Source organism: Glycine soja, chromosome 16 (genome assembly GCF_004193775.1).
Source record: "Glycine soja cultivar W05 chromosome 16, ASM419377v2, whole genome shotgun sequence".
In the NCBI taxonomy this organism is placed as follows: Eukaryota; Viridiplantae; Streptophyta; class Magnoliopsida; order Fabales; family Fabaceae; genus Glycine; species Glycine soja.
In genome coordinates this window covers 32,790,990-32,917,630 of record NC_041017.1, presented here as the reverse complement: position 1 = coordinate 32,917,630, position 126,641 = coordinate 32,790,990, and the positions used below count along the sequence as shown (strand labels likewise).

Sequence of the window (126,641 nt, the reverse complement as noted above, 5' to 3'; positions counted from 1 at the left end):
GGCTGGCTCCCGTCAGTTCATTCGCTCCATCCCCTTTTTATATAAGAAAAAAGGACAAAATAATAAATACAATTTCTTTAGTGTGTCTTTTATATTATTTATTAGTTAAAATTAGTTTTTGTTATGGGCAATGACCCTACTCGACCCACTTATACTCAAGTCACTTCATGCTTAGTTGTTTGAGGCTTTCAAGACTGTGTCAAGGAATTCCAAATCACCCATGTATGCCTAAAGAGCAAATCCCAGATTATTCTCCCTTCTCCACTAAATACTTAGGACTCCTTAGCAAGACAAACATGACTAGAATCATGCCTAACATTTCTAAGGTTGTGATGGAATAACTTTATAAAATTTTAATACCAAAATATGAATTACATTTAAGTTTTATCCATATGAAAAAAGTATAAAAAGTTGAAACCAATAATGATAAAGAAGATTATCCACGAGCATTTAGTTTGAAAGTTCATCTTTAATTTAGGAGAATGTTAAAATGTTATAGGGATTAATATTGTATTTTATTTTTAAAAAAATCTTTAAAACATCAGTAAAATTTGAAATTTGAAAAATTTGGGAAATCAAGAACTTGGTTTAAGACTAAAAATGAGTCAAATCAAACTTAGTTTAGTACGACTTGACCATATAAGAATTGATTTATCAACTCAAAATGACTCAATTAAGTTTTACATGAATACGTACTTTCTTTTTTGTTTGAATTCAATTCCGTTCAAATTTGCAAACAACTCAATTTAGTTTATTAGTTTGTTTTGATTTAAAATTATGATTATGTTACATTTTTATTATTTCATATAAAAATAAATTAATATAAAATTAATTAGAGAATTATATGAATAATATTGAATTCGTATAATTTTATGAATTATTCAATATTTTGCCCATATTCATTGTAACTCTACACTACCAATTTTACAGCAAGGGCTAAGTTTCAGATGAATTATTCACTAAAACTTTCACAAAAAATTACATAAATTTAATTAATTAAAATTTTATAAATAATTTTTTTGTTTTCTATTGTAATTTAATAAGTCGAGTTAAATCACAGATGAAGAAAATTGGTGTTACAGGAGAACAATATACTTCTTGATCGGAATATAGGCAACACGAGACGGATATTGATGGGAAGGTCATTATACATCTTGTTGGTTGCAAATAAGTTACACTTTTTTTTTTTATATGTATTCGTTAAGCACCAAAATTGAATTTTTCTATTGACTTTTGATTGTTGTAGGTGGACTCCATCGAATCTGGCGATTGAGGTGATTAGGTGTGCCATCACAATACAATTTCTCAATGATCCATGAGAATGTTGGGATCGATTGATTTTGAGATTTTTAGGGTAAGTTGTATTGTGTGCATTTGTACATGATTATTTTATATATCATTATTTCACTAACATATTGGAAAACTATTTCAAAATTTATGTGCAAGAAAAAGTTTCATGGGATGCTCGTCATTAGCATATTATATGTTACAGATATTTGGATCAAGGCAAAGAAAGTCAGGAGAAGTTGCATTAGATGGGGGACGAGGCTTGGGCTGGTAATACTTACTAGGATAGTCCAATATTATAAAAGACATCATCCCAAAACAAGGCCAACTTGGCCTAAACTAGAGGTAGAATAGTTCACACTAAAGCACATGGCTCATGCTCAAGTGGCATTGGATCTAGTACGTATTAACTCACATACATGTTTTACATAGTTCAATGTCTTTTGAATAATATCATATTTTAAGACTAAGCATTCATTGGCTTTTATTTAAGGTTATAAGACTTGGCGATTTATGGATCCTGATGAACTCTTCTTGGTTACCCCAAACAAGTCAAACAATTAGGTTTATAACTACTTTCAAAGGACATATGTAAGTTGCGAATCACATACTATATTTTTATACAACCTGGTTGTAAAACAAAAATAATTTTCTAATGTTTTTTTTTTTAAATTAAACAATAGGACTATTGATAACTCTTAGACAAAACAAGAATTGGTAAGGCCTTAATGGGTGCAAACAATAGGTCATAAGACTTCGCAATCCCTTTCTTGAAAAGAGCATCTATGATCTATGGAGTGTTCGCGATCTCTAGTCCTTTATCACTGTTAACGCCGTTAACCTTTTTTAGGGTACTAGAAACAAAATGTCAATTCCCAGATGAAAAATTAGAGTACTAGACACGACTACGGTCTTTGATCAATACCCGTCTTCGTTTAACTTAACATAATTACAAATATGTCACCTTGACACATTTTAAGGCGGCTATTAATAACTATCTTAAAATGCGCGACGTAAAAACAAAAAAAATTTATACTTAATTACAAAAATGTCATTGTGACACATTCTAAGATGGTTATTAATAACAGTCTTAGAATGTGCGTCGTAAAAAAATGATTTTGTAGTAGTGAGGTTTCACCGTCGACCAACATTGACCTAAGGTAGGATGTTGCTAAAGGTCGAAACAAGTTTACGATATCACATATTGAACTGTGAATAATATTGTTGTGAAGTATCATCACTAACTTAGAAGTCTTGAACTCTTCCTTCATCAAGTTGTGGAACATGAGAGGAGAGAGTTTTTAGAGCTTAGAGGGCTACAACTAATGAGGAGAGGAGCAAGATTGTTCAGAAGAGACATGCTACCTTAGAGAACTAAATGCCTGTTGTGTTGTAGCAGTTGACATGTGTAAAGGGAGGGCCAAGCTCTCTTTAGAGTAGGGCGTCTACACATTGGCATTGTCTAGTGTAGTATGGCTATCCTATTACATACATGAGGATAGTTTTATATATCATAGTTATTATTTATTTCAATATTATTATTGATATTATGTCTTTGTTATATTTTTATTACTTAATTTATATATTCATGTTTTGTAATACAAATAAAGAAACTAATAAAAAATTATAAAATTATAGTTGACCTAGCTAACATTAACGTTTTGGTATCAATATATTACTGGGTTTGAGACTGACATTGTTAGTGACAATTTTGGTTTATGTCGATAGGCGCTTTATCCTTTTAAGTATTTTAATGTCAACCAAGTGGAAGTTATCATTAGCATCAAGTTTTTTAATTTGTTTTAGCTTCCACATTTGCAATGCCCAAAAAAACAACCTAAAAGAATTGCATTTAGTGTTAAGTTTTGCTTGTCAGTGTCAAACAAAAGTAGACACAAAATGAAGATTTCTCTTGTAATGAATGAACATGATAAAATAGTTATTGTATATTTGCTTTGAAATTATTGATATCACCTTAGTATATTTGTATGCATATGTATATTGTGAAAAGATATTAATAAAGTAATAAAAAAGAAGTGAGGGGTCTAACTTAAATGATTGAGAAGAATGCATAAATTATTGTAAATTCTTTTATATCTATTTTTGAGGGAATCTAATTTAAATGATTGAAAAAAATATATGAATTATTGTAAATTATTTGATATCTATTTTTGACTTCTACCAATTATAAAAAATAAAATGAAATTAAAAAGGAAAGAGTAGAAGTGTCAGAAGGAAAATGAGAATGATCTAGTGGTTGAATTCTATTTTATGTGATTTAACAATGCATATATGAATCATATAGTAAGTTTTATAACTCTCAATCTTAAATCTTTCACCTCAAAATTAAATATTGAATAACAAAATTAGTTAAAACAAACAACTCCGTTTAGAGTGTTTTTAGTAATTTTTAAAAAATAATAACTAATTTTTAGTTTTAATTTTTTTTAATTTTAATTTCAAAATAAACACATTTTGAAATTCTTTTATCTTACCAAAATTATTTAAGGTGTTTTTGTATGGTGGTGACACAATAACGAGGAATAACATTGTACTTAACTAATTACAATGGCTAATTTGTAATTATAATTCTGGATTAGCTGCAACAACACACGTATATGCATGTTTTTACATCAAATTCGCTTAAATAACGCAGAAACGTACTAAAATTAAACGCATATGAAAGACGCGGATCCAAGGGATGCAACGCCAAAGTAGAAAGGCTAAGACATCCAAAGAAAGCCTTAAGCAAAACATCTATTGTCCATTCTGAAGAGGAATTATGCTTAATTAGAAACTATTTCTATTGGACCTTGTCTCCAACAAAGTAGAAATCAAGTTCAAATGTTTAGTCCTATAAAATTTTCTCCAAATTCTGAGACGTTTTTCTGCAGTTTGTGAACTTTGATGGTGGATATTGTTGTTGCTTCCATGGAAAGGAGTTGTTCATTCTAATTGCTACTAAATTTGAGAATGTCTGAGTGGTGAAGGGTTGAATTTGAAGCGAAGTTTTTTGTCATTGATAGAACATTAAAGCTCTGATTGATACCCTAAAAGATATCGATGCAACTAAAAAGAGTAGGAATGAAAAAGAGAAGGATTCAATGATTTTTTTAATATGTAAAAATCGAAGAAAAATATGAGAAAGTTTATAATAACTTGTGTGATTCAACCAACTAAACTAATTCTTTGGATGAATTCTATTCTCTGGCATTGAACATATGCACATGAATCATATTCATACCAAGTTCTATCACTCAATCTCATATCTAGAAAAACAAACTTAGTCACAAGTAATTGTTGATTGTATTTATATACTACAATTGCTAAAACTATTGCAAAATGATTTTATTGTAGTGATAACTGCAGCGAGAGTCATTTAACAGTGGCTTAAACCGCTGTAGTATACCTTCATATGATAACCACATTGCAGTTTGCTTTTTTTTTTTTTTTTCATTATAGTGTAATAATTGTAGAGGCTATTCAAAAAATATAAAGGGGTAATCTAAGAAAGTATTTCTTTGTAATTGACCTAGCTGAAAAGGTGTATGTAGGAGGAAGGAAATAAGATATGTACAAAAATAAATAAATAAATAAATATTAACATTTTTTACGTGGAATTTTTGTTGATTGTGATACTTTTCTCTCTCTCTCATGGTTTCAAAAATTAATTAAATATAATACGTAAATTGTTATAAATTTTTTAATATTTATCTTTGATTTTTATAAATAAATAAAAAATCCTTACATACCCAAGTATTTGAATAGAGTATTGATAGGTAAAAGCTCGATTTTACATAAATTTAGATTTAATTGAATTTGAATAGAGTTGGAATGCAGGTGAGGTACAATTATGTGATACATGTCAAACTCTATCGTCATCCTAAGAATGCCAAGAATATTCTGAAAAGAAACATGGGATGTGACACCGTTGGGTGAACATTTAGTCTTTAGATCACAACCATGACAAATGACTTGTGATAATTTTGAGCTTGGTGCAAATGGCTAAACTTGGCCCAACGAGGTTAAGTTTTTTGTTGGGTTTCTCGTTATTAGGTCCGGAACAATAGCCCTGCAGTACACATGAAATAAACAATTATTTTCTTATAGCTATGAAATCAAATGTTATATAATTGGTAGTAAGAGGGAAAAGAAAATAAAGAGTGAAAGGGCATCAAGTTTTCTGTTTATCAGTATTTTGGGTGTAGTTTGTTCCAAATTGGACTTTTACTTTCCACAGCCCTTTTTTTACTTCTTGCATCTCCAAAAACACCTAAGAAGGGAAGAAGGCAAGATGGAGTTGGGATGATGAAGGAAGTGAAAAACGTGACCCCTTTCTAGAAAGACTATTTCAGTAGATATTTTTTTTTTATACTTCTAGAATAATCTTTCTGAAAACATGATAACATACTTTCAAAATCTTTCTAGAACTATGCTAACATAATTCCAGATAGGCTATTCCAGACGATACTATTTTTTTATACTTCAGAAATAGTCTTAGTAGTGGAAGCATGTTACATGCTTATGGAATAGCCTTTGGTGGTTGGATAGTTTGGTCTGTTTGAATCTTTTTGGAGGTGCAGGAAGCAAAAAAAAAATGCAGGAAGTAAAAGAAACTTGTAATATATATATATATATATATATATATATATATATATATATATATATATATATATATATATATATATATATATATATATATATAATCTCTGATTTAAGTTATAATGTAACTTCGCATAAGTATACTCAATATAATATTAAACTAATTCATTCATGCATGTCCTTAATATTTTTATAGTCAATTTTCTAATGATTGCGGTCATAATATATTAATGTTGTTAATTGGTTTCATTAGTTAGTCTCTAAAATTTGTGATATTAGACTTAAAATATTTTTGTTCCTTGGCTTATATTTTAATTTTGGTCCTTAAAAAAATTTTGGTTAACTTTTAGTTCACTTAAAATTTCTTTGATTTAATTTTGTTCTTTGTTATTTTTTTAGTGTTTCTGGCATCTTTTTTTTTGTTTTAGTTTGTATAATAATTTATTATTATTTTTTGAAAATAATTAATATGGACTAAAAACAGATGATCTACCAATTATAACTACAAAAATAAAAAAATAGATATATTCGAAAGATTACAAAATACAAAGGACCAAATTAAAAAAAATAAGGAAACCAAAAGTCAAGAAAAAAAAATTAGCGACTAAAAGAAAAATACTATTATATTTCCAAAATCAAAAGTATTTTTAAGCCTATTAATTATATGAAATTAATTAATTACATCGATTACAGAATTTCATTTGTGCTGATTGATCTTAGAATTTAATTTATATTCCCTATTGGTTTATATTTACACTATCAACTAATTAGATGTAACTTTTAAGATAGTTTTTATAAAGGTTAACAAAGTTATTATATATGATAATTAATTATGATTTGATGACTACTTTCGATACACCAATGTTATAAAATTTATTATAAATTATTTAAAAGCTGTTTAATTACAAAATCACTTTTGAATATCTCTGATTTTAGATAAAATAACGTTTTTTAGCCACTGTTAAATTTTTTTCTTCTATTAATTTTGTTTAATTAGATTTTTCTTTTACGGGTTTCTGGCATCATAGATGGGATCAAACAGTACCCAAGTGCTGTTTTGAATAAATCAGGTCCTATTGTTTATTGGAAACACCCTCCTTTTGGCACTTACAAGTTAAACTCAGTCCATGATATATAGTAGTACTGTGGTCTTTGCCTATGCTGCAAATCTCTGTCATTTACGTTGGAATAGATTGATCTCCTTACAAATGGATGTGAATCTCATCATCCCTTAAAAGCATTGGAAATATTATTTCTGATTCAGGCAATTTGATCTGGTCCTACACTTTAAGGGTAGCAGATAGATTATCAAATTTTGTTTTTATTTTTAGATGGTCAGGTTAGATATTTTGAATCTGTTCCTTTTATTTTGAATGTTATTAAGTTTTGAGTTTTGAGAATCAAAGATAATTTCATAAAATTTATAATAACACTCATGCACTCTTATTTAACCAACTGAACTACATCACATATCACATATCGATCTAGTTTAAAAGTCAGATTAAATTCCAGTTCTTTAATTAATTACTATATGCTAGCTGACGGAAATTGTTTTAGGTCAGTTGGATGGCTAATTAATTAATACCATCAGTTAAGCGAATTCTATCATTTATCTATAATTGATACTATTAAAATTTCTTAATTAAAATGTTCGAGTATGAAGTTGAAATTTTCCCACGTTATGATTTTAAGAAGGGTACGTGGAATGAAGCCAAAATACTTTAAACATCAACAAGAACAACATAGAATGAAGCCAGCCGTTCAGAAAAGTTAGTTTAAACAATTCTGTGGTCAGTAGCCACACACCCACTTATATCACCACAAGAAAATAATTTATTAGTGAGTGACTAAATTTAACGACAACTATACAATATTTATTAATAATATAAGTGTCAGTAAAATTTTAGTAATGAATTTTTAAAATTTTACATATAAATTATTCGTCACTAGAGTTAATTTTTATATAGTGTATAAAAGAACCACATCAGTTTAATATAAAAATATTAAAAACTAATTTTAATCATTTAATTTCATATAAACGATTAACATTAATTCTAAGTAAAAAATTATAATTTATATATAATTATATCATCTACATTTTTACACTTATTTCTTGTATATATAGCTAGAGAAAGAAAAAGTGCTTCCTCTCACTCTAGTTACATATACAAGAAAAAACTAAAAACTAACTAAAAAAATTAATCATATATGTATGAATATTAAATAATTGAATGATACAATCTAAAGTTTATATTAGGAAGCTCTTCGCTAGCGTATAAGTATAAACTTTAAACAGATACATGGTTAACATTAAAACTAATTAAAATAGTTTTTTATCATATATATCATTATATGAATAGAACTAACATTTTTTACCTCTCACCACTCTTACCGTCCTAGATATATCTCATCTATAAAGGAAAGATGTACAGAGAATACTTGATTATTGTAAAAAATGAAAATTAGAATATTTTAGTTTTTAAATATTTTAGGAGTTTTTATTTAGTCTCTTGAAATTTTTATTGTTGTTTTTAGTTCCTTAGTTTTTTTTTTGTTCTTATAAGACTAAAAATAAAGATGAAAAAAATTAAGAGACTAAAAATTAAAAAGAAAATAGAAAATTAAAAAAAATTAAGCACTAAAAAGATAATTTGTCTAAACACAAATAATAAAATTTATATTTAAATGATCATAATCTAAAAAAACGATCATTTTTTATTCAAGTTATTATTATATAAACAATATATGTTTATCACCGGGAGAATAAAGCACTGGAAGGCGTGTCGGTCCAGAAAAGCAGAAAATTAAAATATTTTCTGGTGCACAAGCGTTCTCTCTTGCATATCCACCAAATTAAATGTCATGAACATGTGAATGTATGCATGCAATGTCTACCTTCTAAATTTCAGAGAACACACAAACCCTGTATCATTTATTAATTTGCACCTTCAATAGCATGCTTGTGCTGATTTTTTTTTTCATTTGTAAGACAACCATCAGCACCTCTTTCGCTGGTTCTGGTTTGTTATAATTAAATCAATGATATCTTTTGTCTATTGAAAAAAAAAAAAAATAGCATGCTTGTGACTTAACTTTTTAACAAGAGATAATTTTATTTGAGCAAAATACAATTAATGTTATTTCTTTGACTATTTAATAGGGTTGCATGCCTAATACTTGAATTTGAAACCAATAATTTAAGTGAAGAGACCTGGTATCAATTCATCTACACATTTAATAATGTAAATGCTTTTATGCTATTGAGATACAGTTTTGATTCCACCTAGTGTTTACATAACCTCTTTGGCATGTTGCCCATTTCCTTCACTCAAAAATCACACAAGGGTCACATTCATATGGCTAGTGGAATTCAATGTATATGGGTTGATCATGGGCAGCTTCAAGCACAATCATGAAAATTAAAGCTTGAAGGGACCATATGTTACTGTGCTTGGTTACCATTTGAAGGTAAGCCCGGGATAGGTCATAGAGAGGAGTAGGGCCAATTCACATGATATGACTCGGTGGCTTGTATTGTGTTGATATGCCTCTTGAGCTGTCATGTACCCAAATTGCATCTCTCTATTTGAGGAAGTAGTTTTCAACACCCCATGTGTTCTGTGCCATGGCAAGTTGAGCATGCACAAACACCGCACATATATTCACCTGCCTATATACTGAATTAATTTAATGCTTTTATTATATGGCAAAAGAGAGAATGGCACTTACCATCTTGGCATTCAGTACTAGTTTTGAGTTTTGACTCTCACTTGGGGCCATGAAAATAAAGTGCTTATGCATTGTCTTTTTGAGATGATATGAGATAAATAAATTATTTAAGAAAAAAAAATATTCACATTGTGAGTGATCACATTTTTTTAGTAGAGATTAGTTAGTATTTTTAATAATAAATATTTGATGGTCAACAAAATAAAAGATATACCCATAAATCCAAATATTAATTTCCGGATCAACAAAAAATTCAAGTTTAATATGCAGTCAAGTTAGATGGGTTTATGAGAGAATGAACAGGGATTAGGTCAAAGAAAATGAATCACATTTATTCAAAATTGTTGCCTAACCAAGTTCATCCTTGTCGTTTGTTGCCGGCCGTCAACCTTCATTCTCACTGTCTCTGTTCTAAGATGTTTTCATCTAGCTATGTCCCTGTGTCATTTGCTATTGATTGCTAGCTATGTTTGGATTAAAAAATTGTGAACTTTTAAGTTTGGATGAAATTTATTTTGCAAGTTGAATTTGCGAAAGCAATCCTTCCTTTACTTCTATTTCAAACTAAGTTTCAAAATAAAATTGCAACAAAACTCAGTTTAGAAAAAGGCTCAAATAAAATTAACATACTTTTAGATCTTGAAACTAAAAATTAAACATACACTTAGTCTTCATAACAAGTACACACATCATATTCATGAAAGTTCAATTGATCATGGGTTTTTTTTAATCGTTGAATATTTGGATGCATTTATGTTTTGCCGTAGTATTTTATTGTTTCTTTTTTTCATTAAATATTGATTGCATACATCATACATGTTAATTTCATGATAGGTTATGTGCTCTCTTTCAAGGTTGCAACAAAAGTTGTTGACTCTTTTTTTATTATTATTATATGGATTCATATTAAATAATGAAATTGACATGTCATTAGTGTGTGAGTAGCATTGAATTTTTTATTTTTTAAATAAGGTCTCAATTTTAAGTTTAATGAACGAAAAAAAATTATGATTAACAGAAACAGAAAAAAATTAAAGATGGTAATTGATGACATTTTGATTGGTGTGAACATCTTTTATCTGCTCCAAATTTAACTCCATCCATCTCCAACCTCAAATTTTTTAACACCACTAATTGACATATACACTTGTATATAAATGTAATGGATATTTAATAATAAGGCATATCAAAAGAATGATCACACCAAAGCCATACATTCTGGCGTGACAAATTGTAGACTTTTATCAAATCACACTTTAGGGCCGGGGAAAAAGAAATTATGAAAGTAGCATCACTCCATGCATTTTGGTGCCAAAGCTAGGGGGTGATTTTTTTTTTTTCAACGAGTGACAGTAATACTGAAGTAAATAGATAATTAAGTTGACATTTAAATATATAATTGAGGTTAAATCTATTTAAAACTAAAACGCAGATAAATTATACACATATTGCATCAGGTTGAACGCAAGAGTAGCATGTTCAGAAAGTTTAGTCTTTATTTATTTATAAATTACAACCTGACGATTTATCGATAACTCGACAGGGATGAGGCCCAATAAGAAATGGACTAAATAGGAATTGCATAAACCAAACGGAAAATGAGCATGAACCTGGGACGGTAAAAGAGAGGCAATTGTTTAACACCCATGTGTATTTACTTTGGTACACCCCAATTGCATTATGAATTGGACAATTCGTAATATAATTACATCCCAATTACGGATTGATAAATTTGTAATGTAATTGGGGTGCACAAAAATAAATACCCTTGTGGGTTAAGTAAGTGCATAAAAGATATTAGTGACAACATGATCCAATCAAAATATTGTGGACCTCGTGAAGGGCTTTGCTATTCCCACCCTATTGATTTGCTAAGTTCATCCACAATATTTTTAATTTTGTTTAACAAAATTACCCTTAGCGGAAATGTGTTTCAACTGTTATAAGGGTGTGACTTTGCAATATACAACGAAAACACATTTTCTTTGTGTATTGTTTCACAAAGCACAACGGAAATATATTTTTATTGTGCATTAAATTATAGGCTTAAATAAGTTTTAGATCTAAATGAAATTTATGAATTTTTTTCTTGGGTTTCTAATAAATTTTTTCAAGTTGAATTTGAAAACTTAGTAGTTATTGTGAGTTGAATTTCTAGTGATTCATACACTGACAACTTCTAAAGTTTGTCAAGTATAATCATAATGCATGTAATGATAAAACATGTAATACAAATTCTGTTCCTTCATTTAAAATATTTTTTTTTTTCAATTTTATGTAAACATGAAATTAATTATGATTGAACTATTAAAAGAATGCTTTTGAATTATCGATAATGCATATCTTAAATAATACGTGTCAATAGTTTTAATTTTAAAGAGCATTTAAAGTTTAAAATATAATACATATGTCATTTTAAATAATACATTTAGTCTAAACATGTTATATTTAAATAACCTTGTTTATGAAACTAGGTTCCTTTTTGAATTACTCATTCATCCATGCACTCATGATTTGCATATGTTATGCAGGAAACGGCTATTCAACATGATCAATGAACTGCCAACAATTTTTGAAGTTGTTACTGGTACAACAAAAAAAGTTAAGGAGATGCCTTCAGTTTCAAACCACAGTGGCAACGGGGTCAAGTCCAGCTCTAAGGCAGTAATAATATCTTCTTACATGCACATCTGCATGACATATAAATATATTTTTCATTCATACTTTATTTTTTTTTAGACAAATATTAATCAGTACCATAAGGATATTAGTTAAAAAACTTAAAAATAAAAATAGGTTTATTGTTCATAATTTTTCTAATATTTTTTTATGATTTACACAATAAATATTTTTTTAGTTCCTTAACCGGTATTCTGGTTATCAATACCTTCTATTTTTCAGTTTGATTTTAAGGTGTTGCCTATTTCTAGATACAGGCCCCATTAAATTGTTTTTTGTTCATACACATCTATCAAATATACTGAAATGTGTGTGATTATTATCTCCTCAGCTGATACAGTGTTGTTGGAAAATTAGGGCTGAGCAGTGGCACTTTTACATCGTTTATAAACAAGCGATGCACGGAAATCACCTCTATATTCGTTACTATGTTACACACTTTTGCATCGGTTTACTATCAAACCAGAACCGATGCTGTGTGCTTTTATCAAAGAAATATGCAATATATATCATGCTCTTATTAGTTTCAAATCCTTTTATTATAATTTTAAAAAATTCATATTAAGTTTACCTATAAAAGTTAAACTATTCTAAAGCAATTATATGTTTTTTATTATTTAAAAAGCTATTACTGAGAGGGGAAAACATACAGCAATTGCACGTTGGTAGAAATCAGTAGATTTAAGAAAAGGACTTATAACATATTTTTCTAACGCTGTTTTATACACTTTTTTATTGATTAAAATATATTAAAATTGTAAATTATGATTTCAACTAATTAAACAAAAATAAATCTACAAAATCTTGTTATTTATTCTACTAATAAATTTTATTTAATAATAAAGAGCTTACTAAACAAATGTAGTAAAAAAAAAGTGTGACAACCATTTCTCATAAAATCAATCCATTCTATTTTAATTTCAACACAGAAGGAGAACAAATATATAGTGAGTGGCCCAATCAATATCATTCATGCTTCATATGCAGCTTTCGAAAAAGCTTCTGCCATATTGCATTACATGTTTCATCAGAGATCTGGGATTCTCCACTGGGATCTTAGAAAGGCCACACCGTACGTTTTATATATAAAGCAGCTAGAATTCAACCTTTTGAACGAAATATCTATATATTTATCATGATATGCCTCACTTTTTTTATTTTGGAGAAAAATAAAAATTCAACAATTTTAATTTAATTAACACTAATACAAATGTGATATTTAATAATAATTTTTCTAACACTTAATCAAAATATTGCTAAAAATCTTTGACAAATTAAAAAAATATCGTCAAATTATGAATAAATATTATTAATATATTTTTTGACATTTTATTAGATAGTGCATAGTCCATATTACTAAAGTTTTTTATGATATTTTTTAGGTTTTAATAACATGAGTTATATGTAATATTTGATAAAATATCATAAAAATATATTAATAATATTTATTCATAAATTGATAATATTTTTTAAACATTGTCAAAGATTTTTATTAATATTTTTACTAATTAAGTGTTAGATAAAAGAAATGTTGTTAAAGATCACATATATAATAGTGTAATTGAGTTAAATTAAATTGTGTCTACCAACCTAGTAGTGAAAAAAAAAATTAGTGATTTATATTTTTTTAAGAAAGATTAATTAATCATTTAAAAATTCAGTAAATACTTTTCACTAGTAATATAGTGATACCGTCACAACAGAAAGTCACTAGATTTTTTTTTATAAAGGAAAATAATAGTCAAATCACATAAAAATAATAAATAAAGTCATTAATTACATTTGTTAACGTTTGGGTTATCTTTTAAAATAGATACATAAAAAGACATTTTAATCAAAACAAATTGACAGTATCATACATGTTTTTATATTGTCATCTAACAATAAATAATCGTATTTGATAAGATTATTAGTTTTTTTATCAAAAAATTATTAAATTTTGTAATAATTATTTTAAAAATTATATAAAATATTTTTTAATTGATTTACAATGTGAAAAAAATTACATTGAAAATGTATGAAAATTAAAATAAAAAGAAAAATTCATGTTTTAAAATTTTTATATTCTGAAAATTAAAATAGTTGAAATGCCCTTTAAAAGATATTTTTTCGTCTTTTATATCAAATTACTTTAACAAACTTGTTGTTATATGGGGTCTTGGAAGGATGGTGATAATTGGGAGCATGGATTTAGAGATTGCATTGTCATCCTCTTTTTGTATGAGAAGATCTTTTGCATAATAACCTGCGAAAACTATTACGTAATGCTGCTTTATATATGGATGAGAGGGACAAGTGGAAGTGAAAAGGAGATAGTTCATGCGTATTTTACAAGTTATATCTCATATCGCTTCTTTCACATAATATCTACTCGTGAATTTATACTTGGTTAGACTTTTAGTTTGTTTTACATATTATTAGGGTAAATCATGTTTTTTCCTCTAAAATATGTAATATCTAGTTTTAGTCTCTTTTAAATTTATTGTCTCTTTAATTTTGAAATACATAAATTTTGATCTTCCAAGACAAAATGTGGTTTAGATTCACTATTGCAAAAATCACATTCTACATCGATTATTTGCTATATATGACATTGATTATTGACTATCGTCGTATCAGATGTCGTAAAAAAAATGCGTCTATAATAACAATTGTTAACAACCGTCTTAGCTAGAATGTTTAAACATTTTAAAAAGATCATAAAGACAACTGTCTTAGAATGTATTATTTTTTTTTAAGCTTTGCAAAAATCTCTTGAACAATGTATGAAGGAAATCTACATATACAAGTACAAGACAAGAGCAATTATACATTATTATCAGCTTCACACCTAACCACAAGATGACTTTACACCAAGTACAAAACACTAGTAAGTAAAATCTGACCTAACAAAAAAGTTAAATACAACCTATTAAAATTATTCCACAAAGAAAAAAAATAGATCCTTTTTTATCTTTTTTAATATAACTAACATATCAAACCATTAAATAAACTTAAATCTATTTCATTAGCATTATATATCAAGGTCTGAAAAATCAAATCCACACTTACCATGTTGCTCGAGATCTTTCCAAAAAAGAGGGTACTTAATTGAACACAGTGTCAATCTCTCTAGCTTTGCCGTGCACTTCTTCAGCCATATCAGAATTTATGAGACCACCAAATATAACAGTGCCAAGGATTTCCTTTTATTTCTCTGGTAACTAACTGGTTTAAAAAAAATTGGATTAAATACAATTGCAGAAAAGGAGAGAAGAGTAAAAACCTCTGTCACTGAACGTCTCCTCCAACTGATTCTATTTATTGCAAAAAGTTTGAAAAATATTAGAATAATAAAAACACTTTTAACCAACAAAACAATAAAAAGAGAAGAGAGAAAATAATGAATAAAGAATACCTGAGAATTCACTACTGGAAAAGGAAGTTTCAACATCAGTGGAAATCGACATTTAACATCAGTGGTCAACCGATGTCGAATAGAATGTTGTTGAAAGTTAAAAGTTTCAACATCAGTCCTCCAACCACTGATGTAGAAAGTCAACATTTTCTACATCAGGCCTAACGTACCAACAGATGTAGAAGTTAAACCTTCTACATCGGTGCTATAATAGAAAACGATGTAAAATAGCGTTTTTTCACATCGTTGGTTAGTTAAGAAACGATGTAGAAGTTAAACGTTCTACATCAGTGTTATCATAAGAAACGATGTAAAATAATGTTTTTCGACATCGGTGTTTAGTTAAGAAACGATGTAGAAGGTAGACCTTCTACATCAGTGTTATCATAAGAAACGATATAAAATAGCACTTTTCGACATCGGTATTCAGTTAAGAAACGATGTTAAATATTTAATAACCTACAATTAAAAATTGATTAATTAATGATCATTTTTTATATTTTCAATATTAATAACCTTCTACGGATGTGGTTAATTAATAATATAAAAAAGATTACTATCTTATTAATTTTCAAAGTTTTGTCCAACCAAAAAAAGGTTGTGTTAATAGAAACAAATTAAAAATAAATTAATAATTATGTAATTAAGAAAAAACTAGTAAAGGAACAAAAAAATGGAGACGTGTTCATTTATGTTCTTTTACACAAGAATAAAGACCTGTACATTTATGTAATTAAGAATGAAGTAGTAATAGGAAACTTTGAAATAAGATTGCGCAATTGGCTTCTATTTTAGTAGTGTAAAGCAAAATATGCTAATTGCCAAATTGTGCTAAGAACTATACTAAACACGTATAATGGGTAAAACCAAAGCACCTGCAGGGAACAAAAAAAAAGGACAATCATTAAACACGTATCTAAAATGCATTAAAGTCTTATAAAAGAGATTCATACTGCATATGTAATATTAGTTGATTTGGATAGGTTGGCTTTAAAAAATCAAATAAAGATTATTTAATTGAAATAGTTTTTATGATATCAAACTTATAAAAGATCCAAGTTTATTTGATTTTAATTAGTTATAAATTTTTATTTGATTTTCAATTTAGGTAGGATTTTGACAGGACCTTACTTGAATACTACGATGGTATTCCATATTTAATTTTTCTAAAGGCTTGCATCTCTCTTCCCAATTATATTTCAATGTTGCATATTATCTCTCACACACACATTTATGTTTACTAATGTTATTTATTTTTTTCATTTGTTGGAAAAAAAATTTCGTAATAAAATAATTATTGACATAATTGAGTTTACATTTACATGTTTCAAAATATCACGATGGAAGATACCAGCTGATATGCGGTGGAGCGCTGGGAAGAAGTGTTTATGCTATATAGAGTGCTACATTATCCTTCCGAACAAATGAGTACTTCTGGTACATTTCTTGAAAATCACATTTCCTTTTATATGATTTTACTTGCGAAAACACATTATTTTGTATAGTAATGATTTAGAATTAAACAATATTATTATTATTGTATGCGGTTGTCTATTAATTAATAAATCCAAATGAGGTTGTCTATTAATTAATAATGGGTCTATGAACACACAATAATTCACACTAAAACGTTATTAAACTTAGCTTTTTGGAATTTTTGCACATACCTCATTCCTTGAGTTTTCATCACGGAGGAAGTCAAAGACTCGTTTAGGAGGAACAGGAAGCCAAAAAGAAGTGGCAGCACTAAGAACAATGCCAGGGGGTCTTCCAGGTTCATCCACACTCTTTCGAGCCAGCACTAGTCCTAAAGCCAGTGCAACTCCAAACAATGCATGAAGCCTCACACAGAAGTACTTAGCCATGAAAATCTTATTTTTGTTATGTGAGAATACAACTTAGGTTTAATAGCAAACTATATGAAATACACCAACAGACAAGTCTATAAGAAAAATTCACTTGCCTTGTAATTGTCTTCGACAAATCTAACTACTAGGTTTCCCATCGGCAAGGTCAATGCACAAAGGAACTAGCACAATCATATTCATAACCAAAAGAATAAATCATGAGCACATGGTCCAAAATAACAGCTACACCTTTAAAGAAGGGAAAAAAATAAAGAATGAGATGCAAAAAATTGGTTGAGTTTAGAAGTACATACTATACAAGTGAGAGGAAGTGCCTTGATTAGACCAAAAGCAACCAAAAGAGCATAGAGCATAAAGATTGCCCCTTTCACTACCTCTGCACCTTTTTTAGTGTCAAGTCTAACCTGAAAGAGAAATGGAAAATAAGTAACATAGGTAGATTCACAGCATTAACATGGATTAGAAAAAAGTTCAATTTAAAGAAAGTGCAGGTACCAAAGGTGACATTTTCCCAACCTCCCTGTCTCCTTCCACCTGTGTTGTGAATAAAAACATGTCACCTAATCAAAGTTCCTAAAAATTGGAAATTAAAATTCAAAAAATGAATATACCTGATGGAAATGACTGCAAAACAAGATAAGAGATGTTGTGAAGCCAACAAGAATTGATGCTGAAAGAACCGTTCCACTTAAGGGGAAATGGTTCATCACACTGTCCAAATCATTCCATATCAAAACCATGAAAAATCAAATATTATAAGACATTCTAATTAGGTAGCTGAGGTAACCTTGAACTGCCATGTAATAAATAAAAAGCACAAGTGGCAAAAGGCCCAAATGCTGCAAAGCACAAGGGCTCTCCCAGCCCCTGGTAGCTTAACCGAAATGGTGGACACTGCAACAACAATTGGCCAAGCACAGAAAATTGCAAGTTAATGACTCCTGAATAACTTTCCAACATGATTATGATGTCAGCAAAAACTTGTACCTGATATATATAGCCACAAATAATTGCACAAACAAGAAACAATATTGAACGTATGTTTCTTTCCACAACAATATTGACTGAGATCCATTCAGAGAAAGATGAACAACGCATAGCAAAGCTTGTTCTTGTGAACTGATCCAAAGATGAATTCAATAACAATAACAAAAGCCAAAGTCAACAATAATAACAATTTAAAACATGTCAGGCACAAATATATTAAACTACAACATCATAAATTAGAAAGGTTCACAAGCTCATTCAGATGATCCTCAAACACCTCTATTTCATACGGCTGATTATCACCCTCTAGCAAATCTGTCACCTTCGAAATTACAGATTTGATTTTCTCCCTTTCTTGTAAACAAAGCTTTGAACTGATATTCTTATTATTCAATGCATTCCTCATCTTGTAAACATAGTCATCCAAAGCATTCATTGTATTAGCCTTCTTCATGAACTTCCTATCATCAACCTGATAATTCTCAGCTTCATGAATCATTCTTATAATCTCCTCAGCTGAAAGCCTTTTTTGGTCATTGGTTATGGTAATCTCATTCCTATAACCAGTGGTTGTTTCTTCCACAGAAACAGATAGAAGGCCGTTTACATCTATAGTAAAGCATACATCCTAGACTACAGAAATACTATAAATTCCATGAGGCAGGGGCAGGGGGCCTAGATTAGTGAATGAAGTTTATCAATAAATAACCTGCAGAAATTGTCCTAATATGCATGAACAAATAGGAGAAGTTGAGCAAGCTATGTAACATGCAAAGTCAAAAAATAATGCTTACAATCTCCTCCTAGACTGTACCACGAGATATGTCACTAAGGTAATCAACTTCGTCCAAAACAATCACATCAACATTTACAAGTCCACTTCTAGAAGAAACATTACCAACACTGCATGAAAAGCAGTCGTCAATAAGTACTCACATTCTGCCGCGGCCTCCCCAATCAGCGTCTTCCTGCTGCTCGTCGGAGCGGAAACCACCACCGAGAAGCCTCTCAAAAAAGCCAGTATCGCTTGCCACTGAAACTCAACAAAAACAAATCAAGATCTCAACACACAAGTTTCGAATTTCTCGAAAACGAAGAGAAACAAAAACAAACGGTGAACGAACCTGAAACTTGTCAATGCGGAAGTCGTAGACTGAGGCGAGCTCATTGACGTCGAATTTGAGGGAATACGTCAGCCTCGTTGGAAGCTTCACCCGAAACGTCGTCGTATTCGTCGATAGAAACGTTGTCTTAGTCTTGGTCTTCTTCTTCATCGTCTTCTTCGTCCTCCTCGGCGTCGGAGAAGGCGCGAAAGGTGGAGGTCGGGGACTTCAAGGAGAAGGAGGCGTGGAATTTGAGGAAAAAGGAAGGGATCGAGGGTGAAGGAGAGAGAAACGTGTGGAGAAGACCTAAAGGCCTCCTTGAGGAGTTCTTTGCCCGAAAGAGAGAGAGAAGCGAGAATAAGTTCAGATCGGAATAAAAAGCAAAAAAAACCCAAGACCACAACGGGTTTGTTTAAAAACGTTGTTGAATAGAATAAGTTACATCGTTTTTGTTAAAAAACGATGTTGTTCACAATTCATGTTACTTGCAGTTCAACAACGGTGTTCCAAAAACGATGTTGTAATGTGCAAATAACATCATTTCTTGCAAAAACGTTGTTAAAATAAATCACTTATTTACTAAAATGCCATTGCCTCTAAAATAACATCATTTTTGGAACCACCGATGTTGAATGCGCGTTGTAGAATATTATTATTTTAGTAGTGATTGGAAAAGGAATAGGGCAAGTTAGAGACAAAAAGAGTCGAGGAGCAATGCTCTTTGCCTCCATTTTCCTTCACTATGTTCTTCTTTTCCATCTCTCTTCACACCTTCTTCTTTTTTTCTCAACCAAAAATTCCACGGGGATATATGACTTCTTAAAATGAGTGGTATTGATTTTGTCAAGGCAACTTGCTGTAAGAGATTAATAAAATGAATTATAAATTTCAAGTGGAGAGCAAAGTTTACAGTGAATACTTTATTTAGACCAATATTATTATAATAGAAAATTTCCAATCAGCCAATTCCTTTATGTTCTATTGCCATTATACAACTCAGAACCAAAATTGACATCTCTAACTCAAAAGTATGATACTCAGGACAATGAGTTATTTCAATCTTATACCGTGTAGTCTATATGGAAAATTTAGACAAATCACAAACAATGTGGAAAATTTAAATGCAGCAATTAGAATTCTTGGATTTTTATAATTCAGTTTGGATATGCCACAAAGTTATATTTCTTAGTTGAAAGTCCAACACCTTGAGCATTAAAGCAAACACATAAAATGCAAAACTAAGGAGAAAGTATAAACCACAAAACTACTTAACTCTTGCTACAGCCACACACACAACCCAAATCAAACCCTATGAAAAGACCCTTGTCAAACTTTAGGGGAGAGAAAGGTACGAGAGAAATCAAAGTTGTGAGATAGACGAACCTAAGAGAGAGGTTGTGAGTGCGAGTAAACGCAAGGGGTTGCGAGAGGTTTCGATGTGGAGAAAGTGAGGTTGTGGTGAGCAGGAGTAGGCCGGGTTGCATAGTTGAGCAATTTTTTGGAAAGTGTCTATTTCCCTTCTTGCAATCGATAACAAGCTCGCTCCTTTCTTCTTCCCCTTCGCTCCGCTCATTTTCGTGCCTCTCCCTTTTTCCCCAAATGATGGTGATAAGCACTAGAGTAGGGTTTCTATCTTTTAAAACGCCAACAACACCTGCCGTTTTATTATAAGCTAGGTCCCCTTATAATGCGCGCGTCGAAAACAACGACGTTTTTACATATAAATCCATCGTCGTTATCGTTGCCCCTAGTACATTTTATGGCGGTTCCATAAAACCGTCTTAGAATGTGTGTCATAAAAAATTATTATTCTTGATTACAAAACTAATCTCTAGTAGTGATTAGATAAAGTTTGGAGGATAAAAAATGATACATTTCAAAATTAGAGACAAACAAAATTTTTAGAAAACATTAAAATCTAATTTTATAGAGACTAAAAATATATTTTATTCAATTATATAAGAAGTAATTAATATGATGTGGCACTATGTTATTTGGACTTTGTGGCAGTTCAAGGAAAAAAAAAGTTTTTAAATTGGTTTTCTTCGATTTTATCCATATTATTGCTAATATGGTGAAACTCGTCATATAGACTTCGTTTGTCTCAAAAAGGAGGTGGAAATTATTGTATTCTCTCTGGTTGGTACGTGATTCCAGTGCTTTGCATTAAGCAGACTTTATTGCGTGGCTAATTATCTCTTTCTTGTACATGGTTAAAACACCACTAGTGCACTTAATAACTTTTTTTTTTTGCATATAAAAAATTCAATTAAAATACATACAGTATGTTATAGAAAGCAAAAGTTTTGGTTCAATTCTAGAACCATGCAAAAAACTCAAATATCTGATCGATCAAAACTTATTTTCCTTCGTCTGTAGTGCTTTTCTCTTGGTTGGTTGTAAATTAAACTTTTCTTTCTGGCAGAAGGTGCCCACTAAAGGAGCAAAACAAGCACATGCATAATTTGTTTTGGCCAGATCCATGGAATCTTTCTTTGAATGACTCTCTCCAAAAATCTGGCATAGTTGCATACTATACATCGCATCTATATATGTCAATAATCATTATTTCCCTGAACTAGATGTCGTTACCATTTCAATGCTAGAGCTAAAGCCCTTTTCCATATATATTACTAAACTCAATTCGTGAACATTATCGTGTAATTAGAGTGGATAGGAAATTAGGTACGTTCACAGAAAATAAGAATTTCATTTATAAGATTAAGTAACGACTTCTAATGATACCCTGACTTTGTACTGTAGAGAGGTTTAATTAATCCTCATTTGATTTTTCTAGTTGCAATGATTATCATTTTAGTTTTTTATACAGCAAAACATTCTATTTTGATCTTTATATGTTGTTGCCATTCTTTAAACTAAGGTGTTTTAATCTGTAGGGATTAAAAGAAAAATTTGTTGCAATTATAAAACAAAATAAGTAATTAAACCTCGTAGAATATTTTATAAGATTAAGTAACCAATTGGTATGTTATAAGAACTAGCCGAAGTAATAATATTGAAGTCTGAAGACAAAAATTTAAAGGTATACCATGAGTTTGTATTGTAGAAATTGATAGGATTATACTAACATTTAGAACAACCAAATAACAACGTAAATTAATAGCCCTATTATTCTTTTAGCCCGCTTCCATGATAGTACTGGCCTACTGGGTCACAAATTAGACTAGAGACTGGTCTCCATACTTTTTCTTTAATTAACCTGAATATGACAAAATTAAATTTTAGAAATATAGCTGAAACGAAAAATAGAGTAGGTAACCATTTTTCTTTTATCAGTAGTTAAGGTAACAATATATAATCCAAATTTGCAAATTGAATACATAACACAATTATTTCCCTACATTGCTACTAATTTGAATAGTCTTCAACTCTTAAATTGAGTTTGACTCTTCCTCAATCTTATAAAATCTATTTGTAAAATTTTATCCTGATTAGAGGCTTGAATTTTTTTTTTCCAATATGAATAATAATTCGGAAATGCATCTTATTGGTACGAAGGAAATTTCGTATAGATTATAAACGATGTGCCTTCTTTTTCCTATCAGAGGGTTCCCTTCCATAAATTAATGATTTTTTTTCCTTCTTGTTTTGTGTTTTTCTACTGCAAATATTTCTTTTTCCTATCACGTGGCTTCACTTGTTATAGGAATAAAGATCGGAAATGCTTCTTTTTCTTTCAGCAGTTATTAGAATTCCACTTTTCAAGTCTTCATGTCCTTCTCCTCCCTTGATGGTCTCCATTGATTTCAGTCTCTTGTATATGTATTTTTTTTTTCTTGGGTTTGAAACGCAAGATTTTTTGCTTATTTTAAAAGGGATTTTCTTATTGAATAAATTTTTTGATTCAGCAGCTGAAGGGGTCTTTTAAAAATGTTAGAATGGACTTGCCGAATGATTTTAGGAAGATACAGCAAATGACAAATCCGCCAAATGAAAAGTAGTAGACATTTGTTCTGAGAGATAATATTGTTTTCTTTAAGTTTTGATGAGAGAGCATCATGATTAGCGGGAATTTCACATAGCATCAGGAATTTTTTATTTATTTTTTTCACAGCAAATTTGTTATTTTAAAAAAATTAATTACACAACAGAAATTGAAAGTTTCGTACGTTTCGTGCTACTTGATTTGGTACCAAATAACATTGTTGATAATAATTTTACACCAAGCCCAATCGCCATACATCAATCAAAACCCTAACAAAAGAGAGTTTGGCAAGTCTGTCATCCCAATCAAATAGATGTTTTAGCATTCAATGAATATGTAACCGAGGAGAGTTATATTCATGAATTATGAATAATCATATAAGTGAATATGACATTACATCTTAATTCAAAATTTTAAAGTTAAATTTATAAGTATTTTTTTCACTTGTATTTAACTTTTTTATTTTTATTCAAAGTAAAACTTTACTCCACACTTATATTTCAATAATCTTTTTCAAATATAAGTTTCTTCCACATAATAGTTTTTTCCTCAAGTGAAAGTCATTACTTCCACGAGTATTTTCAGATATCATTACAACTCACATACTCTACAAAAGACATATATTCTCAAGATCAAGCTTAATCAACTCCTATCCTTTTCCCGTCCTCAAAACAATAAATTATAGTGGAACATAATAAACATAACGTTTTTGGTGCAAATAAATAGAAAAAATATTCAAGATCAACAATTTATGTTTGAACGAACTTTCATCAAAATCAACACTTTAAGAGCTCTTCAAGAAGACTTTTTCCAACATATATTCTTTAGCCAAGATACAAAATACAAAGCTTCAAAATCAAAAGTCTCCAAGCTAGACTTGAGCTCTAAAGCTTCCCTTACCAAAGATAACTTGAGTCCTTTTTGCAAGCTTGTTCTAGAATAGTGCTTCTAGCTAATAACAAGAAGAAAAATAATTTCGTGCTGCCCAACCAAAAAGAGGAAAGGAAGAAAGCTTACATAACTGGTAGAAGACGAAGAGAAACCAAGATTTGAAGTAGCTCAATGATAGAGGATGGAAGGCTTTTGCGTTGTATAGTTCCAAAACAATGCGGTTGAAAATAAAATGGCCTTTTCATAGAGCAATGGTGGTTCCGCCAAAGCGAGAGAAGTAGAGTAGTTTGGAGTTATTTTAATGGAAAAAAATGTAATTTTGGGGGGGGCATGAAACTTTAACCTAAGACTTACGTGTGTACTCGTGCACTTAGGTGAGTGTGAGAAAAAAAAATGTGATCATTATATCACATGAATGGTTACGATATAGAAATATAAATTATGTAATTTTTTTAAGTGATCATATCATCATTAAATAATTTTTTAGTGTTATGAGAAGAATAAAACTAGACTATATAAAATAGATAGATGATTATTTGTTTTTAATTATTGGTAGGAATCAAAGATAAATAAAGTACAATAACATATATATTCTACTCAATCAAATGAGTTAGGTTTTTTTAGTGAATAGATGATTATAATTAAAGTTGTCTTTTTTAATTGATCACATGATATCATTTAAAAAAATATAGTTTTATGATTTAATCTTAACCCTTTTGATTTTGTTTTATGACTAAGACTATATTTGCCGAATTTTTAAATTGTCAAACGAATTGCTTTGCTATCATGTGATCTTAACCCGAGTTTTATGATAAATGAATTGTTTAACCCTTTTGATTTATATATATATATAGTCAAATTTTTAAATTAAATTGACTAGTAATATCAAATTTTGAAGACTAAATTATAATTAATTGACAATTATCAAAATTAAGGACTAAAAATAGAAATTTATATAAACACATAATAGGAATTTATACTGTATTACCTTATATTAATGAACAAAATAATATTATAAAATGTTAAAACTTTATTAAATTTTGTGTAAAAATATTTTATACCAATATATATATATATATATATATATATATATAAATTGAAACCGATCTAATTTTGATCTAATTTCATTGAAATTATCTGTTCAATTCATAACACATTTATCAAAGCAATTCGTTTGTATTCATTCAAAATTCTAATCAAACAAGCAAAATTAGGTCATAGAACTGCTCAAAGTATATATGTTTTCAAAAGTTTATAGTACTCATTCATTTATCCAAATGACAACCAAACAAGCAAAACAGAATCTTTCAATAGGTCATAATATATACAATCTTGAAAACTATACTATCGATCCATTACCTAAATTGAACGCCACAAGACATCCTTTTCATAGAATTAAAATAATTAAGCACGTGCTATTAGTGCAATGCTGTAGCTTAATGGTGTTTGCATCCATTTATATCACCAAAGACCTACCACTACATTATTTTTCCATGGAAATGACCATCAACATCGATTCACATATGCGTAATATAGCATATATGAATCACCATAAGACCTATCACTATTAAGAGCTTTTTTCTATTTGTTGGTACTGTCTTTCAAATAGGGACCACTTAACACAAGTGTTTGTGAGTGCTGGAATGTGCTAAAAATCTGTCGGTCCACTTCAACAGGTCAATAACTTAAATTGGAAAAATTCTTGACCTTCTACAAACTATACACTATTGGGATTGGGTAGCATTCTTTTATTTATATTTTATATTAAAACATAAAATTTAGAAATAAGCTTTGAGTCTGTATTTTTATTATTCGTAAGAATGATAATGTTACTGATAATATTAAAGTTTTATTTATAATAATTCATATAATATATTCAATGAATTGAGTTACATTCTTTGAATTTTTCCTATAGATTTAATTCATATACTGGTATTTACCCTGAGTAAATTATACCAGAGAAAGTGACATCAGCATCGACGTATATTCCACTAAAATAAGTTAAATAATGACCATTTTGAGACCAGAAAAAGTTTGGTAAAAATGGCACTCATGAAATAACAAGAAACAGATTCTTTAGCAAAAAAATAAAATTTGAAAAAGCGAAATTAGATTTTTGTGACAGTGAACAAATATTGGATGGCTAATTTACAATGTCTTCATGAGCTATTTGACTTTAAGTAGGATCGATATATAATGCTTCATATATATACAACCTGTTTTTACGATTATAATTAATTAAGGGAAAAAGAATTATACATTCATAATATAAAAATAATTTACACAACCATTTAATTACAATCTATTATGTATAATAAATTTTTAAAAGAATTATATATCTTAAAATAATTCAAACAATAATTTATAATTGAATATCATTTTAAACCAATGTATATTCATTAAACTTATTAGTTAATGTATTTTTCTATTCCTCAATTATATCTCCTATATTTTATATTTTTTTTCTCGTCTCTTTCAGACTTTCAGTTTCTCTTTCTAACGTAAATAGTAAAATTTGTTGTGAAAAAGTTATGCACCATCCTTAATATTATGTGTATAAACTACTAAAAGTAAACACTAATACCATGCTAATGCTAACCGACTAATCAGCTCAACTGGGGAACCCGTAGTCTAATGGTCACCTACAATGCGTTCGAGGTTTTAAGCCCTTGTCTTGCATATTGCGCAAGAAGAGTTTTTCTTCCTTTACATTAAGTATTAAATATGTTTTATATTTTAAAGAAATGAAATGCATTTATTTAATATTTTTATAAAACAATAGGAGAGTAGTATAACATTATTCTTCGGGAGTGTTTGGTAGGAAATTCTTTTAAGTTTCCCTATGTTTTGAATAAACATTTTAAAAAATATTCTTCAATATCTAACCTTCTCAAGAATATTTAATTATATGATTTTTTGTTTTATAATTATGTCTCTCACTCCCAAGAATATTTTAGACATACGAAATAATATATATTATTTACATTTTCAAGAAACCTAATTCTAAGAAAATATAATTCTCATCAAGCACGATTCCTAGATGGAAAAAAATTCCGTATACTAAACAACGTTGTAACGCCTAGTTCAAGACTTCAAGTGACAGCAAATTCGTTAGGAATTCAAGATAATAAGTTTCAGTGAAGTCATTTTACCTAGCAATAGCACATTGCACTTCCACAAAAAAAAAAAAAAAAGTACATTGCTCTATGTCTAATTAAGCCACATGATTAAGTTATAAAAGGCCTTTTTATTAAAAAAATAAAGAAAGAAACAAACAAAGAAAACCATGTACTATACATAAATTATAAACTCTCCAAAAGCATCATAATTGAAATGACCGAATATAGGATAACAAGTGGATGGAAGTCGATCGATGAGAGGACATTAATTATCCAAACATTAATTATTGAAGCACACATGTTTAAAATGTGATATGGAAGAGAATTTTTGTTTGATCGAGCTGGACATGATAAAGAACACAGATTTTGAGTTTATATATTGTATGTATATATGGTTTTCTTTTGCTGTCATCATAACTCATAATTTGAGCACGAGAAAAATAGTTCCTCTCTTTTGCCGGACAGGTTTCTTTCCATGTTTATGTACCTCCCTTCACTTCAGTGCTGGGATTTTCAAAAGAGATGGGACGAATTAGGGCAATGTTTTGGTGGTGGACCCCACATCTCAAGCATGGGCTTCCATCACAATAGAAGTTAGCTTAAGCTTAATTTAAGATAGATATATCTAAAGTTATTAGTTAGTTAATCTCAATACAACATACTGTTTTCTTTTCATCAGTTTCAGTGACAGAAATTTTTTAGAATAGTAGACATCTTTTCATCAGTTTCAGTGACAGAAATTGTTTAGAATAGTAGACAACATTAAGTATGCGTATATGCTTATCATATTGAGCTTTTGACAGTAAATCTTGTTCTTAGAAAATTAAATCATTTGTCAAGTAATGTAAGTTAGTTGAATAAAGTACATAAATTATTATAAATTTTTTCGTATCTATTTTACCGATAAAAGTAATCAAATCATATCATATCAACATTATTTTCATTAAGTCCGTCCATTTCATTTGGGGGTGGGGGTGGAATGCGTTCTCCCTTATCTGATTACTATATATGGCATGTGTACATTGTTTGTGAATAAGCAAATCATAAATAGTGATGATGATGAAACTGTACATAAGATGAGGGGAAAAAAAAACAAAGCTTATTTTTATCATCATGGCCATATGTTTGCCGGCAGAATAGTATATATGCATCAACCACTAAAACGAGAAAACCTCGAGAAACATGGTTATTCCCAGTCCTAATCAATTCTAGACAATCATATGTGCACCATTGTTGATGGGTTTCCTCCATTTCGTATAAAGTTATCTTGCTGTGTTTAGAATATCTATCTGTAATTATTAATGCAAGCTGCACGTATGAAGGTCTGCCCTAGACACGAAGATCCGGTTTCAAAGGATGGCAAGCTCTGGGTTAAGTCCCAATAGATTTTGGTGACATCTGATAGTGGGTGTTGTCTGCCAGTGGATTTCTATGCTAGAACTAGAGAAATAAAACGTAGGAAAATTAAAGATTTGATCAAAATTCATGATTAAATGATATAATGTGTAGAATAATTAAGACAGGTCAAAAAATTGATTTTGGAATCTTTTAAAATTAAAATTGGTTTTTTTTTTTTTTTTTGTGTGTTACATATCATTTAGGATCTCTTTTGTGTTATTAGGTTGTTTTAATTTTTCTCGTACCTTTTCCTAAGCTTCCAAAGATTGATCAAGTTTTGTAAATGAAGTTATCATGAACAAGGTAAAAATAAGCACAACACTAATCGATATGTTAACAGAAAAGGTTTACAGAAGAAAATTAGTCATTTCTTGTTAGCAAATTTCTTTTGCTACAGATCATTTAATGTCCTACCTACTTTCGTTTCTTTTATGGTAAGTTTATTCGTTTAGTTTGTTGTCATTCAAACTTAAGTTTTTGACAAGGTTTCTCGACCTAGTGGCCGAGAGTTTGTAAATTATTTAGAACCTCTAACTCTTCATTTTATATGATTACATGTTCACTACCTAGGTAGTTGAATTCCATTTAACAAGTTTGAAATACATGCTCTATATATACTTTCATTTTCTGTTGTCTCAACTTCATCCCAATGGTTAAGGTTTTTTAAGAAGTTTTTATTTTATTTGATACCATTATAATTAACATCTTAGGCTCATAAGCTTCAGGCCGATTTTGGAAATAATTCTCAATCATGACTTAATTATTACATTACACTTAAAACTTATTGTCGTTTCCTAAAAGTGTATTTTACAAAAATCAAATTCAAATCTTGTCCCACAAACTCAACATGTATTGTTAATCGAGTTATACTCATTAAATTTTCCTAAGAGGTCTTTAACTATTATATTGACATTTAGGCTGAACCTTTATTTCTCCTCTTCTTTTCAGCTTATTTGAAATCCATAGATTATCTAATAAAATGGATGTTGGGTTTTGATTAAACATGAAGAATACATTTTTTTTAGAAACTAAAATTGCACAATCATAAATTTATAGAGACTAAAAGTATATTTATAAAAAAAATGTTAAATTTATATCATTTGTTTGAATAGCTCAACATGGAATGGAAAGTATTTTTTTATCTAAAAAAAGTTTTTCCCCTTCATAGAAGAGAAGGTAGAGAAGACAATTGTTTTATGTTTTAGTTTACTTAAAAATTAAATAAAAAATTTAACAAAAACTAAATGGTTTTGTGTTAGAAATATAATATAGTAAATAGTCAAAATCTGTTTGAGTTAAGTTTATTTTAGTTCATATAATTTATTATGTAATTTACTTATTATTTTTACTTTTTTTTCCACTCATCTAAAGATAAATAAGTAATTTCATTTTTTTTACATCGGATGATTAACGAACATAATAAATATTTATATAGTTGGTAGGCAATTTTTTATGAACAGGTTTTTAAAAGAAGTATTTTAACATTTTTATTCATTTAAATAATACAAGTTTTCAATTTTCCTAGTTTTTTAGCACACAATTTTGCTCATTCAAATAGCAATCATTTTTGCCGCTCTTCAAGGGAGCGTATCACTATTTGGTACATGAGCTCTGCTAACAAAAGATAGAACAAACTGACCCCAAAAACATCAAAATGATTTTTTTGATTCATAGCCCATGTACATTTTTTATAGAATCAGATTTTTTAGATGTTTCACGTGAATAATCCCTTTTCTGTAACATTTTTTTATTTCTTCGATGGAGATTTCCGTTGCTAAAAATTGGCAGTAAAGGTTTACCTAAAGTGAGGAACGCACTTGAATTGAAAATATATGTACGTTATATTTTTTAATAGGAAACTTAAAAAAGTATATTTTGATATTTTCACGACGATTAATTACACATGTCTATCAATATTTTAATCATTGGACCCGAAAAAGTGAAATCAATTATTGAATCATAATTGAATTAGCTAGGATGACTCAATAATAATTAATACATATACATTTTCAATATTATATAAATGTATTAAAATATAAATTAATATAAATTTATCATAAAATTAAGTAAGGTATAATCTTAAAATAGTGTGGAATATCACATTACATAATTTATAAGATAAAAAAGTATAGTTAATGTTTAAAAGCAGCCGTTTAGGATTTAGGATCACACGTAGATCTCACATAAATTTTTATTTGCTTAAAAAAATTAAAATTTTAAAAAGGTGATAAAAAAAACCATTTTTTCTAACATCTCATACAAACAAACTTTTTAGTATCATTTTTTACTTGATTTTGACCCACATTTTCCTCTTCCAATTTCTTATTAAGTTGTCTAAGTTAATAACTTGATCATTTTTATTCAACTAATCCAACTGATCAATCCAATTCAATTAACATGTGTGTATGTATAGATAGAGATAGAGAGAAAGGGAGAAGTATATTCTTCTAATTATTTTAATAATTAACTTAATGTTGCATGTCTTGCATAAATATTAAATTCATATTTTATAATTTGTAAGAGTAATTTTTTATATTATTAATTATGTATTTTAATTTTAATAAATATATGTTAATAGATATATCAACAAATATTTAAATATATTTTTATACACACATGTTAGAAAATTCTTATGATTAGGATATTGTCTTAAGTATGATTTCTTTTACTTTGATGTGGTGCGTGTGTTCTTTTTTGACATTCTTTTAAAACAAAGTTTATTTAGTTCATTTTCTTATTTTATTTTTTTAATTATGTCATTGGTATAAAGTATTTAGTAAATTTTTTATGATTAATTTTCGTCAAAAACTCACTTTTGTCCAAGTGACAAAATCATGTATTTAGTGACTTTGTGTATATGATAACTATTACATATAATAGATTTTTAAATTAAATTAATTAAATATATAAAGTTGTCATATATGTGAAAAGATTATAAACAATAAGATGAAATTATTAGAAATAATGATAAAAAGTAATAGAACCATTTGGATATATAATAGGTATGCTGTAGTTTAATTTATTTATATTTTATTAAATTATTAATAATATATACAATAATTTATATATTGATTCAAATCAATATTTATTTAATTTTTAAATAAAAAAATATTAATTAGAATAATTGAATTAAAGTTGTTAAAATTTTAAATAAATTTACGACTAATGTATATAATAGTTATTATATATACAATTTTTTAAATAATAATATTTTTTAAAAAATAATTTGGTTATTACTAATATATTTAATAATTTTGTTATTTTGTCTTATATAAAAAAACATAATAATTTATTGTCAACATAAGTATTGTGAAATAATTTATATTTAAGGTAATAGTATTATTTAATAATCCGTATCATAGATTATGTGTAAAAATTAAGGTACTAGTATTAATTGATAATTTGTATTTATCTATTTTTATTTGTTACATTAAAATTAATAATATTATTTAATATAATATAATCATATATTATCATTATAATACATAAATACTATAAATTATCAAATAATAAAATATAAATTAAATAAACATAAAATCATGAACATAAATTCTATTATGATTATTTAATATTATTATTAGTTTGAAATGTTCAAATCATAATTTTGTTGATTATGTATTAAAATATATTAGTAGTATCCATGAATAGGAATCAGAATATACACTTGTAGTTTTAGTTTTGAATGTCATAAAGAATTGACGGGTAAAAATTACTATTATAACTTCTACAAATTAGTTTGAATTAAAATGTATCCTTATATTATTAGGTTGAATATTCAAATCATAAAAATCATACAAAAGATTTTTTTTTTTGTAATTCATTCATTTTTTTAGACAATTCATTAATTATTATGCATGATTTTAATTTTGATTTTGATTTTGATATAGAAGAATAAAAATAATTAGAATGAATATTCAAATTGATTACATTTAATAAAAAAGAATAAAATCATTCAAATTGGTTGAATTTAATGAAGAAGAATAAAATCATTAAAATAAATATTTGAATTGAGTGTATTTAATAAAGAAGAATAAAGCAAATAAAATAAGATTTATTGTATTTAATTGAGAATAATGAATACGAGACTGTCATCAGGTTATATCATCTCATAAAACAAAATATTTGTATATATACTTGGTTGGTTAAATTCTCATCCAATATTTTCAGTTGCTACATATAAAAGAAAACATTTTTTTTACTATAATGAGATTCAAAGAAAGAATAAAGAAAAATGAGATATGAATCCATATGAATATAAATGCTTAAATGCAAAGTAGTTAACAGATAATGATGTAAACATTATTGTATAAACTAATTATACGAATAATATGATTCATTATTTTTTCAACCAACATTATAATTTAGCTAGATTTTATTCTCTAAATATACTGTTTCCTTTATATGAGTGAAATTCGAAAAGGAAAACACAGTTTTAGTGCATATCGACTCAACTGTCATAATGCCTCCTAATAGTTCCAAAATTGATGGGATGGGTTTGTCCTTGCAAAGGACAGTAATGCAACTCCTAGTGGCATTCCATGCGGGTCACGAGAACAAACCCAACTCACCACTTAAATTCAAACATATTTAGTATAATGGTTAATTGTAAGCACTGCACCTAAAATCTTTAGAATAAATAATATAGGTTAAATTAGTTTTTTTTTCTAATTTACTTTTTATGTTGGATTTGATCTTTTATTTTTTTTTTGTTCAATTTAATTCTTTAATTCTTTTTTATTTAATTTGATTTTTTAATTTTTAAAATCAATTTAATTTAGTCTTATTTTTTGGATTAATTTGAGTGGCTCTATTGCCTAAACTTGTGTTTTATGATGATTTAAAATTGTTATTAAGTGGTTTTATGATGTCACAAAATACGATTTATTAACATTGTGGGTCCATTTTAAATGGAAAATTTAAATTAAATCAATTTTAAAAATTAAATAACTAAATTAAATCCCAAAAAAATTTAAAAGACCAAATCAAACCTAATAAATAAATTAAAAGACGAATAAATTAATTTAACCTAAATAATATATGCATGAACAATACATATAAACATTTTTTTAAACAGTTATACGATGACATATTAATATGTTTTTTAATAAGGTTAAATATAATAGATAGTTGATTTCTTCATACATATTGTTAAGAGATTGATTTTTCACCGTGTGCATTATGATTAAGACTTTGTTAAAAACAAGAAAAATTCATTTGATGATTTTTATGTTTTTGAAAGGAATTAATCTTTAAGTATCGGTTAAAAATATCTTTGATATAAACCACAAAATTAGTATATGGTAATTCTGTTTCTTAACTTTTATAATAAATATTTTAAAAATTATACTAGAAAAAATATATAATTTGTTAGAGAGTATACAAAAAATACATTAAAAATATTTGCCTATTAAATTTATATTTTTATATTAAAATTATATTTGGCAAAACTAGCTCAAAAGCTAATTAGAAGTTAGAAAATTAGTTGATAAATGAAAGTTAAAAGTTAACTTATTGATAAAATTAATTAGTGAAATAGTCAAAAATTATAAAATGTCAGAAAAATAATAAATTTATCATTTATTTAAAATGGAAACTAAGAAATTACACAAATACATCAAGAATAAAAATAAAAAAAAAATAAAAAAGGTAAAAGTTAGCATTTAAAAAAAATAAAAACTACTAAAAAAATATATTTACCAAACAATTAAATAAATTTTTTAACTAGTAAAAAGACTTAAATATTAACTTAAATACCTTAAGTAACATAACTTAAAAAAACAAAAACAAAACCTTTATGAAAGGAGTATTTGGTCATTGAAATGTATTATGTCGTCATATTCGTCCCTTATAATTTAGGAAATTCTAACTAAGTATTTAAAATTTGAAGTCATTTCATCAAAATATTAAATGTAATCACTTATTACTATTTTTGTCCTTAATAAATATATGTTAATATTATTACTTAAGTTACATTTTTTTAGAGAAAAAAACTATACACTAATAAAATAAAATATTTTTATAATATAATTTAATCACAAATTATTACGTATGATATTTTTTTATTTTTATAATAACTATTAAAATAATTTATCAATAATAATTTGTAATTAGATTATAGTATATTATTACTATTTTATACTATTAGATTCTGACCTGCCTTTTTTTAAATAAAAAAAAAACTTTAGACTAATGTGATTCACAAAATAATTTTTAAAAAATTATTTAAATTTTCTTTAATTTCATAGATTAATTAGAGTAGTATATACTTGTAGACTTATAGTTACTCGTGAAGGATATGTCCGTTAGCGTTCCAAATGAATTGTCAAAAAGGATCTCAATAGAATAATTGATTAATGATTACCGTCTGTAAGCCAGATTTATTCCTCAGCATATAAAAATTTAGAAGAGTAAAATTCAACTATTTTTTTATTAGTAAAAATTTAATACATATATCAAATTATAATAACTTACGGCATCTTATTCATTAACTAAACTCTCTCAATTAGTAATTCACCCGTTTATACATAATTAGAGTCAATTTTCTAAAAAAATAGTTAAATATTTGTCTCTATTTCACAATTAAAGACCGGTAAGCACTAAAGAGTGAATTTAGTTTCAGATAATGGAAGGCACTAACATATTACAAAATCAGGACTAAAGAGATTATTTAGCCAAAAACAACATATTTCCTTCTAAAGTTTCTTAATTAGTATTTCTAATTATTATGATATTTTTAATTTTTAAATATTATATTATTTTAAATTTTAAAATTTAAATTCTATTTAAATTAATTGTGTGTTTCTCTTTTATAATTTTATAGAATTTTATTTGTCTTCAATTACATTTTTATATTTTATTTAAATTTATAAATACTTCTACAATGTAGTAATTATGTAATAATTAAATTGCATATTGAGACTTCTTTATACTTTTTTCATTGTAAAATATATTATTTAAACTGCAAGTAAATCTTTATTATTAGATTACAAAATTTATGAATGCCTAAATTATTATATTAAACTAATTAAGAATACATTGTTATCAGAATAAAACAACATGATTTAATAGTTAGATTGATACATTTTATTTTCACTAAATGTGTTATGAAATGTATTCCTATGTGTGTATAAACTAAAACAGAAAAAAAAAATCCCAAACAGATTGTTCTTCATAATTTTTCAAAAACTTAAATATACTTTAGTCACTTTAGTTTAGACTTTGTATAATTATAGTCTCCCAATTTTTTTATCAAAGAAATTAAATATTTTTAAAATCATATAAATATTTTTCTATCTTCTTCTTTTTTGTTAAAAACCCTCAAAATCTTATATTATATTCAAATAGATGGAAATTTATAATATAAAATAACTTAAGTAAAACATTTAGTGAAAATTGTTAAAATTTGAAACATTTAATTTTGAGTGAAATTTAATATTTTGATTGGTGAGTTGCTAATAAGTGAATGTCTGAAATAATTTAAGTGACTTACTTTGAGAGAAAAATTTTTAAAAAAATTATAAATCTTATGCAAAAAAGTAATGAAAAATTTATTATAATAAATTATAAAAATTAAATTTAAATTCACTTAAAAAATATTAAAGACAAAAAATATTCAAAAACTATCATAAAATAAAATGATTATAAATACATGTAAGTTGGTCTAAGTGAGACTGGATTTGATTTTTTTTAAAAAAATTAAGAGTTCAAATCTTGTGAGTGAAAAATGTGATTTGAAATACAAATTTTTTCAAAATAATAATTAGATTCTCTATAAATATTGATGAATCGATATATATTTCATATCAATAATATAATTAGAAATGAAATTCAAATTCGTTGAGTTTAAAATCCTAGAAATGTGTGGATTGTTTCTTTACGACTTCTAATAAAAGAAAGATTGGTTAGACGTGGTTATTCTATTATAAATGGTCCTACGTAAATTCCACAACATCAATCGTTTGCAGTTTACTGTGAGGAACTGAGTATCATCACTTGATATTTGATAAAGTAATATTAAAAAAAAAAAGATATGGTTTCAAATATTGTAGTTGTTAAATACGAAATGCACATCGCGTAGCGAGAAAATAAATGGATGATCTTTTGACACTACTTTGTATACGGAGTTTAATTTTTATGTATAGTTAACTTTTTAAAACATTAAATAATCAATTAATAAAAAATATTATATATATAATTTTTAAAATAATTATTATCAATTAATAAAATTTTATGTTTGATTTTAATATTTATTACTTGTGAGGATTCATATAATATAATAAACTAATTATCAAATTAAGTGATGATATAATAAATTAATAGAATGTGTCACATCAGTTAAGTAATAATGTTATAAAATAATAATAAAGTGTGATATTATTATTTAATGGACCTTGACGGATAAAAGATACTAAAATACTTCACATACTAAAATAATAAAAAAATAAAATTTAAAAAGTAAAATGAAAACGAGTTATCTCCGACGTTCGATACTTAACAAATTGCTTATGTTTAAACGTCATTGCTTAGTTTTTTTTTTTTTTTACCGTTGGATTAACTATTGTTTACGAGTAAAAAAATATTTTATTGTTATTTAAGGGTTATTTAAAAAGATAATTTAAAAGCGGTTTAAAATTATATTATTAGAATAAAATATATATGTAAGTTGTTTAATTATGATAGGACATTATTATGATTTTTTTTTCTAATTTTTAAAAATAATTAAATCATAAAAGTAAAATTGAAAAGGCCATATTTTCAACAAATAAAAATAGATTTAAACCTTAACTTTATACAGAATAAATGTTCACTAAAATATAAAAACTTACTAAAAACTTCAACTGTTTTGGAACAGTTTATTCCTTACAATAAAGCCTGCTCAAGGATAATAATTTCTCCCTTAAACTTAATTTCAGTGCAAACTAGCATGGCTTTGTTCACGCTTTAAGCTCAAATAACATGGGTTAGAGTTGAAGGTCCCGTTAAGGATAAAACAAGTTGTCAAAGTACTCATAATAGTGAATGATTGGTTGATTAATATCACTTTGTGGCATAGTGCTTGCAAAAAGCTTCCTCTTAATTCTGCAAATAGTAAACATAACAGTAACCATGTTGCTCCCTTTGCTATGCAAAAGTACAATAATAATCTTAGCATGCGCTAGTGAGAGCCTTGCCCTTCTACTGAAAACGATGCTAGTGCCTAGTGCTACAACTTTTCAAACGTATGGGCCAAATTCGTGCCACTTTGGTGTCAAAATATATATAAAGCACAAAGCCAATAAGGAAAAGCATAAAGCCAACAAACAAGCCATATACTGAGTTCAAAAATCTCTATATATTGAACAATTTTCCTTGCTAGGTGGTCACTCAGAGGTAGCAGACAAAATGAAGAGTTTTTTGTTGTGGCGTGTGGCCATTGTGGAAAAAAATAGACCCTATGTTGCAATGTTGTTCATTCAGTTTGTGTATGCTGGAATGGCCTTGCTTTCCAAGGCTGCAATTTCCAAGGGAATGAGCCCTTATGTGTTTGTTGTTTATAGACAAGCCTTTGCATCAGTTGCTCTATCTCCATTTGCTTTCTTTGACAGGTTCTAAAGAGTTTATATTTTACACTTTACACTCATCCCTTGTTAATCCTTTCCATAAGTATGCTTAAAAAATTAATTTGTTTGTTAATTTTTTGCAATTCATTGATTTTGCAGCAAGCAACCAGCTCCTTTGTCATGCAACTTGTTGTGCAAATTGTTTCTAGTTTCCCTTGTTGGGTATGATATGTCCCTTTCCTGACCCCGTTACTTGCTTAACATTGTCAATTCAAAGATTTAAGTTGAAATTTCTAAATGATATACTCCTTGATAGTGACGTGATATCCTAAGTTTTTTGTTTTTTGTATGTGCTTTGATGGATAGGTTAACTGCAAGTTCAAACCTTTACTATGTTTCAATCAACTACACCACTGCAACATTTGCTGCAGCCGCCACAAATACTGTCCCTGCCATTACTTTCATCATGGCTGTTTTAATTAGGTAAAATTAAAAATAACCATCCATTTATTTTTCTGAAGCAGGGTCAAGACCTATAGAGAGAACTGAAATTGGTTTTGGAAATTTCAGGATGGAAAGCATTTCCATAAAACGTGTGCATGGATTGGCCAAGATTTTGGGGTCCGTTCTAAGCCTTGCTGGGGCAATAACATTTGCTTTAGTTAAAGGACCTCACCTGGGTTTCATGAAATGGTATCCAGAAAATCAGAACCATAGTTCTCACCCTTTAACAATTGTGCACTCCAAAGGTGATACTATTAGAGGCTCTCTTTTGATGCTCTCAGGTAACACTGCATGGTCCTTGTGGCTTATCTTGCAGGTAGGTACCTCATTACTCTTTCCCTCATATTATATTAGTATAGAGTAAATTACAGTAATTACTCTCGGGATTTTATGAAATTATACAAGCTTCTCCTATTTTTATCTAATCTTCCGTTGATTCTCTTTAATTTTTTTAAAAATACACAGACACTTCCTTATACATTACATTAACCCCTTAATTGTTTGGAAAACATTGTATGAAACTCCTCTATAAGAAAACATTTCTCATGTTTAAAAAATGGAGGGAGTTTGTGTAATTTCATGAAATCACTGAAGTGGTCATTTAATTTACTCATTACAAAACAGTACTAGATTTATGATATGATTTATTATTCTTACGTGTACTCTATAAAACAACTTTGTCCTCTTTTAATAACATCTCTCTTCTCTTGTTATGTCTCTTACTAATTTTAGAAATAGATGGGGAAAAGAGTTGTATATATAGAATTTCTCTTCATTTTATTTTTTTATGATAAGCATTTTGCTTCATCTAAATTTTTTCATATATATATATATATACTTTTTCAGGGATTTGTTGTGAAGCAGTACCCAGCAAAATTTCGCCTCACTGCTATACAATGCTTGTTTAGCTTCATGCAGTCTACTGTTGTGGCTGTTGCAGTAGAGAGGAATAATCCTTCAGCATGGAGGCTTGGATGGGATATTCATCTTCTTTCTGTGGCTTACTGTGTACGTTTATAGTCTCTAATATTTATATGCATAGACTACACAGCAAATTAAATAGTAACATTACAAATATATTGAAATGTTTTGAAATATAAAATCCTAGTGATTAGTGAATAGCTAGAAAAGTCCAAAAGCTGTAAAATATCCCCCTACAGATGAAAAGCTTTTATTAAGGGAAAAAAAAAAATACTATGTATGACATCAACTACTTTGTCCCCTTACTTAGGCACATGTAGAAAAGATTTTGATGTTTTTCCTTTGTTTTTACAAAGTATGTTTTCCACATCTTTAAGGGATTCTTGTACACCTTTAGAAAAAGAGAGAAACAGGGAAATCAAGAAATACAAAGTGATTAATATAATTAATAATATCATGATTCATGAGAATGGAAGAAAAAATATAAAATATATATTAGGGTATAAAAATTTAAAATTTTTTATTAGATGATGCAAGGTCATGATGTTTGGATCAATATCTCTATAAACTCTTAATGAATCAAACAAATTTCATAAGTTAAAATAAACTTATACATCCAACTTGTGAAAAAGTTATGTGAAAAAACTTTTATAAAAAAAGTTTATAAAAGTTAAAAATACATAAGCTTGTGCTTAGTTACACGATGGGTTCTGAGAATCGCATAAAATACATGAATATAATTGGCTGTGTAACATTGTTACTTCAACATCAATAAAAAAAATTAATCAGATTCGTTTTGATGCACCACACACCTAAACACAAGCTAATTTGATTTTAACTTATATACAGAGTTTAATTTATTTCACTATGGGGTAGTTATATTTGGTGGAAGAGTTTATTAGTTCCACTTTGTCGTTTTCTTTTGAACTCTGCATGTTACCTGTTCCCTTGCACAGTGGATGGCATAACTTATAACATCTATCTTGTGCCTTAATATATATTTTTCTTTGGCTGTTAAAAAAAGAGAGTTTAATTTATTTTATTTTCTTAATTTCTTTTCCTCATATGTTCTTAGAGAGAAGTTTACCAAATCATACCTAACATTTATATGAATATAAATAAAAAATGTAGAAAATAATAATGTAAATGAATCACAAATCGGATTATAGTAATTGGTCTACAAAGTTTGATGTCCTAAAGGAAATTAAAACTTTGTGCTCTTTTGCGTACGATAAAGAAGTTATGTTTCTTTACAGAAATTTAGTTGTTTTAATATTGTAGTCTTGATATCCGAAGGAACCATGAAAATTGGTATTGATCTTTACACATAGACCATGATAATCATAGAATTTTGAACTGCTCTAGTTATTCCTCCTTAATGAATTTCCAAGTGCTCCATTTTTAAGAAATAGAGCGTAGTGGAAGTCTGCGTCCAAATGTGGTTGCATTTCTCTTCTAGGGGATAGGGGAATGTCATAGTCACAGCCATATATTTATAATCATGTTATACACATTATGACCAGAAAATTATGCCCCCATCACATCATATGAGAACACCGTTGACGTATAAGGTTTAAATGGACCACACTGTGATTGCAACCCATTTCTGTTTTAGTTTATAACTTATAACTAATTCTTGATCAGTTGGACAGATAGAACCAATTTTTACTTATATAATGAAAAACAATTTAAAGACGCTTGATACTAATTTATAGTTAGAGGTAAAAGGTCAAAAGGGAAAAAAAAGTATATGAATAATAGATTATTTGATATGATTAAGAGATAAAGAGAAATAATAGATACTAATGAAGTGTTTGATATATACTATAATTCACATGTCATCAGTTTACATTATTGGATTAAAGTTAGGTAAATTTAATTGTAAGAAAATTAATTCTGAATTATTAAAAATTGAGATATATGCCTAAATTAAAATGAAACTTGTGTTTATATATATTGAAACGTATGTTTTTATTAAAAATATGATAATCATTTTCTAACATTAAAATGAATAAGACAGAAATTAACAATGCCATGATTATGATATGAATTAAATATATTTGGCTTTCTTATCTTTTAACTTTATGCAACGTCTTTCCATATATTTGCTCTCATCATAATCCTTTAAAGCTTCTAAAATGTTAAATATATTTAAAAAGTGAAATTCAGACATATAAGCATTTTATTGTTTAATTCATCCTCTCCTTTTTATATATAAATAGTTATGTTTTCCATCAACTATTTTAAATTTATACTTTCCTTTTAAAAAAAGTACAATGCTTTTTAAAAGGTTCAAGTTTCTCTCCGTGAGATCTTTCAGTTCAAAGGTAATGTGAAAAATGTTAATCATAAACTTTTTTTAGCTTTTTTATATCATTTTTATTATTGAAGAAAAATACATTTTATTTCATTAATAAAAAAAAGTTGTCTAAATCATTCAGTAAATTTGACAAGAAATTCTATCCAATAACAAAAATAAGTAAAAGAATAATATTAAAGTTCTTCTTTTTGTTAGACTTTTTTTTAAAGGATCATTTTGTTATACTTCTTCAAACAGATAAATTACTTTTTTTCTATTTTTCAGTTTCTATTCTATCTGTTTCATTATTTCTAACAGTGTTTGTTGGCAGGGTGTAATTGTAACAGGCATTTGTTATTGGCTGCAAGTCTGCACAATAGAGACTAAAGGCCCGGTTTTCACAGCAATGTTCACCCCTCTAGCTCTTATAATCACAGCAATATTCTCAGCACTTTTGTGGAAAGAAACACTTTACTTGGGAAGGTTCAAATTCTACTCTATCAATCTCAAAACAAGCACAAAATGTAAAACAAATTAAGTTAACTATTTAACGAGGCTCGTTGTTTTTTCTTTTCTTTAATTATGGCAGTGTTGGTGGCACTGTTTTACTAGTGGTTGGACTCTACAGTGTCCTTTGGGGGAAGATCAAGGAGAGTGTAAAGGAGGGTGTAAAAGGAGAAAACCTAGAAGTTGAAGAAACAAAAGAGGAACCCAGATTGGAGTGCATTGTACAGCATTGATTAGACTAAAATTCTGCAAAAGACTGTATGATCCCACTTAAAATTTAGCAAAAGATGTCCCTACAAGTTGAATGTCCTATTTCTTAATTATGCATCTTTGTATTATGTGTATATCTTATTATCTTTTAATCAGACGTATTTTTTCTTTTTTACTTTTCTTAGAGAATATGATAAAATATCTTATTACATTAAGCACACTTTGTTTAAATTATAAGATTAAATGTTATTTTTTATCTATTATATTTTAGTGTTGTTTTATATATTTTAGTATATTAAGTTTTAGCTAGCAGAGACTATAACTACATAATGTATGATTATATTTAGAGACATAATTTTTCTAACATTGTGAAATGTAAATATTACACCAATTCACAATTTGGAGAATGGTTCTGAACTAGTTTAACACAAATAAAAAAAAAAAATTAAACTAGTTCAAGGATAAAAAAAGGTTCAGAAGCAGCAATGCCACTAGAGAATAGAGATCAAGAACAAGAGAGAGGAAGAATAAGACATATAATTCTTTCATGAACTGGTCAGTTTTCCTAACTAGTGATATTACACAATGGAAATGTTGAACGAAAATAAGTCAAAACTGAACTAATATAGAACTGGAACACATATATTTCATCATACAAAATAAACATAATCACCATAATTAGTTACAGCATTCTCATTTTCCATTCACACCGCATACTTATATAGATGACACAGAGCATCAACCACAAATTGGAATGACAAACAATGGAACAATCCAGGCTTCAATGTATCTAACTATCCATTAAATTCTGAATTCAAAAGTTGAGTGACAATCTGCTTCAACATTTTTCTATGGAATCTTACATCTTGAGAAATGAAATCTATTATATGCTTGGACAAAGAAAAATTGGATTAAAAAACAAAGCACATTTTGTTAACACGACAACCAAAGCTTCACAAGATGAACTTGCTCACAATCAATTATTCAACATGATAAGACTTGATTATTCTCAGATATAAGAACAATAATATAAATTATTAGATTATATTTGAATAATTAATATATATATATATATATATATATATACACACATAAATTTTTTAAGTAAATATATAATTAGTAAGTAACTTCTAATATTAGCCGTATATAACTGAACGGCCCAAATTTATATTTAATGAGAATTGTTATACATATTTGAGTACTATAATCATATATAAATAAACTCATGTGATCAATTTAAAATGTTATCTAACTTTTAGAAGAAAAAAAACAAAAATCACATTATTTATATATTTCATTCTTGATAATTACATTAAATAAATATATTCTCATTAACATATAGATGATAACATATGATAATATTTAGTTATAATCAATTAACATCCTTATATGCAGAGATAAATTTACGGGGCACCAGCAACTTTAGCCCCCCTCCCTCAAGCTTCTATCAAGTATATATAACTAGTCATATCAAGTTAGAAAGCTATCTGGTATTCTATCAAAGGATCATACGGTCAAAATATAATGTTGGCGTTGGCTATAGTGCAAAATTACCATTCAAATATGGTATGTCGGCGTACGTGGTTGAAAGTTGTTGGGGAGAGCAACTGAAAATTATAGTGTCTCTTTTATATATCTAATCTTTTTTCTAGTTAATGTAATTAAGGCTAATTATTATGTAAGTGTGTGGCTTCATTCAGCAAAAGACATATCATGGTCACTTGACCAGTTCTATTGTAAGGAAGATCTTTTATACAAGAATCTTCGTTCTTCTCTTTTAATCAAAACCTCTTATACCACTTGTTATAAGGTTCGAGGGATCGAATATTAAGAAGAATTAACAATGAACTAGCTAATTGTGAGAACTATGATAAGAGAATCGAAAATCACTTTCTTACTAAAAAAAAAACCCTTAAATATTGAATATATTAGTCATATCTTTCATATCATTATCATTACTTTGTGTCTTCATTGTTGGTGATGAGGTATCCAATGACAACAAGACATGATTGAAATCAAAGTGTACAGAAAAACTGATGGCTATGTTTTGATATTTGGATTTCTGAAGTTGGGTTGTGAGGCAATAGTGGCTCGGTGTCTGGTTGAAATCCTAGCCTCTTACTATTGTTAATTTTTTAGTTTAGGTTGTATGTTTGACTTTCATGTATAATATTGCTAAACTTAGACACACTTACTATTAAGTTTGATTGGAAGTTATTAATAAATTCCTTTAGGTTAAACATAACAGTTATTATATCTGTTTTCTGTTTATCATAACCAATAGAGAAAAAATATTTTCAAATTTTTTTAAAATGGTTAAAAATAATTATTTACTACTTTTACTATTATTAATAACAATAAAGAAACAATTTGTCTACGCATTATTAAAATGTAATAAAAAAATAATAACAATAGCTAAAAGGCAATATATATGGTTTGGGTTTAATTTCTATACATCGCGAGATCAACCCGACGCATTGTTAGGCATAAAGTGAATCATGAGGTAAAGCTTTTTTAAAACTAATAACAATGTTTTTGATGAAAAATAAGACACTAATGAAAATATTTTATTAAGATGATTATATTTTCACTAGAAGTTTACCTTTGAATTTTTTTATCCAGGTGAATAAAATTTAATTTCATATTAATTTTTAGGTACATTTTTAAGAAGCTTAATATATAATTTCATGATGAAATTAAAACACCAATATCGTTTTCATATATATTAATAAAAGTAATTTTCTTTTAAAGTACAGTAATACATAGTTTTCAGGAAAAATTTAATTATACAAATTATAATTATAAAATGCTTTTTCAACAACAATACTTTTATTAAAAATATAATGTTTTTTTAATATTTAAACATATCAATAAATAGTGCTATTATTACTGAAAAAATAGTTAATATGAGATAAAGTGAATACTTTTTTTATTTTGACTGTACAGTATAGTAAACTCTATTTATTCAATTTCTCTAGGAGCTTACTGGATCCGCATCTGATTTTTGTTGTAAATTAAGATATTCTTTGACCAAAAATTAAGGATCAATCTTTTTAAGGTACTAAAATTTATTTAAAGGAATCAATTTCTCTTTAACATATGTTTTTTTTTATATACACAAGTTAAAAATTAGCCTCATCATCATATATTTAAAAAAACAAAAATTAACTACCAATTATGTAATATCATATTAATTATATCAATCTGTTTTTACTAATACAATAAAGCTTGCTTATGTGTGCAAAATAAAATTGTGAGGAACTAGCCACTTCTCTTATTCCAACAATCTTCTGTTATGTAATATGTTTGCATCAATGTATCTTTGTAATGTTGTACAAAATTCTAAATGTAATAGTATGATATTTTGAGGGAACAATATGGTAACGACACGTGGGGGTGGGTAAAGATATATATATAACCTTTGCCGTTAACGGGGTGACATATGTTGTTTTGACGTGGTAATGTTATATTTGTTGACGTTCGCGTATCAGATAAAATATATACGTTAGGTGAACTACTAGAAAAAGACTATGACGAATTAATATTTTAATGATAACTTTTAAGTATGCATTATAACAAAAAAATTGTTAGAATATGATTACTTACATCACTTGATACGATTACTCAGCATAAAATTAAAAAAACTTAATATGATTACTTAATTACATTGAGTTGTACCTTTAAGTAACAATTAATTATATGATTACAGATTCCGTTTTGTTTTTTTAAGCAATTAGAGATTCTGTTAAATAGTCATTTAAAATACAATTTTTATGCATTAACTCAAAAAAATTATGCTAAATATTTGGTCCTGAATTATGTTATGTACTTTATTCTACACTCAACTTTCTTTCTCTCTCTATAACCGTGGATGTGGAAGAAGAGATGCTTTCTTCTGTTCTTGCCACCTTGATTATTCTTAATTGTTAGCTAGATAGATCAACCAAAAAGTATAATAATTGAGTAGATTAGGGTGAGCCCAGAGCTTGGTGATAATTTTAGTTTAGATACGGATAAGAGGGAAAAGTGAGATTTCATGTGTTTATTGCAATAATTAAGTAGATTTGGGTGAACTAGATTTCTTATTTTATTGGGTCGTGGACATTAAGGTCAAGTTGTATATAAGAGATCAAATGATTACCGAGCTATTTCTAAGATTAACTAGTAGGTGGTTGTTTCAATTTAATATATTATTTTGATGTTTGAGTCATGAAAATATAATTGAAAAGTTTTTTTTTTTTACCATAGTAATCTTATATCTTGATTCGAATAAAATTAACTTTAATAAAAAATACTTATAATTTAAGGAAAAAAAGATACATATGAGAAAATTTAGTGACATCTATCAATGAATAGATTAACCTTATTTATAAGTGACATTATAAAAAAAAACAAAAAGAAAAAACATAATACGTTTTGTGTTTGAAATAAGATTATTGACTTTGACCAAATTATAGAAGTACAATAATAAGTAGAATAGATAAATTTTATATGCATCTATGAAAAAAAATATTGATGTAAATTAATCTAGCAATACATGGTTAACTTTTAATATAATTAATAACTTAATATATAAGTTATTTAAAAATATATAAATATATTAAAACTATATATAATTCCCCGTTATAAAAAAATAAAAAATCAAACCATATAAATGGTGTGGTGGGCTAGTCACAAGTTTATGTGAACTCAGATAGAAATTCGATAAAAAAAAAAAAAAAAATAGGATGAATGTTAAAATTTAATTCAAATCCCATCTTTTATATCTAACTCGAACTAGCCTATCTTTTACTGTGGATGGGGTGATGAGCAAATCCATCATTGACGTGTCCAGTTGACATATTTACTTCTTGATTATATATCTTTTTTCATTCACAACTAGAATTTACAACCTTACTTAAAAGATATTGGTTCACTCAAATCAACGAAATATTATTAATATTTCTTTACCTTTGAGATATTACAAATTTACTTACTAATTACTAACATATAATCTATAACTATATAAAAACAGTCATCACAACGTATGCCAACTAGACAATGCTTCGAGTTCTTTTTTAACTTCATATTCTTTTTCATTCTCACTCCTTTTTTTCAAAAAATATGTAAAGCATGGGCCACTATTTTAGGAATATTAAATTTTATTTCCATAATTAGATGTATAAACTAAGTTATTATATTTTATAAATTTTTAATTCAAAAATACTAAAAATGGGTAAGTTAATTTAAATAAATACTAAGTTTACTTTTTATAAAAATTTATTTTCTATTTTTTACAAAATCATTTAACAACAAAATATTTTTGTATATATATATTCAAGAAGCCAAAATAATCTTTTTTAATTTTATTTATTATTCAAGTATATTTATGAAACTAATTTATTTTATTTTTTACAATTTTTATAAAAATCCTTTAGTAACAGTATTTTCTAAACTACTAATAAAGGCTTAATAAATATATTTTAAATTTAAGAAATCATCCAATCAATCAAATACAGCTTTTTATATAAATAAATTAAACTTTTAAATTTTATTTTATAAAAAGTTCTATATAAAAGATTTTATATTTTCCATATTAAATGTTGAATTTTTTTCGTAGTAGATATAAATAAGTTGATATAAAAGGATGAAATTTTCTCAATGAATTCAAATGTTTTATTAATAAAAATTAAATATATTGTTAAATAATTTTATCTTTAATTAATAGTATTTTAGATTGTCGTTAATAAAAGATAACACCTACGTTAATATATTTATTTATTCAACCCTTAACAGAAGTCTCCCTTCCTCAATATATTGATTTTTTCCATTATATTCACTAACGGACATGTATTAATAAGACTGTTTTATATAATAGTAATGCCATAAATTAGATAGAATGCAATGCAAAGTAGATATATATGTGGACTATATAACATTTGCATTAAAAAAAAACATGTGCATTTTAAAATGTCTTTATTCTGGTGAACCCTATTTGATAGTTTCATAAGGAATATACACAAGATATCCCAGCTGAACTAACATCGCAGGCAAACACGTGACAATAATTAGTGCATTTCCCAAAAGTCAATGAGAAAGCATTCAGTATAACATCAATACAATCCAATTCGTGTCGTTCAAGCATAGATATTGCTTTTAGTGATACTTAATACTCAACAATATTTACCATCACATTTAATAGAAAAAATTCAAATGTTATTTCTAATCTCACTAATAATTACTATAAGTAAAATACCTCCTCGCCATAATAGTTTGTTGATTATAATTTGCTACATAATTTTGAACAAAAAAAATATTTCTTATATATAAACTTTTCTTACCCCTTTTGTAAAATATTGTTACTTAATCCATGTTATTTACTATTCAAATGGACGAGCCAATTGGTATATAAAGCTTAAAGCAAATTTAAAGTAAGTTTTTTTTATTTAAATGTGTGAGCTTTATATTTGAGGTTTTTTTGTCAACATATATGATTTTTTTTTTATACATGGGGTTTTTTTCTTGTAAAAACTAATAGAAAATATTTATTTTATGGGTGCACCTAAAATTTGAGTTTTAGTCCCTTTACCCATGGGCCGACTCCAAGCAGACTTAACAATTTTTTTCAATTTCAAAGTTATCTATAATCTATAACTATTATAAAAAAAAAAAACCTCGTTTGATATCATCTTTCTTTTAAATGTTTTTATCTTCAATTATTATAAATCATTACAATATTTTATTTTAATTTCCAGGTACATCTTTTAAAATAAGTTCCACCCAATAAAAGGATAGAAGTAGATAACATGGTTTTGCTACCAAATCCAACTTAACAAGTTCAAAGAAGATAATAAAGGACTAGTACATTGAAAATGCCACAAACTATTCTTGTTGATTTAGAACCCATTTGTAAATCATGCAATTGGGAGTGTTTAGGCTCATAAATCTTTATTAATACAACCACTAGTAGATTATAACCTAGTTGAGCAAGAAGCAAGTCCTCCTAGGAAGCATACTTCCTCTCGATCTGCATATTTGTTGGGAATTCCATCAAATGTTGAGTTAACAAGAACCCCTCTGCGTTGTGCAATGCGATGTGCCTATCCTCTCCAGTAGTTATGTACCGTGATAGATCTTGTGGCCATGAGTATATGCAACATTTGGAAGAAAATGAATGAAATGGTGTGGAATGCAAAATTGGAACAAGTTGAAGCAATGATGAATAGAGCAAAGTTTACTCTTGCGGATCGGCTAAATGTTGATTTAATGTTGAATGTGGAGGTGCAGTATGAGGATATGGCACAAGGTAGGGAGCTTAATTTCCTAGAATGCGTGGATTCCTCTACCATTAGGAACTTTGAAGTGCAATTGTGATGCAGCTTTTTTTGTCGAGAAAGGCATCACATGTTTTGTAGCCTGTTTAAGGAATGAAGGAGGTGATTTTTTGCAAGCTAGAACTGCCTTTATTACAACAAATATGTCAGTCAAGGAAGGTGAAGCAATTGTTGTCTTACAGACTCTAATTTGGCTCAGTAATCAGCAAGTTTACAATGTGATTATCGAATTGGATAGCAAATTGGTAGTGGATCAGATTCACAGCAATGAGGAAGATATTTCTGAGTGTGGAATGATCAACCAAATTAAGGATATATATCATGAAATCTTCTCCTTCTACGATTGTTCAATATAGTAGAAGGGAAAGTAATTTGGTAGCTCATTCATTAGTTAGAAATTCTATTTTGTTTGCTTATGAGAATATTCATTTACATATCCCTCGTTGTATTAAGAATGTTGTTTTAATGGAAAGGATATGATTGTGTTTGTGTAAAAAAAAAAAAAACTATTTTAATGCATACCAACTTTCTATAGTTTGCTACCTGATATTGCAATTAACAAATTATAGAAGATGGCACACAAGATTTTGCTACCATATCCAAGTTAACACGGTTCAAAGCAGATAATACAAGACTAGTACATTGAGATTCCACAACCATTCTTGTTACATATGATCTTCAACAGATTGCCTTGAATGGGTTTGATATTCTATCTCTAAAAGGATTTGCTAACTATTTTGGTTCCACAAAATGATCTTTTTAGAGACCAATATCGAACTTCCAAACCATATAACCTCTACAAACCCTTGTACATTTAGAAACCCATTTTGAAACATATACTTGTACGATGTATATGTTGATCCCACCATGGCCAAGGAGGCTAACATGACTCAATGAGTTGCAAGAGTATTCAGCACAAAGAATAATTCTCAAATCAAAATTAGAAACCTAATCCTCGACTCCACTCCCTTCGAATCGAAGAATATTGAACTTGCCTAATAAGATGTTGTTTGCCATCGGATTATGACACTCTTGAACCACCATTAGAGCCACTACTTGTGTGATTCCCCCATTCAAATTACTTGCAACTATTTAATTGAGGTGTCAATCTATATAAATCTCGTTTTCATGTTCTTAACAATTCTCATGATTTCAAGATCCATGAGTCCAACTTGCTCTCTAGTGTATAATAGAGTAGATAAGTAATTAATTAGAGAGATAAAGGGTGTATTAAAAAGTTATCTAATGATTTTTTAAAAAAATAACAAATTAATTATATTTCTTAATACTTATACTTGTATCAAAACCTTAAACATCCTATAAATAAAAATGAAAGGAGTAACTCATTATACTTTTTACCTCTAAAAATCAGATACATGTATGTTGGTGCAGTCTATTTTAGTATATTTATCGGTTTCTATATAAGATTTGCTTAGAAATTAAATGTTAACTTTCCTTATTTCGATTTACAACTTAAACTCTTTTCAATAAATTAAGTACTTATTATCACATAAAAGTATTATATAATTACTTTTTAGAATTTTTGAAATATTAAGCTTAGTTTAACCAAACCCTAATAACCTTCCACTCAGTTCAACATTTTTAATTTTTAAACTAACAAAACAAAGTAAAATTAAATCAAACCAAGTCGCGTAAAATTAATTGGACCAAAATGATTTTCACCTTGATTTTATAAATCCAACTTGTTAATCAAACTTAAATTTATCCTCTCGTCTTAATCTATGCGACATCCATTAAGTTTAAAAGAGTGAACCTTTGCGTGTGGCCTACAGCCACATACACCAAATCAAAGAGGTGCAATATTTTTGTCAAAAATTTTTCTAGAATGATTTCAAACTCTCTTTATAACCTTTTTCATTTAATATTTTACATAAGAGATTAAAAAAACTAATAAAAAAAACATTGCTCTTAATTTTATAGCTAAAGTAATCATGGTACTGAAAATTAATTTTATGGACAATCCAAAGATCAAACTTTAGTGAAATACTTCAAGATTTTTTTTTTTTGCTGAAACCAAAAATTCTAATTTTTATGGTAATTAAAAAATTTATAAAAAAAAAGTCTTATTTTGATTGCGTCCTTATCGTAACTTCCCTGCGTCACTCCGCACTGTATTCCACTTCCACTAAACACACCGTTACTCTTTACTCGAGTAACGTAGTTTGGACTTCGGAGTCGGATGCCACTAGATGCATAAAAGTCAACTGTCAAGGGTTAAACCGTAATTTGACTTCCACAGCATAAAACGTCTCTACCAAGTGGGTGCTAACTTTAATTAGCTTATTTAATTTAATTCAAGTTTATTTCAATTTAAAATCCCGTATTGGGTAATTAATAATTAATTAAGCAGCTTTTATGGTTATGTTATCTATAACAATTAATAATATATTTAATGTAATTATAATAGTTATTAATAACAATTGAAGTAGTTTGTTTCTTGGTGGGATTTAATAAATGCAGTGAGTGCGTGTCTTTCGGAGTCAGAGGTTTGTGTCACAGACACGGAAAGGGAAAGAGAAAACACAGAGAGAAACAAAACATTACTTCTTTGAACTTGATGGTGAGTTTCTTCTTCTTCTCTGATCTTCCTTCTTTTTTTTCTTCTCTTGAATGGTAAATTTCTAGTCTTTTGCAATTGATGCGCCTTTTTTGTTATTGTAGTCCTTCTTGTTTGCTTTTCTTTGCCTTTTCCATTTCTTTTTCTTAACTTTGATTGGAGTGTTGACCCAGAATTTTCTTGGTCTGGTTAACAGTTTCTCAAGTTTGTTCTTTTGGGTTCTCCTATTAGCTTCTGAAAGTTTCCATTTTTTCATTTTCTAGTCTGAGTTTTTGTGGAATTTTCATTTGGGGTTAATTCGGTGTCTTTTGTGAGTTTTTTTTTTCTACGACTTATCAATTCTGTAGTATATGAATTTTTTTTAAAAAAATTGTTTTCTGGTTTTACTATTAGTTTATTACTGTTGCTGCTTTTGTAAAAAAAAGTTTATTATTATTATTATTATTATTATTATTATTATTATTATTATTATTATTATTATTATGTTCTATACAGATCTCTTGTGATTAGGGTGGTCAGAAACGCTTTATTCCTCACTGAAGTTTGGTAATTGAGGTTTGTTATGTGAACTACTATCTAATGTCTTGTTTTCTGCTTTGTGGTTGTTTGCTCCTGTTCGTGAGAGACATTCTTAGAGGTTCAGGGTTTTTTCTTTATATGTTTATAACATAAATAGATATGTTAGGCTTATTACTTTATGACTACTGATGCTTTAGTTTCAGTTTTGACTTCTTTTTTCTTTAATTTTTTTATCCCTTTGTGGGGGAAAGTTAGGTTGGTTGGTAGAAGCTTAAATTTTTTGTAAGATACTAAGATTCTATTTAGAATTTGTTGCTCTTTTCAGTCTTTTGAAAAGTAAGATTTAGGGGGTTCAACTGTTGGTGTCTTGGAGATAATGTTTTAAAATATGATTCTGACAAAGGTCTGAAATTTTAGGCCTCTTTAGACTTTAGGTTCATGTGAGGCTTTCTTTTATGAGAATCTCTCTCTTTTGTGTTTTTTCCCTTTTCCCTCTTTGTGCTTTTCCCTAGCTGTGTTTTGATACTTTTATGACTTAATAACTAAGCATTGAAACTGGATTTAAATTAGAGTTTTGTTGATTTGTAGCTCTTTACCCTGCTAATACTTGTGAGTTGTGACATCTGACTAGAGTGGATTAGTGGAACGTTTTCCGTTAAGTGGTGTTACTCACATTAATTTTTTGGGCTGTTAGTGTATTGTAGCAAATGTCCTTCCGCAGTATTGTTCGTGATGTTAGGGACGGATTTGGAAGCTTATCAAGGCGGAGTTTTGATGTAAGGCTTTCTGGTGGGGGCAAGTCGAATAGTTTGGTCCATGAGGAGCACGAATGCCTGCCAGTTGTACAGAACAGCCGGTGGGCTAGCCTTCCGCCTGAGCTTCTTCGTGATGTTATTAAAAGATTGGAAGAAAGTGAGACTACATGGCCTGCTCGTAAGCACGTGGTTGCGTGTGCTGCTGTGTGCAGGTCCTGGAGAGGAATGTGCAAAGAAATTGTTACCAGTCCTGAGTTCTGTGGGAAGATTACTTTCCCTGTCTCCCTGAAGCAGGTGAGATTTTTGTTATCTCCTATCTTGTGTAAATTATATATTTCAAAAGAACTGGTTCATGCTTGTGAGAGATATAAATTGTGTACTAGAATGCATGATCATATTTTGACTTATGATTTTTTATTGACTCTTGTTTTACAATTTACAGCCTGGTTCAAGGGATGGAACCATCCAGTGTTTCATCAAGAGAGACAAATCTAATCTGACGTACCACCTATTCCTTTGTCTTAGTCCTGGTAAGCACAATTGTTTTTCTTTGTTTGACACTGACATATATGAGTTTGCCTGGTTGCCTTTTATGAGATTGGTTTGAATTTATTTATTATGTAATTTAATAGCTAACGGCATGTAATGTGATGATCTGATTTACTTATTTCCATAATCACCTAATCTGATTTATCATTCAGTGTGGAAGATTTTGTGCCCCCTTGATTTGTTATTTTACTTAATAGCACATGACCTTCATGTCCTTATGGGAAAATGGAGAGCTCAATGGTATTATCTTATGCTTGAAAAATTTATTCTCATTCAAGATTTGTGAACCAACCAAATCTGTTTTTCAATCTAAGGTTAGCTCATCCTGCTAACTTTGGTGACATCAGTCTAGAGTACAGGTTCACTAGATTATTAGTTCATTAATGTAAGTGTTGATGAATGCAAATCTACTAAAAATATATGATTTTGTGCCACCACAAACTAGATCTTGCCAAGACTTTCCTTGTCATAGTGGATTGTGTATTCTATTCCATCTAAACTCAGTTCTTGTATGTACAGTTGAGCTACCTAGTGATTGTTTTCTACACTTTACAATGGCCAAGTTCTTTGTTATGGCCTACTTCTGTATTTATTGTGTTCATTTATTAAAATTAGCAAGCTATGGGATTGGGAATTTAAGCCTCTTCATACTTCCTGCTTACAAGCTGTTTTATCTTCCTTTGTAACTACATTAAGACAATAGTAAGTGTTTACATGCTGATTAAGATGCATACTCCTTTTCTTGGAAATGATTTGGTTGTGCATGCTTGAGTCAGTTTTGTGCAGCTGAGATTAACTGGAAACCAGGAATCATGAGCAAATAGTTTGTGCTACTTTATTCTGTCCTACTTCAACAACCAATAGATTATCTACTTTTTTCTTCTAATTTTTAGTGAATTGATTTAATTATTTACTATGTTGACTACTAAAACAACACAGTTCTATTTTCTGAACTGACAAATTGCATTGTCGTTACCTTCTACAGCCTATAAATGTACATTGAGAAGTTTTTGGACTTAGTTGTCATTGTCTCTGGGACATTTTTTTAATTCTTGACTGTCCATGCAGCATTGCTAGTTGAAAATGGAAAGTTTCTTCTTTCTGCAAAACGGACCAGAAGAACAACATGCACAGAGTATATTATATCAATGGATGCGGATAACATATCAAGATCTAATAGCACTTACATTGGAAAACTCAGGTATATTCTCTTTAGATTCTAGTTTCTCACAGCATGCATTTTGTGTGATCAATCATGGTTTTACTGATATCTGTTTTGAATGATGTGGAGAACTTTATGTTTTCACATATTTCTTTTGTAAAGCTTATTCTTGTTGATTATAATATGATCGGTGGTCTTGATGATGATTGAATTTAGTACATCCCTGAGATCTTCCAACTATGTCTGCATCTCCTCTATAATATCAAAACATATATGCAGCTCCAACAAAAAGTCTAATTTGGTGTTTTGTATTTCTGTTTACAAGTTACTAGAACTAAGTAGCAGCATATAGCTTTAACAAAGTTTGGTATGTGAAGTAAACGCTATTATTTTCTAAGGCCTCTTGACTTCATCTATGATCTATAATTACTGTAATTGAAAATTTCTCTTGTTCTATTTCCACTTTTAAACATATCAATGGTTTTCAAGTATGTATTAATGCACTTGGTTTTTTCTTGTCTTTTCTCCAATTATATGTCTAATTCTGTTCTTCCTTTAATTCTGAAATGATTATAATTTTCATCCATGTGTTTGTTTTTTACTTTTTTGGATGTGTTTATGGTTTTTGTAATTTCTAATACCATTATTTTCCCCTATTACTGTTCAAGAAATCACTGTTCTGCATTTTTCTGGCAATATAAACTTATACTGTGTCAATCTCCCCTCATTTCAGGTCAAATTTTCTCGGCACCAAGTTTATAATTTATGATACACAGCCTCCCTATAACAATGCTCAGCTGTCTCCTCCAGGCCGAAGCCGTAGGTTTTATTCAAAAAAGGTTTCTCCAAAGGTCCCTAGTGGCAGCTACAATATTGCCCAGATCACCTATGAGTTGAATGTCCTTGGTACTAGGGGCCCGCGCAGAATGAACTGCACCATGCACTCAATCCCTATGTCAGCCCTTGAGCCTGGTTGCACTGTCCCGGGCCAGCCAGAGCTCCTTCCCCGCTCCCTTGAGGATTCCTTCCGAAGCATATCCTTTGCTAGATCGATCGATAACTCAACCGAGTTTAGCAGCTCCAGGTTCTCGGACATATTTCTGGCAGGCAAAGAAGAGGAGCAGGGAAAGGATAGGCCTTTAGTTCTCAAGAACAAATCTCCAAGATGGCACGAGCAGCTGCAGTGTTGGTGCCTCAACTTTAGGGGAAGGGTGACTGTTGCGTCCGTCAAGAATTTTCAGCTGATTGCTGCAACGCAGCCACCTGCAACTGGTGCTCCTACGCCATCATCGCAGCCTGCTCAGTCTGATCATGACAAGATCATTCTTCAGTTTGGCAAGGTTGGCAAGGATATATTTACTATGGACTATAGATATCCCCTATCTGCTTTTCAGGCTTTTGCCATTTGCTTGACTAGTTTTGACACAAAACTGGCTTGTGAATAGTGACAATGAGAGGTATGGTACAAAGACAATAGCATTCTATCTCCATTTATGTATTCACTGCGAGGTGAAGCTGCATGGAGTCATTTTACACCAAATGGTTTAACTGTAAAGGACAGAACAACCTTTGCTCAATATGTTTTTTCTTATATCCTTTTCCTTTTATGTTAGTCTTCAACAAACTATCTGTCAAACATGTGTTGCTTACCCGCAGTGTAATTGGCTTCTTCCAATGGTAGGCTCCCCTGAACCAAAAAACACATTAGTATGCTTTGTTGCTTCTTCATTTTGCTTCATGAAATATAAATTAGTCATTAAGATGTATAAATATGCAGCAGTTACATTACAAATTCATAACTTGCATGGTAAAAATTGGATTAGATAATTTAAATTATAGGCCAAGTTGATCCATGAAGATTGCGGTGACAGCAATAGTTAGGGAGTAAAATGGATGATTTGAATGAATTTTGAGTTGGATTATAATGTACAGATTTTAAAAAATTATTAATCTATGTATGCTTCACCATTGTCTCGATACAGTTAGAATTCAGCAGAAGCTCTCCAGAATCTCACTAGATCCTGCTTCATAGATTGCACGGGGCCTAACCACTTAAACCAATGATTATTTTTATTTTTTATTTTTATAAAAAAAAAAACTGGTTCCTTAACCACCCTCCAATTAAATAATCCAACTAGCCAATAATGGATGATCTTTTACAAAATGTATGGAAGAGGTGCAATAATATAGTGGTGTATTTGATTTCTCATTTTGTTTATCCTTCCATATATAGGACAAAGCATTCTGTGAATGGGAAAAACAGGTGTGGGGTGGGGTGGGACTAGCCTATCTTTAAGGGGGGCAAAGATTAAGATTAAAATGAATTTTTAAAATTGATATGTTAAATTTAATCACCAAAAGGTTTATAATGATTTTTTATATAGAAAAAGGTTTATAATGATCAACAATTTCATAAAATGTAAATTAAATTGAAACAAAAAAAATAAAGAACTTTCAATGGTCATTCAGGATAATTGAATTCGACAGTACTTTGTCTTGTCAAATTCATCAATAATTGACTTTATACTAAAAACATTAGTAATGACAACTATGTTATTTATTTGTAAGAAACTTGTCATCCATTTTTGTTTCAGGGTCTTGTCACGAGAGTTTTCATTGCTAAAAGTGCTCTCACTGTAGTTGTAGAAAATATTAGTGGGAGCTACCAAACAAATAGCAATGGGGGAGAAAAAGGAATAGGATCCAAGTGATGGATAAAAAGAAATATGAAAAGACAAGGGCATTCTTTTTTAGTACAACTCAAGTTACAAGTAGCAAGAAATTGGACCAACGGGATCCAAGAAAAGGAAAAAAGAGCAACTTCTTTGTGATAGCCAACAGAACCCTATTTACTAGTTTCTTTCTCTTTTTGTTTATTTATTTCCTTTGGTCAACACTAATTTCTTCCAAGAGTGTGGTTGGATTGATGAAAGAGGAGGGAATGGATGGGGAAAAAATTCCATTGTTTGGTTTACGTGAAAGATGATGGAAGGAAATGAGACCAAATCTATTTCATTCTATTACTTATTCTTGTTTTTCTTCCTCTACAATTAGGGTGCACATGATGGAATCAAACTTTCTGAATTACAAATTATCATATTGATCTTATAAATTACCCATAGCCTTCTCCTATCTTATTCTTTTTTTCCTTTCTTCTTCCTCTTCTATCTTCTGTATAATTTTCTTTAATCTTCTTCTTCTTCTTTTATAGGCCCTTCTTCTTTCTCTTCATAAAACTTTCTTCTATATTATCATTCCAATAACATCAAGCGTTCATTTTCTTTCACCCCTTTGTTGTTAACATGCTGGTTCTCCAGTCAAATTACGTTTTGTGAATCATATATACTTGCTCATTATTATTTTCCATAACTTTCTATGATTATTATAACACTATTATGTGATATGGAAAAAAAATAGAGGAATATGATTGGTTGTATGTGTAGAACACTTTTTACCTCGAGTGTTAATCTCTTTTATTATACACTTTGTTGTACAAAGGTAAGAATTTGGATGAGGATTTATACAAAAAAGAGCTGAAATAAATTTGATGGGATGAGACTAGGGCCAGCGGGGCCAACTTCGGGCCACTATCATCAATATGAGGCTTTAGACCCAGAAAAAGGCTGGGTTGGAATAAATTCATTTTTGTTATATTATGTGGGCCCATTCGTTGAAATTGGTTTCTATTACTTGCTGATGTAAAAGTTTATTTTAAAATATTAATACCTCAACAAGAAAAGGTGATCTACTGTGACTAACCCCTATTAATCATTTGATGGGATATCTACAAAAATTATATTATTTCTGATGTATAACCAATTATAATTCGAATGTTGGTTTTTATTTGAATAATTTGCTGAAAAGTGATTTGAAGATAAAATTAGTTTGGTGGAACTTATGTTCCTCTGTTTTAGAAATATGCTCATTTATTTTTCTTCATATCTATTCTTACCTTAAAATACAGATTTACAAATTAATCAAACGTATTATTAAAGTATTAGAAAACAGTTTGTAGTCATGATTTTGGCTTCAATATCAAAGTTTTTGAAGTATCAATGACCACAATTGCAGTCATATGAACTACATTTATCTACAATTTCTTACAATGTCATAAATCGCAATGAAGACACAATTATGGTCGCAATTTAAAACCTTACACGTTAACAATAGGTAAACTAGTTGTTCACAACTCACAATGGTGTTAGTTAGATTTATGGCTGTTTAATGCATGGAACAGTCTGGTAATGATGCCAACATATATGGATGAAGTGAATCATGCATGGTGGTTATGAGCAATTTAGCGATATGAGGCTAATCTCGTTGGTCACTTTTAGTAGCGACAGTAGGTAACTGCTTTGAAATTTGGTATTGTGGGTCTTTGTTCGTATACCATAACCATAAAACTATGTGGAATTTGTGGTGGTATTAACTAGTTGATTTGGGAAAAATATCATGAAAGTTTTTTAAGTAGTTTATAAAATGAAAATATAAAAAAAAATCTAGCAACATAATATAAGTTCTCTTAAGATATGTTTATTTTTCATAATGTTGTGAAGGGTTTACTGTCTTTTTTCATGTCTAAATTGTTTCAAATTTATGTTTTTAGTCTCTCATTTAAATTTTGATAAGTTAAAAAAAAAATTGTTACCACTTTTAGTCTATGTTATGTAATAGCATTAATTACAGATGAGTAATGATGTTGGCAGTTCCATGACTTACTCTGTCATTAAGAAATCATGTCTAATTTTTTTTATAAATTATATTTTCAATCTTTCATCAACCAGCATGACTTGGGTAATTGTTCTGAACATATGAGAGGTTGTAAACATAATTTATCTAGAAAATAAAATACTCGTGACTCTCACATCATATTCCTTAATAAAATGACAAATTATTGGATTCTAACATTATTATTAATCATTAATTAACATTGTTGTTATTTGATAAGAGACTAAAAGTTATAAATAAAAAAATTCAAGAAAAGTTTGATGATCCAAATTTAGATTGTGGACTAAAAGCATAAATTCAAAATTAAGGATAAAAAATATTGTAAACCCTATTGTAAACTAACAACAAATATCTCATTTGATTGACTTTTAAAATATCAAAAAAAAATTATTTACTTTAGTTTTTTTATAATATTTTTTTCATTGTATTAAAAACTAAAGCAAATAAAATTTTATAGTGAAAAAATTATAAAACTAGAGATAAAATTGAATAACGCCTAAAATTTTAGCAACTAAAAGTAAATGTTACTCCTTTATGAAAAAAACAATGTAGCCAGGCTACTACACCACCCAACATTGGAGTCTTTTTCTTGTCAGAAAATAACAGAGTCAGGGCAATTAACAGGGCTAGAGGGGTATGGAGCAAATTGACATGCAAACAATTTGTGCCAAACTAACAAAGAATATACAATTAGGATAAAACAATTAAGTATTAAAACATTGTTATGGCCTTATAGGTTGTCAAAATTTTAAAACAAATCAACAAACACAAAACTGTGGGATCCCTGTAGTAGAATTGTCTGAGTAAGAAAACAACAGTGAAAGTTACCATACAAAACTAGTATTTTGTCAAGTTATTTGTGGAGTGTGTGGAATTGGGACCAAGGGGTCATAATTACTTCACATATATTTAATGGTTGGGAACTTGGGATCGCTTTCGGTCACGAGACCATAAAGTTGTTGAGATTTTCCCTACATACGCTAATCCACACAAACAGGAAGAGGTTCACACAAAGCACAAGGCCAGAAAAAAAGACAAACTCAACTATTCAGAATCTTAAGACATAACACATGTTATCCAATTGGAATGGATTAATTCCATGTCAAAATGAAGGATTTGGGCAAGAAATTTTGTTAATCCTAGCTAAACCATCTTAGTTGCTAACAAGCTTCTAATCAATAATCATGGAAAATCTTCTCATGCTTCTCCTTTGTGCATAGATTTTGTTTTTCAACTCTGACTATTCTTATATTCTGATATATTGAAATTTATTTAAGGGATAAAAAAAATATTTTTTCTTTGTAAATAGATGAAAACAAATTTTGCTTTGTAAATTTTTATTTAAGAGTGGTCCTCCCCAGTTATCCAAAATCAGTGATAAAGATGAAGAATATGGAACAAAGAAAGAACCCATGAGAGCCAGAAATAGGCATAGAATTTAACACATTAAAAAGTTAATAATAGCTAGACTCACTACACCAATATATATTTAGAATATAATTAATTAGAGTCAGTGACCTAATTATATATACTTAAAATATGTTGTGAAACATATATTGGGGTGGCAGATAGATCAAGGTATAGTTGATCCATGACAGACTTACGAGAAGTGAGCACTGCTTCCAACCATTTGAGTGCTACTCATCATGGTGCTTGGTGGTGGTGCTTGTTGTTGCACTTGATCTGAGTGCACATGATTTTGGTGCCTGGCATGGTTATGGAGCCTTGAAGAAGAAGATGAAGGGGCTTCCCCCAACTACAGTTTGGTGTCAGAAAAGATGGAGAGTAGTCAGAAGTATGATGTGGTCTACAAGGTAGTGGAGTTACAGCTAGAGGAGTCAAGGAGAAAAAGCATAATATGCACCCATTTCTTTCCTTCATCTCTCTCTATTTTCTCTCTCACTAATGTCATCAATGCTCTCTTGCATGATATAAAAACAGTTCTATTCTTGGGTTGTGAAAAATAAATTATGGCAAAAAATAGCTTAGCTTCTTTGGTTATGGGTTTGGACGTGATTTTCCATGTTTTGGATTTAATTTTGACAAGTTAATGATTACAATTTCGATGTTCCAAAAGTGATATTTTTTGTTTTCCTTCTCTTATATTAACTTTTCCATCATCTTATTTTCTCTCTTTTTTTCTTTTTCTGTCTTACTTTTTTCATTACATTATTTATTAGTGTATCTATTACGTCTATTTTTTATAGTTATTTTATCTTATTATATCAATCTTTTATACTTATCTCCTTCCTTTTTAATTTCTATAAAAGAAAATCATAATAAGAATTTGTTATGAACACGGTGCTTGGACACGTGCTCTGCACTTCCAGTCGTTGAATGTACTACTTGGCGTGTAACGGTGGGAAACATTGATCGATCAGTTACTTTTTTGTTTTAATATTATAATCTTTCTTACAGTACCTAGTAAAATACTGTGTTCTTCGTTATAAGATTTTTTCAAAAATTTATAAATGACGAGTTGTTTTAAGTGGTGTAAATGTTATATTCAACTATCATATCAATACATTTTTTAAGTTTTTTATTTTCTTATTATATAAAATTTTTTATTATATTTTTTCTTTTTTTCTTCTCTTCTTATTTAAGTTTCATATTACATCACCTGTAAGATTCCCTCCCAGTGCGGTGGGTAACTTTGGTGAGGAAGTACCCTTTCTCTTTTATTCTATTAATTTTGTTTTCCTTACTAATTACTTTTTATACTCTACTTATTTACTAATTACTTTTTATACTCTTGCTAAGCTGCTTTCTAGTGTATTACTTCTGCAAAATTATTATTGAGTGTGCTTGATCAAAAACACTTTTGAGGAAATTGTAAATTTTGGGGCATTTTTATAAGACAAGCATTAATAATTTTTTTATACAAGTATTAATAATTTTATTATTATTTGATTTACATCTCAACTCAATAGTTATAAGGTTGTTGAGTTAAACACTATTCTTTTTCAGTGTATTATGTGTATGTGTATAATTATAATAATATTTTTCATAAAATTCTTAATTCTTGATTTTTTATAATTAAAAGTATAAAAAAATTAAGTCTTGTAAACTCATTAGACTTTGAACAGACCTTAAGATTTAATAATCAGTTATAAAAATACATACAAATTATCTATCAATAAAGTACTCACAATGGACAAAGAAAATTGAATCCACAATCTTATGGGATATAAGTCCATTTCTTATCTAGGAGATCAATCTTTGTTGGTTTAATTATTGATTTTCATAGTTTTTCTATGACACACATATGATATAGAGCCACTATTCATCTTTGGATGTTACTATTAGCCTCAACAACAAAAAATTTGGCCCTTAGTGACCAAGAGCAATTACAATAGTATTCTTTTGTCACTCTCTTATCTTCATTCTTCTCTCTCTCTTTCCTTTTTTTCATTCATTCTTTCTTTTTTCTCTTTCCCTTTGCCCCGCTCTTTACTCTTTGCAATTAAGTTGTTGTTGTTTTTTTTTGTGGTCCTACATAATTACGATTTTGTTGTGAAATTTCGCATAGGGGAATCATAATTCTATTATTTCCGTTGTTGTTAATGCATAAATGTGATTCCATTGTGCAAATGAACTTGTTGCATAACGAAATCTTATTTATGTTATCCATTTTTTACAACTAACCGTATTTGATGTATTGATTATGTAAGTCAATGGATTGGAATAAGTTTATATCTAACAAGGTTACAATGTTAGTTGAATGAAAAAATATGGATAATGGAAGCCAATTATTTTACCAGCCCAACCTTTTATGTGGAATCAAGCCTAATGATGCTATGAGGGATAATAATAATGAAAATGTGGATGGTGAAGACACTAATATACAAGCGCAACCTAGTTATCTTGACTTTTCTAGTTATTTCATAGTTGATAAGGTATATTTCATGACTGATAAGATTTATTTGTATGTGTTTTTTGTTTTGTTATTGAATAATTTTTTTGATTCTTTTAGATTTTTTAAAAGCGTGATAATTTGTTAAATTGAGCTTGACATGTGAGAAATGAACATGAGTGTATGATTATCATTCATAAGTAAGAAGTAATTAAAAAAATATGTTAGACTGGATTGTGAAAAAGGAGAAAAGAAGTGCAAACAATATAGAGACAAGTTAGTGCATAAGTCCACTGAAATCAGAAAATATGGATGTCCTTTTGAATTAAAGGGGAGATTTGTGAAAATCATAGGGTGGAGACTTGTTGAATGTGGTTTCCGTAACCATAAAGTGACGAAAACATTGTTTGGTCATTCATGTGTTCATGTGTTGGTCGTTTAAGCACGGAAGAAAAATCCATGGTCAATTGATGAAAAATATGGTGAGGCAAATTGTTTGTTTTGTTGCCCAATGAACTATATTGTATTCACCTTTGAGGATAGTGTTGTCGGGAAATTACAATGCTCTATGCAGTTTGAGTTTTGCTCTAAACATGTAATCTATGAACATTTAATAACTAATGTTGCAATCTTCACATTTTTCTTTAGGTCTTCTATGTGTTGTGTTTTAAAACTTTAAATAGATGGTCATTTTTTGCTCATTAAAGTGTAAATAGGAAAAATTACAGTAAATTGTCCTTTGTGCTATCTGTTGCAGCCCAATGATGGATTTATTGATTATTGAGTGGTTACTTGGTTTACTTTAAAACCGTTACCTTTGCTTCTCTCTCTTTGTGTCTCTCTGTGTCGGTTTTTGTGTGTGTGTGTGCATATGTACTTATAATGTATACATAGATGGTGCAAGAAAGCTGTAAAGGAAACCAGTGTCAATAGCTGCAGATGATTTGATTCATATTTAGCTGAGGGCTCTGCATTTTTTTTTTCTGGTAGCATTAGTTGATTTATCGCATAGATCAACTACTTGCCAAGAATTGAATGCGGGTGTTTTACTCTGATTTCTTTACTCATTATATTTCTACTAGCAACAACAATATGAATGGTTATCACAGTTTCCATTCTGAAAAATGTTAGCAACACATTTCTTAATAGTTAATACCCTTTTTTCCTCACTTTCCTATTAGGTAAAATTAATGCTGGTATCAATGTGTTAGTGGTATGTCCCATGATTTGGCAGAATATTAGAAAATATGCTACTCACATTCCTTACATTTTTTCATCATCTTTGTGACTGATTGCTTACTTTTCTGTAGTTGTGGATTAGGCTCTAATGGTAAATTGTAGCTTTGCCATTAGTGTGTGACTTGCTTATCTTTTAGCATGTGCTTAGCAATTGAAGTTACATGCTACTACCGTTTTACTTAATTTGTTGACAACAGATTATGCTGGATCAGAAGACACTTTTGGACTGTTGATGGTGATAATCGTGTGTAGTACTTGGTGGCCAAACAAATCATCCCCCATTTTCCATTGATTCAAGGAATTACGTGTTCAGCCTTTGGGATTTGTTGCTAAAATCCAAAAGGATATGTTTGTTCAGTGTACTATTCTGGGTTTCTGTGACCAAACTTTGTTTCTTCGGAAAAAATAAATAATAATTTGTTCATTGATCTTTGCATTTTAGTTTGTATTTTCTTGCCTTTTTTTTTCTTTCTTGAAAAGGGCCGTCTAACTCTTTGCATGATGAATTAACTTCAATTTTTGAATAATATCATAATCTTTCAAACTTATTAAAGGGATGGATAATTGACCTCATATGAGAAAAAAATGTTATATGAAAGTAATCATTAATTAATCAAATATGAATAATTAGAATTTAATATCATGTAATCACTTATTAAAATTATATGAGTTTTAGACATTAAATTTTAATTTTTCATAAATGATTATACGATTCAAATATAATCATTTTTTTATTAAAATATTTTCTCTCATAAGATGTATTTTTAATATTTTTTTAAAAAGAGGTTTTGAAAAGAAAAGAAAAAATGTTTGTTTGAAATATCTTAAAGATTATTTATTTTTTTCACATGTATTTCTCTTATATTTTTATTTTATAAATTGTTAACGGGATTAATAGATGAATGCTATAGAGTAATTCATTAATTTTGGATGTGGGAAGTTGAGGAAGTTGCTATGGTGAGCATAATCTTCAGATTGTTTCTGGCTTTATTATGCTGGGAGCGTCATCATTAATTTGCGAGTGTGCAAAGGGTTTTTTTAAGGCATTAGTTGTGCTTCTTTCTTTTTTTTTACTGTAAAATAAAACTGTGCTTATTTTTTAAGTTTTATAAAGTCTTAATATAAAGTCCCACCTAAATGCTAAATATATAATATTTAAAGGAACCAATATGAAAGCACGACCATATATGAGTAAATAATGAAAAAAAAAAATCAACGTATTCAAGAATTATAAAAACTTAAATGTTTGTCAGGATTAAAGGTTTTTTTTTTTAGGCAATGTCAGGATTAAAATTTAGTAATTATATGAATTTATTTAAAAGGATTATGTGCGGGTATCTTTTAATTTTTTTATTATTCAAATTATTTTTTACAATAAGTAAAGGTCCTGGGCTACTTGATCGGCCCAAAGATAAAGCCCATCGGTGAATCCATTGGTTTCCACCGAAACACTATATACGATTACCTCTCACCAAGCCAGATCAAACCCTAACGCCGTTTCTTGTACCACTCGCAGAAAATTCCGCAACAAACAGGGAGCAAGGTTCAACACTATATATATATATATATATATATATATATTGCCTTTTCTTTTTCTTCTGTGTTGAATTTGTTTTCTGTTTTTCTTTTTTTGCATCTATGTGATGTTCTGAGCAAGCTGCATTTTCCTCTCGTTACCTTGCTTATGTTCGACGCATTTTTGTTTTATTTAATTTCAATGGAGTGGATCTTATATCTGAAAGAAATTTTACTCTGTAAAATGAAGTTTAGTATTTGATAATTGAAGCAAATTGCTTGTATTTTGCCCAATGATGCACAAATATATTGTTGAGCAGCTACACGGTTTCTTTCATAACCCGATCTGCATCTCTCTTTCTCTCTCTTCCTTCCTACTTGTGTGTGTGTGTGTGCGTGTGTGTGTGTGAGCAATGCTAGCATTTCACTCGGAGGGTGCGTGAAGGTTATGAATGAAACCAGTGATAAAAGCTGTGTATGATTTCATTTTAAGCTATGAGATCTGAGGGTTTTGTATTTTCTTGTCATAAATTCTCCACTTCAATATTTATTTTCTTATTTATTGTGGCGATTTGTTTATTATTGGCTTGTTTGATTGTTTTTCATGGCTAGTGAATGATGATATGCACTGGGCTCTGAGCTGTTTTAACTGCACTTTTGATGGAAATGCACAGCCTAGAAAGCTAGGTCTGACTACCCACAAGTTAAAAAAGGGTCTGATTTGGTGAATTCATCGGTTCTCATTGCATATTAATTTCATTCCCTTCAAACCCTAATGTGTTATTCTTCAGTGTTGGTCAAGAATCTCTATTTTTTTTAACAGTCTTCCTTCCACTGGTTCTGCTATTTATTTTTGTTTGTGTTTAGTTTTATTTGCTGTCTTTTTTATGTGTTGTTTTGGGATTTTTTTTTCTGATTGATATGTGGAAGTAAAGGGCTTTCTCATTAACATGTTGGTTAGTCTTTGATGTGGCTTCTATAAATATTTGTTTGTTCTGAAATGTAAAGCCTTTCGTGTGATGTGATGCTTTCAGATGCATTGTTTATCTAGGAGCTCTTTTATGTCTTGACCCTTCTTACTACTCTAAATTGATTTCTGAAAATCACAACTAAGATACAAAATTTCATCTGAAAATAAATTTGATGATGATCTTTTGGGCAAATTGTCTGTCGTCCTTCCCAATGATGCACAAATATACTATTGAATGACTTAATGGTTTTGTTCGTAGCCTGATATGCATCTCTCCCCCTTCTCTCTCTCTCTCTGTGTGTGTGTGTTGTTTCTTGGAAAGGTGCAAGAAGGTTGTGAATGAACCGGAGGTAAAGGCTGTAGATGATTTAGTTATTAATCTATTAGAACTGAGGGCTTTGAATTCTTCCTCGTTTATTTTGTTTCTAATAGCTGGCTTAAAGAATTTCAATGTAAATGTAATTTTTTATTAGTTGGGCAAAGAGAGCTCCCTCATAATTTCTTAATGCTTGTCTGTTTACTTTTTCTTCTCTCTGTATGATGAGAATTGTTTTCCGATTGTTGTGGAGCTTCTGCGTTGTTTTCCTCTTTGCATATTGTATTTTCATCAACATCTTCCTTGTTTCATCTTTTCCTCTTGGTGCATTATCTGTATTCTATTTGTTTTTTTTTTTGGAGAGGCTCTTGTAAGCATTTCCTCTGTTTTCAACTGCAAAATTATAACTGAATCTTTTAACTGTGAAAAAAAGTTCGGAATTGATAATTGAAGCAAATTACTTGTTATTTGGCCCAATGATGCACAAATAGATTGTTGAGCAGCTACATGGTATCGATCATAACCTGAAGTGCACCTCTCTCTCTCTCTCTCTCTCTCTCTCTCTCCCTCACAATATATCTCTTTTCCTCTGTGTGTGTGTGTGCGTGTGTGTGTTTGTGTATACGGGATGCAATGCTAGCAACACCCTGATCTGAAAGGTGCAATAAGGTTATGAATGAAACCAGTGACAAAAGCTGTAGATGATTGTGTTAAGCTATGAGATCTGAGGGCTTCAAATTCCTTTTCTCCTTCCGGATTTCATCCTTGTGTCTCTTTACTTTTGTTGTCTTTAAATTATATGTACATCAATGTTTCTTTTATTCTTTTTTATTTTATTTGTTTATTGTTGGCTGTGTTAATTATTTTTCATATTTAGTGGTTGGCCTTAGCAGTTTTAACTGTACTATTGATTGACCTGCAAATCTGCAATCATGCCCAATGATGTATAGAGACTTTTGAATGAATGGCTTCATGGTTTTGTAATTTTGTTCATAACCTGATTTGCATATTTTTCTCTCCTTTTTCTTGTCCTTCACCATCTCCTTTTCCTCCTCTACTTTTTCTTCTCTCTCTGCTCTGTGTTTGTGTTTATTTGGAAGTTGCAAGAAGGTTGTGAATGAAACTAGTGATAAAGGCTGTAGATGGTTTTGTATTGATCTGAGATCTTAGGGCATTGGTTTCTTTTTTGTTTATTTTGATTCTAACAGCTAGCTTAAAATCAAACTTTTAAATGTTAAAAATCAAAATTTTCTCAATAGTCGTCGTACCAAGACTACTTTCCCCGTGGTTGTTATTTATTTTTTCCATTTTTTTTTTGTTGAAATACTAGCTCTGTGATTGGTTGCTTGCTTTTTTGTAGTTGGGGAATTAGGTTCTAATGATAATTTATAAAACTTTTAACTGGTGTGACTTTTTGGCGATCTTTTAACATGTGTTCAGTGATTGAAGTTTTGTTGTAGAATTCTTTTACTTGTGCATGCTACTATATAATTCTGTTGATACCAGATTATGCTGTGGATTGGATGACACTGGTGGGTGGCCTAGCAAAATCATCGATTCTAGGAAAATGTGTGAAAAGCCTTGAGATATTCAGTGTATTCTGGGTTATGCCTAAGGGATTGCTTGTGATCAAATGTCGATTCTTTGGAAAAAGTTTTAGTTTATGCATTCATCTACTCATTTGGATTGTATTTTCCTGCTTTTGTAATCTTTGAGCCTTGAGGTAATTGTGGGAAGGAACGATGGAGTTGTGTCCACGGCGTTTCAATTCCGTAATTCTCTGATAATCTTGTAGACTTGTTAATGGAATAATTCGTGTTATAAAATAATTAGAAAGGAAAGAAAGAACTTTGGTAAAAATAACTGAATTATACGTAACCCTGGCTGGAGTCAGAATTATACTTATTCTTTTTTTTTTTAAATCAAAATTTTGAAATTTGTTATTAATTGCCAATTATTACTTTAACGTAAACAAATAAAATGCGCATGGACAACAACTTATGAGTAAATAAACATTGCTTATTTATGGATTATCAAAAGTAAATGTTTAGCGCCATCAGTGTAATATTTAATAATTATTTCAATACTAGATAACTATCTACCGTTAGCAAAATGAGCTTAACATGTGATAAGTGAAATTAACAAAAATGTATTAGATAAATAATATAATTTTTTAAAGGGCAAAGTTATTTTCATGAAAATGTCAATTATGATATATATATATATATTTATATATATATACATATGAACGAGCTGAATTCGAATAATTTGATTTATTTACTTCCCTAATATGCATCATAATTCATTGTAAAGTATTTTTTTTATGTTGTACTTGTTCATTTTAATTCATGTAAATTTCACCTCAACTCATCCTCTACTTTTACTTGATGGCTTTCTATGATATTTTTTATTTGGTTGCCTAAATTAAATGTTTACAACTGCTCATCTACAAAATTTCGGTATATGTTTACAATTCATGTTCATTGTGACTGATGCCGTTCCTGTGGTGAAATGACGTGGATAATTAACTTTCTTATATTTATGTTTAATGTTTAATAAAAAAATTTATACTTGTAAAATACAGACATTCTAGTTTTGACATCTAATCTTTTATTTTTTTTTTGTTTGATTTTAGTAGCAGATAAATTTTAAATTTTGAAAAAGATGTTTGTTGTGAAAATAACAGGACTACTTTAGATGATCAGAACTTGTTAACTAACGCTATGTTAATCACATTATAAGTCACTAATAATGAGTAGTAAAATTAAACATAAACATATGAGTTAAAATATGATAAGTTTGACACTAAAATTAAAATTATCTATTTTACATGTACTAAAAATTATTTAAATTATTTTCCTCTTATATTTTTATTCCCTCATTTTACATCGTAATATAAGATTAATTTAGATGTATTTTTTTTTTCAAAGGTAAACCAAAGGCAAATAAAGCAAAGATAAATATCCAATTTAGTTTATATAATTTATATTTACTAACCATTGTGTCCATATAATATAAAAATTAACTATTTAATCCACAAATATTAAATGTTACAATAATTTGATTTAATCGTTAAATTTTTTCCTTGTTAATAAAGTTAATTTATGTGGTTCATACTTATTCACATAACAAATACATGCGTTTTTCATGTTATTTTGGATTAAATTATGTTTTTTAATGTTTTAAAAATTAATACATTATAAAAGTGAGAATTTAGTCTAGAATGACGTAAAAAATCATTATACGGAATATATTTATATTTATCAGGTGCATGAGTATGAGTCATGTAAGTTAAGTCTCTTACGAATATAGAAAGAATTTTATCTATTAAATCAAATTCTCTGTGACATTTATCATTTATGGATTAAATAACTAATTTATATAATACAAAAAATTATCTTTCATTAAATTCACCATTTACCCACAAAATAATTATAAATAGCCAAAACCAAAGCAGCACTAATAGCAGCCAGGCATAATAAGGCAATGCAAAGAAGGAAAAGCGGCGTACGAACTCTCTGTCAGACTCTCACGCACTGAGGCATAACTCTCTCATCTTTCATTACTTACTCTTCTCTCTCTCAAACATCCAAAGCTCCAAACCAAAACCTGTTTTGTTCCCAGTCTCTGAAGACACACAAGTGTTAGTGTTACAGACACACCATCCATACAAACAGATGTTGGAAGCCAAGTGTCTCAAAAAAGCAGTGGTTCCTTCCACTTTGATTCAAGACCCTTCTCCTGGAAGCCTTCAGTGCACACGCCTTGCTCTCCGTGTAGTGTACCCTTCTATGTTCTCTCCATATAATAATCTCTTCTTCTCATTCTTTACTCTTTTTTTTTTTCTGCTTCTCAATCACTCTAACTTTCTTCTTTTTTCTTTTGTTGTTAACATCTCAATTCTCAGGTTAGCGAGGACCAAAGTTCTTGTTTTGTTTACATTGCCTCCGGTCCCCACATTTATAGGCTCCACGTACGCATACTTTTTCATTTTTTTTTCTACTCAAAGTTTCAAAGTTTGCAGTTTTAGCACTCATTTTTTCTTTCCTCAGCTCTAGGCATTTGTGGCTAAATGCCTCTTAGTTTATGCGATATGTGATTTTAAGTAGTAAAAGTAAAATGGCACTGGAAAGGAAACCATTAACAGAAAAAAAAATGTTTTAAAATGCATCTAAGTGAGTGATTTGGTGTGCATTGTAATTATTAGAGACTCGGAATGGAGTAGTAAAATTCTTGGTGTTTGTTAGTTTTTTTTTATCGGGAAATGTTAATCGTTAGTTTCTTGTTAATGGGATTTCCCTTCTTTCTTAACCACCCACCCACCCAACCTTGTATCTCCTTGGTGTTTGTTAGTTAAGCCCTGTTTAGATGAACTTCTGTATAAACACTTACAAGAAGAAGAAAAAATGTAAAATTAAATAAGTTTCACTTGTAAGTTAAAGTTAGCTTATACACCAGTGAGGCATGGAACAACTGACATGGGTTGTTTGGCCTAACGTAGTGGTCTCATGTTCAAGTCCTTCGTAAGTAGTTGTGTTAAATATATGGAGAGTTTTTCTGTCCTTAGTGGTTCTACTTGGCTTGAGTAGGATTATCTTCAATGCAGGATACTTGTGATCTTATACAAGGAAAATTAGCTTATGTAGAAACCAATTTATAGAAATTCTCTCATTTAGCTTCTTCAAAAGCTAATTTGAACTTATGAATGAGATAATTTTAATTTTATGGGATACATTTAATTTATTTTACTTTGTTATTTTCTTTTCCTTTAAGTGTTTACTGAGAAGATTATCCAAACAGACTTTAGGAAAATTGGTTGTGCTGATGTAAAACACAAAATATCACTTTGCTGGTTTATTTTGAGTCTTTGTTGGCTACTTTTAGTCCTACAAATGGTTGTTTTAATTAACTATGGTTTATATTACTCTGTAGATTGCTCTGGGAGAATCTTCAATCAGCGAAGGAAAAGATAGCCTATTGATACCTGAACACACTGAGGTATATATAATCTTGTAAAGAAAATCTACACGCTTCATCCTTGCTTTTGTTTACTTATTTATCATTTTAATAAGTTTGCATATTATGGTCTCTTGTAGATTATTGCCTCGTCGTTACTCAGTCGATGCCCTCATCGTTCAGAAATTCAGAGTATTGCTCTTGCTGAGGTGGAGAGTATGTGATTTTTGCATCATGGGCATTTCTTTAATATTTTGTTTAGCCACAATTTGTCTTCCATCAAAATTTGCATGCATATAGCAATTTATATTTTAACTTGCCATGTTTTAGGCTGTGGCTATGTAATGTTGGGAAGTGTGGATTCATATGGTCATCTCATTGTGTCTAAACTAGATGCGTCTGGTGAAGGTACATTTTTCTGTTTTACCTTAACCATTCTAGCTTTCCTCGCATTGAGAATTAAATTTAACTTGTACTTTATTTTGAAGAAGTAGACATACTGGCCTTTAATTATGATGTTTTTCTGGAAAAATATACAGTCGAACTCAATTATTGGATAATTTTCTGTTTCCCTTTAGTTTTTCTCACAGCTGTAGTTCTGTGGTGCCAATTCAGAAATAAGGACATGTTTCTCGATTAGACTATAATATTTGATGATTGATAATGGCAACTGATAATTTTCATTTTTCCTTAGTGGATTACAGTTCACGCTACATGAACTCTTACTAAATAGCTATATGGATAAATAGACATTTGTTGGATATGGATATGAATAGGAAATACCTCCTATCTGTAAATCATGCAACTGTGGTGAACCTTGAATGCTTGATTTGTTCCAAGTCATTGGGTATGCACAAGATTAGATCTGCTTATATACTTATTTAATCTTTGATAATGTTAATATGTTATTCTTCCTTCACTGTCTTTGTTTTCAAGAGTCTAGTACCTGAATATCATTTTGCATTAGTGGCCATAATTTTGCAATGGTTCCCTTTTGTTAGTAATTTTTCTGCATTACAGTTGGTGATTTGTGCCTTATGTTCTTTTTAAGTACCTGAATATCATCTTGCATTAGTGCCATATTTTAACAAAAAGCAAGCACCTAAAATGACCATGTGCCCTGTGTTCTTTGTAAGATGCTTGCTTTTTGTAACTTATTTAACACTTGTTGTACTGTCTTCAACTTCATCCCTTTGACAACTTATCGTTTGAACTTCTATGTTTAGCAGCTGAATCGTTTGAACTTTGAGAACTTCTATGTTTACCTTCAGAAATTGAAACACTTTTACCTCCAGTAAAGCTTTGGTTGAATTCTAGTTCGTACATAACATATCTTGTTCATTGGTTTACTAATTATATTTATATGGCAGGTTCTTTCTAGCATGTTAATTATTAAGAGTACAAAATAGATAAATGTTCTGTTATTCTGTTAATAATAGAATTGGGTAGTAAACATCAACTGCATTTTTTGTGTTCATTTTCTTACTGGGTTCTTTAGTAGGGCTCTACATCAGGAAAGAAATATACAAAATTTAGTCTGAACGTACCCTGGTTCAAGGGTGGTTGTCAGATAAGACAAAGTGTTAGGTGGGGACCACTCATTCATCCAAGAGTCAAAATTGGTCAACTCATTTTGGCCCTTTATTTATTTGTTTGTTTCTTTTTGGTGAAAGGGATTTCATTAAGATGGATAGAAGATGGATACAAATATAAGAGATGATAAGAGATCCTCCTTAAAAAATTTAAATACGTCTGAAGAAAACACGAAAGATCAATGGGAATAACCAAATGAGTTTGTGAATCAAGTTGACATAGCCATTTACTCGCCAAAATCCCAAGACAATGTTCTTAGAAATGGACCTGCCAAGATCCAAACCTTCCTCCTTAGGACAACAGTACACCTCCCAACTCACCAAATGATCATATCTCATATCAGTAGCACCAGACAACCTATTTTGTCAAATTTTAATTTTGGCTGCTTGCATTTTCCTTCTGAGATTTTAAATTCAGCTTTTAACTGTTAACACTGAGTCACTGACTTAGTTTAGTTAGATGCATTTATGCTAATCTGCAGATGTTGACAAGCTAACATATTCTGCATTGCCTCATGATAATGGTATTGGGGAAGGAAGTTGGTCAGGACTCTGCTTTTGTCCAAATCAATGGTCTATGGTAAGCTCTTTTGTACCATTTATGGTAGTTCCATCTGCAAAATATTTTTTAGAAAAATCTTGAAGTACTTTTTCAACTCCAAAAAAAGGGAAGTTGTACAGTTAGAGAACTGTATAGACACCTAGAATAATTTTTTTCTTTACTGTGGTTTAAATCTCTTGATAATTCACTGTTGACAAGCATAGTGTAAATCCTACTTTAAATTTTTGGTCCTATTGTCATAAGAAAATCAATAGCACAGGAATATAAGCTGTGGCAGTGACCAGAACTTTAATTTGACAAGGTTGCTAAAAAATTTAGTAGGTTGGTTGGTCTTTTCAACTTAAGGGACTTCATTGTCAGCTTACGAATAGAAAGTAACTGCTTGCCTCCGCCTTTGTTCTGATCTGTGACTACTTCATACCTGTATATGGTTTTGCTAATTGTATTGAATTGTTCCTTTGTCCAGACTGCTGTTGCCCGTAGTTTTTGCAAAACCATTGATATTTATGATCAAGACATCCACATTCGCACATTACGACCGTAAGTGGTTTTATTTTCTGTTTTCATGTTTAATTCTGTGGAAGTAAAATAAGTATCTATATATTTTCTCCATCATTCATTCTGATTCTAATTCCTTCCATGTGATTGATGTAATATTGATGACATGCACCTCTAAAACATTTGATACAGACTTGAGAAGAGACCATGAAAAGATCTAGGAAAGGTTTCTGTGAATTGCTTGAGTTTGTATACTCAACAAGCATCCTTGCCATGTATATGCTTAAAATAATAAATGTATTTTACATTAAGAACAATAATAAAAAAGTTGAACTATTTCCTATGACTTGGTCTTTCCAATGATACACTAGTCACTATCACTATTTTCAGCACTCCCCCACAAGTTGGAGCATATAAGCCATATGCACCAAGCTTGCAATGAAAATATTGACTCCAAATTCCTCTTTGGACTTTCTGAACTAACAGATTCAGTGACAATAGAGAAAAAATTTCTCAAACAAAATGGTAATCTATTTCAAGATGGCAATCTTGATTTTGACAACTATACCCCAAAAGCAAAAGGAATACTGTCTGACAAATGTTTTTATCTGTTCACATTTCTTTTTGAGCATTTCTCTTAATTAATTTGTCCTTTCAGGCTTTGGTACCCTACTTCATTAAACTTCTTGCAAGACGGAGTTAATGGAAATCAAAGTTCTACCTTAGCTATTACAGAAGGAAGCCAGGTAAATTTGTAGACATTGGTTTCTTCAATGTTTTTATTTGTTGCAAATTATAAAGCATGGAATGGACACCCCCCCCCCCCCCCATTTTGGTGTTATGTTCAGGCATTAGACACATGTTTGGCATGACAAACTGACAACATGTGTTGAGTGTTGACCATGTAAAATTTGAAAAAAGAAAAAAAACTGAGTTCAGATCTGTTTTAAACTTTTAAGCAATTTTCAATAATCAAAGGACAAAATAAGGCATGAGTGCTTTAGTCATGTACCATTTTCATTTCACTCAACCTTTTCATTTTATTTTGGCATGGGTGCTTTAAACATATCTGTGTTCAATATTTTTTAGCATAGTGTCTCAGTGGTTGAAAGCAAGCCTTGACTCAATGGTAAGGTTGTTGCTTTGTGACTTGGAGGTCACAAGTTCAAATCTTGGAAACAACCTCTTTGTTTGTGGGGGTAAGACTACATGTATCTACCCTCCCTAGATCCCCACTTGGTGGGCCGCTCTTTTTTACCATATCTGTCAATCTGTCTCCACATGTCAATGTTTGTGCTTCATGGTTTATAATGAGTTCTTCCTTATGCTTCATATTTGTAAATTTGTATGCCTTTTAGACCATCACCTGTTAATATAATTGCAGCTGACAATGTGGGACTTGAGAATGAAAGAAAATGGTGGTTGTGTACATCGGATTTGTGGCATCCCTGGCGATATCTTTTATGCTGTTTGCAGTTCTTCCAATGGTAATGTTGCTGTGGGTGGAGCTGATCGTACTGTGACTATTTATGATCCTCGCAGGTTAGCTGCTGTTTTGGTTTCAGAACAAAACTAATAGAAAATTGGCATGTCATTATAGTCTGTGACTGTGTCACTAACATTTAATCAACGTAAATATCATATAGAAGCTATGATAACTGTTCCTTCTTTTTTTTTTTTTTTACATTGCCTTGTTAATCTTAGCCCATAAATACATTTTGATATAGATGGTCGGCACTGTCTAGATGGGTGCACTGTTCAAAATATGAGGTCAGTTTAACAATGTACCTTGTCTCAATCTCTCTCAACATTTTTGTATACCACTTTCAAAGAATGTTTTTTAAAGAAATTTTAATATCCTATGCATGATTTTGCAGTGTTTTTTTTTTTTGTAAATGCTTATGTAGCTATTTGATTTACTAAACTAATATGATTCTTTAATTTGGGTATTTAATTATTTTTTTCTAAGACAAATTATCATCTTAAATTTTTAGATATAACAAGTTCAAGTCAGATAATATATCAAATGGTGCACCTTTGAATTCATTCAATGTGTTATTAGGATACGTGTATTTGTTTTCTTATTACTGTATATTCAGTTTCCTGGGTGTAGTTGAAACACATTGTTTACATCAAATTATGCTTCTCTTTTCTCTTATTCAATCATGTGCATTCAAAATTGTTCTAAGACATGGGGTAGTCAATTGCAAGTTAAGATTATTCAATGCCAACAGCTAGTTAATCAATGTCTTATTCTTCAAATCATTTGAGCTCTAGATTTTCTTCAATCTTCTAGATAAGGAAATGGAATACTAAGGGTCTATTAGGCTTGAGAAAATGCTTTTTTACTTTCATTTTCTATTTTTACAAATAATTAAAAAAAAATGCTTCCTTGTTTCCATCTTATTTCTTACTTATACAAATTTGTATAGGAAGAGGGAAAATAACCAAAACAAAGGTTAGAATTTTGTACTTATTCATAAAAAAGTAAATGAAAACAAAAAACTTTCTCAAAGCAAAAAGACACTATTTTTTTTAAAATCAATCAAAGCTTCTATAAATACCCTTCTCTCGGTTGCAACTGGGGAGTGTGGGAGATAGTTGTCCAGTCAAATGCAGATTCACGCTTACTGAAGTCAATATCTGCTATATAAACTAACTTCTAAAGTGATTCTGTGCCCTCACGTCTTTTAGAAGGGTCAAAGTTCACAGTGCAGATCATCAAGGAAATGCTTAGGGAATGGAATATTGGTATAGCATGGGGGAGAAGCTAGTAGTTGCAAATTGTTTCAGAAGTGGACCTTTTGACTATGAAAGATATCTAGGTTTTTTTCAAGTGCTTTAACTTTATCCTCAGTCGTATGGTACTTAAGTTTTCTTCCAGTGTTATTATTTGGAAAAGCAATTTCATTTTTTTTGCGTGTTACACTGGAGGAATTTATTAAAAGGAATCTCATGGTGGATAATATCCTTAAGAATTTGGTATTTAACCAAACTTGATGGCTTCGTGTGATTTATATAGCTGACCTCACTTAGTAGGATAAGACTATGGTTGTTTTCGTGTATTACTTGTTGTATTATTGCTGCCACAGATTACTCTAATTGATTTCATTAGTACTGCAGATAACAGGACTGGCTTTCTCAACAATTGACCCTGACTGTATCTATATTCAAGGGGTTGATTATGAGGTAATTCTTTTCATCTTTTAACCAATGTATAACTACTATTGTCAATCAAGATAACAAGGTATAAGAAAATGAAGAATGAGTGCAAAATATGTGAACTATAGAGGGATCCATCTCATAAGCTGTGTCATAAAATTTTGGGAAAGACTAATTGACAGTAAATTGAGACTAGAGATCTGTATATCTAAGGATAGATTTGGTTTTATGCCACCAAGGTCAACTATGAAGGTTATAGATGATAGGGCAATGAGTTCTGTAGGAACTCTTGTCACGGGATATATAACCTAGATTTGCACCAATGGCCAACTTGGACTCCATATGTTTATCTTGTACTTGGAAATACTTAGGGCTTGTTTGGATTAGCTTATGTTAAAAGCATTTTTTAGTAGTGCCTTTTAGAGGAAAAAAGAGAGGGTGATTATTTTGCATTTGGATACTATATTTTTATGTACTCCAACTGGTAGTATGGATTTTATTATAACTGGGCTTCAGATGTATTACTAGAGCCAGAGGCTTCAGACATGGCTCTTCCATGCAAAAGTGGAAGTGTTAACATTTAGTGTATCAAATGTATTAGGCTACTTGGTGCAGAAATGACATAGCAGCTCTTTAAACTGAATTTCTACAACTCACCATAGTGAGCATATTCGGAATGGGTTTTCTTAATGTATCATTTAGGGAACATGCTAAGAAATAAAAAAAATAGAAATTACTAAAATGAAAAGTACAAGTATTTAATACCTTAAAAAATTGGAAATAAAAGGTTGGGTGGGTGGCTAAGAAAGAATGGAAAGAGGGAAAGGTCGCGGGTTCGATCCTTCCTTCTGACAAAAATTAAAAAAAAACATTTGATACTTTCTTTGAGTAATTAAGATGAGTAATGAATACTTTTTTTATTCCTTAACAAAACCCTTTTTGGATTATATTTTTAGTTCATATCCATGTAGATGCTCATAATGCTCTTCAATGCAGGTCTTTTGTGGCAAATGGAAAGAGAGCAACAAAACATTTTCATTTAGAGGAGACTCAAATTGGCTTGGCTTTAGTAAGGTCTGTATATAGCCTGTTTATAATTTCTCACTTGACTCCACTGTGGTTTCTAACTGAAATCTAAATGTTGCTTTGGGATCTGCTTTCACATAATATTTTCCAAATTATTTTAACACTCTTTTCCATCGAATGAAATTTACTCTATCTGCTTTTGTAACTTAAATTGTGTGATTACTTCCCATCCATCGAAAAGGGTATATTTCTACAGCTTAGCTTTTTATATTTTTCGAACTTCTAGCATCACCTATATTAGTTGCATATGGCCATCACTATCCAGTATCCACACACAGTTATTTTTAGATTAAAAATCAATTCAAATAATACATAGAAGTTATAACTATAAAACCAATTCTTATGTCTTTATATTTTTAAGGAGAGTTGTTCTTTGACATGATATTGAAGTTACTTTTTCTTAGATGAATGGAATTAATCAAACCCCTGAATGCTTTCGCATGGCTTTGATATCATGTCAAATAACAACTCTACTGATTCCTGAATGCTTAGTTCTTTGACATGGTATCATCAAAGCCAATGTAATTAAGCATTGGGGAGTTCAATCCTTAGTTCCTTACTAATTTCATTCTTGTAAGAAAAGGTTAAATTTCAACTCAAAGTAGAGAGTGCCATTGCATTGTCAACACTTCAAACAAATGGCTCTTGTATGAGTGGGTGTTTTAGAGAGCTCGTGTCTGCACCTAATGCCTTAAACTTTAGGAGAGTTGATGATTGACGGTATTATATATTAATGAGAAAAACTGAATGCCCATGCAGTCAAACTAAGGCACAGCACAACCACCACATGGTGGTAAAAACCCACGTCTTATACAATTATAAGTCAAGATTGTCTACCACAAATATTAGCTTGGAACATCTTAAGATATGTGTGCGTAGTTAGTAAGATTTCCACATCAGTGCTTAACAAATACCATGTTGGGTTTCATGCTGAGACATTGTTTTGTTGAATCATTCGAAAATGGAGATCCCTCAAGGATTGTGGTTCTTAACTTCAATTTTTTTAGGCTAAATTACTAATTTGGTCCCTTTTTTAATTTGTTTAATTTGGTTCCTTTATTATTAAAAAGTTCAATTTGATCCCTTAATTTTTAAAATTGATGCAATGTTGCCCTTTTCATCAGGTCTGTTTAAATTTCAAACAAAGGTGTCCTACTTGGTGACTAAGTGTAATTTTTTTTTGTTGTGCCACACATACAAGAAGTTAACGCAGTTTCCTACAATTGAATAGAAAGGGTAACAATGCATCAATTTTGAAAATTAAGGAACCAAATTAAACTAATTACATAAATAGAGGGACCAAATTAGTAATTTACCCGTTTTTTATGAAGAGATATAAATGATTGTAAGGGTGGATCTGACATTAGGGGACATAGCTTGAATCTTTTTGCACAGGCACTCTTCTCTGTTAAATAACAGGGTTAAACCTTGGTAGTATTGTAATATATTTGAAGTGTGTTAGGATGTTAGGAGTGAAAATGTGGGTAAAATGGAAAATTGAAAGAGGGGAGTGAAAATTAGCTATGGATGTAAACATGTACGATGACTAAGAATATGGCTGTTTTTTTACTTTTCCATCTTAATTGAATTTCACCTTTGTAGTTCTGCCAAGCACATAAATAATGTAGGCCAGATTCTATTTTCTTCTTCTGGAGCTTTATCTCTATCTTTAAACACTTATTGGACTTTACTTATGTGGGATGTTGCTTCTAATATTATTGTATGTTACATCTCAGTGCTCCGACAAAGATGTTTTGGCTGGATGGTGTGATTCAGGCAGCATATTTATAGCTGATGTTGCGAGTGCAATTTGATAAAGTGGTGTCTGTCCAGTAATTTTCCCATCTCTGTAGAAAATTGTCACCTCAATGTATGTATGTAACCATGGTTGAGTTTCATGTTTGAAGGGAAAAAGAAAAAAAGGTGGATTTAGTGTGATTAAACTTTATATGCAGTACATGTTATAATGCATTTCTAATGCATTATTTTTGTGCACTGTATTGATTTTGTGATGTTCATTTTAAGTTCCTATTTTGACAAATTAATTATTGAAATATCAAGGCTAATTGTATGGTATACAAAGAAGGCCATTATTGTGTTATATGGCATTGAACATGGGCATATGATCATTCAATGAGCAGATAGTACTTTTAAGATTCTTAGTTTTTCTTAGCTTTTCCTTATATGTTTGTACTGTTAAACTTTTAGTATCTTGTCATACCCTTATATCATGAAGTTGATAATGTTACCGCGTATCATGGTGGTTCTCTCACTCTCTCTATATAAATATATCTTTCTCGTCTCCCATGCTTTAAATCCTTTGGAAAAGAACGCTTAAATTATTTTGGACTTGCCATGGTCGGTGAGATTCCATATTTTAGGCTTTCTTTTTACTGTTCTTTATTATTTTTCTCTTTATGATCATTATTAAACTCAACCTATAACATATCTCGGTACTAGAAAGCTCATTACTATGCAAAGGTATGAGATAAGGATATTAAACACAACTTTATTTTTACATATATAAAGAGGTTGTTTCGAGACTCAAATTCATGACCAAAATGTAACTTTATCGCACGCTAAAGCCTATCCTATTATTATACTCAAGCTAAGCTAAGAAATTTAATACCCTGAAGTGCAAATTGAAGTCTCTGACCAATTTGAGTGATTGTGTGGTCCCAAGTTGAATAGTTCAACGCCGGGAATCTCTCAAAAAGTCATGGTCAAGGAGCTTGGTGCCATAAGGATCATAAAATTGAACCATGCTCTCTTGTTGGGGAACTATAGGGATGACTAGGTATTGGTTTTTCTATGTAGGGGACAAGCAAGAGAAGGGTCTTCTTATTTAGACCCCCCCTTTTGGGAAAGCACCAAACCAACCATGCACCTATTACAACCCTATTAAAAAAACCTACTAGTACACTATAGACTAATCAAATATCACCTTATCCAGCCACCGCCCCCACTTTTATCTTATGGCCAAGAAACTGCATTAAATGAAAAAGGTTCTGAAGCTAACATCCAAAAAATTACCACCGACTTTAACTATTTTGGATTTGAGTTTGAGGGTTATGTTTTTTTATCCTCCATCCTTGTTACTTAGGTCGTTGTGCATCTATCATGGAACTCATCATTTAATTAGTGTTTTTTGTTCGTAGTTCATACTTGGGACTCATAACGCAAAATGAAGCAAAATAAAATAAAAATGATAAGAAAACATTGGAATGAGATCCTATGTTGGTTTTTGTCATTGTCATAATACAAAAACAAAAGGCACAGTATTTATAGGAAAATGTATTATTATGTTAGTTTTACAAATTTTTCTTCTATGCTTTATCTTAAGATGGTATCATTTTGTTAGTTACTTGAGTTGAGATGATCCAAATCTAATAAGTAGGGGTATAATTTTACGCTTTGCAATGCAAAGTTGACATAAATGAATAGAGCTTCAAATTGTTGAGCATTATTCGTATAAATGAACTAGTTTAATAATTCAAACCTCCATTTCGGAAATTTCGAATAAAATTGAGTTCCAACAAAGTGAACGATATGGTTTTGTCACAACCTCAACAATAAAGAAAATGACTACTTTGGTTTTTCATCATCGTAGAGAAGGCTAAGGCAATTGTATGTGATGAGGACAGCATTGTCTTTTCAAAGAGAACTTCTTTTGTGCGGTGCAATTGAACTGAGCTAAGTAAAAGTTTGACCTCATCTACGCATGGGAAACGAACAAGTCCAATTCCAAAAACAATTATTGCTCGATATATTGAAAAGTTTAATATAAATTGTATAAAGGTGTATTTGAAATTCAACATGGATATAATTATTTATTTTTCCTCTGCAAATATGATCGTGTCATAGGCGTAGATGCACACGTAATAAGTTGCATATACATTTATCGGACATGCTTTTTTCAATATTTGTAATAAACAAATATTCTTCTAGAAGAAACTATTTCTCACTTGAAAAGTCACGTAAGGCCATGGAGGCATTTTATAATTAGGGGTATGTTATGTTCAAGCCAAAAAATTGAAAGGAAATAGAAAAAGAAAAGTGATATGATTTGGTAGGTTATTTGATAGGATGGAAAATGAAAAAAAAAAAGTTGAAACTATTCATTTCACTTGTTTAATTACGTAGAAAATAAAAGAAAAAAATGTATACAAAATAATATAAATATTTCCAATAGAAAATAGAAGTATGAAAAAGTTAGACTAATTTAGTATTTTAATTTAATTATATAAATCACATTTTCCTTTCTTTATCATCCAAAATCATAGGGACTGTAAATATTAGTGAGTCCCATGCTTTATTTTCTGTTTTTTTTTCTCCTTTAAGAAGACTACAAAAAGGAAAAAATGACTTACTTTTTGCGTGTTCCAAATAAAGCATAAATGACATTTTATACTATATATTTTAGATTTTTTTTTCACAAAAGTACCTTTTTAACTCTTCCAAAAATTTAAAATTGAGCTTCTTCCTTTTTTAGAATTTTCGTTTGTTAAAAAAACTAAGCATTTTAAATTTTTAATTAAGAAATTCTTTCTTGAAAAACATGCAAACAAACGAATCCTAAAATACGAACAACGTAATATCATCCCTCGTTCAGCTTCAGCATGCTAAAGTTATTTTGTTTAAAAATGCGCACAAAAATTTGAAAAATACTTTTCTTTTGTATTAAAAAAATACTTAATACATATACATTTTTTGTTTCAATTTTTTTTCACCTCATTTTTATTCTCTTTATTTTCTTTTATATTATTTACCACTTTTTTTTTTCTCTATTCTTTCTACCCATACACCTACCAGAAAAATATATTCATTATTGCTCTAAAAATTGAGGTCTTCTTCTTAACTACGTGTGTGGATAAAGATGACAGTATCATATGGTTGAACCGTACCATCAAATAATTGATTTAAAATTTCATGCCAAATAGTTTGATGGTTAATCTCATCTACATCACATCTATGCTTGTGCTTAATTTGAAGGATAATATTTGATGGTGGATCATCAGTATCTAATGACATACGTAATCATGCATGTTATCAAACAACTCAAGTTTCTATGAAGATATTGAATTTTGGGGTGCCAAACTAATTTTCCTCTATTTAAACCATAAAAAAATAAAAAATTGTAGTACTAAAAGAGAACATGTGGATATTAGTCTATAAAATCAAATACTCATTTACCAGCCACATTTTATTTTCTCTATGTAAGGGTACTAACTTTGGGGTCCTGAGATTTTGTGTTCAAGAAAAATGGCATGAGTTTCTTATGTACTTCAATTTGGTGGACTCACCATAAGCTAGTGAATCATAAATGTCATTTATCCTTGAGAACTGAGATGTGTAGGTATCTGTCAAAATACGTAATCAAAATTTAAAAATTAGCAACCTTTAAAATATTTATTTGTAACTTATTTAAATATGGATTTATTGAGCAAATACTTTTGCTCTAAAAAGTTTGAACACTATTGTAGTCAAATAGAAATTATAATGAAATTGTACATGACTTATTTAATGTTAACAACAATTTTCTTATACGAGTACTCGGTATACAGTATTCTCTCGATCTCAAAATAATGATCATATTATAAATTAAGAAAAAATAATAAATAAATAAATAAATAAAAATAATAAAAATAAAAAATTAATCTTACATCATCATTAATTTATTTCTAAATTTTATAATTCATCATCAATACATAACAGAGTTACTGAACTAAAATTTTAATTTTAATTAAAAATTAATACTAAAAGATTCTAATATCATACTAATTAATACTACACACAAATTTTATTTAAACAAATGATTAGATAAAAGTAATTAATGAAACGAAGATCTAGTTAAATTGTTCAGATAATATTTGAGTTCAATTATTCACAAAAACACTTTTTTATTCGACTTTACTTATTTTTTTCTAGAATTTCTAATTAATCAATAAAACACAAGAGTTTTATCTATATTTTGTGTTATTTTTTAACTATTATTTTGTTGAATTTTTATATTTTAACACCTCTAAATATTAAACACCCTATCAAGAACCTTAATTTTTCTCCACTTTTTCTTTTCTATCACATCCGATTATATCATTATTTTTTTCTTCTCTTTTTATATCTCTTAAGATGTAAATTGATTTTGGATGTTTAATTTTTTCCCCCCTTCTATTTTGTTACTTTTAGAAAACACGTACGAGTATATAGAATAAATCACTGAAAATTACACAGCCCAAGAGTGAATGGGTTACAGATTTTAAGAAAAAATGGCACAGATAATAATAAGAATCAAGTAGTTTATCATTTTCATAACTTGAGGGAAGAGCAGTCCAGCACACTTGTAGGTGTAATTGTTTAATAATCTCAATGTTGATTTCCTTATTAAGCAAAGGAGAAGAAAACAAACAAGTCTTTTCTGAATAATTTTGTTTAGATTCTCTTCTACTCCCAGAATTTATTTTCCATCTAATAATTGTATTTGTGGGGTTGTATATTGTCCATTCTATTATCAATTTCTAGTCTTTTTTAGTTATCTTTTCACTTTCTCCAGCATAAATGATTATGAATATAAGATGCATGGCAATCATCATCAGTTAAAGCTTGCTTGAAGCTGTACAAGTCAGAGTCTCTTTCAGAGAAGAGAATTATATAAATTTAATGATTTCATAGATAATGAAATATCTGTGGTCTCTAGTTTTTATTTTCTTGAGGCATACATTAATTATTGATCAATTATTTATATCCTTCTTAAATATGAAAATAGGTCGTTTATTTACACGGTGTGTTTGAGCTTTGGAATACCCATAGTTATAAAATTCGGTTCAATTGGGACAATTGGATTGGCAAACCGGTATTTGGTTAAGTAATTGCTATGAATAAATGATTAGATGATTATTTATACATCGTGTTCTTTTCATCACCACATAAAACATTAATAATTCATAATTAATTATTTCAATAAAAAATAATTCATAATTATTGCCTGAAACACTTGTTTTTCTTTTTTAAACAATTTGAGTATATATCGGAAGAGGACAAATAGCTTAATGGAGAAATAAATTTGTGGATCAAATCTGATTTTAAAAGGTCTAGATCAAAACCAGTTGTAATGTGCATATGCAATAAGTTGGAATTATAAATTGCTGAAAATATATAAATTAGAAAAAGCTTAATATATTGGGGAAAAAAAGTTTTAAAACATATTGTTTATTCAAAAATAAAAATAAATAATGAAAAAGAAACTTCTTGATTTAGTACAATCATCTTCGCATCAAAACAAAAGTAGGATAATTAAGGACATAAAGTATTTTAAGCAACACTAAAAAATTATCAAAATCTTACCCTAAAAAATGCAAATATTATTCACTCTTATTTTTTTATGCGAATTGAAAAGTGTATAAAAAGATAAGTGTGACATGACATTTGTGAAGCTCTCACAAAGGAATAAGAGCATATGACGTCATTGTATTGTTTTGTTTTGTAGAAAGCGAGTGGAGAGTGTGACTGAGTCCTACCACAGAGTATTTTATTGAGTCACCGGGCTGTAACATTTAATAACGTGACCCACTCCTCCACGTGCTCAGCCATGCACTCTAGTTCCCCAACTTCTCTACACAAAACCCCCCATTTCACTCCCATCACACTACACCTCATATTAACTGCATTTTCAAAATAACTTTTGAGATATCAGTTATTCTGCAAAAAAATCAAGATTTTTATTTTTATTTAATTTTTATAATTTTTAAACTTATCTTTTTTAGTCATTATAATTAATAATTGATTTTTTTAGTCTTTTAGAATTTAATAAATGAATTTTTTTAATCCTGAATTTTACTTTTTAATTCTTAAAAGTTGTTAATTTCTTTTTTAATTCTATTAATTAAAAAAATTTAACACATGGATCTTTTATGAATTAAGATGTAAACTTAAAAAATTAAAAAATTTACTTAGTAACTAAAAGAAATGAGTTTAGAAATTATAAAAATTAAATAGATAATTAATTTTTTTATTAGATTTATATTAAAATACATGTCATAATAATTTCAACTTGCAAATTAAATATGTGCTAATTTGCTCACTATCAGACTATGCTCACCAACAACTCTAGTTTAGTTGGCTGCAATGTGCACACAATGTAATAATGGAATCTCACCGATCATATTTGATTAATGATTTCCCTATTTTTTTTTCTTTCATCTTCATAATAATTGTTATGGCATGAGTTATAAAATTTAAAAAATATTACTGTACTGAGAGTATTTATTTATTCTTTTAATTTAATTTTTTATAATAAATATATGTTCTAATTTTTTATCTTATATTATATAACGACATGAATATGCAACATTTTTCAATTGTGTTTTATATCAAGAATCTTTTACTTTGTATAAATATTTTTCATGTAAATATATAATATACACATCTTTATATATATATACTTTTTTTTTCTGTCAACTTTCTTTTCTTTAACTCTTTTATTTATTGAATATTACAAATGAAAGGAGAACCTCCAATGAAAAGTAAAAATGATTAATAGGTTCTCCTGCTTAAATTTGTCTTCAACAAAAATAAAAAATATTTTGCATTTATAACATAATTAAAAAAATACAATGCTCTTGGAAACTAATTGAGAATACCATTGGAAAGAAAATAAATGGTATGCATTGGGGAAAAAAAGATGGAAAATAACACTGGATTATATTGCTAAAAAATAACAGTGGATTATTGACCAAGAAACGTTACGGCGTTACCTAATGATGGTGTGTGGGTCATATCCCTTTTTTTTCATTAAATAAATGAATGCGATTTTTGAACAACGCATTTATGTTGTGAAGTAAAGAATCTTATCGGAACTTTTTTTTTTTAAAAAAAAAAAATATGAATCAATTTACACCAACATTTTTGTTTCGTAATAATTTTTTATTCTATTTTTCTTGTTCTTTTTAGAGCATAATTGGAGTTTAAAATATTCTTTGGAATTCTTTAATTCTGTTTAATTGTTTAAATTGTAAGACTTATATTATTATGAGTACACTCATTTAAATTTTTACAATGCACATCTTCTTTCATTCTCCTCATCCACTTTCCCAATATAAGACATCGATCTAATAAGTTTCTCTCTAAAATACTCTAAAAAGGTAAAAGTGATTTCCAAATATCAAATCAATTTACATTAACATAAGAAATTTAAATTAATAATATATTATTTACACAATATAATTATTAACGTTTTTAAAAGTAGTGATTTTTAGTGACTATTTAGTTTAAATTTAATATAAATAATTATCTATTTAGTTTAAGAGAATAAAATAAATTTCTATATCACATTGATTAAGAAAATTTTATAAAAAAATTATCAACACATTTCCATTAATTTACTTGTATATATTATAAAAAGTAATCATTAAAAGAAAAAAAGTGTATTTAAATTTAGATAGTTATATTAATTAACATATAATTTATTTGACTACTTTACAAGTTTATTTAATTAAAATAAGATTATTAAATAAATGAATTTGTCTCATTAATTTTTTACCTTTTTCAAACACTACTTAACAATGTTTAAACTTATAATTTTTTAGCTATACCCTTAGTATTTTTTTTTATAAAATTTCTTATTTACTCCTCTTTTAATATTACAATATTTATTTAAATTATTAAACTGTTTCTTTTTAATTTTAAAAATATTTAATTTTAAAAAACGATAAATTTAAAATTAACTAAAGTTTAAAACCATTGTTACTTAAGAATAAAATTTTTGTGTACAAAATAAAAATATAATTGCTACAAATGCAAATTTTATATCATTATATATTTATTAATTAACTCATCAAGTAATAAACAAACTTAATAAGTTTTAACTATTTTTTTTCATTTTTAATTATTTTTATCAAACATAACTAAAAAACGTGCATATATAATTTATTTTTCCCTCAATTTCCTACATAGGCAGTGTTACTTATGCAAGAAATGGGATCTCCAGTGTTACAAACCTTTTTTTTTTTTTCTTTTTAAGAATTGATGTAAATGGGATGATACCCGTGTTAATTTTACTTCTTCTTCTTTTTTTTTTTTAACTTTAATCTTATTCTAATAATATTGATACCAGCAACCAAATCTTGGAAAAAAGTGGATCTATTGTACAAAAAGTACTTCTTCAAGATAATGTTAATTTTTATTTTTTTTAAAAAAGCCATCGTTTCATTCCAAAATTCCAACGTAAAAAAGTACTCTCTCCGAGACTCCAAGTGCGATAAGATAAAAATAAAAACATTAAATGGAATTTCAAGGTTATATTAGTCGAGATCATATTGGTTATGTTTATATTATACAATAGTAGTAGTTATTTTAAAAATCATATTTAAGATAATTTTTAATTTATTGATAGTATAATTTTTTATACTGACAGTGGATAAAAATTAAACCTCATTTTTAATAAATTATATTTTTTACATTTTTATTTCTCCAAATAAAAAATTAGTATTTTAAATATAAAATTGAAATAAATATTAATGAGGTATACAAATATAAGGTAATTTATATGACCATTTAAAAAAACTACTTAAATTGTAAAAAAGTAAAAAAGTACAACATCATAATGAAATTCATATACTAATTACTGCCTTTGCTTTTTAGAGTGTTATTTTAACGTCGTTTTATATTATCCTTTAAAACAGTTTAAATACAATATTAATTAGAATTTTTTATTTATATCTTTACCTGCAACTAATTTTTATGTGTTGTTACATATTTTCCATAAAATTAAAGAAAAATAATAATAAATGACAAAAAATTAATCAAATAATAAATAAAATGCATAATAAAAACCTAAAACACGACAATTTTAATAAAAATATATTTATATTATTTATTTTTTCTATGGCATATATGGAAGGTGTTAGCACACTTTGGAGGGTGTTGAATTGAAGCAATCAATCACTCCGAGTATTAGTTTAATTTGGAGCTCTTGCCACCGTCTTCCAAACGTGTAAGTGAAGGTGCGTCTCGAAGCTTCTTAATTTTCACTAACCACCAAGGATCAAAGTTAACCGATTTTTCACTTCCTGTTATGGAAATACTTTTTTTTATTCTTAATTATAGGATTTTGTTTTAGAGATTTTGTTTTAATTTTTAGATATATTAATTATTTATATATATATATATATATTTAATTATTCTCTTAAATAGATAAAAAATAAAAAAATAATTTTAAAATAATAACATAGTTAATTCACATATTTAATATGATTAATTAAAGTAATTATTTTTCTTAAAAAACATAAATTAATTGAAAGTGTCTTATAATTATAAATTATGAATGAAGAGAATAGTAATTTATTATTTAATTTGTTAGATTATTTTATTATTAAATTATAATATTTGATGTTTAATTTGATAATAATTATATTTTTTAGAATTAATTTGATAGGATATAAAATTTTAGAAACAATTTATCATTAAATTATCAGCATTAATAATTTTTGAAACTTTTTATAATTCACAAACTAAATTTAACTTTTTTTATTTTTTAAAGAACAATTTACCATTCTCATACTTTTTGAAGGACAAATTTAGTTTTATATATATATATATATATATATATATATATATTTATTTTTTTTTTTAATTTTCATTTTTCCAACAACCCCCAACGCGGGCCAAATTCCAATAATCCCCAATATATAATCCTCTCTTCAGAGTTCTAATCCTCACAAACGCCATTTCCTCTCTTCTTCGCTTCACTCCCTCTCTTGTCTCGTTCCTCTCCCAAGTTTCTAACTTTTTCACACATTCTCAATCCTCTCTCCAATTCCTAAGTGGGTCCCAACCCAATTCGGATTTCGTTTCTGGGTTTCCCCAATTCGAAGCTCTGCACTTTCCCCTTTGAAGTGGAATTTTTTTTCGTTCCTGTGAAGTTCCATTCCATATTCTGGGAATGGGTCTATAAAACAAGCTTCCAAATTGGAGAGAAAGTCCCAAACTTTTCGGTTCAATTTTGAGTTTTCGCAATTGGGTCTGTGATCTTCTTGTGTGGGTGAGCAAGGTTTGAAAAAACTTTCTGTGATCGTGATTTTGGCCCCAACTTCAATTGTGGCTGCATCCGCTGTAATTTGTTCACAATTTTCCGCAATATCAAAGGATCGTGACGACGAAACCACAACTGCAACCGCAATTTAAACCTTGTGTGAGAATGCGTGCTACAGCAGAATTTCAAGGTTCTGTTCTGAATCTTCGTGGGGTTCAGGTTCACTCCATGGAGGGTTCAAGCATGGAGCAAGAGCTTGATTTGTTTCAGAAGCATGTCACGGAGCGATTCCTGGAGTTATCTTCTGTTGAAAGTGGTGAATTGCTCTCTCTTTCATGGGTTAGGAAGCTGCTAGATTCGTTCCTGTGTTGCCAAGAGGAGTTCAGGGTGATTCTCCACAACCACAGGGATCAGGTGATGAAGCACCCTCCCTTGGATCGCATGGTGGGCGAGTTTTTCGAGCGTAGCGTGAAGGCACTTGATGTGTGCAATGCAATCCGTGATGGAATTGAGCAGATTAGGCAGTGGCAGAAGCTGTTGGAGATTGTTCTCTGTGCTTTGGATCACAAGAGGAGCATTGGTGAGGGCCAATTTCGCCGTGCCAAGAAGGCCCTTGTCGATTTGGCCATTGGGATGCTTGATGATAAGGACTCTAGCTCCAGTGGCTCTATAGCACATAGGAACAGGTCATTTGGTAGAAATAATGCTTCAAAGGATCATCACCACAATAATTCCTTTGGTCATTTTAGATCACTTTCTTGGAGTGTGTCAAGGAATTGGTCTGCTGCTAGGCAGCTTCAAGCACTTGGGAACAACTTGTCCCCTCCCAAGGCCACTGATATTGTTGCCACCAATGGCCTTGCATTGCCTATTTTTACAATGAGTTATGTTATGGTGTTTGTGATGTGGGCACTTGTGGCGGCGATTCCCTGCCAGGACCGCGGGCTGGGGCTCCATTTCTCGGTGCCAAAGCAGTTCTCGTGGGCGGCTCCGGTGGTGGCGCTGCACGAGCGGATCATGGAGGAGTCGAAGAAGAGGGAGAGGAAGAACACCTGTGGCTTGCTGAAGGAGATTCACCAGATTGAGAAGTGTGCTAGGGTGATCAATGATTTGGCTGATTCTGTGCAGTTTCCTTTGAGTGAGGAGAAGGGAGAAGAGGTCAGGCAGAGAGTGCAAGATGTTTCGAAGGTTTGTGAAGCCTTGAAAGATGGATTGGACCCTCTAGAACGCCAAGTGAGGGAGGTGTTCCATAGAATTGTGCGCAGCAGAACCGAGGGGCTTGATTCTCATGGTAGAGGGTAGCCTGTTGATGCTTAACCTTGCCATTTGAGATCAATTAACCTGATTTTGCTTTCTTAGATAAATTTGTGAATGACCAAAAGATGACTAGGAGGATAACCAATGGGTGATTTGAATTGAGGATCATGATAATACTATGGTATATAAAGGGGAGGATTCTTGTACGTATGAAGTATGAAGCACAAAAAAATGTATAGAGTTTAGGATATTTGAAGTAGACCTTTGTGGTCTATGTTTTCTTTTTCTCTTTTTTGTGTTGTGATGTGGCTTATTGTATAATCAGTTTTCTCAGTGTTTTGCTGCATCCTCATTGTAGTTGATTCTGATCGCGAGTATGTGTAATTCAATACATTTATCTTACGCAGCTCTTGTACTTTCAAACTTGTCGTTGCTGCGATTGCAGCCTTTGCCTTCAGAATGCAATCATTGTGACAAGGCCTTTTTTTTTTTTTTTTTATGTTTAGTGTTTACATAAATGTAAACAAATTCTATTATTGTAATTATATAACCCAAACATTTTTTACATGAAAGCTGTGACTCTATGCATTAGAAGTTTGGCTTTATTTAAGCAATGCTTGAATTTGAACTTGAGTTATTGTAAATGAAAAATGAGGTGTGTTTGTTCCCCCAAATTGAATCTACTTGACTTGAGCTTTTCTGTTGTTATGACATATCTATCTAATCACTTTTGTTTAGAAGATTCAAATTTCTTGCAGTCAGATTTCACGTTCTCACATTGTTAGTGAAACAGAAATGTTGGGTGAAGATCAGATGATTCAAATTTCGAATGTCTTTTAGCAAATCAGTACTGTTTCAAGTCTAATTTTCATCTAACAAATCTGATTCACTGTGAATGCGTGAAATCGCTGACTGCAGCTAGTCCAGATATATTTTTAGATCTTCAATTTCAATAACCCAGAAAACAACAACCAAGCATACAAAATGTAGGTAAACAAAATTTGATGAGAAACAAAGAGCTTATATGGAGGAGGACAATTAGTATAAAGAGGTAGATGGGATTTGAGTTCCTAAAGATGTAAAGGTGAGTGTTTTGGGGTTTGTTGAGGTAGATAATGCTTGGAATGATAAAATGTGTCAAATATTTCATGATTGATGTTTTAAAAGTTTTGGTCCTAAAGAAAAATAGAACAAACTAGTGTTGTGGCTTGATGCTGTTGGATTATAAATGTTCTAATATGAGCTGTGTTGTTTCAAATATTAATAATAATCACTCTGCAATTGGTATGCGATGCAGATAGACACTATTATAAATGTAATATTAGAACTTCATCAGATGATGCTATCTGCAATTTGGAACAATGCTTGCAAATGTATTTGGTCATAGACATAGTAGAGTGTTGTAAAGGGCTTTGGGGCTTGTTTAATTTTCACCTAGGTTAATCAAATTATTGCTGATGAAGTTCTAGCAACACAATTTGGATTGAGAAAATATGCTCAAGTAAAGATTCTGGTGCTGCATTTGGAACTCAATTACTAAGCAAAATAAAAGTCCTTAAAACAAATTTTCTAATAAATATATCAATACAATAATTCACGTATTTAATTGTCTTATTTAGACCATTGTTTTCTTGTTATGATTCGCTATTTTTATAATTGGATGTGACTAGAACTGCGCAGTGCAGTGCTAGACATGAAGAATCTGCCACGAGATTGAGTTCGATGAATCTGTTATGAGATTAAGTTTCTAGTCAAAGCTAATAAGAGAGCTTTGACATTGACTTGTTCAAGCATCATCTAGAATTGATTTTTTTTGCAAAGATGACATTATTTTTTTTTCTTGGATCTGGTCAAGGTGTGACTTATTCATCACAAGTCAATATATTCTTTTGTTGCGCTATTGGGATTTGTCCTTTCAGGTAGGTAACTAACGTAAATCACAATTGTTCTGCCAATGTTGTGGCCTCTATTCTTTTCCACAATTTTTTTCCCACTTAATTGAACCAAATTATTTTAAATGATTTAATTTGATTTTTAAATTTTTAAAAAGTTTAATTTGACCTTCAAATTTTTAAAAATGAGTCAATTTAGTCTTTAAATTTTTTAAAAGATTCAATTTATTTCTCAAATTCTTAAAAATAACTTAATTTAATTTCTAAATTATTTTAAATAATTCAATTTGATTCTCAAGTTTTTAAAAATTTGAAAGTTAAATTAATTTATTTTTAAGAATTTGATAATCAAATTGAATCTTTTAAAAATTTGAATGATTCACATAGGAAAAAGTAAAAATAGGTTAGGTCAAAAAAAAAAAGGAAGGAGAAAATGTAAAAAAGTAAAAATAGAATTGTTTTTCTTTGCAAGATGACTCAGATGACATTAGTTCTTGGATCTGGTCAACGCATGACTTCTTCATCAAGTCAATACTCAATAGTCATTAGTCAATAGTATCTTTCTTTTTAACACCATCCGGATTCGAGATTCGTCTTTTCTGGTAAACAACACAATTGTTCTGCCTAATATTGCGGTGGTCTTTGCGATTTTCAGAAGTAATTAATGCCGTAAAATTGATAAATAAAATGTTCGACTAACTTGAAAAAAATTATTAAGTATCTCATTAATTTTATCGTACATAATAATTTATCATTGAATTGAATGATAATGTAAATAATTTTATATCAATTAAATTTAAAAATACTCACGTAGCTCCATCAGATGGTGTCACATGGCAATGCCACAACATTTTTATGGTATCTCAGCTGTTATTTCATAACTTCAATAGTTCTTAATCTTATACATCAATGATATTTTTAATAACTCTCACTTTTGTCATTATTGCATTGAAATCCTATATTTTTACCACCTACAGGACAAATGCAAGTAACAGAAAAAGATAAGACCGTAAATCTAACCATAGATTTACAACACATAAATTAAGCATGCATGCTTCGAAGCAATATGTTGCTTTAAGCTGTGAAAACACCAGGTGGCCCAAATGACTCAACATTTATGTTTGCATACACACAAAGCCTAATGCTGATGCACATAGATAAGCTATATAAAGCTCTATCAGATCATACAAAAACGAAAGAACATAATTATTATCATCAAAAGTAAATTTTGATGCACTAGAAATGGTTTTTAAAAGGATAAAAAAAATTCCCTAAAACAGACAAGACACTAGTAAGCACAAATAAATTTGTGGAATAAAAATAGTTACCAGGTACAAACCTCCATTTGGGCACGAACAGCTCCTTTATCAAAGAGAACACATCATTCTTGCTCTTCCAAGGAAGCAAAATTCGTTATAAAACTGCATTGCCAGGATTTTCAAAATGATCAGTACTATGAATTAATATGTTGCCAACATAAAAAAAGGTTATTAATTATAAGAATGAAAAGAAATTAAGTTAATTGGCAATTTTACCAATCATTTTAGGACTATAATAGGAATCACTATTAATTGTGTAAGGTTGATTCATCATGCCAATATATTTTTCTTTTTCATAGCATGAAACATGAGAAGATCCAAGTCATGCACACCATTGTGCTTACCAAAAGAGCAAAGATGTTGCTATGTATAGAATGAACAACCCACTTCATGCACTTCTCCATTCAACTTCCTTGAGTTCAAAAGTGACCAATAATGTGAATTTCAGCTCACTTTGAGTATCACTTACCACTGCAAGCAAAACAGGCACACCGCATAAGATATTCTTCATAGCAAAAATGAAAATCTAGACTTAATGAACACATATGTATATACCCTTTTCTGGCTCTTCTATGCCGAATAAAGAGAAATATTCCAGAAGCAAGAAGGGCTGATCCAGCTATGATAATAGAAACGAACAGTTTCTTTGATCTTTTTTGGTCGTTCTTCTTCCCTTCAGTGGCTTCCTCTTCACATTCTTTTTTCTCCTCTAACATTTGAGAGTCTTCATGATCAGCTTCGTCTACCTGCTCATAAGCCTTTTCTTCTTCAATTTCATGTTTTTCATGGCTTTCTTCCTGATCTTTGTTTATGCATTGTTGATCTTTAGAGGACTCTGGCTGAAGTGTTTCTCTTTGTTCAACTTCTTCGTCTGTTTCACTTTTGGTTGATTCTTGACTATCTATTTCAGAGTCCCTGTATGAATCTTGAGACTCGTCATGACTAGCATCTATCTTATCCTTGCCTTCAACTTCAAATGGTTGTGTGGAAGGTGAACTTGAAAATTTTGAGGGTTCAACCGCTTCATCTGCAACTACTTCTGATGTTGTAGTACCCTCTGCAGAATGAATATATTTTTTTCCTTCTTGCATATCCACTAAACTCTTAGCCTTCGAGTCATCCTTTTTCATACCACGCTTTTCTAATTCATGTGACTCTTTGCTCCACAGTTCTATAGATGGAGATGGCAGTTGATTTACTTGTGGCTCATCATTCTCACCTTTTGCTTTTGAATGTGTAGTTGTAGCTTGTGCAAGTTCTTCTTTTTTAAAAGTGGTTGCTTCTAGTGCATGAATGGGTCTTTTTCCTTTCTTTTCATGTTGTACTTCCTCTATCTTTGGAATTTTATAGTGCTTGCTTGGCAATGATAATTTATGAGGTTCTTTTCTTTGGATTGCCTTAGGCATAGGTGACATATCTTCCTTCTTTGATTTTTCAACTCCTTGCTTTGGAGTTACTGTTAGAGGTTCCACCTCCTTTTTAGGTGTGACTTCTTTTGAGTCTTTTTGATGTTCTCTGTTGAGACTTTCAAGCATTTTTTCTACAGCCTGTTTGGATCCACTAGTCTTTTCAAACTCGTTAGTTATTTCCCCCATTTTAGGCTTCCTATCTTCTGCACTTTGTGTTGTTTTTCCCATCTCTCTTTTGAGTGGTAGTTTGGAAGCCTCTTTTGTTTCTTCACTCTTTGCAACCTTTGGCCTTTCCCTTTTTATCTCAGGAACTACTTCTGCTCCGTGTTCCCCTTTTGACATCCCTTCTTCTACAACTTTTGCTTGATATCCTTTCTTATCCACCTTTTCAACATCAGCCTTTATCTTTTCTTCTTGTATCCTTGGCTTTTCATCTTTAACATTTTGAGCTATTGTGTATTTCTCTTTACTAGGAGTTGTTTTCAAGTCTCTTTTCGTTTCCATCGTTTTAGCCACAAGGCCAACATCTGCTACATATTCTTTTTTGGGCATCTCCTTTCCTGTAGTGCCTACTTTTCCAACTCCTTTGACGACATCTCTTTGCACATGTTGATCACTGTCATCAATTTTCTCTTTATTCCCTTCGATTTCCTCTTGCATTGTCTCCCTGACTTTTTGTCCTTTGGCAAACTGATCTTTTCTTGTGATTGGTTCTCCTTTCTTTATTTGTTTTTCTAGAGGAATTTCCGGCTTCAAAGTTTTCCTCTGTTTTGATTCTTGACTATCCTTCATTTCAATTATATTCTTCATATCTTTTGTTTTTTCATCCTTTTTTGATTCAATGAATGCTTTTGCTTTGCCACCTTCATATAGTTTATCTTTTTCTTCAACTTTGGTTTGTTGAGTTGATGAAAACCTTGCAACCTCTTTAGAGCTTTCAATGTTATAAGTGCACTGTTCTCCTTCTACTTCCTTTTCTTTCTTTGGTTTTATAGTGTCTTGTTTCACACCTCCTTTGTTTGATTCATGAGTCTCCTTGCTTTGAATATTTGGAGGTAACAACTTTGTTTTCTGTGTCTTATCCTTTGCACTCGTTTGTTCAACCTCCTTAAATTCCACACTAATTGCACGTGTAGTTGGGCCTTTAGTTGATTGCAATTCACTTTCAGGAGATTCAATCTCTAATACTTTTGGATGTTTATCCTCTGTTACTTTGAAAGTCATGGAAATTCTTCCACTCTCAGGCACTTGAACTTTTTCCTCAATTGTAGACTCAACAACATCTGTTTCCTCACTCTTTCTTTTGGCTGGCTCATCTATCTCTTTGTCCTTTGTTTCCTTTCTTGTCGTTGCAAGTGAGTCTACTATTTGCATAGGAAAGTCTCTTGCTGTTGTCCTTGCTTCATATCTTCCTCTACTTGTCCCTTCTTGCAAACATTGTTGATCTTTTCCCTTAGTTATATTTGTCCTCAAACCTTCTTTTGCTTCAGCTTGTATCATTTCATATTTCTCTCCTTGTACTTTCTTCACAAATTCTTGAGTTGTAGCACCCTTTTCTTTGAAAATTGTTTTCTTTTCCTCACTTCTTTGCTTGTCTAACTCTTCTTTGGCGACTTTTGCTTCATCTATCTTTGGTCCTTTTAGTCCCTCTCTTTTATCAGCTAGTGAATCCATCGTTTTCACAGGAAACTCTTCTTTTGCAGTTGTGCTTGCTTCAAATCTTCGTTTGTTCCTTTTTTCTGGTAAACGATGTTGATCTTTTTCTATTGTTTGGATCTTAGAACCTTCTCTTTCTGTCTGAGTTGACTCCCCTGTAATGGCTTTTATCAAACCCCTTTTTTCTTCAACTTGTGTCTTCTCATATTTGTCTTCATTTACTTTCTTCACAAACTCCTCGATTTTGGCACTATCTTTGACATAGTTTGTTTGCCCTATCTTTGGAAACTTTGGTTTTTTGCTTCCATCAAATACCCAAACATCAACATTATCTTTCTCACTTATTTGGTCACTAGAATTGAGTTTTGGCGTTCCGATTTCTTTCTGATTTATGTCCTCAGTTTCATACTCATCAAAAGCATCATTTGGTTCAACATGCATCTTTATAGAGCCTTCTCCTCTCAAGTTCACAATAACATATTCATTTTTATCCCTTTTATTTTGGGAAATTGCTTCCATCACCTGCTTGGGAAGCTTTGCCTGGAAAGTCCCCAACACTTCAAATACTACTTTGACCATATTGTTTGGTACATATGGTCCATCTCTAGATTTTCTTTCAATGTTGGACTCCTCAGTTTCCTTCTGTAAGATCTCACTTGCTATGTTTTTCTCAGTAACCCTGCCTGTTGTATTGGACTTTTCTCCTTTCACTTTTTCCATTGAACATTCGGTTTCAGCCATTGCTTCTTTGATAATTTCTTTTTGTTCTTCTATCTTTGCAACCTTTAGTCCTCTACTTCCATCCTGCCTCCCAACCAGCTTGGGCAACTCTTCAGTTGGTACTTCAAATTTTCCTTTATCAGTTTTCTCTAGTACATTTTCTTGATCAATATCCTTAGTTCCATTCTTATTCTTTTTAATTTCCTCTTGCATTGTTTCTTCTGCTATGTCTTTCTTTGCTTCCATATGCGTCATTTTGAGTTCTTCACCTTCTCTCTTATCCACAAAATAATCAATTTCTTTGTCTTTTCTTTTGACAATTGGTTCACTATCATATTCAATTTCTTTCGTGTGAATCCTTTTGGGTTCTCTACCTTCACCTTGATCCACAAAATATTCAGTCTCTTTGCCTTTTTTTTTAATGGTTGCTTCTTTGATATCTTCACTTTCTTGCATTATCTCTGTTGTGTCCTTTGCCTCCATATGCGTCCCCTTGGGGTTTTCACCTTCACCCTCATTCAAAAAATAGCCAATTTCTTCTTCACCTTTTCTTTTGCTCATTGCTTCTTTAACATATTCACTTTCTTGCATTGTCTCTGTTGTTAAGTCCTTATTTTCTTCCATATGCATCCTTTTGGGTTCCCCTCCTTCACCGTTAACAACAAAATATTCAGTTTCTTTACTTTTTTCTTTGAACATTGCTTCTTTGACATCTTCATTTCCTTGCATTGTCTCTTTTATTAAGTCCTTCTTTGGTTCTGTATGCATTCTTTTGGGTTCTTTACCTTCACTTTTATCTGCAAAATTTTTAATCTCCTTGTCTTTTCTTTTGACCATTACTTCTATGACATCTTTAGTTTCTTGCATTGTCTCTGTGGTTAGGTCATTCTTTGATTCCATATCCATCCTTTTGGGTTCTTCACCTTTTCCCTTATTCACAAAATACTCAATCTCTTTGCCTTTCCTTTTGGCCATTTCTTCTTTGACATCTTCACTTTCTTGCATTGTCTCTTTTGTTAAGTCCTTCTTTACTTCCATTTGCATCCTTCTGGGTTCTTCACCTTCACCCTTTTCTACAATTCCATCCTCTTTGTCATTCCTTTTGACCATTTCTTCTCTGACATCTTCACTATCTAGCATTGTCTCTGTTGTTAAGTCCTTCTTTTCTTCCATTTGCATCCTTCTTGGTTTTTCACCTTCATCTTCATCCAAGAAATAGTCAGTCTCTTTGCCTTCTCTTTTGACCATTGCTTCTTTCAAATCTTTACCTTCTTGTGTTGTCTCTTTTGTCAAGTCTTTCTTTGCTTCCATCTGCATCCTTTTGCACTTTTCACCTTCACTATTATCCATAACATATTTAATCTCTTTTCTTTCTCTTTTGACCATTGCTTCTCTGACATCTTCGCTTTCTTGTAGTGTCTTTTCTGTCAAGTCTTTTTCGGCTTCCTTGTGCATCCTTCTGGGTTGTTCACCTTCATCCTTATCGACAAAATATTCAATCTCTTTTGATTTTCTTTTGATCATCGCTTCTTTGACATCTTCAGTTTGTTGCATTTTTGAAGCACTCAACCCTTTGTTTTCCTCAACAGTAGCTTTTGGTAACTGCTTAGGAAACTCTTCCCATATTGTCGTTGAATCAAGCTTACCAGCCTTTTCCCCATAATGTTCTTGATCTCCATCCTCAGTTTCAATCTTAGGCTTTTTGATGTCCTTTTTCATGCTATCTCCAGATATGCATTTTTGACTATTCTTACTGGTTTCAACAGGCATCCTTCCAGTTTCCCTTCCATCCATATTTTCTTCTATGCTTTTAGTTTTGTCCTTTTGTTGAATCCTAGCTTTCCTGAATTCTTGGCTTGTACCACCGATGTTGCTAGGAATATGAACATCTATATTTTGGTCAAGTTTTGGTGCCTTCATTGGTTCCATATTACTTTCTTTTAGTCTAACCTCAGTTTCTGTCTTAGTTTCTCCAAATTGTTTCTGTTTTGACTGTTCAAGTATCTCTCCCTCGGTAGACACATTGACCTCAACACACATCTCTCCAGACTCCTGTCTCTCAATCTTCCCAACAGTCCTTTTAGCTTCCCCCGTTTGTTCAATACCAGAGTCTTTAGGTTCTCCTTGGCTTGTATCTCCAATGTTTTGTGTGACATGTGCACCAATATTTTGCTCTAACTCTGATGTCTTCGTTCTTTTGTATCCTGCTTTCCTTATCTTTTCTTTCACACTTTCTCCATCTCCATCCTTAATTCCTATCTTGGATTCTTCTATTTGTTTCTGGATCACCTCTCCAATTTTGTTTCCATTGGCATCATCAAGCATCTTTTCAGATACCAATTTTTCCTCCTCCTCAAAACCTCCATTGCCCTCCATTTCTTGAACCTCAAACTCTTTATCATGACTTGTATCTCCAATATTATGTGGCATACCTTCACCTACATTGTTCTCCTTTTCTGATGTTTTCACTGCTTCATAAACTGTCTTTCCAACCTCTTCTCTCATGCCTTTTACCCCTTCATCCTCAATCCTCAACTTAGATTCTTCTATTACCTTTTGGCTTGTGTCTCCAATTTTCTGTGAGGTGCCTCTACCAATATTTTGCTCTAGTTCTGATGTCTTCATTACTTCACATCCTTCAATTTCACCCTTCTCTCCAGAACTTTCTCCATTTCCACCCAACTTAGACTCTTCTACATCTTTTTTTATTTTCTCCTTAATTATTTCCCTATTAGCATCATCAAGCATCTTGTCAGATTCTCCTCCATCCTTCTCCATGAAACTTTCACTGTCCTCCATTGCTTGAACTTTAGAGTTAGACTCTTTAGATCCTTTTTGGCTTGCCTCTCCAACAATACCAAGAATTTGATCAGCTTCACTTTTCTCTAGTTCTGATCTCCCTCTTTCTGATTCTTCCTTGATCTCTTCAATCCTGACCCCACAAATTCCTTTAACCAATTTTGGCATGAAAATATTCAATGTCCATTCCTCCTCATCATACTTTGCTTTGATCCCATCCAGTTTCACCCCATCAGGAATTTTGAAAACCTTATTGAACCCTGCAACATCAACCTCTTTCCTATGCATTAACCATCCCATCATCAAAATATTCTGAACAGGCTTCTCTCCACTAATTGATATCTTACTACCATCTTCACTAATCTTGATGTCAATGTTATTCCTCTTATAACCTGTGTTTGCATAGATACTTACCATGATATATTACATAAAGGATAAAGGACAAAAAAAAGAAAAAAAAAGACAGCCAAATACATCAGTTATATACTAGACCACTGGTATCCTCTCAACTCTGCTTGAGTCAAATAAGACTATCATGGACGGCAAAGCTCTCCTTGTGTTGTTCCTACTTTTTCAAGTTTGAGTCCTAATTATGCAACTACATTAAATACTCATAGAGAGCTTTGTGGTCTCTACTATCAATTATGTAAAAATTTGACAAGGCTACTCTTATGGATGGAACTTTTCATATTCTTCATTCCTATCAAATGATTACATAGGGGTCTGAATAAATACAATAGAGATGCACCCAAAAGACCAACAACTGTTACAAACTCAGCAATCTGTGTGTTATGCACAAACGCATGTATGCTATGGACAGCTATTCGGAAATGAAAACTGACCTTTAAGATGAGCAGTGAGGATGAACATAATGTTTGTTTCTCTAGATTGAAAGATAGGTCCTGCCTTTGCTAATCGATACTCAGAGATGGAAGCAATGTCATCTCTAGTTTTAGTGATTTTGAGTCCCAATTTCAGGTCCATCTATGTTGCTGCTATAATATTTTTCTTAACAGAACAAGGATTAAAAAAATGTAGTGCTATGTTAAAATAAAAAATAGTGTTGAACAAATTTTCAAATGAGTAATGTTTGAGACTTCTATTATTGTCTCATTATAATTGTGTAGTTTCAACAAATGAGAAGAATTTATTCTTTTCTTTCACTTGTAGTTGTAGCTCTTGTGGGTTCCAAAGATGAGGAATTGGTGATATGCTTACGGTTTGTGTTGTTCTTTCTTTGGCGGGAAGCTAATACTTTAATCCTTTCCTTTTAAAGATATATATCAAAACCGTATAATATACAAGTTTTTAAAGCTCTCTTGATTAAAGTCAAATCTTTGTTAAATAAAGTGAAAGCCTATCAGATGAGCTTCATGATTATTGTCTTGCACGGACGTACTAAAGTTTGATGGGTGGGAGCCACTTGAAATGAAATTTCACTACTAGGTGTCACTTACTATTGTTAATGATTTTTCTGTATCCTTCTATTACAGTGAGGCTTAACTTAATTCAAGTCATAGATTGGAAGAATCATATTAGTTCACATAAAATTCAATCAGAGTTCAAGGAATAAATTACTTACCAATTGGAAAAAAGGAGCTAGGAAACTTCTACTCAAAGAGAGGAATGGAAGAGATAAAAATTAATTAATGACAAACTTTAATAAGTGAAAGCCATTTTTCATGGAAATAATCCACATAAAGCTTTTTAATTTATTGGTTAATTAAGAAATGTATCTTATACTTTGAAGAGAGTAGTAGTACACAGATAAAAAAATTTCACTTTGAATTATTACATTTAATACTTGTATAATATCTGTTCTAACAACATGCTTAAGGTTTATACATAGAAAACATATCTCTCACAACTTGGGTTGATAGGAAGATTCCTAGGATATTCTGAATGAGGGCACCATAACAAGGACTAATATTGCACCCTCCCCCCATGACTCTAAAACTAAAGTATCCAATATATCAGAGCTTATTTCTACTTCTCAAGCACAAGGTATGAAGAATCGTGTAATTAAGGATGTAAATAGAAACTATAGCTGACTGACATATAAAAGTTACAAATAAATTTGTATACTAAACCCCAACAAAATGTAATTAATAAAAATGAAGGTTGGTTAAACTTTCTTCTACTAATAGCATTTTGAATATGTATAATAGTGTGAAACTAATAACTGTTAGAACAAAAAATCAAATTGTTCAGAATTTTCGTAATACAAATCCATAATAATTGATCGGCCTTTTACAAATATTAATGCTAACCTCGTCAGCAAGTACTCAACAAAAGAAAAAGGGTGCATAAGCATGAAGGCTTTATTGTAAATGATACATCATGCATGACACTATCTGTGGTTTTCATTTAGCTATTATGAAAAATTGAGTTATTAAGTAGGCTATATATTAGGTCAAGCTAAGGATCATTGTTTAAGTATGAGCAATCAGTCATAAAATACAGGTATTTCTTGGGAGTATCAAGCTAACTGCAAGCAGTTTCTGACATTCAAAGGCAAAGTTGGATCATTTAAATCCAGCCAGATACATACTTAGCTTTCCAGTGAGCACATTCTTTATTCTCTAGTAGTTCAAGAAGTCCTTCCAGTATCTGCATATTTAATTTAAAGTAAATAATTAAGATATTTAATCAAACGATAAAAGGAAAAAGGAAAGAAAAAAAAAAGTGTAGTGAGTTTCAATAAAGGAAACAGTCCAAACATCATATGTTGAAAATAAAGGATTTCAAATATATACTGCCATAGTTTTCTGTCTAGGCTTTTAACTGTTTAGTGCAAGTTTGGGCTCAACAGTGCATATTGGAATGCAAGAAGAGCTCATACCTGTCAATTAACCTCATATATTCTCAATTAAAAACAGTTATAGAAGAATAAAACATTTAAAATTAGTACCTCCAATCTTTCACAGCTGCAGCAGTGAGCTATATATTATCATATTCATGAGATGGACGATAATTTTACCAAAAAAGGGGTGGCACCACCTATATCTGATCAAACCAGCAGCATTTATAGGAACCTGAAATTAAAATAAATACTCATTAGTGTTAATATCACCATCCTTAAATTAAAACTAGTGGTGCTGGTAACTTAGATACCAAGTCAATCAGAGGGTAAGGTAGCCACCTACGTACTCAAGCCAAAAGGATATTTGATAATTGACCATTCCCAATTCCACATGTTATATTTCTTTTAAAAATTTCCCAAGCTGCACAAATATCTTGCCAAAACTTGCTAAACTCTTGTGATTTGTCTAAAAGAAAGTTTATTCCCATAACCACATCTGTATTTTTCTCTAACATTTCTTGATCATAAGGACATCTCATAAGAGGATAACTGCCAAATAGCCCTCATCATAAAGGCAAGATTAGCTTTCATCATCTTCCTCAATCCCTAGAGCCTCCCTTACTTTTTGTAGCACAAATAACAACCCAAGACATGTGATGGAGGACTATGAAGATAAAAAATGAGTTTAAAATGAAGCCAAATCTTAAAATAAGAATTTATGTAATTGGACCTTTGTTATTGGCTTTTTTATTTTTGTGTAATTTTTGTTGATTTAGTTGGGTTGTAATTGGGTCATTAGTTTTGTTAGTCAGTAATATACATAGAACTCTTAAGTTTTTTTTTTTTAACGAGCTTTGGATGAATTGAAAGGAGAGTTTATTTTGCTTTGATTGTTGTATAAAACCTTAATATTCTTATCAAATAATTTCTATTCTTCACTATTAATCCTCAGTTTATCAATGTTTAAGAATTGTAGGGTTGTTTTTTTTTTTTCTGTTTTTTTTGCCTCAACTATTTTTTCTCTTTTATAATTTTTTTCATATTGTTTTTTAATCGTATGGATAAGATTAATCAGGCGGTGTTAAAAAATGATCCACGACAAACCATCTACATAAATATTGTACCGTAACCTTCGTATTATGTTTATCATTGCTTTTTAAAGGAGGAAGGTTTATTATAGTGCTTTCAAGTATTCAACTTTTTCATTAGTATCCATGTTGCCCTAGCGACTAATTCTCATTGAACCACACCTTTATCCACCACTTGCGGCATATGGTATTACGTGATTTTGCTATAATTTACCAATATCATGCGTACCAATCATATATGTCGGCAAAATGTCATTTCATCTTGACTTTTGTGTATTTGAACATATTTGTTTTTTTTTTTTTAAGTCTGTGTTGTTGCTCCGTTCTCTAACATGTTTTGACAAGGGTGAAGATACATAATATCATTTTATAATAAAAAATATATACTTGACACTTTTTTCTATCTTTCTCTTTTTTCATATCTTACCTCCTATAAATTTATCGTTTTTCTCTTTAATTTATTTTGATAGTGTCCAATTTCCATCACACATTTTTCTTTTAAAAAAGAATAGAGATATTTAAAATATTCTCATATTACAAATATCTTATTAACACATTTGATGTACAGTCCTTTTTAATAATTTAAACTTTTTTACATCCTTTCAAACTAAATAGTAAATAATCATTCTTGAAACTTGTTTTACTCAATCATAAAGCTAAAAATAACGTCAATTTAAACAAATAAATTGATAACTTAATTAATAATAAATTAAGAAAATTAAATAAATGATAAGTTTTTATTCTCTAACAAGTTAATTTCATATGCTAATTAACAATTTGATAGGTTCATTAGATAAGTTGATAACTTAATTAATAATTTTATAACGACATTTTTCCATATATCTTAACATATTTTGAAGAAAATTAATCACTAATGTTTGCCAAATTTTTAGAAATTTTTTAATTAAAAATAAATAATTATTTTCTAGAGTTAATTTGAGCTATTCCTAATAAGCATATCGAATTTACCATATTTATTTTATTCAATTAATCTTCTCTTATTTTACCATTGTAGTATTAAACGCACATGAAACAAAAAATAGAATGATAAATTTAATAAATTAAAGTAAAACAACTCTTTAACTATTAATCTGGAGATTAGTATTAATCAATTGATTAAAATAATTTTCGATTTATTAAATATATCAATTTTGAAAATTATTATTTAATTATAACACTTATGTGATTGATAGAATATTTGTAATAATTAGACTTTTATTTTGGACGATCAGTAACAGTTCAACTATAATGTCTGTTGAAAAATTTCTCTTATGTTATAAAATTAATTTTGTCTAGATAATTTTTCATGTATATGAAAAAGTCTTAATTTTCAAGTTATTAAAGATAATTATTTTCACATTCTTTATTATTTTTTCAAATTTTAAAGATGATTAGCAAAGATATATTCTTCTTCATTCGACATCAAATACATAGATTTTTTTTATTTATAAAGTTCTCTTAATATTAAATATGCTATAATTCATATCTACAGTAAAACTTCTTTCAATTACTCGATACAAAATCATCTTGAGATTGACTTTTGGACAAGGAAAAGGAAAAAGCACGTTGAGAAGGCAAACTCAGCCACAAGTCCTGAACTCAAGTTTATAAACATATTCAAGCTTCACAGTTGCTGGACGAACCACAAGCCCTTTGAGATCAAAGACTTGCCGTTGATCGGGGTTTTTTCTCTTCTTCTTTTTATTCTTCTTTGTCTTTCATATGATGTATTTTAGTGATGTAAATTAAAACTCTATAAGTATTAAACTAAGAAAACAAACATAACAAAACTGCAGACACAAAAAATATAACCAAACTAACATTTATTAACAAGAAAAATAAATAAATTCGTGTATAATTGTGCCTTACTTTCAGGAATAAGGATAAGAGTTTAAATAAATTAAACATATTTCTTATTATCAACGGTTATGATCAAGGCATGCACTTTAATTTCAAGTGAAGTTAAAGATTAATATGAGAATAATTCCCTTTAGATGAGGACATGGTTGAAGAGAATATATTTGAGTGAAATCTCAGCAATCGAATTTAGAATTATATAATCACAAATCAACTGATATGACAATTATTTACTCTATTGTTATCTTTCTAGGCTCTATATCATTGTAAACACGAACTTAATTAAGCAGATTAGGACATGTGATGGATGAATTTAGAAGGGGGCAATTATGTGTGTAGAAATATCAATATTACACTACTACAAATTGTAGAGAGACATAGATACGTACTCACATTATTGCTTTTTACTGTCTTTCAATCTTCAACTACTTATACTTTGCTTTACAGCCAGACTCGAGTTTCTTCTAATGGCATGCTTTATCGTGGTGCCATTAATCCCTTCCAGATCGATCTTTTATCTTTATTTTTATTAGTAAATATTAATGATTAGTTTATTAGATTTTTTTATTAGCAGAAGGAATTAAATCTACAATTTTTTTTAATCACTCATTTAATCTTATCTATCTCTTTCGAGATTGACCTAATGACAAAAGACTTAAAACAAATTTTGAGAGAGATATTTTTACTTTAAATGAGAAAATTATATATTTGATTTTTTCACTAAAATATAAGTCTCTTTTGTTTTATAAAAATAAATAACAAATTATTTTTTTATTGATAAGCCTGAAAGTTGAACTTTAATATATAATTTTATCATTAGATCAGCCTTGCTCAAATCGCACGGTAGTTATTTTACCTTTGGTCAAACTTCTCTACAATTTAGTTTAGTTGAAATGTCTAAGTGTTTTCTTTAGTAGCATAGGAACCCATAGTTAGACATCAGAGTCTACAATTTGATTGAGAAGGAGATCATTTTGTTTGCATTCAACTAATTTTTCCAGCTGCTAATTAAATTATCTGAATTTTTCAGCTAACATTAGATCGACGGCTTGCTCATAACAAAAAGATTAATTATAAACATGATAAGGGTTTTTATTTTCAATAAGGTTCATTATTCACTTATTATTACAAGAAAAATGAAAGAAGTATTGATGTGTTGTAAATCACCAAATGTGTATTTCTTTTTATTTATATGTCTCATATATCAATGATGAAACTGATAACTTAATTAATTGACCGGGAGTACTCTTAACACATACACCTTGCATAAAATGATCAGGATAATAATACAATCTCAAATTACTTTACAATCTTATTATCAATATAGCCAACATAGCATACATTATATATACGCAAATATATATATGAAGTAACACCATAGGCATAATTAATTAAACACTCTTCAAGCTCGCACAGAATTTATTCAAAGGCACACTAGAAATGGAAGATATGATAGAGATACACAGGCATGGTGATACTTAGGAGCTTGAATATTAATTATATATGAATATTTATCATGTTCAGCCAAACAGATGGTGGTGCTTCTTTCCATGAGCTTCCTCATCTTCTTTCTTAACTTCCTTTTTCTCATGGTGTTCATGCAAGACAAAACCACCAGCACCAACAGTAGCTGCCGCCGCAATCTCCTCTTCTACCTTGTGCCTGTGAGCATGCTCTGGGTCTTTCTTGGCCTCATGCTTCTCATGCTGTCATAAAATTAACCATTGCAGCAAAAAGGGATCAATTTTGTTTTCAATACATATTAGAATATACATTTCAATTTTTTGTTATATATCTTTCTTTCTTTCTTTCTTTTTTTTACTTTATTTGTCTTCCTATCTTTTTCTTCATTTCTCATTATATATTACATCACTTAATCACTTTCTCTCTCTCTTTTTTCTTTCTTAAGTTCCATCTTTTTCTACACCTAATTTTTTATGAACTTTTATTGTTTCTCTTCTGATGGCGTCATAAAAGTACTATACTCTATACACCCATGACCCCAACAATTTTCATTTAAGAAAAAACAAACCACATGAGATGTATAGACAGTATAGTTACACACAGTGGGTAGAGAGAAATAATACTATATAGCTATAATATATTTTTATATCTATTATCCACAATTATTAAAGCATCACAATCCAAAAGTACAAAGATCAAGTATGTATATATGTTGGCCGCCTTAAAAAGAAAATGTCAAATTGAAATTATTTGTGGACATGATTCAAGATGATAGGATTAATTCATGTCCAAAACACAAATTAATGACAATTTTTTCAATATGTAAGGCTTTAAAATGCTTACAAAAAAAGATATGAAAATTATTAATGCACACGCATACATATAAACATATTAAAATTAACCGATTTAGATACGTCCAAGTCTAAGTGATGATGTATATGTGGGGGAGGTATATATATTTCCCTCGATTACCAAAGAGTTTGCACTTCTTTTATTTATTCTGGTGAAGGTAACATTTTAAAGCTAAAATATATAAAAAGGGGGTGTGAATCATCTCACATAAGTAATATATAAATCTATTTCAAATTAAATAAACGATCGTGAACAAAATATATTATTGAAGGAAGATATATAATTAATTACCAAGGCATAAGCACCGGCAGCCGCAGCACCAAGTTCCCCAAGGTGCTCAAGATGCTTGTGGTGCTTCTCCTCCTTCTTATAATCAACCTCGCCAGGCACATCATCGCCCTTGTGGTGGTGAAAGTGGTGGTGGTGCTTCTCCTCAGCCATGATGCTTGCAATTAAGGGATTAATTGAGGTAATTAGATAACTAAGATATCAAGGAAATGGGTTTGAGGTGTGATGGATGGGAGTGTTGGGAAGCTTAGGTTATCTATTTATAAATTGATGATCATTTTGTTGACCTTGTGTGATTGGTTGGTTAGGTGCACCTTCCTTGGTAGGCCATAATAAATTATTTTATGAAAGATTTAGAAATCTAAATTAATCTAGCTTCCCTAACTATCCATATATCTTCTAATTTTGGACTCAGAACTAACAGTGTTTACAGTTGTGGAAAACTCTTATTTGGAGATGAAAAAAAAATAATCTTCCGCGATATGCATGGGACCACTATGGCTTATCAACAAGAATTGAGGATTCATGATATTATTTAATTGGTTTAATTGAATATCAATAATGTGATTTAAATTCCTAAAAAACATGTGAAGAAATAATTTCTTGTATCAGTTTATATTTTAAAGAAAATATTCATTTTCTTAAAACAAATAATTTGAATTGATTTTTTTTAATGAAGTCATAATTGGAAAAAAAATGAAATATATAGCACGTTATAGAAAATAGAAGCAATTTATTAAACATTTTCTTATTAACTATATTTTTAATGTAAGTTGCACATTTCTCATTTTATACAACCATAAAAATAATCCTATATGACGATGTAACTCTTGACAATAGATAAATAAATATAGTTTTGAATAAAAAAAAGTAAAAGAAAATAGACCTAACAATATATAAATATATATAGTTGTGAATAAAGAATAAGTAAAAGACAATAGACATAAAGTAAAAAACACAAAAATTATTTTAATTAACAAAAGAAAGTGTTGCAAAATGACTGTTTAAATTATATTTATATATTATTAATTTATTTATATTATATTTTTTGAAAATTTAAGAGGATAAAACACTAGGGAAATCTCTACCAATAGGCTACAAGAAAACCATATAAATGTTGTGATTAAATAAATTTAATTTTCTTTAACTCTTCTGTATGTCCACGCTAATTGATAAATGTTATTTGTTTGATCACATGAGTGTAACACTTAGGGGTGCTTATGAATATAAGTCTTTCGTGAATTTAAATTTATCCAGAGGTTAAATTTGGTCGGTCTTTTCAAATTCGTTTGATTTTTTGCTGGTCCATCAGTTTTAATATTTCAACTTGTTAACTCGATTTATTCATCCATTGTATTAAATTATTCTTATTATTTATTTTTATATATACATATAATATATATTTTTAAATTTTAAAAATTAATTACTATTATGCTTCAAATTTTGTGATTCAAATCTATTACAACAAAACTGGATGTAGAATATCTATTTTGTCTTTACTTTATTTCAAATTATCTTAGATTTAGTTAAAGTTTTGATACTAATCATTTAATTATTTAAGAATATTGGAATGAGCAAACTATACTGTAGTGCTAATTTATTTATTATATTTTAATTTTTAAATCATATTTAACAAACCTATGTAAAGATAATAATATGATTTCTTTTTTTATTTTCTTTTTACTATTTGACTACACGTTATTATAAGTAATGTATTTATTATTTCATTTATAAGCAATGTATTTATTATTTCATTTAATAAAAAAATTAGCTTATAAAATATATTAAATTTTAAAAAATAACAAACAAATTTAAATATTTTGACATGTTGATGTAACCTAACTCAAACTATTTACAAATGAATTATATTTTAATTTTTTTTCTTAAAAAATCAATCAAAACCAACTCATTCAAATTTCATTCAAATTTAATTAAATTAGATTACATATTTATTTAATCAAATTCAATCAAAATTGACCCGTAATACACTCCAGTAACACTTGCCTTAAAAGCAACAAAAATGTAGTTTATGTATCTTCAAAACAATTATTGGACGAGACTGAGTTGGAACACTTGCTAAATTGTAAAGAGTTGATCATCCCTTGAAATTACACATTTTGAATCCATACATATTAATAAACAAGGTATTTTAAATTGTAGAGGGTACAAAGACAAACAAAGATTCAGCATCTAGTGCCTCCTGAAAATACAATTCAGTACCGAAAATAAAAAGATCCAGCATATTATGATGGAGTCCAGAAATAGCAGTAACAACTTGGACTCTTACTTCATGCACCCACAATATTTCACCCTGCACCCCTTTTTCCTTTTTATAATTTTCAAAATTGCATAATTACCCTTTTTCTCTTTCCCTTCACGGTAAACTCTAGACCAATGTCAACACCTCATCCAAATGATCCAAGCTCGCTGCCTGAATAAAACCACTCTCTCAAAGGCAATCCAATTCCAATATAAGCAACATGCATCCCTCTCAATTTTTTTTAAATTATATTATTAATATGTAGTATCCATTAACTTTATCGATAACTCATCTCTATTAAAAAATTTGATTGGTCATCTTCAATAGAGTTTTCTCCTCACAATCACGTTTTTTCATCCATAAAACTCGAATTGGAGAATTTACTTAAGAGAACCAAGTTCAATAACACTTAAACTAACAACTTGACCCCACATAGCTACTCCAGGGTGGATCATATTTTGAATGCATCATATAATAAATAGTCCATATTAAGTCCAGGTTCATACTTTATACTTCACAAGTGCATTATATTTTTTTTAGATGAAGTGCATCATATTTTGTTACTCATTATCACCCATCAAATGGTAGTTTAAGATTACATTACTGAACTTGTTAGATATATTCTGATGTTTGTTGCTCTCGTAGATTCTCTCAAACAGAAAAGATTAATTTGCCTACTTCATATTTTGTATTGCTTCAGATAGTTGAGTCCACCTTTTCCAACATTCCAAGCCTCCATATATCATCGTAAACATGGGCTTCAGGAGATTAAGATGTAGTGGACAAATTTATTAGTAGGACAATTACTTGTATAGATATGAATATTAATACTACAAATTGTAAATAGGAGGAGACACTCATCAAGCACAACCAATAGAGATCAAACAAATAATTTTCTCGTTCATTATTCTTTTTTTACTGTCTTTAACTACTTATACATTGATTTACATGTAGTTCTTTATTTTAGTCCAACTTCTTTACAAGTTTAGTCGAATTGTAGGTTTCAATGCTTTCTTTAGTAGTGTTGGAACCCACGGTTAAAAACAATGTCTCTTTCTTTAGTGTAATCATTTTGATTAAGAAAATATTTGTACTTTGCAAACTATTTCTTGCAGCTAAGTTAGCTGAACTTTTTGGTTAACATTAAATCGACACAATCAACTTTCTGATATTCTCCCATTATTTGCTTATTACAATAGAAATGAAAGAAGTATTGATGTTGTAATTTGTAAATCACTAAATGATGTTTTGTTTTAAGTGTATCTCTCAGGTTATATATATATATATATATATATATATATATATATATATATATATATATATATATATATATATATATATATATATATATATATATATATTGACGAAAACATCCAAATTGCCAACTTAATATGATTATTTGTTTTAAATTCTATTAAAGCAAAATAGAACGATTCATGGAAAAAATCCAAAATGCCTTATCAACAAATTGTCAGTATCATGTCAATCATCTAATCTAATGTTCCTTATACACTTCATTTTACTACCTATGATGCTGTAACTGAGTCGTACGTCTATCTCTTCAGCATTTATCATCACAAGGTATCAAGCTAAAAGAATAAAAAAAATTCAACATTCATGTTTATATATCGGATCTTTCACAAGGTGTCATACATGATCTTTCAAGACCCTTAATGAGAATATAATACAAAATTCTTTTCATGTTCTAGAACATTTTGAACATGACAAACCAAATGTGAATGGGGGCCATAACAAATGCTAGCCAATAATCCTCCATATGCTAAGCAGTGTACGCCAAGCTGAAAAATGCATGCTACTGCATGATCTGCTAAGGTTTGTTCATGACACATAGAGACGCTATTTTCAGATTCATTGGTGTAACACATGTTAGTTTTGTTAACGCAAACCTCAACATCCACTGTACTTGAACTTTTGGTAGACATTAGCCAGCTGGAAATGATAGGATCTTTGCATGATTGCAAAAATTGGCAATCAGAGATAAGGAAACCCCAAACTTTCTGAGTAATATCTGAGACACAATGAAGAAATTCATTTGATACATTCTCAAAATCTGCACTTTTAATTTGACCATTTAACATACCAGCTCTAAACCTATCCATTAAGGAGCACTTTGTACATTTGAATTTCATGGCAGAAGCAAGGTTTGGAATAACAAGACCCAAATTAACACACATACTCCATCCAGAACTTTTGCTTAGAGATAACAAAGATTCACCAGCTCCTGTCCAAAAATTTGCAACAGATGCAATCAGTGAGGATTCAGAATTGAAGAGATGATGAGTTGCTCCTGCAAGTACCAAAGAATACGCAGCACTGATCCTGCTCATGTCAAAAGCTTTTAATTGGTTTATATCTGTTTCAGAGTCTACAGACAATAAATCACAAGCACAAACTTTATATGCAGAAGCCAGTGTTGTGTATGCTTTTATAGAGTGGTGATGTAGGGGATGCAGCATGAATATACAATCTGGTTTTACTTCAATGACTTCTAAGTGCTCTTTTAGACCTTGTGTGAGTATCTCCTCAAGCTTCTCACAACAAGACTCAGGATCACCAACAGAAAGATACTCCAATATAACATCATCAATGAACTCAGTCAATCTTCTATCAGCCATGTCTTTGAGGAACTTGGAACATGAACCAGATGATTCACAAGTGATAGCAGAAATTTCCTAAAACAAATTGACCATGATGTTAGACAGTCCAATGATAATATCAGTAAATTGTTCCACTTGTCCCATGTTTCACAAAAGGAACATTTATTAGAAAATTCCATATTATGACATGGCAAATAAATCCCTAATTTGGGTGACTTGCACAATGTTTGGGAAAGACTGACCTAACTATATTAGAATAGCAATTTCAAAGACTTACTTGCAACGCATGATCCACGTAGGAAGAGGGCAGAGCACTACATCGTTTGCAACAACAAACGAACCTATACTTTGACCATAGCTCTGACTGTCTCATTGCCTAGAAAAGATAAATACAAATTGAGATCAATAGAACAAGAAGTTCAATAACCGACTAATAAAGGAAGTGAAAGAACTCAATAAGGAGCCAAGAAAAAGAAGGAAAAAAACAAAAACCATGAGAAAAACTAAAAAAAAATCATAGAAAAAAGCAAAGTACAATTTTAACTAATTAATGAGGAATATATTTACAATTTTAACTAATTAAGTTTTGAGTGACTATTTCCCAAATTCCTCTACATTGTTATGTAATTCATATGTAATAAATAATATAACAATGAAAGCATCTATAATAGAAGTCAAATGATGGTTGATATATGCCAACCAGAGAGAATATTTAAAAGCAATTATTGGTTTTCAAGAAATATTCTTTCCAAGGTGATATTATACGATGGAAAATGATAAATACAAGATATGCAGTGGTTTCTCGGTACTAGGAATGAAAATATCATAAAATTTTATTCATGACAGCAAATGACACAAGCTATGGTGTGTTCGTGAACAAAAACAATGTAATTCATCCATAAAAGCAGAGATTGCACAACCAATTAATTAGTATAATACTAATTAGGAATCCCCTCCTTCAAACAAGGATGTATATTAACCTGAGTGTAACATAAAATCACCATTCTTCAGTGCTAGATAGTAGCATCATTATCTCTTAATATACTCTAAAATCTAAACGCATGACTCAAGTCACAATTGTGGCAAGCAACGAAGGTCAGGCTAACAAAAGTGATGTAGGACAAAGCAGTAAAACAAAACCACATCATTTTTTTTTACTCTCACTGCAACAAGCATTTGAATTGATGACATTGACATTTACACAGACAACATAATTAGGTGTTCCATTAATCCATCAAGATTTGAAGTTTCTATTGTGCGTGACAGACTGACAGTAGTGCCCAAATCCAACACAAAACTTCATCCTCTTTAAATTTGAGTGTTCAAACTCCATACTTCACAAGTGCATCATATATCGTTACATGCACCATCATAAAATGGTAGTTAAAGATTACATCACTTAACTAAAATAATAGGAATGCTCACCAAAGCTTTTAAATCAACAACACAAGGGCCAACTCGTATTAATAGTATATAATCTATATCAAAAACAATTATATTCGAAAATGGTTCAGCTCCCTATTTTGGGACTATGTTACCCCTTAACTAACAATAGAAATAAACTACATCACTATTACGTTTCAACTATACATATGAAAAAAACACCTCACCAATTGTATATAAAGTCCTATTTCAAAATAACTATACACTTTCGTTTCCAATTTAACCTCCATCTCTCATTTCCTACCAAGGGGCACGGAGTGCCTCTTTTCCCCCTAATAATAATAATAATTATTCTTCTTCTTTCTTTCTTTCGTACCCCATTGTCCAGAGGCTCTTCGCTATGCGAAAGTATGGGGGAGGGATGTTGTACGCAGCCTTACCCTTGCATATGCAAAGAGGCTAATAATAATAATTATAATTCAATATAAATATACCAACAGATTGTCACAGTAAAAAGCAATATTTTATACTATCATCTAATTATATAGACTCGGGTACAGGGTAAGATTGTTGACTTTGTAATAAACAGTGCATGAAAAATAAAGTAGTAATAATAATAATAATTTGAAGCATGTACCTTAGTCTGCAAGAGATCCGTATAGGCTACAGTGACCTCTTCTCCCTTATTGATTTTCTTGATACTCCTCACAACCAATCTTGGACCATAACCCAGGCCCCCTACATTCTCATGCACAAAAATGGCCCTAATTCGTAACTAGTTCTCTATTGTTCAGAAACTAAGCATATAAAAACAAACATCGAATTAACAAAAATGAGCACCTTTTGCAAATTCACTACTGCTAATACTAACCCTGCTACCATTCATCTGCAAAACACGATTCTCGTCTCAACAATTAACAAAAAAAAGGCAGAAAATCTCAAAAAGAAGTGGGAGAAGAAAGAGTAATTCACTTGTAGGTGTGGAGCAATTCCAAGTTTGGCTTCCTCTGAATGCGAAGAAGAGAGGACAAAGCGGTAGCAGGCGTTGGGGGAACAACTGTGGTTGATCCAAGAGAAGATGTGGTCGAAAACCGCGATTCCGAGGGCGCGCCCTTCGTTATCGTGCACCTCCACGGCGTTCGTTAGCACCGCGCTGAGCGCAATCGTGGCTTCCTCCAAAACGGCGTCGTCGTTGGGGATGCCGCGCTGCTTCGCGATCGCTTCTGCCATGGCGCCGGCACCGACGCTGATTCTCTCCGAAACGTCGTCGTGGACAGAGAGGGAGGTGAGGATGTGGCGATTGGAGAGGAGGCCGGCGAGGCGGGAGGAGGAGGTGGGGCGGTGGGAGAGGAGGAGGCGGAGGGCGGTACAGAGGTCGGAGGAGTGAGCGAAGGGAGGTAGGTGGCGCTCGGCGGAGGAGTGGTGGAGAGGTGAAAGTGCGGCGGAGCATGGAGGGGAGCAATAGAAGAGTGAATAGGGATTGGGATTGGGATTGGGATTGGGAATTGGAAGGGAAGAGAAGCAAGCAGAGCAGTTAGTGTGAAGATAGAAAGTGTGGAGACAAAAAGAGAGAGGAGTCAGTGTTGCTGTTATGTCTCTTCCTATTTCTATCTCTTCCTTGCTTCTCATCTCCATATCCCACCCAGCCTAGGAAATATGATGAAGATACTCTTGCTTAGAAATTGCCACTAAAATAATGTTCAAATCAACTCTTTTTTTACTATTGAATTAAGATTTTAAGAAATTTTAAAATATTTTTTTACTCTATAAATATTTAATTTCATCCTTTAAAGTATCACAAATGAAGAAGGGATCGACTGACACATGACCTGTGACCATAAAATTTAATGTTATTCAATTAAATTTTTTGAGAGCTTAAAAAAGTCATTTTATATTTAAAAATATAAAAATTTGGATTGATTCCTTTTTACTATGAATTTTATATAACTTTTTAATAGAAAATATATATTAAATAATCTCAAAAAAATCTTGAGACTTTCTGAATTTTGTTTTTTATTTTTCTTTCATTACTCATAATTCTTTTTCTTGAAGATAATATAGATATTCATATACAACACTTCATAATTTTTAATACCTTAATAATATTGAATAATTGCATGTTAATTGATCATTATCAGGCTATTTCTCTCTTTTTTTATTTCTTTGTAATAACTTTTCATTATTAAATACTAATACAATCATTTATGCGAACTCTATCTTTTTTATATGTAGTTGCTTATGGCATTTCTTGTGTTTATTCAACTTTTCATTATTGATACCAAGGTTATCAGACTTACAATTCTATATAGAATTGTGGAGGTTCCGTAAACTCGACTTCTAGAATCGAATCGTAGAATCAGAAAAATAAATTAATATTCTTTTATATAAAATCATAAATAAATTTTGTGAACAAACAAAACATAAGTTTTTTTATCCCAACCTATATTTCTAGTTTCAGCCACATGCTACCTTAACCATCTCAAAGAAAGCTAATTTCTAGTCGTATTTTGTTGTTTGTTCTTTCATCATACTTGCAAATATTTATATTTGACCCTTGCTGTTGGTCAAGATTCTTGATAGACAAGTTCTTTATAGGGATGTGAACAAGCAGATATTCTGACAAGTAGCTTGTTGAGATTTTGGTTCTTAGTTGATGTTGGAATTTATGAGGATGGCAAAAGGAAATAATTTCAAGTTCCAAAGTAGCAGGAATACAAATCCATTTACTAACACCTATGATTAGAGAATTCACATATGTATTTGATTATGAACACAAATAATCACACAAAAATCATTAAAATCAAATGCATCTAAGCAGCAAAACAAAAAAGGGATAGAAGCAAATATAGACGTCAAGCATGAATCATGTTACAATCTCTTAATATATTACTGTAAATCTGTTCCTATTTTTAACCGACAAACAGACATAGATTGTTGTTGAATAGTCAACATACATCTTAAATAAATCTAGATTTGATAATCAAATTGATTCTGGCCGATAAACTAAACAGAGTGACAAAACCGTTCTTAACCAGGTAAATAGAGATTTCTAGTTAAGAAAAAATATTTTTTTTCTTTATTTGGACCTAAATTATTTGAAATCTAAGGTTTCATGAACTAACCATGGTTAGGGTTAACTGATTAGATGATTAGGTATTGAAGCTAGCTTGGCATGAGCCATGAGGTAATTATATGGTCAGGGTTAATTAACTACTCGAAGAAGAAGACGGGTGCTTTTGAAGATGGAAAAATGTAACAAGTATTTGAGGTGTTTGCCGAAGGGGATTTTTTTACCGGCCTTTTAGCACATCTACAACAAACTTAGTTCGCTGGGACCGAAGACAACCAAGTGTCATCTTTCGTAATGGATTTATGGCAAGGGAACAAATAGGTGTTCCTGATCATGTTTATTATGATCTGTGTAAATTTGTAAACAGTGGTGGTATGGCAAATCTGACAGAAAACCATTTGCCTTGTTACATTTTTTCATCTTCAAAAGAAGCTTTTTGGTTTTTGCCTCATATTCAACTACAATTGCCTTGCTGTCTTTTTCCTCCCATACAAATTTAGTTCTTATACCCACCCTTTTATATAGCTACTAGGGTAAACCTAATTTCACAGCTTCTTGAGTTGAGCACGATGGAAGCACACTATAAAAATACTAATATGGATATGCATTAGGTCACAACTCTACGCATATTGGAACCAAAGCAACCAGGGTTAGTGTGTCTTAGCCAGGTTAGTTAGTTAGTTTCTTATTACACTTTATCTACTTTTTCCTTTTATAGTTTTTTTTCTTTTGCCTTAAGTCTTATATATATAGATAACCTTTTCAATTTTACCTTTCCTGGAGTTGATTGCTTCCCTTAATTCTTGCATGCTCATTATTATGTCTATTTCCAGACAATGACAGACATGAGAAGGGTCTTCCAAATATCAACTTTGATCAATTGTTTGCATAAGGAGTCTTTTGCTAGCTAGCTAGCTATGTATTTTTCGTTATTCGCCTATTAAGTTGCTCGTATTAGTCTTAAACTTGGATCTTTTTCTCTCCTTGTTAGTGTCAACATGCTGCAGCACTTCATATATCGTATGTGTGTGTGAGAATGACAGAATGGGAGTCGGGGAGAGATAGAATTGATATTTGTCTACCCTAATGTTGAACACTCTCTCTGTTATATTTCATGTCATTTCCCCCCTGAAATCCAAGAAATTAAATTTCTCTGCATTTTCAATCGACTTCTAAGTTTGAATATGAAGACGTTTGATTTGGTGTTGTGCTTTATTTGTGCTTGATATTTTTTATGATGACGATGAACACATGATTTCTGGGTGTTTGATTTTCGATTTTCAATGGGTCGATCACCGTCGAGGATAACGCGACATCAATGATTGTTCAAGATACACAAGGAATTGTTGGTTTGTTTCAAGATACACGTTAAAGGGAAATCTGATTTTATTTCTGTATCAATGGATATTAATGCTGAGTGAATGTTAATATCAATGCTGGAATTTTTTTTAAATTAAATAAATATTAATTTAATAAATGTCTTTGTTGTTTAGGAGGATTTGTTGGGTGAGTGTACAACAACAACAACAACGCCTTATCCTACTAGGTGGGGTCGGCTACATGGATCAACTTCCGCCATAATGTTCTATCAAGTACCATACTTCTATCCAAACCATTAATTTCGAGATCCTTTTTTATAACCTCTCTTATAGTCTTTTTGGGTCTTCCTCTGCCTCGAATTGTTTGTCTTCTCTCCATCTGGTCTACTCTCCTCACTACAGAGTCTACCGGTCTTCTCTCTACATGCCCAAACCACCTAAGTCTATTTTCCACCATCTTCTCTACAATAGGCGCTACTCCAACCCTCTCTCTAATAGCTTCGTTTCTAATTTTATCCTGTCGAGTCTTACCACACATCCACCGCAACATCCTCATCTCCGCTACACCTACTTTATTCTCATGTTGGCTCTTGACCGCCCAACATTCTGTTCCGTACAAAATCGCCGGTCTTACCGCAGTCCGATAAAACTTTCCCTTTAGCTTGATCGGTACCTTTGCATCACATAACACTCCCGATGCTTTTCTCCATTTCATCCATCCTGCTTGAATGCGATGATTCACATCCCCTTCAATTCCCCCATCATCCTGTATTACAGACCTAAGATATTTAAACCGTGTGACTTGAGGGATAATATGGTCTCCTATTTTCACCTCTGAGTTAGAAACCCTCCTTCTTTTGTTGAACTTACATTCCATATACTCCGATTTGCTTCTGCTTAGGCGAAAGCCATGTGTTTCTAGAGCTCGTCTTCAAGTTTCCAACCTCTCATTCAACTCCTCCCTCGACTCTCCAAGGAGGACTATGTCATCTGCAAAAAGCATGCATCTCGGCGCTATCTCTTGGATTTGTTCCGTGAGGACATCCAAAATTAAGGTAAAAAGGTAGGGGCTAAGGGTTGACCCTTGATGTAAACCAATTGTGATGGGAAAATCGTCTGGCTCTCCACCCTGTGTCCTAACACTAGTCGATACCCTATCATACATATCTTGGATAGCTCGAATATATGCAACCCTAACCCCTTTCTTCTCTAGAGTTTTCCACAAAATCTCTCTAGACACTCTATCATACGCTTTCTCCAAGTCAATAAAAATCAAGTGCAAGTCTTGTTGGGTGAGTGTGGGAGTGAAAAAAAAATCATAATAAACTTGAAAGTGTGTGTATGCTCTGCATGACGAGGATATATAAAATTACTGAAATAAACAATCAGATATAATACAACAAGTAAAAATAAAAAGTACCATAGATGTGGTGTAAAAGGATCATAGTCTTCTTTTCAACAGTTTTAATATATATATTGACGATTAGTTTATGAAACAAATAAAAATGAAAAATATAAAAAAGTTAGAGTTTAAAAAATAAATAAAGAATTGCATAGATGCACTACAATTAAGGCTGTATTTGATATAGATAAAAAAAAATAGAGCAAATAAAAATAAAAAGAGAAACTAAAAATAGCTTGAAAAATAAAAATGTAAAATGATAAGTTGATATGTTTTACTTCCTTTCTTGATTATTTTTATTGTACCAAAGATATAGTGAGATCGCTGACCTTTTGGTACAGCTTACCGTACACACACACATATGACACATTCTTTGACTTTAGTGTACCCGTAAAAATTGATGGCACATTTTTTGACCAAGTGATTTATTTTTACTTGTATTATATCTGATTAAGTGATTTTAATAGTGTTTAAGTGATTTAGTTTCTTAATTTTAATTGTTTAATTAATTTGATTTTTATATATTTAATTTTCCAGTTTTATTTCATTTATTAAAAAGTGTATAATTTAAAAAGTATAGAAATAAAAATTGAATAATTAAAAATTCAAACCTAGCTACATCAACAGTCAACCCCTACTATTTTTCAATATTGGATATAACTGAAATCTAGAAGGGAGACTCTTGCAGTCACGCGAAGTCCTCTCATGACTATATATATTAAAAAAAAAGAGTAAGATGTGAGAATATCATATTTGGAGGTACATATATAGATTCATACACTAAACTCTTTTTTTTTTTAATCATCACAATTATCTATCATGACTATATATTTTTTCCATTTTCTTTTTCTATTTCTGTTTTCATCCCACTTATACACCACAAACACAGAGGGTACGTAGAACATTTTCCTATACCAAAACAATGAGTTCATACGAGGGAGTGGAGGGACAGACATTTTATTAAGTGCTTAAATATATTTTTTGTTTTTCAAATTTAATTTTTAATTTTATCTTTATAAAAAAATTCATTTTAGTTCTTATAAAACATATATATTTTTATTTTACAATCTTAAAATACTTTAAATAATTTTTTTTACTGTTTAAAATATTTTAAGAAAATAAAAAACAGAATAAATAAATTAGGTCGTGTACTCATGGCGTGTATAGCGTGGATGAGAGTAGACGACATAGCCAATAAATTCAACACGTCGAGGAACACATACTTTTAGTTTTGCTACGAAGTTGATGGTGCATGTGTATATCTCTCACTGATTCTACTCTATTCGAGTACTGTGAGGTAATGTGTGACTCTATATGATTTTTTTATAATTTTAATCCTCCAATTTATTAATAAAAAACTAACTAATTCAAAATTCAATTAAAAGATAAATAAATTTTATTTAAAATTATTTTTATCAAAAATTAAACTTAAATAATACTTGAAAAATTCAATTTTAACTTTAACCTATTAACTATTTATATTCAATCACTTCTTGAAGCATAGCTGCAACAAGAAAATGAATAAGGTTATTTCCAATTAATTCTCCATCTAAATTTTACCATAAATAAAAGGATATGTGAGAAAGAAAAAAAAAAACATTTGTGGCATGAATTATCATCCTTTTTTCTGCCAAAAAACTTTGAACGACTTTTCACAAGGGTTTGGCGAATTTGATTGAAAAATATTCTTAAACAGAAAAAAATTAGCTAGCTGTTCCATTAATCCATCAAGATTTGAAGCTTCTATTGTGCGTGGCAGACTGACAGTAGTGCCCAAATCCAACACAAACCTTCATCCTCTTTAAATTTGAGTATGTTCAAACTCCAACTTCACAAGTGCATCATATTTCGTTACATGTAATATGAAAATAATTTACATGGCATGAATTGTTTTTGGCACATAGGTTCAGGAGGCGTCATGTTGAATGTAGTCTATGCATTAAAAAAATAAATATAGATGTAATTCCAACCTTGTTAAGTGCATTATCCCATTGTTGAACTTTCCAAAACATGCTACTTGTGGTTTGGACCCGGAAAACTCCCATTAATAGCAGAACTTTTTATAATTAAAAAAAGAAAAAACAACTAATATATTGTTAATATAAAATAATTTTATATAATTATTTAACTATAATTTATCATAATGATAATTTTATTAATTTTTATAATAATTATATACCATTAAAGTCATATAAAAATAATTTATAATTGAATAATCTTATAAAATTGTTTTATATTATGAGTATATGACTATTAAATTCATAAAAAATTACTCTTTTAAAATTTTCATAACAATGTTTTGAAATTTTCAAGACAAAATGTTACAAAATGAATTGCGAAAATGGCAAAAGTAAATAACTAAAAATTCATCCACGTAAGTCATATCATTATTCATAATTTTAAAGTATGTAATCAAAGTAATAGATTAGACATATTAAGTAAATCAAGTCATTTTGACAAAGTAGTTGCCAAAAGGCTGGACTAACTGCAATAAATTAATATCAAATTTCATTGTGGCCCTTTTTGTTACTTCTCTGTTTTCATATATGGTAATCGTGACAACAATTCTTAGGCTACTAATACTATATTCTATGAAGGGAAAAAAAAAAAAAGAAGCATAATTCCAGATCCCACGAAATGCTTATTATAATAACTTGTCAACAAATACTAATATAACTCCAAAAAGTGGGGCTAAAAGAATAGAAAACCAATCAAGTTTCAAAAAGTGTAAAAAAAACAGCACCATTATCTGGTTCTTGATGAGTGCCGCCACAGACAGCATATCCCGCCACCTTGTATCTGTTGAACAAAATCCACAACT

General features: G+C 29.9%; 9 protein-coding genes, 1 long non-coding RNA gene and 1 other non-coding gene across 14 annotated transcripts; 6 read left to right on the top strand and 5 right to left on the bottom strand.

Moving 5' to 3' along the window:
• Positions 1 to 16,345: 16,345 nt before the first annotated feature.
• LOC114390392 (homeobox-leucine zipper protein HDG11-like) lies at positions 16,346 to 17,845 on the bottom strand. Its single transcript, XM_028351116.1, has 2 exons — positions 17,362 to 17,845; positions 16,346 to 16,569 (listed from the first exon to the last, which is right to left on the bottom strand). The coding sequence occupies exons 1-2, from the start codon at positions 17,557 to 17,559 to the stop codon at positions 16,486 to 16,488; spliced, it is 282 nt and encodes a 93-aa protein (XP_028206917.1). The 5' UTR covers positions 17,560 to 17,845; the 3' UTR covers positions 16,346 to 16,485.
• A 30-nt stretch (positions 17,846 to 17,875) lies between these two features.
• LOC114390391 lies at positions 17,876 to 20,014 on the bottom strand. Its single transcript, XM_028351115.1, has 6 exons — positions 19,674 to 20,014; positions 19,486 to 19,582; positions 18,350 to 18,456; positions 18,174 to 18,273; positions 18,058 to 18,096; positions 17,876 to 17,966 (listed from the first exon to the last, which is right to left on the bottom strand). The coding sequence occupies exons 1-6, from the start codon at positions 19,821 to 19,823 to the stop codon at positions 17,962 to 17,964; spliced, it is 498 nt and encodes a 165-aa protein (XP_028206916.1). The 5' UTR covers positions 19,824 to 20,014; the 3' UTR covers positions 17,876 to 17,961.
• An 18,286-nt stretch (positions 20,015 to 38,300) lies between these two features.
• On the top strand, positions 38,301 to 43,161 carry LOC114390241 (WAT1-related protein At1g43650-like). The gene is made up of 7 exons (XM_028350948.1): positions 38,301 to 38,590; positions 38,705 to 38,767; positions 38,912 to 39,028; positions 39,116 to 39,365; positions 39,896 to 40,057; positions 42,601 to 42,752; positions 42,859 to 43,161. Exons 1-7 carry the CDS (start codon positions 38,388 to 38,390, stop codon positions 43,007 to 43,009), a joined length of 1,098 nt encoding a protein of 365 aa, XP_028206749.1. The 5' UTR covers positions 38,301 to 38,387; the 3' UTR covers positions 43,010 to 43,161.
• Positions 43,162 to 52,744: 9,583 nt separating this feature from the next.
• Positions 52,745 to 57,632, top strand: LOC114390568 (tubby-like F-box protein 8). Of its 3 annotated transcripts, XM_028351341.1 has the most exons (6): positions 52,776 to 52,880; positions 53,373 to 53,432; positions 54,091 to 54,445; positions 54,594 to 54,681; positions 55,769 to 55,901; positions 56,596 to 57,632. In XM_028351341.1, the coding sequence occupies exons 3-6, from the start codon at positions 54,104 to 54,106 to the stop codon at positions 57,305 to 57,307; spliced, it is 1,275 nt and encodes a 424-aa protein (XP_028207142.1). In that variant the 5' UTR covers positions 52,776 to 52,880; positions 53,373 to 53,432; positions 54,091 to 54,103; the 3' UTR covers positions 57,308 to 57,632. The 3 variants fall into 3 exon arrangements, with proteins under 3 accessions (XP_028207141.1, XP_028207142.1, XP_028207143.1); XM_028351340.1 differs by lacking the exon at positions 53,373 to 53,432 and having other exon boundaries at positions 52,745 to 52,880; XM_028351342.1 differs by lacking the exons at positions 52,776 to 52,880; positions 53,373 to 53,432 and adding an exon at positions 52,912 to 52,933.
• A 9,507-nt stretch (positions 57,633 to 67,139) lies between these two features.
• On the top strand, positions 67,140 to 70,324 carry LOC114390963. Its single transcript, XR_003662041.1, has 2 exons — positions 67,140 to 67,225; positions 69,990 to 70,324. It is a non-coding gene; the product is annotated as an uncharacterized LOC114390963 (long non-coding RNA).
• LOC114391313 lies at positions 67,809 to 67,893 on the top strand. The gene has a single exon (XR_003662106.1). It is a non-coding gene; the product is annotated as a small nucleolar RNA snoR118 (small nucleolar RNA).
• A 1,609-nt stretch (positions 70,325 to 71,933) lies between the features above and the next one.
• On the top strand, positions 71,934 to 82,495 carry LOC114389559. Its single transcript, XM_028350255.1, has 13 exons — positions 71,934 to 72,259; positions 72,391 to 72,456; positions 73,416 to 73,481; positions 73,580 to 73,655; positions 73,770 to 73,847; positions 75,514 to 75,611; positions 76,060 to 76,133; positions 76,750 to 76,837; positions 77,476 to 77,633; positions 77,819 to 77,861; positions 79,215 to 79,280; positions 80,250 to 80,327; positions 82,076 to 82,495. Exons 1-13 carry the CDS (start codon positions 72,161 to 72,163, stop codon positions 82,151 to 82,153), a joined length of 1,068 nt encoding a protein of 355 aa, XP_028206056.1. The 5' UTR covers positions 71,934 to 72,160; the 3' UTR covers positions 82,154 to 82,495.
• Positions 82,496 to 92,041: 9,546 nt separating this feature from the next.
• On the top strand, positions 92,042 to 94,096 carry LOC114390740 (UPF0496 protein 4-like). The gene has a single exon (XM_028351610.1). It carries the CDS (start codon positions 92,530 to 92,532, stop codon positions 93,664 to 93,666), a length of 1,137 nt encoding a protein of 378 aa, XP_028207411.1. The 5' UTR covers positions 92,042 to 92,529; the 3' UTR covers positions 93,667 to 94,096.
• Positions 94,097 to 97,293: 3,197 nt separating this feature from the next.
• On the bottom strand, positions 97,294 to 104,081 carry LOC114389981. Its single transcript, XM_028350673.1, has one exon. It carries the CDS (start codon positions 103,831 to 103,833, stop codon positions 97,294 to 97,296), a length of 6,540 nt encoding a protein of 2,179 aa, XP_028206474.1. The 5' UTR covers positions 103,834 to 104,081.
• Positions 104,082 to 110,407: 6,326 nt separating this feature from the next.
• On the bottom strand, positions 110,408 to 112,020 carry LOC114389261 (abscisic stress-ripening protein 2-like). Its single transcript, XM_028349893.1, has 2 exons — positions 111,772 to 112,020; positions 110,408 to 110,870 (listed from the first exon to the last, which is right to left on the bottom strand). Exons 1-2 carry the CDS (start codon positions 111,919 to 111,921, stop codon positions 110,685 to 110,687), a joined length of 336 nt encoding a protein of 111 aa, XP_028205694.1. The 5' UTR covers positions 111,922 to 112,020; the 3' UTR covers positions 110,408 to 110,684.
• A 3,595-nt stretch (positions 112,021 to 115,615) lies between these two features.
• Positions 115,616 to 119,704, bottom strand: LOC114391271 (protein SET DOMAIN GROUP 41-like). 2 transcript variants are annotated; one of them, XM_028352348.1, is made up of 5 exons: positions 119,002 to 119,704; positions 118,870 to 118,915; positions 118,667 to 118,767; positions 116,924 to 117,022; positions 115,616 to 116,721 (listed from the first exon to the last, which is right to left on the bottom strand). In XM_028352348.1, the coding sequence occupies exons 1-5, from the start codon at positions 119,662 to 119,664 to the stop codon at positions 115,699 to 115,701; spliced, it is 1,932 nt and encodes a 643-aa protein (XP_028208149.1). In that variant the 5' UTR covers positions 119,665 to 119,704; the 3' UTR covers positions 115,616 to 115,698. The 2 variants fall into 2 exon arrangements, with proteins under 2 accessions (XP_028208149.1, XP_028208150.1); XM_028352349.1 differs by lacking the exons at positions 118,667 to 118,767; positions 118,870 to 118,915.
• Between the last annotated feature and the right edge of the window lie 6,937 nt (positions 119,705 to 126,641).

Coding starts and splice junctions, on each gene's coding strand:
- LOC114390392 (XM_028351116.1), bottom strand. CDS start 17,559: ATGGCTAAGTACTTCTGTGTGAGGCTTCATGCATTGTTTGGAGTTGCA. Junction 16,570..17,361: donor ATGAAAACTCAAGGAATGAG/GTATGTGCAAAA, acceptor TGTTCCCTGCAG/GTGCTTTGGTTTTACCCATT.
- LOC114390391 (XM_028351115.1), bottom strand. CDS start 19,823: ATGAAGAAGAAGACCAAGACTAAGACAACGTTTCTATCGACGAATACG. Junction 18,274..18,349: donor TTATTACATGGCAGTTCAAG/GTTACCTCAGCT, acceptor TGATTTGGACAG/TGTGATGAACCATTTCCCCT. Junction 18,097..18,173: donor TTTGCAGTCATTTCCATCAG/GTATATTCATTT, acceptor TTCACAACACAG/GTGGAAGGAGACAGGGAGGT.
- LOC114390241 (XM_028350948.1), top strand. CDS start 38,388: ATGAAGAGTTTTTTGTTGTGGCGTGTGGCCATTGTGGAAAAAAATAGA. Junction 38,768..38,911: donor TTTCTAGTTTCCCTTGTTGG/GTATGATATGTC, acceptor TTTGATGGATAG/GTTAACTGCAAGTTCAAACC. Junction 39,366..39,895: donor CCTTGTGGCTTATCTTGCAG/GTAGGTACCTCA, acceptor ATACTTTTTCAG/GGATTTGTTGTGAAGCAGTA.
- LOC114390568 (XM_028351340.1), top strand. CDS start 54,104: ATGTCCTTCCGCAGTATTGTTCGTGATGTTAGGGACGGATTTGGAAGC. Junction 54,446..54,593: donor TCCCTGTCTCCCTGAAGCAG/GTGAGATTTTTG, acceptor TACAATTTACAG/CCTGGTTCAAGGGATGGAAC. Junction 55,902..56,595: donor ACTTACATTGGAAAACTCAG/GTATATTCTCTT, acceptor CCCTCATTTCAG/GTCAAATTTTCTCGGCACCA.
- LOC114389559 (XM_028350255.1), top strand. CDS start 72,161: ATGTTGGAAGCCAAGTGTCTCAAAAAAGCAGTGGTTCCTTCCACTTTG. Junction 76,838..77,475: donor CTATTACAGAAGGAAGCCAG/GTAAATTTGTAG, acceptor ATATAATTGCAG/CTGACAATGTGGGACTTGAG. Junction 77,862..79,214: donor TGCACTGTTCAAAATATGAG/GTCAGTTTAACA, acceptor TTAGTACTGCAG/ATAACAGGACTGGCTTTCTC.
- LOC114390740 (XM_028351610.1), top strand. CDS start 92,530: ATGCGTGCTACAGCAGAATTTCAAGGTTCTGTTCTGAATCTTCGTGGG.
- LOC114389981 (XM_028350673.1), bottom strand. CDS start 103,833: ATGGTAAGTATCTATGCAAACACAGGTTATAAGAGGAATAACATTGAC.
- LOC114389261 (XM_028349893.1), bottom strand. CDS start 111,921: ATGGCTGAGGAGAAGCACCACCACCACTTTCACCACCACAAGGGCGAT. Junction 110,871..111,771: donor CTGCCGGTGCTTATGCCTTG/GTAATTAATTAT, acceptor ATTTTATGACAG/CATGAGAAGCATGAGGCCAA.
- LOC114391271 (XM_028352348.1), bottom strand. CDS start 119,664: ATGGAGATGAGAAGCAAGGAAGAGATAGAAATAGGAAGAGACATAACA. Junction 118,768..118,869: donor CAGTAGTGAATTTGCAAAAG/GTGCTCATTTTT, acceptor ATGAGAATGTAG/GGGGCCTGGGTTATGGTCCA. Junction 116,722..116,923: donor ACGTGGATCATGCGTTGCAA/GTAAGTCTTTGA, acceptor AATTTGTTTTAG/GAAATTTCTGCTATCACTTG.